The sequence below is a fragment of the Hemitrygon akajei genome, chromosome 14 (genome assembly GCF_048418815.1).
Source record: "Hemitrygon akajei chromosome 14, sHemAka1.3, whole genome shotgun sequence".
In the NCBI taxonomy this organism is placed as follows: domain Eukaryota; kingdom Metazoa; phylum Chordata; class Chondrichthyes; order Myliobatiformes; family Dasyatidae; genus Hemitrygon; species Hemitrygon akajei.
This window is the reverse complement of record NC_133137.1, coordinates 48,561,854-48,698,137: the sequence shown is the minus strand read 5'-3', so window position 1 is coordinate 48,698,137 and position 136,284 is coordinate 48,561,854. Positions and strand designations below refer to the sequence as shown.

General features: G+C 42.1%; 2 protein-coding genes across 2 annotated transcripts; one reads left to right on the top strand and one right to left on the bottom strand.

Moving 5' to 3' along the window:
• Positions 1-15,908: 15,908 nt before the first annotated feature.
• metap2a (methionyl aminopeptidase 2a) lies at positions 15,909-35,407 on the top strand. Its single transcript, XM_073065983.1, has 11 exons — positions 15,909-16,115; positions 18,249-18,356; positions 18,450-18,515; positions 23,424-23,526; positions 25,610-25,771; positions 26,906-27,087; positions 27,185-27,279; positions 28,342-28,438; positions 30,454-30,557; positions 32,584-32,699; positions 34,640-35,407. Exons 1-11 carry the CDS (start codon positions 15,947-15,949, stop codon positions 34,890-34,892), a joined length of 1,455 nt encoding a protein of 484 aa, XP_072922084.1. The 5' UTR covers positions 15,909-15,946; the 3' UTR covers positions 34,893-35,407.
• Positions 35,408-48,584: 13,177 nt separating this feature from the next.
• usp44 (ubiquitin specific peptidase 44) lies at positions 48,585-111,747 on the bottom strand. The gene is made up of 6 exons (XM_073065982.1): positions 111,639-111,747; positions 96,031-97,467; positions 78,011-78,209; positions 57,740-57,848; positions 57,448-57,653; positions 48,585-56,302 (listed from the first exon to the last, which is right to left on the bottom strand). Exons 2-6 carry the CDS (start codon positions 97,426-97,428, stop codon positions 56,154-56,156), a joined length of 2,061 nt encoding a protein of 686 aa, XP_072922083.1. The 5' UTR covers positions 97,429-97,467; positions 111,639-111,747; the 3' UTR covers positions 48,585-56,153.
• Between the last annotated feature and the right edge of the window lie 24,537 nt (positions 111,748-136,284).

Genomic DNA, 136,284 nt, shown 5'->3' with positions numbered 1-136,284 from the left:
AGTCTGCCCAAATCAATAGCTAATCCTCTTGTTAGACACACTTTGCATATATGGGCTCAGTTCAGGAAATGCTATGGTTTCCAGGGGTTTTCCGTTTCTAGCCCTGTCGCACATAATCACCTTTTTTTACCTACTACGTACGATTCAGCATTCCATGTTTGGTACAGGAAGGACATTAGACATTTTGAAGATCTCTTCATTGATAATCGCTTCGCTTCTTTTCAGCACCTCTCCATTAAGTTCAACCTGCCTAACGCTCACTTTTTCAGATATCTCCAAATCCGACACTTTACTGCTCCTTTAATTCCTAACTTTCCTGAAGTGCCTGCGAAAAATGCTATGGACCTATTTCTTACCATTAATCCACTAGGTAAAGGTTTAGTTTCAATTATCCGAGATAAACTAGCAGCCTTATGACGGGCCCCTGTGGATAAAATTAAAATGGCCTGGGAGCAGGATTTAAATATCTCCTTATCCGAGGAGAGCTGGGACTCAGTTCTCAAATCGGTTAACTCAACCTCCCTTTGTGCTCGCCATTGCCTCTTACAGTTTAAGATTGTTCATAGAGCCCATATGTCTAAATCTAAACTATCTCGATTCTACCCTGGCATTAGTCCGCTCTGTGATAAATGCAAGAGGGGCGTGGCCTCTCTCATCCATATGTACTGGTTCTGTCCTAGCTTGGAGAAATTCTGGAAAGATGTCTTCACTACATTATCGGGTATTCTGAATCAGCACCTAGAACCTAACCCCTTAATTGCTCTGTTCGGTTTTTGGGGCGAGACAGATTTATGTCTGGGTCCGACCAAATGCCGAATACTAACCTTTGCCTCTCTCCTGGCAAGACGCTTGATCCTCCTTAGATGGAGAGATGTTGCCCCGCCCACTCATGCGCAATGGCTTAACGACATTATGGCCTGCTTGGACCTCGAAAAAATTCATTATTCAGTTCTTAATTCGGATCTAAAGTTCCATAAGGTCTGGGGACCTTTTATCGAGTACTTTCATAACCTTCCTCTTGACTAGGGGTTTTGTTTTTCTTTTTTTTTCTTCTTTTCGGTCCCTTGCTTTCAGCTCCCTTTTTCTGGTAGTAGGCATTATTATCCTCTGTTGCTAAGTGTATTCACAGTCTGGGAGTTTGACTGTCTGGACTTATACTCTTTATACTGTGTGGTGGTTGGTCTGGAGTTGTTGTTGTTTTTTTTTCTTGTGTTGTGGGGCTTGGGGAGGACACTAAGCTCACTTGTCTTTAATTTAGGTACTTTTTTGTTAAATTCTCTTCCTTTGTAGCACATTGTTATTGTATGCTTAATCTTGCACTGTATTACTGCTCCTCATTGGGATTTGGGGTTTTTAATTTTGTAAAATGTTTTGAAAAACTAATAAAAAAAATTTTTTTAAAAATTTAAAAAAATCTTATTATGGCTCATAAACAATTAATAGAACATAGAATACATAATGTTTTACCAAACTAATTAACCTAGTAACTAAATGCCTAACTAAAAATGCCACACACTTTCTTTACCACCCTATCAACCTATTTAGCCATTTTCAAAGATCTATGGAGTCAGACCCCAATGAAAAGTAAGATAAGAGGTGGAGCCAACAAGTGACAAAGAAAGATCTCATTTACAGGGTTAATTGCACATAAAATAGTAGATCACCCAGTCCAGATAGGTTGCATATCTGAAATAAGGTTGAGGCCTGTGAGGGTACTGATCGTAATATTTCAAATCTGTAATTTGAAAGAAGTGTCTGATCACTGGAGAAATGGAAATATTACACCTTTATTTGATGATGGGTGTAAAGGCAAACTTAGTAAATACAGATCAGTTTGTATGACCCTGCTGGCAAAAGAAATTTTAGAAAGGAAACTGAAATCAGTGTCACAGTTAGCTGTCACTTTGACAACTGTGGATGATTACAGGAAGCTGAATGCTGCACAGGCACCCTCGCAGAAACCTACACGATTGTAACAAAGCAGGACAGGACACATGCAAGAAAGATGCTCCTAATAGTTGTGGAGTCAACAACCAGGGGCCAGAGTCTAAAGTTAAAGGGTAAAATTATTTGAGACTGAAATGAGGAGAAATGAAACTGCCAGATTATAGATTTATTCAAGACAGAATTAGATATTGTTCTCAGGGCTAGAAAGATTGACTGATATGGTACTGAATTTAGATAATCAGCAGTAATCATATTGAATGACAAAAGAACAAAGTAGGTTTGAAAGGCCTGTTATTTTATGTTACTATATCAGTACAATTATTTACACGAGTTCAACATACTGACTCAGATAGCAGACACACACACAAGCCACATACCCCAATTCACTAAGATAAATTGCAATATACTCAAAGAATTGCAGACATAATTTCTGACACATCATACAGATTTTGAGAGATTTTGACAGAAACACCATATGCACACAAGTTTTCACATTAAATAAACAATAGTTTTTAAATGGTGAGTGATTAAAATGTTGGCATTCAATGGGATCTGGGTAATTTTGTAGATGAATCACTGAAAGTTAACATGCAGTTTGGAAAGCAAATGCTACATTGCCTTATACTCAACAAGCATCAGCGTGCAAGAATAAAGATCTACTGCTCTAATTACACAGAGCTCTGGGAACAACTGTCTCCTTACCTAAGGAAGGATTCACTTGTGATGGAGAGAGCACAGCAAAAGTTCACCAGGTAGATTACTGGCATGTCAGGTTTGTCATAAAAGATGAGATTATAGAAATCCCTGTGATACAGTCATTTAGTTTACAGATATTCACCCTTAAAAGAATTCACAAAAACAACAAAACTTTGAATAAAATTCATTCCATAGAATTTATGTGTGAAGAGGTGGATAAATTAACATAACTTTTTTCAACTCACATTTCTTGAAAAATGTACAGATGATGTGGCTTTACATTACAGAAAATTGCCATATGGTCCAGTTTCTAGGAACATAATCCCTCCCAATTCATGGGGTCATCTGTATACAGTTTGGGGCTGCACTCTCATGAATTTAGAAATGATACATTGAAAGATACAAAATTAAGGTACATAATAGGTTGATGTTTCCACTGGATGGGATGTCTAGAATCAGGAGTCATGGGTTCAGAAGGAAAGTGAAGGGGTGAGCCATTCGGGATTTTTCCACCATCCATTGCTCTGAGCAGGAAAACTGCCAGCACATTACATAAAGGATAATTCCAGCTGTGTGGCAAAGGTTAGGTGCGTGGGAGCATTTCAGTCAGTGCGCGGCTGGGCAGCTTAGAGGGAACAGTGCTTAGAACTGTAGTGCATTCTGAAACTAAGATTGTTATGGCGGGCGGGGTGGGTGCAGTGGGGATAAACTCCCACTACCGATTAAATGCTCCCAATGGCCGCCTTTCGAATTGCACCTGTCCAGCTCTTGGCCTTCAAGTGTGGCTTAGTTACTAACAGGGAAAGGGGCAAAGGCAGGTTACCGGTGCTTTGAAACGGGTCGTTTCGGGCAGATGGGGCTCGTCGCCCGTGGTAGGCAGCTCATCTAGGAAGAAAACTAATCTCAAACCTCCGATGCCTATACGGCTATACCTACTCATGGGGAGGGCTTCAGGAGTAAACCCTGAGAGAGAATTTCGGAGCTGGAGTTCAACGCTGATTGGCAACTCCTGAAACGCCACTGATGCCAAACTGTATCGGTCTGTGCCGTTCCTTCGGATTCATCAGCCGCGTGGAGAGGGGAAGCCTGCCGCTTGGACAGTATCTTGGTACAGCTCTGGCAGTTCGGACGCAACATCCATGGTCGACTCCGACCACGGCGAGTCTCAACCAAGAAGGCTCAATAGTTTTTAACTATTAAGAGAACAAAAGGTATGGGCTTACCACCGGAGAATGCCGCTGAAACAAACCATCAGCAACGATCTTAGTATCTGAAGGAGATAAATGGGGACGGGGAGGAATTGCCTACTCCTGCTAGTGCTCTTACCTTCATTAGATACTCAACTTTCTGTCCTGATGCAGCTTTTCCACCAGAACTTCTGCCCCACAGATGCTGCATGACCCGCTGATTCTTCCCTCGTGTTGTTTCTGTTCGCTTCTGCACCCTCCCAGACAAGGCACTCGCACGGACTGACACACTTATTTACACAATTCACAAGCGCACAGCAGACAGACACACTGCTTCAAACAACACGCCCGCAGGCGACGGGAAGTGTTTGTATAATCGTTGGTAAACACACCGGTCTGACGATTATAAACAAGATAAACTCTGCAGGCGCTGGAAATCAAAGTAACACACACAAATGCTGGAGGAACTCAGCAGGCCAGGCAGCAGAGACTGCGGAAAAGAGTAAACAGTCGACGTTTCGGGCCGAGACCCTTCATCGGGTCTCGGTCTCGGTTCCGGTCCCGGTCCTGATGAAGGGTCTCGGCCCGAAACGTTGACTGTTTATTCTTTTCCATAGATGTTTCATGGTCTGACGATTACATTCAGTCAGGACTTACCTCTCACTCGCTGTTCCAGGATAAATTGATCCTAACGGTTTAACATACCGTTTTTAAAGGACGACACCGACTTGGACTCCGGGTTCCAGGTCCACTTCAACGCGATGTCAGGAGCCGGATACCGTTCAGTCTGTACTCTATGCGGCTGTTGCAACATATCTCCCTTTCTCGAAAACACAAACGTGTTAGGCTAGGCTGGCTTGAATTGTGTGTGCTGTGATTCCCAAGTGGGCCATGGGGCTCGAGCTAAACTGGGTTTACGGAGGACTGCAACGACAAGGATAAGACGCCCTGTCAGTGAGAAACAGGGAGGGAACCCAAACGCTACTGTCTGGGACCAGGACACAATCGTTACTTTGCCTTTTGCAACGGTAGCTGACGCTGCCACACTTCACAACGTCCTTGGTAACGACATTTGAAGCAGGCTTGCGAAGGATTAACATCCTGATACAATCCAGCCATAGGTCGGATAGAATTAAAGATCAATGGCCGTCTGGGCAAGAATATGGCATTGATCTTATTGTTTCATTTTAAAATCAAATTTACATTGAGAATTATAGAGTTACATTGAAAATGAAAAACTTCCACTCAAGGGGGAATAGTCTATAAATTCCATATACAGTACCAATGTTACATGACAGAGTATAAAGAAAATATCGGGGCTTTCAGGAAAATCACTGCAATAATTGTGGGTGAATTTGTAGAGCTTGGAGAAATCAACCAGCAGAACTAGCCATGTGGGCCAGTAAAGTGTAGTTTCATAGAACAATAAGCCATCCAGTTATCCTGATCTCCTTATGTCTAGTCCGAAGTAATGAGAAAATATTAATTAACAATCACTGGGGAACATTATTCATGATCACTGCATATTATAGTGTTCCTGAGGACAGATGGGGGTCCACACCCATGTTCTGAGCACCGGGAGTGGCTCACCCAGACCTTCCACCAGAAGAGCAACCTGCCCACTGCAGAACTCCAGCTGGGGGAGCAGCCCAGAAGGTGATTGGAGGCTGATGATGTGTGTGGAATGGGTGTTCTGGGTGGCCCATAGTGATGATCAAGACTGGATGGCATCAGCTCCACCCAACTAAGCTGTCCATGGTCAGTTGTATTTCATTAGCTTTATCCTCATTGTTTGCCTTTTTCCATGTTCAGTATCATTAGCAAATCGAGAAATTTAAACTCTTCAATTTCCAAATAAATTAACTTTATCATTAAACCATTTGCCCTTGATAGCTGTCACTACACTCACATTCTTATGCTGTCCTGTTGTCTGTCCTTGACCCTATTTCTTCATTGGCACTGATCCTCATTTCCAAGACCCTCAATTTTGTTAACCAGCTTTATCTGTAGTACTTTTGTTTGACTTAGTGAGGAAGGCGATGTTTGAATCAAGACTTTAGTAATAGAACAAAACTCCTGGTCTATTGGGCAGCAGTATGCCTGTTCACCTATTATTGTTGGAATATGCACTGTATACATCAAGCATCTCAGAACAATGCATATGTACCACCAGCACTGTTCCTGCAAAATAATCCAAGGTGTAAATGAACCAATATCAGTCTCCATCCATTCAGATATGACTGCAGGCTATATCATGCAATACCCAACACCTAAAAAAAACTTTATTCTAAGGTCTGTTGAAGGAAAAGATTACCAGGAGGACAGGGAAAAAGTTTCAAGATGTGTTCAAAGGTATCTTGAAACAATGTGACATTTCCACCTTCTGGGAATCACTGATTCTTGATTATTCAAGGTGGAAAAAGCACATTTGGATTAATATTGAAAACCCTTGAATCCATTAATCAAGATAACATGGAAACCCTGCATAAAGTGCAGAAAGATTTCCCATCCTACAAATTGCCTACCCTGGCATGCTCCTGTTCCATCTTGGAAGAAACTGCACATGTTACACTAGCCTCCTCACTTACCTCAAAACATACAGAATGGAAGCAAGCTATTCTCAATCCCAAGGATTACCGAAGAAGAATAACTTGCCAAACACTTCCTTAAGATCCATATGGAAGCATTCACTGCATTCATAAATCCCAGTGGAGCTTTAATTGGCAAAGAAAACCATTGCATTTCTGTAGCTGACAGTCACGTCCACTAACTCAGATGCCAGAATTTTGTGCTAGAGTGGAATATGGTTGAGACACATGACCTGCAGCTTCTTCATTTACAAGATGTGGGTATAGGTAGCAAGCCCATCTCAAATTACTCACAAGAAGATGATGGTAAACACTCCCACAATAGTCCCTGTGGTGAAGGCATTCACAAATGTTGTTGGGTACGTAGTTTTCAGGATTTAGATGCACTGATATTGAAGGAAAGGCAGTATATTTCTAAGTCTGGAGGGTGTGTGATTTTAAGGGCATTTTTATTTAGCCAGTGGAATTCCAATCCAGTTGCTGCCAAAGTGGTAGGGGTTGATGATTTACAAGATGCTCCTGAGGAGCCACTGTGGAGTTGCAGAATGCATTTTGTAATACAATTATTGGTAGAGGAACAAACAGTGACAGTCGGAGAACTGAGTGTCAATCAGAGATGGAGAACTTATGCTAAAAGGTTGGCTATAAGGTGCCAGAGTTGTTGCTCATCCCTATCTGCTTCTGAAATGACTCACCATTTTGAACTGCTTTAATTGGTCAGATTGGCAGAGCAAAGGAAGGTATTTGATCCCAATAAATGTAAAGTGGGAGAACTTATAAAGCCAGGACATACAAATTGTACAGCATTGCCAAAGATGTATTGAGGAACAGTGACATTTGTGTACAATCCTGCTGGATTAGACTGTATTGAAATATTACTTTTCTTGTAGTTTAACATTCCTCCACATGCTTACATTTTAATATACAGTAATACCTACATACATGTAATCATTTATTGAATTCCCAGTAATTATACAATAGATATTTTTTATACAAGTTTTGTAGTTTTCTGTAGCAGGTGTCACACCACTTGAGTCTGGCTATTTATGTCATAAGAGGGGGGCAATGGAGTGCACTCGAAAGCAAGACACAGACACTGAACTACCAGGAACAGGGCGAGGCGTGAGAAGGAAGCAAGGGAAGTGAGGAAGAAAGGACGCTGGACATGACACAGGCCCGGGATGAGACAAGGATTCCAGGCCTGGGCTAGGACTTGACAAGGATAGTGGAACCAGGACATGGAGCTGGGAACAAGGAGCCTGGGCTTGGACTCTGAGCCAGAGACTGGGTCTTGACACGGGCTCGGATTCCAGAACCAGGCAAGCACAAGACATGGCTACAGGACAAGGAGAGGCACAGGAATGGACATGAGACTCCTGGACAGGATATGGGAACCCCAGCACAGGACGAGGGAATCTCAGCATCGGCTCCTGGGCTGGGTGAGGCACATCAATGAGACGAGAACACAGAGCCTTGGTCGAGGAAGGACAGGAACGCAGAACACAGAGCCGAGGGAGAGACAGGAACATGGAACACTGAGCCGGGACCCCTCCTTGGATACAGGACATAGGGCCAGGACTCATTACACAGAATGCTGAACACAACAAGACAGTTCCCAACACTAGGTAGTGGCAAAACAGCCGGATCTACCTAGCAAAGGTGTAGACACGGACAGACAGTTCCAAACAGGGCAAGGCTCCAGGCAGAGGCAGAGGCAGGGCAAAGGGAAGGGATACTGACAGGGGTTTAGACAGAAACAATCTAGCAGCCAGAGGCTGAATCCTGAAGCTATTTATGAAGCCAGCCCAAACGAGAATCAGCTGCCTCAACAGAAACTGGGGAAACCCAGAAAACCTGGAATAAGGAACATGGACCAGACCGTGAACCTCAATGCAGATTTCACGGACCGGTCCATGACAATTTAGTAAGTTAATTGTTATCATTGTAATTGTGTTATCTCCAGTCTGAGTATGAGATGGCTAGAACTGCTTTTTCCTTTATCTTTTTTGGTTCTTGTAACACTTAATAAAATTGCTAACAGTAAATTTTATGCCTCATTCTTGACTTCCAAAGAACCTTTGGATCACAAAAGCATCAGGATCCAACTATCCCAAAGATCCTTGGAGTTGACAGCAAAGATAGATAAAGTGATAGAGAAGGTAAATGAGATACTTGCCTTCATTAATCTGGGGTAAGAATATAAGACCAGGTAGCATATGGTTCAAATAAAGTGCAGTGCACACTATATTGCTACACTATAGGGTACGGTTATGCTGGAGAGAGTGCAGAGGAACTTCAATCGTGCCTGGAATGAAGCAAGGGGAGAGTATGAGTGGATCCCCAAGGAGCAGAGCTGGCTGAATGGGGACCAGATTAAGTCACACAAAATTATGTAGGACATATAGAGCACAGATAGTAAGAAGCTTTTCCCAGTAGCAGAGATGAGTGAAGTCAGAGGGCATAGATTTAAGGTGAGGCTTGGCATGTTTAGAGGATGGGTGGGATCTGGACTGCACTGCCTTTGGGGTAGTGGAGGCGGAGACTCTCAAAACATTTCAGAAATAGCTAAATAAGCACTTGAATTATCAAGACATTGAAAGCTGCAGATTGGTGCTGGTAAATGGCATTGGTATTGATGGGGAACTTGATGATCAACATGTACATCAACATCAGGATCAGGTTTATTATCACCGGCATGTGTCATGAAATTTGTCAACCTAGCAGCAGCAGTTCAATGCAATACATAATATAGAAGAGAAAAAGTAAAAATAAACAAGTAAATCAATTACAGTATATGTATATTGAATAGATTAAAATAGTGCAATAACAGAAATAATATATATTAAAAAAGTATGGTAGTATTCATGGGTTCAATATCCATTTCAGAATCGGATGGCAGAGGGGAACAAGTTGTTCCTGAATTGCTGAGTGTGCGCCTTCAGGTTTCTGTACCTCCTACCTGATGGTATGTCCTGGGTGCTGGGGGTTCTTAATAATGGATGCTGGTTTTCTGCTCCTTGATGATGTCCTGGGTACTTTGTAAGCTAGTACCCAAAATTTACGGCCCTCTGTAGCTTCTTTCTGTACTGTGCAATGGCCACGCATACCAGACAATGAAGCAGCCTGTCAGAATGCTCTCCACCAGACATCTATAGAAGTTTCTGTGAAGTATCTATTACAACGGGATATTCATATATGTCTGCTGACCTTGTTCTTTGGTAGTAGATATTATATGTTTAGGACAAGTTTAAATAGTGCAGACAGAGATAAGTTTTCCCCTTTTTCTGATGATATAAGATCTCGGGGCTTTGGGTGAGAAATACAGTGGGGATGTACCAGACCGTGTACAGCTAGTAGATCTTCAGCTTCCTTACTAGTGCAGCAGCTCAGATCTGACCCTGAGCCCTGGTGCTGTCTGTGGGGAGCTTGCATATTGTTTTGTGACAGTGTGGTGTTACCGCAGTAGTTCAGTTAGCCCCAGCATGATAAATGGATGCACGGTAAGTAAAATGCCTCTCACCTGCGCATCCTTCGAATGGTAGAGTCTTGGGAAAGTTAACAAGATGGAGGAGAGTAGGTTACTGGGAAATTTAATTTGAGAATTGTTCTTTAAACCAGAAATGACTCTGAACTAAATGACCCCTTTCTACAGTTAGTTGTTTTAAGGAAACATGGAATATGATGTTTATGACCTCCAGTGTATTCCCTATGTTATATGACCACGGTTTCGTTTACTGTCAGATTCACTTTCAAACGCCTGGATGAGGCGGGACTGCGACAGTTCGTTGGGACTTTCAGAAGAAGAAAAAGAGAGAGAGAGAGAGTGGAAGTTTTGAACTGCAAGCTGCTAGCAGAAGCTTGCTGCGACCGTGGGTAGTCTGATACTTTCCCATGCCCAAAGGAAATGGCACACCGTGCTCATTGGATGTGTGACTGTCACTTCGTATGATCCATACGTGGATTTTGTTGGAGTATCCTGTGGCGACCACTTTTGTTAACCCTTACCAGGTTTCGGGTATGTTACGTGGTAACCACTTGTGCTAAAGGAATATTCCGTGGCTGTCACCTTTGTGGTATTTCTATGTGGATTTCGGAACGACTCGACGGATAAGATCTTCGGCGACAGTTACTTCGTTTTCCCAGCGGGGAACGTGTGGAATTCTTCGTGATCCTCCTCTCGACACAATAACGTGAATTTACCAGTTTCCCCTCCCCACCCCCCGCCCCTCACTAATTTCGTGGATTACTGGACCTTTCTAGTTTGCCATTTTAAGACTTTAAGAACTGTTCCTAAGCTTGACAGTTTGGGGGAGACACGCACACACACACACACAACTTCTGTTTATTTTGTTTAATCTCTTATATTTTAAGTAGATACTAATAAATATAATGGTTTTAACATTAAAACCTGACTCAATTTGTGATCTATTGCTGCTGGTACGTAACACCTATATGAATTATGGAAACGGAGACAATCAGTAATCGTCTGCAGTCCCTTGTGTCTGAATGGAAATAGTCTTGTTGAGATATGGGAACAGAACAGTTAACTCTGTTACTCCACATGGGCTGGACAGAACAAGTAATCTTTTGAGTTGTATTGATTCTATAACTCTTTCAACAACCATGAAATTAGAAAAGCTCAAGGGTGCAGTCACAGTGAGATAAATGGTAACTTTGAACAATAATAATACTATAACAGAAGTAAGTAGTGGGTGAGTAGAGCTGAGTGCGAGTAGTATTAGATACGAGCACAACAAGAAGCACAATGATCAACAATTCACAATTAACCACAAGCTCACAACTGGTCATGCTCCTACTTCAATATTACTGAGCCTTTGGGTTTGGTGGCATCTCTGCTCAACCAACTGCAGTTTACTATTGGAATGTGAATTTATGAAAAGCTTTCTTTTCTGAATGAACCCATCATTAATGCCCTATCATAGGAATGGAGTTCAGGACATGCTTGTGTTGGCACTTAATATTCTGGTTGTTTGTACATCCAGCCAGCCATTCCTTAACACTTTAGGTTTTATTTTGGTTGTCTGGTATTTTGGATATATAAATATTCAAAGGAGTTCTACCATTTGGGATATGCCCCCGTTGTAACCTACAAAAGGTTATCTGGCTACATTCAAAATGTTCAAGTAGATAATTATAACTATTGAAATTATAATTATTTATTGTCCTTGTGTTTAGTGTTGAATGTTGGGAGAGGAGATATACATTCTCAGAAAGACCTGCATGTGGTGAACGATATCTGCCAGCTTCAGTCTCTCACAAACTCAGTCCTAGCCAGAATATGGCATTTTCACTCTTAATATTTTTTTGCAAGATATGTGTGTGGCTAGCAAGACCAGTATTTATTCCCCATTTCTAACTTCTCTCAAGCAACAAATGGTGAGAGCTATCTTCTTGAATCAATGCAGTCCTTCAGGTGAAAATACTGTTGGATAAGATATTCCAGGATTTAAATTCAGTAATGGGGAAAGGACAGTAATATATTTTCAGATCAGAATAGTTTGTAACTTGATGGAAAACCAAAATACAAAGACATTTACAAGCATCTGAAATTCTTGATGATAGCAGATGCAGCTTTGAGAGGCAGAGCTGGGCAGACATGCAACTTTCTGAGCAGGATAGGCAAGTACATTTTGTCCACATTACTCACTCTAGACAAGATGGAGTAAATGAATATCGAGAGAGTTGGATCGGATGCCAGTCAAATGATCTGCTTTGACCTGAATAACGATGTGCTGGGTCCTAATGCGAGGTATGATCATTGTTCTGACAATTTCAACACAACAGAAAGCATTCAATAGAAATGAGCAACTGCATTCCGAACCAAACTGATCTGAATTCCCGGAGTAGCAGGGCAAATTGCTGCAAAGTTCAGAGACGAAGCACAGCAGCCAGGCAGTCTCACAGCCTCAGTGTCATGGAGAGAGGAGCCCCAGTCCATCTGGCCCAGTGTTGAAATTGTCTGAACAATTAAAATACCTTGCATTAGGACCCAGGCTCCACTGTGGCAAATTGTTCTGGGCCTAGAACACACTGCCCAGGGATTTACTTTGAGCCTAAATTTTGCTGCTGAAGAAGTCATACTTAACCTCTCCAAACTGGCTCAGCACTTAGAGCCATCCAACCTTGCAACACCTTGCCTTTCCAGTCTATCTGGACAGGCATTAAATTGTCCATACCATGGATTGTGCCTCTCATTAGGACTTGGACTCCGCCGCAGCGAATCGCTCTGGGCCTTGATTATGCTGCTGAAGAAGCTGCTCCAAATCGACTTGGCGAGTGGAGTGATCCACCCTCGCATCTGAGTTAGTTGGATGGGCATCAGAACTCCACTGCCTCAACTTCTCCACTCTGAATCATTCACTCCAATCAACATGGCTCCAACTCTAAGCACGTCAATTTTGCAGTACACCAGCCTGGCACATCTCTCGAATTTGCTTCACCTTTGTCTCCTCTTCTTTGTTTGCAGTGATCATTTACCACAATTTACTACTTTAAAAAGTGACCATTAGTAATGTAATTAATTGAATTTCTTTGCTTTTGAACTACCAGTAAGCTGTCGCATGTCTTTGATAGCGCCAAGCTATATGGCTTACACCAAAAGTGAACAGCAAATTAATTAAAATGGAATTGGACACTGGATTGGTTGCTTCAGTCATTCCACAAAGTGGGTCTGTGTCAGGAACGGGGACAGGATTGGACCCAAATGCAGGATGCAGGCGAGGCAGGAGGATCCCACAGTTCAGGCGGGGCAGGCTGGAGGATCCCACAGTTCAGGCGGGCAGAAGAGCCTCCTGGGGCGGGCACATAACTCCTGGGCAGCGCTGCCTCCCAGGCAGGAACACAGAGGCCCGGGCAAGGCACAGAACACCTGGGCAGGTGCGGGCACAACCCATAGGGAGCAAGGGGTGGAAAGGGTCGGAGTCCTCAGGGCAGGCTGCATGGACCCCAGGCAGGGCCGCCTCCCAGGCAGAAACACGGAGGCCTGGGCAAGGCGCGGACTCCTGGGCAGGTGCGGGGTACAACCCATCTGAGGTGAGGGGTAGGAAGGGAACGGAGTCCCTCAGTCAGGCAACGGCAGATGGCCTGGCTTCCCCAACAGAGGTGAGGGGCAGGAAGGGGCAGAACCACCCAAGAGGTAACGGCAGACGGCCTGGCTTACCCGACAGAGGCAAGGGACAGAACCACCCAAGGGGTAACAGCAACCAGGGCAGAACAGGATTCCAAGCAGGCCAGCAACCAGGGCAGAACAGGATAAGGAGTAGGGTGGCAACCAGGGCAGAACCGGATCCGGAGCGAGCAAAACAGGTACAGAGTGGATTAAACCAGCTTCAGAGCAGGATGACCTTCCCAACTAGGCTCAGTTCCCTAGCCCCTTATAAACACCTGCCCCCTAATAGGTGACAGGTGTACCTCCTTAAGCCAAGATGATCTAATGGCTCCGGGTGACAGGAGGGCTGGCTGCAAGGCCCGGAGTCCGCGGACCGGAGCAAGACCCGGAAGGCGGGCTCCGGACCGGACCCTAACCGTCTGAACACCATTTACCAACTAAGAACTTACACTGGAGAAATGATAATTCCTATGGGAATGACATCTGTAACAGTGAAATAACCAACAAGGCACATATGGTAAAAACAGGAGGGCCATTATTGTGGGGGTTGTGATTGGATGAGACAACCAGAACTTGATTAGAGATCCATTCACTATTTGCATGCCACATCCCCTGCAGCAGAGTCAGCTGAAAGCAAATTAAGAAAGGTAGTGGATGATGCTGCAGCAGTGTTCAAGGAAACATATCAAAGATAAAACAGTGTTAAATGAAATGCCACACTCAAGTTTTACAAAACCCTCATACCATTCGTGATAAAGTAGCCAGTGAGCTAGCTCACTTGGAAATAGGATTTCTTTCCAGGATTGATTGGAGCCAAGCGCAACACCAGTGGTCCCAGTAGGTAAGGAGAAGGGGTCTGTCAGGATCTGTGGTGGTTTTAAGGTCACCATCAATCTAGTACTGAATATAGATCAATACCCTCTGCTCAGGATGGAGGATATCCTTGCAAACCTTTTTGGAGGAAAGGACTTCAGCAAAGTGTACTTAGTGGAGGCCTACCTACAAATGGAGATGGAGAAAGTGTACAAAGTGTTTCTCATCATAAACACTCACCAAGAGCTTTATTGCTACAATATGCTTATTTTTGAAGTGGCATCTGTACTTGAACTCTGGCAAAAAGCCATGGGCCAGGTGCTCAGTCCGCCCAAGCACTCTGTTACCTGGATGACATCATTGTTATCAGGAAGGATGACAAAGAATATTTCCAAAATCTCAAGACGGTGGTAAAAAGATTAGAAGATTATGGGTTCAGAGCAAGATGCAACAAGTGTAAATTCTTTAAACCAAGCATCACTTACACCACTGACACACCAGAAGTACAGAGCGTGCTGAGAAAATTTAAGCAGTGGTGGATGCCCCAAGGCCAAAGGACATGTCAGTTGTGGTCTTTTTTAGGATTTGTCAATTACTGTAACAGGTTCTTGCTAAATCTGCTTCTGCGCTCCACCCCTTGAACTTATTCCTACATTGAAATGCATTCTATATTGAGTTTGAGCTTATTGTTGCATATTTAATAGTTCAGTAATATTGTAATTATATTATTTGATTAAATATTTTGTTTTTTAAGTAATTCATTACAGGTTATATATAAAAGTATGTAAATGGCATACGTCATTATGCCACCATGTCATTTGCACGTGCCTCAATAGAAGTAAAAGCAAAGTAAACATGTTTATCCCCAGCTTCTTGTGTTTCCTTCACTTAGTTTATGCTTCAGAGCTAGCTGCACTGTGCCACAACACAAGTCTTTGTGATTACAACCTGGGCTTTAGTAAGGCCTGTAATGTTTGCTTTCTCCATTGTGCTGAGGAATTTCTTAATGTCTCCAAAACAGAATTGAATGTAACCAATATTCGAAGTCCAGATGAATGGTCATGTCATTCCACAGGTGTTGCCTGTTCTGCTGAGTTTTTCCAGCGTCTAGCTTGTTGATTTAGATGACGGCTTCTACAACCACTTGTGCCTCTGCGTTGAATGTAGTGAAACACGGAATCTGTGACAGAATGTATCTCCGGGATAGAAGGTACCTCGGGATGGCCATTCATTGCATATTTAGCAGTACTATTGGGTGAAAGTAATACAGGCCTATAAATCGGTCAAATTCAAATGTACTTTTCCTGTATCAACCTCCAACTCTGCCACCTCTCGAAGTCCCTACATCTCCTGCCTCCTGCCCCCACCATTAAACTGGCCCTTATCCTCCTTGCATACCAAGCGCTGCACCAACCGCGTGTTTATTGTCTCTGCAGGCTGGGAGCTGCGGCCAGTTGTCGCCCACCCAGTTGCCATCTGCACCCCGCTGGATCCCGGGCTGCCTCTGCCCGGGTGACGTCAGCCCCAAGCCCACGTGGCTGTTACGTCACGACGCCCACGCTTGCGCTCTGGCTCTCCACCCCATCATGGCGGAACAGGCGGCGAAGGTTGAGAGTGGAGGAGGCGGGGAGGGAGGAGGCCAGAAGGTGGCCGAAGCTCAGCACTTAGTGAACGGCGGCCCGTTGGAGAAGGACGACGAGGTGGCTGAGGAAAGCATCAAAAAGAAAAAGAAGAAGAAAAAGAAGGGCAAGAGTGGTAAGGCATGGTGCGGGAGGGGTGTAGGCCCTGCCGGCATGTGAGGCACTCGGAGCCGGGCGGCACTTTGCGCTGTCCCTGTTGTCGCAGTGGGCCCTATAGCCGTAGTGTCCTTACGCTTCTGTGCCTAGTATATGAAATCCTACCTTAGTACACACTCACAGCGCTTCCCCTCCTTTCCTTCCCGTCTCGTCTCGTCTTTTCAATCCACCCACCCCTTAAATGTGGAAGTTGCCACTAATAAGGAGCTTTACGACGTGGGAGCTATTTTGAGAAAAGTAGAAACGTTCTTAAACATTATATAAGTTTAGATGGGCGGGGTGGTTGAAGGTTCGTAGTGCGTGAATATTGCCTCGGCCCAGCTGGGCCTCTTGTTTGTGTTGTAGGTATTAAGTAAAAGATGGAATAAGCTGAAAGCACTCGTTTTTACACTACTGACCATTTACTGCGATTTTCAGAGTACGTCTCTGTTAAAAAGATTTATAACTAAAACCCTTATTTCATCTAATCTTTTTCAGTTGTTAAAAATTGTAGTGTATGTGCTAGGTTGCTTTAAAGCTGACAGAATCAATTTCATGTTCAGAAACCACGTTCAGATATGGCAGGGTCGGTTTTACAGGCTTGGTACTTTTGAAGAGAGCTTTAAAAATGTCAATAAAGCTGAACAAAAATGAAATTGCTTATGTAGATGTTGGAATTCTATAATAGAAAAAAGCCAATCGAAGTGAGTCATTTGCAACAGGGTGAATAGAAAAGGCACTGCAGTTTACATATATATCTAAGTACACCATTAATTACTTCCTTTACTTTCTCTTCTGAACAAATTGTATTGCAGATTGACTAAACAGACCATTAAATACTTAATACAATTTTCCTCTCCTTGTAGAAGTGGTAAGAGCAATTTTTGTTGCATTGGAGACTTGGGAAAGAATAAGATAGGACTTTCATAGTCTGCTGTACTCACTTCCTTATATGGTTGGAAGATTTCAGATTCAAAAGCCAAGTTTGTGCCAACCAGTTTAGTTTGCTGCAATATTACAATCATTCAATTTTAAAGCAGATGTGACCCCCCCTCCAAGCTTCAGTCATTTAATGAGATGGTTGTGTCATTTACTACTCCCCTTTACCCACAGTAACCTTTCATCCCAGCTTCATCAAATGCTCACCTACCGCTGCAATAATAGTAATCCGTCTCTGTTAAGGATGCCATTTTAGGAGGAATTACCAAAGATGCCTCATTTGCCTTTATCTGGGAATATGCATGTCTAGATTTACTTGCAAGAGGAAATATGCTCTTAATACCCTTCCCATGCCTCTCAATTTTGTCTGTCATTGTCTCTCAAGTAGATATAAGCCTAGCATATTTTAGCTTTCAAGGAAAGTGAACTACATCTCTATTCAATGAAGTACAGTTGATATCACTGATAAAGATGGTTGTTATGAAGCTTAGTGTTTTTAATTGTATTTTCCTAGTAGGATTTTAGAGTGTTATTCAGAATATTGAGTGCTTTTGTTTAAGGGCATAAAATCTGCAAAGTATAAGATTCTATGAAATTATAAACCAGTACATTTTTTCTGCCCTACTTCAAACTCTAAAAGGGGTTATTGTTGTTATAGATTACTGTATTTTATATGGGACATGATCTGAAATTGTAACTCACTGAAGTTCTAGTTCATTCTCATCATGGAACTGCAGTAAGCATTGAAATTTTTAAAATGGTTTACTGAAACCTGTTTCCAAACAATGAAACATCTTAAATTTCTTCTTAAGCCTTGCATTTTCTGTAAAGTGCCAGCATTTGCACTTTGTAAGTGGCAACAGGTTCAGGACTACATGGGAACTCCCAAACTTGATGTCAGGGTCCACTGGAGATTTCCTAGCATCATTCCACAATTCAGCAGTGTTTTCCTTGCTAAGATTCCTCAACTTTTGCCCCCTGCATTTTATGATCCTGCTTTTATATAAGAAAAATTTGAGTCTTTACCAAATCTCCTCAAGCTCGTAACAAAGTAGAGCATAGAGGCATACGGAATGACTGTGCTATAGATATGCATGGTGATTGGCATAGGCACGATGGGCTGAAGGGACTGCATCTATGTTGTACTATAACTACAAAATTTGCTTTTTTGAAGGAGGCCAAAATGAATATGAAAAGGAATCTGTGGGAGTTGATGATGCAACAAAACAGCTGGAAAAGCAGATGCTTGAAGACAAGGAGAAAGACGAAGAAGGTGAAGAAGGCAAGTAAGCTGTGGAAGAAAAGGAACTTAACTGTAATTGCTTGTTTAATACATTACTCTAAAGTGGAGTGCGCCTGTTAATTTACCCAACAGAGGGAGATGGTGAAGGTGAAAGTTCCACGGCCAAGAAAAAGAAAAAGAAGAAAAAGAAGAAAGGACGTAAGTGGATTTTTGGTGAATCTGACATGTTGCTGCAGCAGTAATATCAGCTGGATAAGATATACATTGCACATACAGTGCAAAGTCCATTTTATCTGAGCAGGCCATGCATAATGCTCTACTCCCTTTATCTAACTTGAAAAATCCACTCTTCTCCTTTGCCTGGTATGTGAAAAACAAAACTGCATTGGCTGCACACTTAAATTGCAGAACACGTCAGTCTGTGGAAAGAGAAACAGAATTAACATTTCAGGTTGAAGCAACACACAAAATGTGGAAGGAGCTCAGCAAGCCAGGTAGCATCTGTGGAAAAGAGTACAGTAAACGTTTCTGGCCAAGAGCCTTCAATAGGACTGGAGAAAAGAACAGATGAGGGGTAGAGTTAAAAATTTCTGCCGGAGGGTCTCAGCCCAAAACGTCGGCTGTGCTCTTTTTCCATAGATACTGCCTGGCCTGCTGAGTTCCTCTAGCATTTTGTGTGTGTGGCTTGGATTTCCAGCATCTGCAGATTTTCTCTTGTTTGTGTTTGGATTTCAGGTTGAGATCATTTGTCAAAACTTAATTTGATTAGCTTTCAACACAATATTATTTCAGTTTGTTTTTTTTTCTTATCTCAAACATTTTCAGTTTGTGTATCTCATAAATACATCAATGCCATTAACTGCTTGTGGTAACCTTTGGGTGCGGAGATTTCTTCTGCAATATCTTTTTGATTTTAGAGTGACAATGTGAGTGTTAGCATCTAAATTTTGTTCAGCTCTGATAAGTGGAAGTACATTTTGTAAAAATCTTCCATAGTTTAAAAAAAATCTCAGGTGTCCTTTAGATTTTGTTTTCTCTTAAGAAATCCTATCTGATCTGATGGGTATGAAGTTGCTTTCCTGGTGTCAAACATTTTATGATGAGACATGAAATATAAAGGTCAATGTATTGACTATCGCTGGATTATGAATCCTGACTCTGACACCCCTTGCATGAGATCAAGCTCCTATAATGTTACTAAGTTGAAAAGATAGATGTATGTATTTGCATTTATTCTTAAGCATTCAAAGCTAGTTCCCTCTTCCATCCCTCTCTCTAGTAATTGCCTTTATTAGTCTAGCATGTTTTTGATGTCATTCATCATAATTTTGAGGTATGATACCATATCAGTTTTATATTTTTCCAACTTGCAGACAAGATCAAAGCAATCCATTCATTATCGAATTTTACTAATGTAAAACTTTGGTAGGACTGAATTACGTGTTATCTATGCAGTTTTGAGCTCAACCTTAACCAAAGTTCAAAAAGCATTTATTATCATAGTATGTGTACTATATACAACCTTGACATTCACCTCCTTACAGGCAGTCACAAAACAAAGAAACCCAATAGAACCCATCAAGAAAAGACTGTCAAGCACTCTTAAAGTGCAGGAAAAAAATCCAAAATTGTGCAAACAATAAAGCTAAGCAAATAACATTCAGAACTGAAGTTCATGAAAAGGAGTTCACAACCACACGGCCAATCACAGCTAATCCAGGTGTCTGTTAATTGCAGGCCACACCCTCAATTTGGCACAGATGAGTAAACTTTGCCTAGTAGCAAGCTGAACACTGACCTGTCCCTTGCCTCTGGCCCCGACACCCGAACATTTTCAAGCTGGTCTGGCGCTAATGGCTTGTTCCTTACTCTTGAGCCCCTTGATTCTGCCTTGCCTCAGTTCTGACGCTTTGAATCACCTCCAAGTCTGCTCTAGAAATAGCCAAAAAACTAGCTAGTTCCCTGCTCTTGGGCATGGACCCCGTCACCTCAATTTGGCCCATACGTGCCATGCTGCAATTGTCCTGCACCTTCAGGATTTCAATTCATGCCACAAAAATGCCGGGTCATACAGGTGGTTCAAAAGTTCAACTCCAAATGGAAAGTTTGTGCAATAGTAACTGGGCAATGCTTATTTATTAGAAAATTGCCTGGAAATTTTAAATGAGAGCTTCTCGTTGAACAGGAGTTTCTAGTGACTTAAAACCATGGTTTAAATTATGAGGGTGTGTATATAGGGAAAGGACTGATCCCTTGGAGGGTAGATACTGAAAATGGCCTAGTTCAGCCAAGTATTGTTCTGATTTGTGTCTTTTCCCACAAGAGTTGTTCCAACTTTGTAGAAAAAGTTAAAACTAACTATTTTGTCACAGTTTAAAAACTTGTTAAAATTCATAATTACTTTGTGATCCAGTCATTGCAATGTACACCCAGGCTGTTTTCAGATGGACGTATCTGTGGAGTTTGCTAAGCAGTTCCGTTCTGGTTCATATCAGACTTAAGCAGCACATGGGCAGGTTGACAGAACCTTTCTGCTGAAGCAAAGCAAACATTTATTGCAAACATTTAAATGCTTGCAAAAGGACCAACTGGCTCCGGGACAGCCTCTTCCACCAGGCTGTCAGACTGATTAATTCACGCTGATACCATTGTATTTCTGTTATATTGATTGTCCTGTTGTACATACTGTTTATTACAAATTACTATAATTTGCATATTTCACATTTAGACGGAGACAAAACAAAGATTTTTTTTTCTCATATATATGAGGGATGTAAGTAATAAAGTGAATTCAATTCAATGCTGCAGGATAGTTACCTTGACTCTGATTAAAAATGACTGCTAAAAACCGTATCTGTAATCTTGGGTAAATTTTGGTAGTATGCCAGAACTATGGTCCAACCCTGTTCTGTGTCAAATCTTTCTTATCACTGTCATAACACTGAATCCCCAGCTTTTAATCAATTCTAAAAAGGTCACCCTTGCTTTTAAATTACTTCTAGTTTTCCTTGGATTTCCACACTATTTCCTGTCCAAGATGCTTGATGTCCAAGATTATTTCAGGTCTTGTGCAGTGCTGTCACCCAATTTCTAATTTCTTTAAGTTCTTCCTAAAACTGACATTTGTGACCATGTTTTGATCTTACTAATGTGTAAAACTCTAGCTAGGCATCCGTCTGTCTAAAGAGTACTGTGTAGTTTTGTGTCAAAGGTACTATTTAAATGCACGCTGTCAGTGTATGTTAAAATAAGTTATATTTGAATTGGATGTATTAACTCCAAAAGGATAGCATCATATTAAATGAGAAGCCCATGTTTTTTAAGCTGCAGTTTTATTCTATAACCTGCTAAGTAATTCCTTGCCCTTGGTAAGATGTATAGTTAACTCGCATTGCTACTTCTGTTTTCCTACAGAAGAACTGGTAGAGATGGTGAAATTACCCAAATAGATAAGAGTGGATTCCAGTTAATTAGGCTCTTAATTAATTGAGGCATTGCTTATTAGGGACAGGAAAAATCTAATCAAATATCTGGGATTCCCAATTGTTTATTTGGAACACTATGCTGCTTAATTGGGACAGGAGACTTGCTGAATAGTTTCTGACTAGCATAAGGCACATGCACTTGTGTGGATGCTGGACCATTATACCATACTTAAAAGTGAAGTTCTTAAGTAGTATCAGTTGCTTTTTATGTTCAAAAAGCAGTGATTTTTATCATTGATACTTGGCGAGAAAAAAGCATCAAGACAATTCAGAACTGTTTTGCTCACTGTAGTTTCAAGCATTCAGGCTTGGAGATGCCAGAATGGACAGCCAGTGAAAATGAAATGATTGTACTACTACAAGTTAGGAACTACAAATAATTTGAAGGTATCAGCAATCATCTTCAATGTTACAAGGAAAGTGAAGATTAAGAGGATGCAATCATCAACAGCTTTGTATGAAGGCAGTCCATTATCTGTACTAGATGTCTGAGCTGATTTTGTTCATTTACGGCCAATCAAAAGAATGTGCCAATGTACACTTTGGAAAAAAAAGCCATGATTGAATAATGAAGCAGGCTCGATGGGCTGAATGGTAGAATTCTGCTCCGATACGATAACTATTAGGAAGCTAGTACAGTTTTATAGTCCTGTAGTAGTAATGATTGCATTCTAATTTGTTCTGATTTCATTTAAATACATAATTTGTCAGTTTGTCTTTTTTAATACCTTTTTAACTGTCTCCATAAAACTTAGGCTAATTTGGGAAGCCGCTTAATTGGGCCAAAATGTATTGGGCTGGAGTGTCTCAATTAACCAGAGTCCAATGTATTTAGAACCTGCTTAAGTACACCGTGGATAATTACTGAGTTTCCGGAGTGTTACTCTTAGCCTTTGTTTCCATGTCACTCTCAACGTTAAATCTCAAGGGTGGGAGGGGAGTGGAAATACAAAGTATAGAAACGTAAAATGTGAACTAAGATATTTCATGTCAGAATCAAGTTTAATATCTTTGGCATATATCGTAAGATTGCTGTTTTGCGGCAGCAATCCATTGCAATACATAATCAAGCTACAAGTTGCAATCAGTACAACAAAAAATTAATTCAAAGAAAGGGAAGATAGTGAGGTAGTGTTCATGAGTTCATTGTCCATTCATAATGGCGGAGAGGAAGAAGCTGAAATGTTGAGTGTGTGTCTTCAGGCTCCTATACCACCACTTTGATGGTAGTGGTGAAAATAGAGCCTGTCCTGGGTAATGGGGTCCTAATTATGGATGCCACCTTTTTGAGGCAAAACTTTTTGAAGGTGTCCTCGATACTGGAGAGGCTAGTTCCCGTGATGGAGATGGCTGAGGTTGTAACTGTTTGCAGCATGTGGGGTTGTATCTCCTGCAGAGCACAATAGATATTTGGAGCTCTCTTCTCAAACGGCAGCTGAGGCTCAATTCAAAATTTCAAAACTGAAATCAACTTTTATTTTGGGATTGTATGTGTGCAGAGGTAATGTAGGCATTGGAGTGACACACATTGGCTAAAATCTAATTAAATGATGGACTTTACTATTATTCGGTGTTTGTTATAGCCACTAATCCTTGTCCTCAATGCTTTTATCAATGACAGCAAAAGTTCAGACTGATCCTCCTTCCATTCCCATTTGTGAGTTGTTTCCTTCTGGTGTATATCTTAAAGGACAAGAATGTGAATATCCACCATTACAGGATGGGTAAGTTCTTAATCCAAGCACATTTTCTGCTTCCTGGGTGGTAATTGCCTTCTGATATCCTTTTAATAGCCTTTTGATATTTATTGTTCCGTGGAGGTTGCCACATCTTCACTACTAAGTGCAAGTAAACAGCTGGACCTTGATCTTTTGCGTTAGTATATTGTATTGATTATTTCAATAGCACCACTTTTTTTACTATTTTTGAAGGCCATCATGATGGATGTTAATTATTGTATATAAGGCTTGGTTATTTACAATACTTGTGTTCTGCATTCCCAAGTATCACATGTTATATACAATTAAATCTCCTTCAGTGTTTTCCTTACTCTCCAGCCATAAACATTTTTAAAATGTGAATTTCCTTTAAGTACCCTATTTCCAAAGAAATCTACTCTCAAATATTTGAGATTCTAGTGGTCACTCATGCTTGGAGGTTTTGTTTTAAACCAGCTAATTGTTACTGCTGTTGACATCTAATTCCCAGAACAAGAATAAAGGACATGCAAATGTAAATCCAAAATCCACTTCCTTAAACATTTGTAAAAATAGGACAAAAGAATGCTGGTTTAAATCAGTGAAAGAAGCTCATAAAAGGGTTAATTAACTCAAAAATTGATCAATACTAGGTACTCAGGTTCTTGCAAATGGAAAAAAGGAAAGTCACAGTGTGGTGGGGACTGTAGTACTTATTTTCTGATGGCTTATTGAATTGAATATGCCAGCTCATTCTTTTCTTCTGTGACTCTGTAACCTAGTCTCTCTCGCATGCCAATCAACTTCTCTGACTTTTCTTATCTCTCTCCTAAAAAAGATGTAATTTACAGTATACCATCAATCTATCAAGTAGCATGCCTTTGGGATGTGGAAAGAATCTTGTACAGTCACGGGATTGAATTCTGGTCCAAGACCTGAAGCAGCAGCACTATCTGCGGTGCTACTGTGAGAGAATCAGGATGAGAGGGGATGGATTTGACTAGACAAATTACTCCTTGTGTGTAATAATCTAGTGCCTCACTGTTTTAGGTAAATGCACTGTGATGTACTCAGTGGTTGTTCTACCTTCTGTTCCACACCCTGCAATCAGACTTGAGTCACTAGTTCACTCCAAGGACCGTCACATAAATGAGCTCATCGCTAGCTGTAATGATATGGTGCTGGCCTCTTGGTCATCAGAACGTCTATCAGTTATCGAAGAGCTTTCAGAAACAATGTGTTAAGGAAATGCTCATTTTAAGATTGCTCATTTTAAGATTACTCATTGTGTTGAAAAATAAAGCTCCACATCCCTAAAACAATTTTTAAATATTCTCGAAACAAATTGTAAATAGCTGCTTAATGACAAACACAGGATACTGTTGTGGATACAGCAGATTCTGAGGTTGGGTTTTTCTTTATAATTGACAAGTAGTGCTTATTCTGGCTCTGACTATCACTTCTTGGGTAAACCTTGGCCATCAAAATTTAGAGGTGTAGACACCATCTGTCAGAAAACCACTCCAACATTGAGCCTTTGAAACACGTTCCTGTTTGAAGATTGAATCACTTACCAAAATGGGAAAGAATGTGTTGTTGAGTGGACAAATAGTCGACTTGGGTGCATTATCATCATCATTGGACCTTCATTGTGTTTAATTGTATTTGCAGCAGAGCAAGTAAGCCATACTGTATGTACCTGAACACGTTACTGAGATAAACCCATGAGGCCATAGAGACCAAAGAGATGCTTTGGATTTGGGCAACTATATTGTAATATGGAAATTTAGTATCTGAAGTGGATATTCTTAACATTATTTTGATGTGTTTTTCTTGCTCAATACAGAATTTGTTCAGCGATCTGTGGAATACATTGTATTTCTTCTGTGTTTAAGAGAAATGAGGATAAGCATTGAACATTCCAACTCATACTTGGGGTAATGAGCAGTACTCAGGAAACTTGTGTATTGATTCATAAGATCTATACAAGTATATTGGAAGCAACTTGTTTATTTTTATAAGGATTTAGAAGTTCTCTTAGACTTGCCTCTTAGTATTTCTTGACTTTGTGAGATTGATAACCTTCGTTCCTCTCACTTCTAACATTAAGGCGTACTTCTGCATGGCGCATGACCAGCGAGCAGAAGAAGGCGTTAAATCAGGCCAGCGAGGAGATCTGGAATGATTTTCGACAAGCAGCTGAGGCTCACAGACAAGTTCGAAAATACGTTAGGAGCTGGCTCAAGCCGGGAATGACCATGATAGAGATCTGGTGAGTAAAATGTCATAACATTTAAACTTGTTGATAAGCCATGGGTATAGCTGATTTGTTCAAGCATTGTGAACCTGCTGATAGGGCTAGTATGAGCTGTTCATTCCTAATTAGTCCCAAAGCTTTGGCTGCTAGACCACCACAGAGGGTGGTGCTGAGTCAAATGTGGGTCTGCAGCGGCAAGCAGACCAAGAAAGGTAGATGTTTTTTGGAGACCATATTAGGTTGTTACAGATTTGAATTTACATATCCTGCCACTCTGGGAAGATTTGAATTTAACCCCAAAGATTTCCTTTCTTGAAGCATATTTGTGACATCTGTTTATTAGTTTCATGATCATTGTTCATGGCACACACTCAGGAACAGCTTCTTCTCCTCTGCAGTTCCTTCTAAATGGGCATTGAACCCATGAACACTACCTCAATGCTTTTATTTGTTTTTGCACTACTTATTTTAAATTAGCTATTAATATACATGATAATTACTGTAATTCAGTTTTATTTCTATGTTATGTATCGCAAAGTTATTAAATTTCACAACATGCTGGTGATATTAAATCTGATTCTGCTTCTGATACTGGTTTGGCACACAGATATCTAGGGTTGGTATTGTGTATGTGGAACAATAGTTCATGCTCTGGTTACTAATTCATTAGCTTTATTACTACATTACCATGCCCTTCTGTTTCCTAAACTAAAAACTGTCAGTTTAGATTACACTTTAAATTTTGATTGAAATGATAGTGGAACAAAAAGTTATCAGGTTGACGTAAAATATGCTTGACTGGCTGTTCACTGGAAGCCAGGTGTAGGTTTCTGCAGCTGACTTTTGTTTGCTTTTTGACTGGCTCTGCAAACAACATTATAAAATCATTTTATTTATTTTTAATGTACACTTCACACTGTTATCCTTCAATTTAAATAGAAAAAAAGTCCTAAAATTCAGACAAAATTAGAACATACTAGGTGAACAGTAGATCTGTTGGGCTCTTTGATCTTCTGGATAACTCACAATATTTTTCTTTACATCTTTCAACCTGAATTTGCCCAGCTACTAATAATTCATTGCAAAGTTGGGTAGCACATCTTTTGCAGACCAGAAGATGATATTAATGGCAAGCTTTCGTTTTTACAGTGAAAAGCTCGAAGATTGCTCCCGGAAGTTGATCAAAGAAGATGGACTGAATGCTGGGTTGGCGTTTCCAACAGGCTGCTCACTGAACAACTGTGCAGCCCACTACACACCGAATGCAGGAGACCCAACTGTATTACAGTATGATGATGTGTGCAAAATTGATTTTGGAACCCACATCAATGGTTGGTCTGGTTTTCTTTTACCTGGTCTTTCTGAAATGTTTGAGTTTCCTGCAATTTGATTTTGCTAAATGCTTAATTTGACCATTCTCTTTAACAGGCCATATTATTGACTGCGCTTTCACAGTTGCTTTTAACCCCAAATATGACAAGCTTATAGAAGCTGTTAGAGATGCCACTAATACTGGTATCAAGGTAAGTGATTTATAAATCAGATGGGTTTAGACAGATAAGATAGAGTATGTTCCCAGTGGCTGGAGAGTCAAGATCAAGAAGTCACCCAGTCCCCAGCAGAAAAAAAATTATTTTCATTCAAAGGGTAATGAATTTGTGGAATTCTCTATCACAGGAATTGGAGGCTATTATTATATATAGTATAGGGAGTAGATAGTTTAATTCTTGAAGGGGAACAAATGATAAAGATGGTCAACATGATTGCACTGAATGCTGGAGCAGATCTAATGAGCTGAATGACCTCTTTCTGCTCCTCTATTTTGTGTTTCTATGCTGCAAATATTTTCCACAGACCAATCTTTTAAAGTCTTTTATCTATCAACCTGCCTTGGCTATTTGATGGATTAAAGGCAGGAAATCCTCCCCTTGTCCTTCTCCATACTCCTGAGGATATGTAGACCATGTGCAAATCCCAGAAAGGAAAATCCCCTATTTTGTGGAGATAATTGGCAAGCTTCATTAGTGAAGTGATGAGAAATCAAAAAGACAGTTTACAGTCTCCATTTGGAAAATAGGACCTAAGAAATAAAGGTGAAAACAAACCTCCGCTTGCTCTATTGTTCATGGACAATCTTTTACTTTAGGGTTACTTTCTTGCATAATCCCTATATCTTTCAATATCAGACATTCCACAGATGGAGAGAATCCACAGATGTTTGAATATGAAGCAGAAACCAACTGTTAGAGGAACTCAGATAGGGGATTAGGTCTTGAAGCTCTGTAGGGGATGGAAGGGAAGGAATTGTCAATATTTTGGGTCAGGAGCTTGCATTGGAAGGTTCCATACACATGTCACCTGACATGTTTACTGTTTCCAGCATTTCAGATTTTATTTCAGATTTCCAGCAGATGTAGGTTTACCCCCCAAATGATATTCTGTTATTGGTGGAGTTGTTATGGAAACTAGATTGTGCCAGGAATCTGTAGCCAAGCTTCTCTGAAACAGCTTGAGCCATTCAAGCATTGTATCTGATAGAAATCTGATGCTTTTATCTGCCATTAATCTGAATGATTTTATTTTAGAATGCAGGAATTGATGTTCGCCTGTGTGACATTGGGGAATCCATTCAGGAAGTCATGGAATCCTATGAAGTAGAAATTGATGGCAAAACATACCAAGGTATTGGTTAAATATATGGTTTGAGTGTAGAGTTGTGGAGAGGTCCAGCATGTACTTCTAGCCCACTGAGTCTGTGTTGACCATCAAGTACTTTTTTTTAATACTCATCCTGCCATTTGGTTCTTATACTTCTGAAGTGACTTGTTGCTGATAATAACATGCACACTCTTGACTCAAGCATTGTCTTAGTTTTACTTGTGCATAAGGAGAACAGCATGAGCCCTTGTCACCCACGCTTGAACAGAAAACTGCTATTTTTATACAGAATTGGTTTATATTCGAATTCCTTACTTGTAAGATCAATCACTATTTACAATAGAGGTGTTAAAGTCAACCGAAACATTGAAAAGCCAACTAATCATATTTTGAAGTTAGTGAAGACAATAGAGCCTTAGTTTTGGGTATGTTTCACATCCTCAGTTACATTTATCTGTTATGTCTCTGGCACCCCATTGTAAAGAGACGCTACACCTCAGAGGCCTTTCTGGAGAAGTCTCACTGCAAAGGCCTCACTCGTCTGGCTTGAGTACAGATCGCCTGAACTTGGCTTGAGTACAGATCAGTCCAGCCTGTCTCATCTGTAGTAAGCAGAGGTATCTCCAGCATCTCATTTGACTAAAACTGCCCCAGGCTATCTATTCTTGCCTTACTGCAACTTGCACACTCCATGAACTCAACCCCCTACACCCAGATTCTACCATTCACCAACATATTAATTTATAGTGCCCAGTTATTACCAGCCCACACATTTTTGAGATGCAGAAGGAAACTGGAGCATGTGGAAGAAATTCGTATGATCATGGAGAATCTGCATACTCCACATAGACAGTGTTTGCAATTAGGTCACTGTCTGTGTTAGGCTGTTTGACTTTTTGATACTTCCCTTCCTTGGACTCTCCTTTTCATTTTTATATTCACTACAAGCCCACTAACAAACGGCTATCTGCCTGCTTCCTCCCATTCTGTAAGGATTCCATTCCATTCTCCTGTTTTCCAAACTCTCGTTTCTCTCTGCTGCCTTCCAATGCCTTTCTCCTCAACGTTAGATGCCATCTGCTTTGTCAAGGCCACAAACTCCATTTGCTGCTCTTCCCGCCTTGTCTCCTCATCCTGCTCTCAGACCTTTCATATTTGCCTTCCATCCCAACAGATTTCAGCAGTTGCCAACATCTTCAATGTGATGTCTTCCCCATCCTCCTCTTCCTCGTTACAAAACTGTTCCTCTTTTGATCCACTCTTCCATTTCCCATGGGATCTTCACATGAGACTTCAAAGTATGCAGGTGAATGTGGAATTTGTTGCCACAGAAGGCTGTTGGTGGCAAAATCAATGGCGTATTTAAGCTGGAAATTGATAGGTTCATGATTGGTAAAGGGGTTAAGGGTTATGAGGAGAAGGCAGCAGATCAGTTTTTAAAAAAGCCATGATTGAATAATGAAGCAGATTCGATGGGCTGAATGGCAGAATTCTGCTCCAATATGTTATGGTCATACTATCTTAATAGGTACCCACTGGCCTTTTTTTCTTAAAACATCGTTACCTGCCTTCTAGCCTACCTTCATCATTTTCTCTCACTCCTGTCCCCACAGCACCAAATGTATCTTTTATTTCTCTGCATCATTACACCTATTTCTCTCAAATTATTCCCAGATCTCATGAAAGTTCACCAGCCTGAAATGTTAATGCTGTTCTTCTCTCCACAGACGCTTCCTGACGTGCTGATTTCCAGCATCTTGGTTTTACTTATGTTAAATTGGCTGAGTATTTAGAATGGCATAGAAACCCTTTTTCCCACCATCTAATCGGTGGCATTGAGGAAAGTTGAATCCTTCAACTGTACTAGAGCAGGTGTCAACCCTGCAATCATCCTTCAGCAACTCTCAATACTTTGAAATGTTCTGAATGTTTGGCCAATGTATTGTTTTCAAAGGTGTATCGCGTTGCCCTTTCAAAGATTTTCTACTTTAGACTGTCATCTTCTGAAGTTCATTCTCACTTTTTTTTAATCTTAACAGTAAAACCAATCCGTAACCTAAATGGACATTCTATTGGACAATACAGAATACATGCAGGGAAAACAGTTCCAATTGTCAAAGGTGGTGAAGCAACCAGAATGGAGGTGAAGTTCAAGTTTCATTCTTCCTTCATTTTCTCAGCATACTAGATTAAGTTGGTAATCATCTGATTACAGTTACCCCCATAACACCTTAAGGTTATTTTATATTTAGGTAAGTGGGCTTAAGAACCTTGCAGAACAATCCAACCCATGTGTTGGTGGGCAGCCTGGAGTTATGGTACCAACTGCTGGAATAGGTTGTCGGGAAAATGTGATTTTTCATTGAAAAGGGAAATGGAATGTTCCATTGAAATAAGTTGTTCAGAGTGCAGACATGGACTCAGTGGGCTGAATAGTCTGTCATCACATGAGAATGGCAGGAGACTTTGGTTTTAGAGTGAAACTGGCACTGTTGCTTTTTTGTTACTTTGGCTCAAAACCCTCCCAGCAATAGCAGATTAATAAGGGTGTACAAGGTTGGATGAAAAATAAAAAGAAAGAACTACATCAATAGTATACAGTACTAGGAAACTGAAGGTAAATAAATCCTTGGGACCGATAGATTGAAGTCCAGGGTTTTAATGAAAGTGACTGCTGCAATAGTTATCATTTATCAAGATTCCCTAGTTCTGAAGAAGTCAGAGGATTTACAAATATAAGAACAGCAAATATAACAGCATTGTTTAAGAAAGTAGGGAACTATAGACTAACCTAATGTCTGTCATCGTGAGAATCATGGAAACAAACCATTATTAAGGCATTACAGGTAGTTCAGCTATAATGTGAGTTTCCATAATGTGAATTTGTTATGTGATTGATGGTTTAGGAAGCACTACTTGAATCACACAGGCTGCATTGGGAAAACCTGTTTAAATCTGTCCTTTGTTACTACAACCTATAATGCTACTTTCTATGATGTGGCGCTTTTTAGGAGTGTAACTGTTTTGTCACAGTCAAACTAACTGTACAAGAAAGCCATGGACTGTTAAGCAGAGCCAGCATTAAACATCAAGAAATCAACATGTTTAGGTTTAGAATGTTAAGTATTTATCTTAAAATAACAACTTAATCATTGGTAAAGCTCTTAAAACGGTATTTAAGCTTCATACAAGTATCATCTGATGGTTTCTGTGGGTTATCACTCATGGACAACCTCAAGGCGTTCCTTGATAGCCATATGAAATTGAAAGAATTTCATCTATTTTGCCAAATTAAAACCAAATCTTTTTGTATCTCCCAAACAATAGCATTAGAAGGGTGCATAAGGGTGCACAGGCTTGCTCTGTTTCCAGGTTTACTGGGAGACCTGGGTACTTTAAGAAAACACCAGCTCAAATTTACTTATATGAGATAGAACCCCATTCCTTCTAGGGTATCGCATAGACTGAAGCATATGCTGGAAAAGGCTGTTAGATTCTACTGCCACATTATAACAGGGGGCCAAGTGTGGTGGTGAGTGGGCAGAAGAACTCCCACCTAAAATACCTATAAACTGATGGTTCAAGATGTGCAAATTGAAATAAGTAATGTCCACATGGTTGGAATTCATACATTGTGGGGTGTTGGAGAAGCCTTGTAGGCTCTAGTCTAGGGGTGTTGGGGAAGCAACATAAAAACAAGTCCACCCTTAGTGTTGTGTGTTTGTGATGGGAAAAGAAGGCAGGCACAGGCTGTTCTATTTACAGAAGTGATTCAGGGTAACCAAATTTAAGGGAGTAATCCAAAACCCAAAATCGACAATACGGAAACACAGGTCAGCACCGAGGCTACAAGTTTGTTAATATGGAAACTAGCACAATTCTTGTTCTGTTGATTCTCCCCAGCGGCGTTCTTTTGCTTCCTGGATGCTGGCTTCTTCAAATTACGTTCTCCAAATTGCGAATGAAGCACTCCTGAGAAGGAGACAGGTCCAGCAGAGCTCTAAATTGAGGTTTACGGCGGCTCGGCACAGCGAAAGCAAAGAAAGCTGGACAGAGAGAAAGAACAGAAAAAAACATGGCTGTGCAGTGTGCATGCATGTAACTTGGTGTCATTTGACTGCAGTCATTGAGATTTAAATTTTGGTTATTTTATGTTTTTATTCACTTAGGAAGGAGAAGTATATGCAATAGAGACTTTTGGGAGCACAGGGAAAGGAGTTGTTCACGATGACATGGACTGTTCACATTATATGAAGAACTTTGATGTTGGCCATGTACCAATAAGGTAAATCTGTTAATCAGAATCGGTTCTAATATCACTGGCATATGTCATGAAATGTATTGTTATGCGGCAGCAATCCATTGCAATACATAAAAGCTGTGAATTACAGTAAGTAAATATACTGTATATAGACATAACTCCTTGAGGACATTGTCCTCCTTGGAGGCTGGGGAGGCTTATGATAGAACTTCCTGCAGCTTATTTTGATCTTGTGCAGTGTCTCTCCCCCCCCCCCCCGGCCATGCACCCAATTAGGATGTACATGCAAACAGTGATGAAGCCAGTTACAATGTTCTCCACGGTAAATCTGTAGAAATTTGCATACCAAAACTCCTTAAACTCCTAATGAAATATAGCTGCTGTCAACATGTACAAAAGCTGGATGAACTCAGCAGGTCGGGCAGCATCCGCTGCTGTCTTGCCTTCTTTGTAATTGTATTGATATGTTGGGCCCAGGATAGACCCTTAGAGATGAACTTGAAATTGTTCACTCTTTCCATTTCTGACCCTTCTGAGTGGGCGGGGCAGCAACTCTCCACCTAAGTAGGACAGCACGTCTGACTGGAATGATAGTATTAAACACTAAGCTGTAGTCAATAAACAACAGCCAATAAACAATAAGTATTAGTGTTGTCCAGGTAAACCAAGGCTGTATGAGGAGTCAATGAGATCGCATCTGCTGTACTGCGGCAATAGGTAAATTGCAGTGGTTCCAGGTCCTTGCTGAGAAGGGAGTTCGTTCTAGCCATAACCAACCTGTCAAAGCACTTCATCACTGTAGATGTGAGTGCTACTGCACGATAGTGTTGAGGCAGCTCACCCTGCCGCTTGTGGGCACAGGTATGATTGTTGCCCTTTTGAAGCAAGTGGGAACTTCCAATAGTAGCAATGAGAGATTGAAAATGTCTTTGAACACTTATGCCATTTGTTTGGCATAGGCTTTCAAAGCCCTACCAGGTATCCCACCGAGACCTGTCACCTTGCAAGCTCACTCTCTTGAAAGATGGTCCGACATTGTCCTACGAGACAGTGATCACAGGTTCGCTGTTGCAGGGATCCTCAGCTGTTAAATTTTGGTGTTAACAGACAAAATTAATTTCTGAACATGGTTAATTGACTTCCAGAAACAAAATCCTTGTATCAAATGGAACTGTAATTAGATATCAGGCCATTGACATTTACCTTAAGTCTTTCATTTTTCTGTTGGTTTGTGTAGAATTGATCTAGCAATGTTGGTTGTGCAGTAACAGTCAACTGGTGATTTATCATTAAACGTTAAAAGTATGAGCACGTTCATCTGATTTGATATATAAATCAGCACAACTTGCTCAAAATTAGTCAGCCACTGCAAATGACTGGAATTTTAAGCATTCAATTTGACCTCCAGCTTCTATCCACTCCAGCTGACTGGCTGAGACCAATGACTTAATCACTTCTGAATTCTCCAATAATTAGATACTTCAATGGGCTTTGGAAGGGGCTGTTAATAAGGTGCAAGAACATGGGTGAAAGCTAATAACTTCATCCATGTTATTACAGTTGTGCTTGTTAGATCATTTTGTATTATCACAAATAATGAACTGAAAGTTATCACAGTTCAACACAAATCTTGATGTAAAAAAAAATGCTTAAAAAACATTTCAGAAATCCCCGATAACGTTGGTTTTATGGCAGTTTAATTTTCAGCAAGATAGGAATTTAAGTGGAAATTTTGGAGGTGAGGGAATAACAGTATTAAAACTAGTCTATTTTCACCTATATCTCAGATTGTTCTGTAAAGAGAAAGCTTTGAACTTGACAATGAAGAGTTTGAAGTCCTGGCTGGTGATCTCTGCTGTTAATTTGTTGAGTGATCTGCTGAGTGATTTATAGCTTGATGCTGAACAATTGTTTCAGTTTTGTCCAGTGATTCTGAATTGATTTGATGTCTTTTTGTTGTTCAGACTTCCACGAGCAAAGCACCTCCTGAATGTTATCAATGAGAACTTTGGGACACTTGCCTTTTGCCGTCGATGGCTAGACCGTTTGGGTGAGAGCAAATACCTCATGGCCTTGAAGAACCTGTGTGATCTGGGGATAGTAGATCCATACCCTCCACTGTGTGACATCAAAGGCTCATACACAGCACAGTTTGAACACACAATCTTACTTCGCCCAACGTGTAAAGAAGTTGTGAGCCGTGGGGACGATTATTGACCACGAACATCACCTGGCTTTGTTGTGCTGAGAGGCTGTGTGAATGGTTTCACCTTCAAAGTTCTCCCACCTCTTTGTTTTAGTAATGGACTGGGTGTTTGCCATGTTTTAGAGAGGGTGGCAATAGGGAGAAGGAGCAGCTTGTATTTCCACCCATCACTCAAATTTTTAATAAAACATTTCTGATGTCTAGGAACTTTGTTATATTGATGGGATCTTCTCCTTAACGCTGATGGATTAATAGAATACAATTGAAATACAGGCATTGGAGCAGAGTATGATATCTCCCCTTAAACTGTCTGCTGCTAGAATGATTAAAACTGTAATTTGGTACTGGCATTTCAGGAGTGTGGGATGCTGCTTGCTGTAGAAACTCAGCTCTAGCAGAGAGTTCTACTAATATTTCCCAGAGGCTGTTATAATATAACTGTTATGTCAGTACCTGCACTCTCAATTGTCTTCTAAATTCCCTGGCAAAGAATTTAATAAAAAATAAAGATTAACTTCCATAGTGAGTGACATTTGCCGGCTTAACATCTTATGTGGAAGGTGAAGTGACCAAGATAAAGAAACAGAGCAACTTAGTTTTGTCATTGATCATTATTTTCAATAAACATTTGTTCAACTGCACGAAGACGAATTATGACCTCGGGCTGGATTGGCACCACCTATCAAATTCATGCAGCAAGAATGAGATTTGTAACTCACCAGTCCAATTCCTATTAATTTGAAGAAGTTTAGCTCTTGTCATTTCACTCTTAATGACTCTTGAGTTTGGACTGTAGTGCCAAGGCTCTGGACTACTGAGAATGGTCAAATCTAATACTTTGAGTTGGATATAATGTAGTTATGAAGTACTGAGAGTTTGATATTTATAAGCACTAGCTAAATTTAAAATCATTTTAAATCATAAAATCACTTAAGCAACACAAGGTTGGAGGAAGTCAGCAGCACCTATGGAGGGAAATAAACAGCTGATGTTTTGTGCTGAGCCCTTTCATCAGAACTAGAGAGGGTCTAGATGAAAGGTCATGGTCCAAAACATCAACTGTTTATTTCCCTCCATAGATGTTGCCTGACTTGCTGAGCTCCTCTAGTAGTTGCTTAAGATTTCCATCATCTGCAGAATTTCATTTGTCTCTTAATTTTTAAGAGTGGATTGTGTGAGCTTTGACAACCTGTAGAGAAAATAGCCCTCATGCAGTCTGCACTTGAAGTCTAGTTAGATGGTGAAATGAAGTAAAAAAACAGATTTACCTTGTAGCTTTCGTGCACTTAATCTTTTATTGGACTTTAGTGGTTCTGAGTGGTGCATTAATATGTGGAAATTAAAAGATTGCATTTTGTTCATTATCTTTCGGACCTTTCCCATCAGCTGCTCAATTAGATAGTGGACTCTAGAAGACAAAGTTCAAGCCCTTCCCCAGGGAACTTAGAATATAAATCCTACGTCATGCTGTTTAGGGTGGATAGTTGTTAGTGGGTTGCCTCATTGAGAATTATATGAAAGCATTTAAAATGGTAGAAATTTTGTATGGTTTTAGTCTCATAAATACTTTATGGATGTACTTTATTGAAAGTGCTGAACATAGAACGTAACAACATATAGTTGGCCCACAATGGTGTGCGAACCTTTTAAACTAAGGATCAATCTAAGCCTTCCATTTTTTAAAATCTTCATTGTGCCTGCCTCTGGCCACCCCGTACTTTCCTCCAATCACCCCAAAATTATGCCTCCTTATATTAGTCATTTCCACCCTGGCTTTCCACTCAATCTATGCCTCTTATCATCTTATACACCTGTATCAAGTTACCTCTCATTCTCCTTTGCTCCAGAGAGAAAAACCCTAGCTAACTTGACCTTTCCTCAAAACATGCCTCTTCCCTAATCCCTAATCCCTAATCCATGCAACATCCTGGTAAAATTCTGCATTCCTCGGTAAAACTTCACATTGTTTCTATAATGAAACAATCAGAAGTGTACACAATCCTCCCAAGTGTTGTCTAACCAGGGTTTTATAGATTTGCAACATTTCCTCATGGCTCTTTAACTCAATCTCCCAACTAATGAAGATCAACATACCATATATCCTATCAACTTGTGTGGCAACTTTAAGGGATTGATGGCCCTGGATCCCCTGTTCCTCCACACTGTCAAGAGTCCTGCCATTAACCCTGCATTTTGCCTTCAAATTTGACTTTACAAAGTTAATGACTTCATACTTTTCTCAGGTTGAACTGCCACTTCTCAGACCACCCCTGCATCCTGTAAATGTCCTGTTGTAACTTGCTAACCAGCCCTTCCACTTACTCATCCAATTCATTTATAAAAAAACAGTTGGGTGGGAGAGAAGGTCCCAGAACAGCTCTGGGGACAATATTTCAGCAGAATATACTCCCAACTACTACCACCCTCTGTATTCTATATGCATACCAATTCCATATCCACCTAGCCAAGTTTCTCTGGAACCCATGCTTCATTTATCCTTGCAAGAGGAAAAGTGCTACACCTGCCCCTACACCACCTGCTACCATTCAGGGGCCCCAAACAGTCCTTCCAGGTGAGGCTCCCAGTGCTTTGCTGAGCACCTACAGAGGTCCGCCAGAAAAAGCAGGGTCTCAGTGGGTTCTGCATGTGAATTCATCAGCGATACTGGAGGTCTCCCTGCTTTCTCACATCCCGCAAGAGGACCATTCAACTACTCCGCCTAGCATCCTTACTATAAATTTGGCTTCCCCCAAATAAACACTTTCCCACACCATCTACTCCTATTCCCCCCACCAGGCTACATGTCTGTAATGCTCAGCCACTGAGAGATCTGACAGCTGACCTGATTCATTGCCTAGCACCATATTCAGTATGGCCTCTCCTTTAGTCAGCTTGTCTACATATTGAGTTGGAAACTCTTCCTGGACACCTAAAATTTTCATCGAATCTAAACTTTTTGCATTAAGCAGGTACTAATCAGAAGTTGAAGTCACTCATGACAACTTATTTTTGCACCTTTCCAAAATTTGCCTCCCGATCTGTTGCTCTGGGGTGGTCAACAGAATATTCCCATGAAGTGATAGCTCCCTTCCTGTTTCTGATTTCCATCCACACTTACACAAGCTTTCCATCATGTCCTTCCTTTCTGCAATTGTGATGTTATCTCTGATCAGCAGTACCACCTCCCTACCTCTTTTACCTCCTGTCCTGTTCCTTTTGAAACATCTAAACCCCAGGACTTTTGAGCAATCAATCCTGCTCCACATATTTTCCTCCAATCACCTTAAAATTATGCCTCCTTAAAATTACCCTTTTCTGCCCTAGGAGGATTTCTCTGACTACCCTCTTGTTCTATGCCTCTTATACCTTGAACACCCATATCAAGTCACCTCTCCTCGTCTCCAAAGCAAAAGACCCTAGCTCACTTATAAGACAGGCAGCAACCTGGATTTCAAAATTTCAGATCATATGCACCAGGGATTTATAAACACAAAATTATTAAGATTTGTGCTGAAATCTGTTGCCTTGCAGTTAAATATGGGTTTGCATCATTCTTGAGTATTAATAGAGTTCTCTTCCCCAGGCAACTGCCATTGTTTTTAACCACATGGCTCTAGCCAGATTGTATGCGTGATCACATTTTGTTCAACTCACATTTTTATATTTGCTGTATTGGAAAAGATGAGTATTGTGCAGAACCACGGTGGCCTGAAGCTGGAGAGGTACTAAACTGAATTTAGTTATGGTCAGGCAACTCCATCAATTGCACATAAATATCCTCCTGTTCCCTTAGCTATGGTTCCAGTTTCTCTTCCTGGCCCACTCAGGTTGACTTCCGTTGGTAACCTCACATCATTTCATTTGGGGGTGTGGCACTGTTGCTCAGAGATTATGTCATGGCTGCAGAAAAGGAGTAAGTCATGGAGGAATTGTCTACGGAGTGTCTGTGGGTGGAAGTTAGGGACAGGAAAGGGGTCAATAACTACTGGATGTTTTTTATAGACACGGACACATCTAGGAGCAGATAAGGAGACAGATTCTGGAAAGGTGTAATAATAACAGTTGTCATGGTGGGAGACTTTAATTTCCTAAATTGGCATCTCCCCAGAGTGAGGGGTTTAGATGGCGTAGAATTTGTTAGGTATGTTCAGGAAGGTTTCTTGACACTATGTAGATAAGCCTACAAGAGGAGAGGCTGTACTTGATCTGGCATTGAGAAATGAACCTGGTCAGGTGTCAGATCTCTCAGTGGGAGAGCGTTTTGGAGATGGTGATCACAATTCTATCTTACCATAGCATTGGAGAGGGATAGGAACAGACGAGTTAGGAAACCATTTAATTGGAGTAAGGGGAAATATGAGGCTATCAGGCAGAAACTTGGAAGCATAAATTGGGAACAGATATTCTCAAGGAAATATACATAAGAAATGTGGCAAATGTTTGGGGATATTTGCGTGGAGTTCTGCATAGGTACGTTCCAATGAGATAGGGAAAGGGTAGAGGAACCGTGGTGTACAAAAGGCTGTTGTAAATCTAGTCCAGAAGTAAAGCTTACGAAAGGTTCAAAAAAACTAGGTATGACAGATCTGGAAGATTATAAGGCTCGCAGGAAGGAGGTTAAGAATGAAATTAGGAGAGCCAGAAGGGGCCATGAGAAGGCCTAGGCGGACAGGATTAAGGAAAACCCCAAGGCATTCTACAAGTATGTGAAGAGCAAGAGGATAAGACGTGAGAGAATAGGACCAATCAAATGTGACAGTGGAAAAGTGTGTATGGAACCGGAGGAGATAGCAGAGGTACTTAATACTTTGCTTCAGTATTCACCATGGAAAAAAATCCTGGCGATTGTAGGGATGACTTACAGCGGACTGAAAAGTTTGAGCATGTCAATATTAAGAAAGAGGATATGCTAGAGCTTTTAGAAAGCATCAAGTTGGGTAAGTCAGCAGGACTGGATGACATGTACTCCAGGCTATTGTGGGAGGCAAGGGAGGAGATTGTTGAGCCTTTGGCGATGATCTTTGCATCATCAATGGGGATGGGAGAGGTTCCAGAGGATTGGAGGGTTGTGGGTGTTGTTCCCTTATTCAAGAAAGGGAGTAGAGATTGCCCAGGAAATTATAGACCAGTGAGTCTTACTTCAGTGGTTGGTAAGTTAATGGAGAAGATCCTGAGAGGCAGAATTTATGAATATTTGGAGAGGTATAATATGATTAGGAGTAGTCAGCATGGCTTTGTCAAAGGCACTTTGTGCCTTACGCGCCTGATTGAATTTTTTTGAGGATGTGACTAAATTGATGAAGGTTGAGTAGTAGTTGTATATATGGATTTCAGCAAGGCATTTGATAATGTACCCCATGCAAGGCTTATTGAGAAAGTAAGGAGGCATGGGATCCAAGGGGACATTGCTTTGTGGATCCAGAACTGGCTTGCCCACAGAAGGTGAAGTGTGGTTGTAGACGGGTCATATTCTGCATGGAGGTCATTGACCAGTGGTGTGCCTCAGGGATCTGTTGTGGGACCCCTACTCTTCGTGATCTTTATAAATGACTTGGATGAGGAAGTGGAGGGATGGGTTAGTAAATTTGCTGATGACACAAAGGTTGGAGGTGTTGTGGTTAGTGTGGAGGGCTATCAGATTTTACAGTGGGACATCAATAGGATGCAAAACTGGGCTGAGAAGTGGCAAATGGAGTTCAACCCAGATAAGTGAAGTGGTTAATTTTGGTAGGTCAAATATGATGGCAGAATATAGTATTAATGGTAAGACTCTTGGCATTGTGGAGGATCAGGGGAATCTTGGGGACAGAGTCCATAAGATGCTCAAAGCAGCTGTGCAAATTGATTCTGTGGTTAAGGGGGCATACGGTGTATTGGCCTTCATCGATCGTGGGATTGAGCTTAGAAGCCAAGAGGTAATGTTGCAGCTATATAGGACCCTGGCCAGACCCCACTTGGAGTACTGTGCTCAGTTCTGGTCACCTCACTATAGGAAGGATGTGGAAACCATAGAAAGGGTGCAGAGGAGATTTACAAGGATGTTGCCTGGATTGTGGAGCATGCCTTATTAGAATAGGTTGAGTGAACTTGGCCTTTTCTCCTTGGAGAGATGAAGGATGAGAGGTAATCTGATAAAGGTGTATAAGATGATGAGAGGCATTGATCGTGTTGATAGTCAGGATTTTTCCCAGGGATGAAATGACTAGCATGAGAGGGCACAGTTTTAAGGTGCTTGGAAGTAGGCACAGAGGAGATGCCAGGGGTAAGTTTTTTTATGCAGAGAGTGGAGAATGCATGGAATGGGCTGCTGGCAACGGTAGTGGAGGCGGATACAATTGGGTCTTTTAAGAGATTCCTGGACAGGTACATGGAGCTCAGAAAAATAGAGGGCTATGGGTAACCCGAGGTAATTTCTAAGGTAAGGACATGTTCAACACAGCTTTGTGGGCCAAAGGGCCTGTATCTGCTGTAGATTTTCTATGTTTCTATGTACACTTTCATCAACACCATCTGTGAATGTCAACTACAGCCTGGGTGTTCACGGAAGCTTTCTACTTTAGAGGTGAGTCAAACATTTATTAATAGAGAACTTGTATGTAGTATATTACTGATGTTATGTAAAATAATTGTACACCTTGCAGCTGACATTGAGGATGGAGGTTCCAGAACTCTAGCTGATTTTCATTTGTTTTATTTTTAACCCTTTGGCTGAGATGCACCACCACCACACATTCCTCAACAGCAACATCACCAAAGGGATTTGAATTTCATGTTCAGTTGCCAGTCTACACCTTGATTAGACCACTTGTGAACAACTTCAGCTATTCACTGCACCAGTAAAATGACAGCAGTTGTTAGGTTCTACATGGTCTCAGAGTGCTGAACAAATTTCTAGCACATTAAACTCTCCCCCAGAGATTAACATAAATGCTCTTACATCTTAACTATCTCATTCTCTATCCTCTGGAAGTGCATGTTTCTTTTGTAAAATCGCCCCTTTTACAAAAGTTAGTTTTGTACTGTTTACATTTTAAAATGGTACAGTTCTTAGATGGTATGTCATTGTGGTTAGAGATCTTTTAAATCAGGGGTTTCCAACTTGGGGTCCGTGGACACCTAACTTAATGGTCTATGACATCAAAAAAATGTTGGGAACCTGTTTTCAAGAGTGCTCACCAGTCTGGATCAGAGATTCTCACTGTATTGTCCAGATTTCTTTAGTTTCTTGCAAGGAGGTAAAGTTAGGAATAACAGGAGCCTTTCTGGTTGGCTGCCAGTGACTTGTGTTCCACAGGGGTCTGGGTTGGGATTGATTCTTTTTGTTACATGTTAATGACTTGAATGATGGAATTGATGGTTTTGTTGCAAAGTTTGTAAATGATTTTAAGATAGCTGGAGGGTTAGGTAGTTTCGAGAGGTCCAATCAGTGTCGGGAGCAAAGCACATAAGAGTTTACTAGTAGGTCAGAGAAGCTAGTATAAAAGGAGTGCTTTGCAGGCGTTCAGACATTCCAGAGGTCCAATTGACATTGGGACACTGCAAATTAAATCAAAGTACAGAAGGGGCAGCCATTGTTGGGAGTAGGCCAGCGCTGAGAGTAGGTGCGTCAGGCTTTGACTTTAGAGGCTGAGGCCAAAGAAACAGGTTAGAAGATTTATTGTTAACCATTGCACAGTGCAGGCAGGATAGCACATATGGCAGTAGAATGTTCCACCTTTAAGATGTGGGAATTCATGGAACCTGATATTCTCCGATGACTACACTTGCGGGAAGTACAGCCAACTCCCGCTTATGAAAGACTGCTTTAAGTTGCTGGAGCTGGAAGAATTTAGGATCACCCAGGAGGCAAAGCAAGGCAATTGATAGATATGACTTTTGAGCAGGTACACCCAGAGTACAGAATTCAGGGAGTAGACGGGCAAACACTGAGAGGGGTAAAGGGAGACGGAAGTTAGTGCAGGATCCCCCCATGGCTATTCCCCTCAGCAACAGGATACTGCTGAGGGGGATGACCTATCTGGGCAAGGCAGCAGCAGCCAGACCAACAGCACCTTGGTCGGCTCTGAGCCTCAGAAGGGTAGGGTGAAGTCAGAGCAAGTCATAGGGGACTCAATAGAAGATTTTGCAGTAGCAAGAGACACCAGAATAGTGTGTTGCCTCCTGAGTGCTAGGGTCCAGGATGTCTGAGTGGCGGCAGAATATTCTTGAAGGGGACGGCGAGCAGCCGGAGGCAAGAGAGGAGTAGAGGTCCTGCGCAGTAAGCTTAAGGAGTTAGGAAGGAGGCTGAAGAGCTGGACCTCCAAGGTGGTAATCTTCGGATTACTCCCAGTGTCACGAGCTAGTGAAGGTCAGAACAGGAAGATAGTGCAGATGAATGAGTGGCTGAGGAGATGGTGCAGGGGGCAGGGTTTCAAGTTCTTGGATCACCGGAACCTTTTCTGGGGAAGGGGTGACCTGAACTGGAGGGGAACCATTATCCTGGGAGGGAGGTTTGCTAATGCTAGATTTGCAGGGGTTGGGAACCGAAGTGAAGAGGCAGAGGATGGGGTGGTTGGCACACAATTTGTGATAGTTTGAGGAAGGATAGGCAGATGATAGAGCAAAGAAACATTCAACCAGATGGTTTGAGATGTGTCCATTTTAATGCAAGGAGTATCATGAGCAAGGTGGATAAAGTTAGAGCGTGGATCAATGTGGAGTTATGATGTGGCCATTACAGAGACTTGGATGACTCCTGGGCAGGAACAGCTACCAAGTGTGCTGGGCTTTAGATGTTTCAAAAAGGACAGAGGGAGGCAAAAGAGGTGGGGGAGCAGCACTGCTAATCAGGGATAGTATCACAGCTGCAGAAAAGGAGGAAATCATGGAGGGATTATCAACTGAGTCCTTGTGGGTGGGAGTCAGAAACAGGAATGGGGCAATAATTCTACTGGGTTGTTTTTAAGAGACCCCCACTGGTAACAGAGACATTGAGCAGATAGGGAGGAGTTTCTGGAACAGTGCAATAATAATAGGGTTGTTGTTCCTATTATTGACTGGCATCTCCCTAGAGCAAGGAGTTTAGGTGGGGTGGAGTTTGTTAGGTGTGTTCAGGAAGGTTTTCTGATGCAATATGTAGATAAGCCAACTAGAGGAGGGGCTGTACTTGATCTGATATTGGGAAATGAACCTGGTCAGGTGTCAGAGCCGGGACTAGACAAGATATACCCCAGGCTACTGTGGGAAGCAAGGTAGGAGATTGCTAAACCTCTGGGCATCATCAATAGGGACAGGAGAAGTACCAGAGGATTGGAAGGTTGCAAACGTTGTTCCCTTGTACAAGAAAGGAAGTTAAGATATCTCAGGAAATTGTAGACCACTGAATCTTACTGAGGCAGGATTTGAGCATTTAGAGAGGCATACCGGTAATCTGATTAGGGGATACAGCATGGCTTTGTCAAGGGCAGGTCATGCCTTACAAACCTGATTGAATTCTTTGAGGATGTAACAAAACACATTGATGAAGGTAAAGCAGTGGATGTAGTGTATATGGCTTTCAGTAAGGCATTTAATAAGGTTCCCTATGCGAGGCTCATTCAGAAAGTAATGAGGCATGGGATCCAAGGAGACTTTGCTTTGTGGATCCAGAATTAGTTTGACCATGGAAGGCAAAGGATGGTTGTAGATGGTTCGTATCCTCCATGGAGGGCAGTGATCGGTGGTATTCCACAGGGATCTGTTCTGGGATCGTTCCTCTGTGATTTTTATAAATGGCTTGGATGAGGAAGTGGAGGGATGGGTTAGAAAGTTTGCTGATGACACAAGTTGGAGCAGTTGTGGAAAGTTTGGAGAGTTGTCAGAGGTTATAGTGGGACATTGATAGGTTGCAGAACTAGGCTGAGAAGTGGCAGATGGAGTTCAATTCAGATAAGTGTGAAGTGGGTCATTTTGGTAGGTCAAATTTAAAGACAGAATATAGTATTAATGGTAAGACTCTTGGCAGTGTGGAGGATCAGCAAGATCTTGGTCTATGTTGTGTTAGCCTCAATCAACTGTGGGATTGAGTTCAAGAGCCATGAGGTAACGTTATAACCATACAAGACCTTAGTTAGACCCCACTTGGAGTAGTGTGTTCATTACTGGTCACCTCAGTACAGGAAGGATGTGGAAACCATAGAAAGGGTGCAGAGGAGATTTACAAGGATGTTGCCTGGATTGGAGAGCATGCCTTATGAGAATAGGTTGAGTGAACATGGTCTTATCATCTTGGAGCAATGGAGGATGAGAGGTGACCTGATAAGAGGTGTACAAGATGATGAGAGGCAATTTTGCACCCCTTATCTAAAAAAGTACGTATTGAAACTGGAGATGGTTCAAAGGAGGATCACAAAAGTGATTCCAGGGTACAATGGCTTGTCATATGAAGAGCATTTGATGGCTCTGGGCCTGTATTCACTAGAATTCAGAAGAATGAGGGGGACCTCATTGAAACCTAATGGTGAAAGGCCTTGATAGAGTGGTAGAGAATACGTACACAACGCTGGAAGAACTCAGCAGGTCAGGCAGCATCCGTGAGAAAAGAGTAGCCAACGTTTTGGGCTGAGACCAGAGACCCTTGATAGAGTGGATGTGGAGAGGATGTTTCCTATGATGGGAGAGCATGAAAGAGGGGCATCCTTTTAGAATGGAGGTAAGGAGGAATTTCTTTAGCCAGAGAGTGGTGATTCTGTGCAATTCATTGCCACAGGCAGCTGTGGAGGCCAAGTCTTTGTATATTTAAGGCAAAGGTTAATAGATCCTGTCAGAGCCAACAAAATGTTCTGCAGAAAGAGAAGATATTCTCGAACTCCACAGTGTCATACTACCAGAAACAGTTACCTATCAATTTTTATGGGTATCTGCTTTTGAAAATCTCAACTGATGCAGTTAAGTAGACTAACATTGCCCTTCTCCTACAGCTAAACAACACATTATAATTCTCATAGTTAAGGCTTAGTTATTGGAATGGAAAAGATTGTTCAGAGATTGCATTTAAACTGGAAGAACAACTTCAAGTGAATTTCTACTAAATTGAAGCAGATCTTTAGTACTTAAAGTGGGACATTCAGCTGGAACCCAATTGCTACTATTAATCCAATATCCCATTGGCCATCTGCTGCAGCAAGGGTTGTTATAATGATCATTTTGAATCAGTGGCTTCCCTAAATAGAAGCTGCAATGAAACAATAAAAATTAAGAAATTACTTGTAACATCCATTTGTCTTCGGTTATATCAGACTCACTTTCAGAATGAAGATATAATAAATATTATGTAGTGTTCACAAATCAATGGATAGGCTAAAAAGACCAGACAATTTTTTGATTTTCACAACTTGAAAAAGTCAATAGTTTAAATATAAACTTTTATTATTTAGAGCACAAAAGTCATGCTCCATCCCAGAAGGTCTACATTTGCTTTTTGCTCCCACCTCTGTAACCATCAGTTGACCCATTCCTATCTCCTTTGCTTAGCTAATTTCCCTACTAGTCCATCATGCTGTTTTTGTCAACTACTCAAGGACTCACTGGTTACATTTCTACTGAACTCACACTGGATGCTTTAGTATAAATTACAGTGGTGCTAGAACGTTTAAGAACCCTGTAGAATTTCCTCTATTCTGCATAAATATAACCTAAAATATGTTCAGATCTTCATGCAAGTCCTAAACTTAGATAAAGAGAACCCAATTAAATAAATAACACAAAATACATTATATTTGTGCAATTATTTGAGAAAAATGATCCAATATTACATGTATTTGTTGGAAAAAGTGTGTGATACCCTTGTACAGCAATAACGTCAATCAAATGTTTCTGGTAACTGTTGATCAGCCCTGGACATCGGCTTGGAGGAATCTTAGGCCATTCCTCCTTACAAAACTGCTTCAACTCTGGATGTGAATGAGTTTCCTTGCATAAACTGCTCGCTTCAGGTCTTTCCACAACATTTCTATAGGATTAAGGTCAGGACTTTTGACTCGGCCATTCCAAAACAAGATTTTTCTTTTTAAACCATTCTGTTGTTGAGTTACTCTTATCTTTCTGATCATTGTCTTGTTGCATTATTCAACTTATATTAAGCTGCAGGTGATAGATTGCTATCCTGACATTCTCCTGTAAAATGTCTTGATATAATTTTGAATTCATTGTTCCCTCAACGATTGCAAGCTGTCTAGTCTGAGGCAACAAAGCAGCCTCAAACCATGATGCTCCTTCCACCATGCTTCACAATTGGGCTGAGATTTTGGTGTTGGTATGCAGTGCCCTTTTTCCTCCACAGTAGTGTGCATTTCTGTCAAAGTTCAATTTTTGTCTCATCTGTCCACAGAACATTGTCCCAGAACTTTTGTGGTTCTTTTGCAAACTTGAGACATGCAGCAATATTCCTCCTTCAGCATTGCACATTGTGATTTTTACAGGATGCCCACTTCTAGGAAGAGTAGCAACAGTACTGAGTTTCCTCCATTTGTAGACAGCTTCTCTTCCCGTGGACTAATGAACATTCAGATCTTTAGAAATGCTTTTGTAGCCTCTTACAGCTTCGTGCATCTTTACAATTCTCCCAAGGTCCTCTGAAAGTTGTTTTGATTGAGGCATGGTGCACATAAAGGTGTTTTTTTTTTGAGAAGAGCTGGCTCCGTCAGTTTTTTTTTAATATGTAGGGCAGGGCACCTCTACAACCCATACCAACAATTTCATCTCATTGACTGGAATACCTGACTCTAAATGGCTTTTGTTGAGGTTCACGTACTTCTCCCTGCCCCCAAACAAATACATAAATATTGGATTGTTTTTCTCAATAAATAAATGAACAAGTATAATGTTTTTGTGTTATTTAATTGGGTTCTCTTTATCTAGTTTTAAGGACTTGTATGAAGATCTGATCACGTTTTAGATCATATTTAGCAGAAATAGAGAAAATTCTACAGGGTTCACCAACTTTCCAGCACTACTGAATACATTTTATCCTTGGCTCTTTTCATTTGCATGTAAGACTACATCTCAGTTTCCACTTGCAAGAATCCAATTCTGTCCCCTTTTTGCTTTTCATTTCTGGTATCTTTTCTATGTAATTATTTTTTTTACTTCACATGCCCTTTTGTAGCAACTACTGAGAGCCAACCAATTCTGGTCTAACTAGTTCTACAGCTCAGTACAATGTACTTTGTTTTAAATTATTCCACAATCAGTCCTCTGCACTACCTTGGTTACTCTCCAACTTACACGTTCCCCAATGGATAAAGAATCAATATCTTGCATTCATCCATAATAGAACACATTTGCCAAATATATACCCATTCCAATCAATGGGGAAGACACACAAAATGCTGGAGGAACTCAGCAGGCCACACAACATTTATGGAAAAGAGTACATTCAACATTTCTGGTTGAAACCCCATGGCAGGACTGGGGAACCAATCCCCAGTTTGACAGCATTTTATTTTTAAACAAGATGGAAATGCTTCTCTTTAAGGCAATGCAGCCTTTTACAGACCATCAACCCACCTCAAAAGACTCTTAGAATTGTATAATTTTAAGTATGCAATGCAGGTATTGTGAATGGACCACTAACTGATGTTAAAGTAATGTGTTGGACTCCAAAGCTTAGTATTTACATTACAACAGAACTTTCAGAAAACCAAAAATTTCAATCTGGAGATTTAAAAGTCGGTAACACATGGAGGTCCTGTTTATTTAAAAATTTTATTGAGGTAAGATATCTAAAGTTGAAGTAACAATTTTGCATAGCATTTCTTTACAACAACCAACAATTTTCATATAGCAAAATGAATAATCATCTTTTAACCAAATTGGGTAAAAGCTTTTTTCCCCTCTATTGTACTGTATAAAATGCTGCTATGATATAGGTCAACTTGTCAATTAAAGCTAGTTGCACATATGTAAAATTTCAAGTTAGAGCCACATTTACAAAAAATAGAATCTTGAATCTAAACCTTGATTGTAGAAAACATTTGAGACACATTCTTTTCCCATTTGAACTCATTTTATGTCACAACCATATTCATGATAAATTTTCATCTCTTTGTTACACATTTTAGAAAAATATCCATACATTAAGAACTTCTCACTGTATTTCAACCAAAATAAATTTCACCAAAATTGGAACAGGCATAATCATACAATGGTCCCAGAAAGAGGAGAGAATTCAATAGCTCATTAATGAGAACTGAAAACATTAAGACCCCTCTTGATCATTGTTTAAAATTTTAGAAAGCATCTATGCAAAAAACACGGGTCTAACAAATTATGCTGCTGCCTCAGCTCCAGAGATCAGGGTTCAATCCTGAGCTCCAGTGGTTAGTCGAGTTTGAAAGTTCTCCCTGTGGGTTATCCTTTCCATCTACATCCAAAAGACACATTGGTTGATAGATTATTGGCCACCATGAAATACCCATAGTGTAAGTAGGTGGTGGACATACCACCCTATGTATATAGGCTATATATTTATGTTTATTGTGTTCTTTATCTTTAAATTTTTTATGCTGCATCAGATCTAGAGTAACAATTATTTTGTTCTTACACTTGTGTATAGGAAATGACATTGGACAATCTTGAATCTTGGTTAATGGGGAAGTTGCATTGTGTGAACTCCAAGAACTGCTATACTGGGTGAATTAGCTTTCTATGCAATAAAATATGGAAATATGAGAAATATGAACATGGGTTCTTAAGGGATGTTTCAATGACAGCTGATCAGGCCAACGGTAGCAGAGTTACAGCTCTAAGCAACAAGCACAGCATGAAATTAGCATGGTTGATGCAATTTTATAAACACCTAATCTGACCTTTACCAAGTCTGCAGAAGATGTGGAATACCACCAAAAATCCACATAAAAATAAGTTCACAGGTTGTCATGAATTATTTACAAGATCATCAAATATTTGATGCTTTAGAATTCCCAGTGTGCTCAATAAAAGTAAAAATATTACTATGAACCTGATGCAACTATCTGCCTTAATAGGCAATTCTGTAGCAATTTGGAATTTGCTTCAAAACCTAGGCTTGGCACTTTGGGTGGAAGGTAAAGATCAATGAGGCAGAGAGAGGGGAAAGTAATCAAGGATTAACAGACTGCTTAAAGATCAGTTGGGCAAAAGTATGAGTAGTCAAGCAGCATCTGCAGCAGGACTTGAAGAAAGAAAGCATGGTGTAGAAATACTGATCCAAAGCACACAGAAGATATAAACAGGCATTTAAAGGTGAAAAATCATATCAAGAACACAGTTGAAACATTAAATGTCATATTACCAAGGATGAGATTGCACTTTTTTGAGCCCTGATATGCAAACACAGACCTTTTTTTCCCGCTGTGAATTTTGCATGTTCTTACTTGAAATATATAATGTCACACTGACTCAAAAACCTTTCCCAATTAAAGGTGACCCAAAACAGATTCTTAATAGTTTAAATGATAATTTGGTTTCCTTTTCAGATGTAAATTCAAAAAGATGAAACAGTAAATGGACTGGTGCTTTGCTTTCATGAAAAGCATGGAACAAGGAACAAACTACCTTCATTATTAACTTCACACTGACACTAATCACTTTATTACACAATTACCCAAATGCTCACTGATGCAGTCGGAGACTTGCACAAGATTTATGGAATTTCAGTCCCTTTTATAAAGCCAGTACTTTAAACAAAGTTCAGAGTGGAAGGGTACTTTAAAGAACTGGGCATCTCAAATGATCAAACACGAGGAAATCTGCAGATGCTGGAAATTCAAACAACCACACACACAAAATGCTGGTAGAACACAGCAGGCCAGGCAGCATCTATAGGGAGGAGCGCTGTTGATGTTTCGGGCCTCGTCATGATCTCCGGGATTCCCAAAATGATCCCAGTAACCAGTCTACAAGAGCTGCTGTCTGGTTTCTGCAAGGTAAAGTACCAAAAGACTAGTTTCTGTACTGTACAAATTCAATGACTAAGTGCTGGAGAGTTACAATAAGAACAGAAAATTCTTTCAAAAGCAATACACACAGAATGCTGGAGGAACTCAGCAGGCATCTATGGAAAAGAGTAAACAGTCAATATTTCGGTCTCAGCCTGCTGAGTTCCTCCAGCATTTTGTGTGTACTTTGAATTTCCAGCATCTGCAGATTTTCTGGTGTTTCAAATGTAATCAGCTTGAATTAACTCTGCTTGTATCTCCACAGTGATGCATATTCTGTTTTTTATATTAGTTTTTAATTGTCATACAATCATATTCAAAATGATTTCCTACATTAAAGCACAACATTTCAACATTTAAAGTATAACTCCAGCAAATTGCATTCATGTTCTGAATTTCTCAAAGAATTTTCACCAGAACTCAATTAATCTCACTTAGCTATAGATTTGTATTTCAAAGCAAAATTAGAACTGTGTTAAACCACATCAGAACGATAGCCCATGAGGCAAAGGTTATTAATCACTTTCCCTTGTAGAAACAACATAGAAACAAGGAAGATGCAGAGCATAAGGAAACACGTAATGGGATTACCTCATATCTAAGAGCAGGATTGATACGATATACTGAATTATTTTGCATTACAATTAGCTGAGGCTAAATAACTGAAAGTAAGATACTGGATGAACGTCTGAGTGAAAGCTGCAGCTATCATTGTTATGTATTGCATTTCCTCCAGACCTTTTCCTAAGTAACTGTTTCACACCAGCAACATTTTGCTGGCTCCAACATGGTCACATGTTAGCAACAGCCAGTACTGAAATACTGTGTAAACTATAGTATATTGTAGCGGGGTACACATCAGCATTTGTCAAATCATGGCGATAGCACAGCAGCGTCAACTCCTATCCAAACATGCAGTATGGCATGATATATTCAATTTTTGAAAAGTAGGTTCCCTACTAGGTGAGAGTAAGCGTTCGGCACGGACTAGAAGGGCCGAGATGGCCTGTTTCTGTGCTGTAATTGTTATATGGTTATTTGTTCATTTAACAAATTATAACTGAAGAGTTTAAATTATAAACACAAGCTCAAACAATACAAGAGTTCAAACAAGAGAATCTGCAGATGCTGGAAATCTAAGCAACACACACAAAATGCTGGAGGAACTCGGAAGATTAGTCAGCATCTTGGTAAAAAAGTACAGTCAACTTTTTGGGCCAAGACCCTTCGGCAGGACAAGAGTTAGGCAGTTTTCTAGTAATTGAGTAATACAGAATTAATGGTCAGACGCAAGTGAAAAAAATTTTGAAAACAGTAAATAAAACTTCACAGGACCCTTTGCCCAGATTGGGCAGAACACAGAAACAAGATCATGTGGTTAGGGAACTATTAAGTTGGAAGCGGTAGATGGAAGATTTTGAACTGTGGAAACAGGGATACAAAGATCACAAGACAGAGGAGCAGAATCAGGCCCTTCAGCCCATCAAGTCTACTCCACTATTTGATCGTGGTTAATTTATTTTCTCCCCAACCTCATTCTCCTGCCTTCTCCCCGTAATCTTTGACACCCTTACTAATCAAGAACCTATCAACTTTTGCTTTAAATATTCTCAATGACTTGGCCTCCACAGCCATCTGTGGCAATGAATTCCAGAGATTCACAACCCTCTGGCTCAAGAAGTTTCTCCACATTTCTGTTCTAAAGGGACTCTTAAGGTGAGATCTCTGCTACACAATGAGGGTGGGGGTGCAGATCCAGTGAAGTACAGTTAAAGCTAAATAAAGTAATAAAAAATAAAGTTAAAGAGGATAGTGAAGACACAACAGAAATGTGGAACTGGGATCAGGCAGAACATCAGGAGAGGAAGAGTCAGTGGCTACATCAAGGAATGCAACACAGTTGTGTGGGCGAGTTTTTATAAAATTTTATTTATTTTAGCAATAGACTGTGGAGTAGACCCTTCAAGTTCATTAAAGGTCTCTTCACACCAGTAAAAAGTGGAACTTTGAAAACATCAAAGTAGGAACTGGAAGAGTACCTGGAAAAGATTCACATCAACTTGAAAAGGCAGGAACATATGATCATTCCATTTGACATCCCACCAATTCAGCCCCCCATTTATCACCTGGATTCTGACAGGCAGGAGCGGCATCTGCTCCAGGGCCTAATGGAGTACTTTACAAGAACGCACCAGATGTCTTGCAGTTTCTCTGGAGGCTCATGAGGGTAGTGTAACAGAGGTGAATAATACCCAAAGTGTGGCAGGGGTCTGGTGGTGTCCTTATTCAAAAGAAAAGGATGCAGAGAACAGTCAGCTATGATCAATCTGTCTTCTGAACGTTGAGGGGGAACAGCTTCTTCACTAAGCACAGAGGCTGGCCAGCTCCCTGGAGAAAAACAAGTACATTGACACATCTATATAGAAAGCAGGAATTCCAGGGTTCTCCGGGTGTTTGGAACATACAAACATGATGTGGCATCTGATCCAAGCAGCTCGGAAGGACATTAAAAAATCTCCATGTGATCTTCCTGGACCCCGCCAATTCATTCCGCTCAATTCCCCATGCACTCCTCTGGGAAGCATTTGATACCAGAGCCCATCACAACTCTGGGGAAGTTGTACTTCCAAGACCTGCAATTGTGCTTCACAACAGTAATATCACCCCTGGTCTTCACAATGGCCATGGAGATTATTATCAGGGCTAGTGGTAGGCAGCAAAAGAACAAGTGCTGGACTTGGTCTTCTTATTAGGACATACATGGGCAATATAACAACACTGATCACTACTGCAGCTTGAACTAAGCGACTACTTGGAAAGCTACAGGAAAACATCAAGTGGGCCAGAATGAAAATCAGACCCAGCAAGTCACGAAGCATCTCTATAGTCAAGGGAATGCTGAAAGACAAAGTTCTTCATCTGTGATGACCCAATTCCAAGTGTCTGAACAGCCTGACAAAAGCGTGGGTAGGTGGTACTACGCCAGCCTCAAAGACAAAGAGCTGGTACTGCAACTAAAGCAACACATTGCCAGCAGCCTGGATAACATCGACAAGACCATGCTGCCAGGAAAACTAAAGATCTAGTGCTTACAATTTGGACTCCTACCCCAGGGGATGAGGCTACTCAGCGTCTATGAGGTATCACCAACAACCTTGAAAAAGCTCGAGCGAACCACCATGTCATTTGTAAAGAAGTGGCTCGGTGTCCAAAGGTGCATCAGTAACATCAGTCTCTATGGTAAAGGAGTCCTTGAACGATCTTTCACTGGCCTTATAGAAATTCAGGTATTCCGAGGTTTGTCAATCAATGACAATCAAAGACCCTCAAGAGAAGACCATCAGTAACACTGCACGGACCTTATCAAATGGGTGGAATTGGACCCCAGCTGATGTGGTGCAGCAAGCAACAGCAGCCCTTAGGGATAGAGACGTTGTGGGGCAAGTCCAACAGGGCAGGGGCAGCTTTGTCTGACAGCAAGTGGACCCACCTGGCACAAGGCCACTATTCCAGAGCGAAGGAAAATGGTTGTCAAGGAAGTACGGTGACAAGAATGGTCACACAAAAGTCCAAAGGCTGTCTCCCGGGCTAAGCAGGGACAATGGATGCAGTGGGAAAGCATTGAGAGGACGGAAGTCAGCTGGAAGGACATATGGGAGATGGAAGCAAACAGCTTTCTCATCAGAGCTACATATGATGTGTTTCCCTCACAAGAAACCTCCACTGGTGATTCAGTGAGAGCCCAACTTGTCCCCCGTGCCCGATTCTGGCAACCCTCAATCATATCCTGGCAAGCTGGAAAACCAGCCTCACACGTGGCATCAGAACCAGGTCTTGAAGAGCCTGGTAATGCCAATCGAGACCAAGAGGGTAGCAACGACCTCACTGCCCCCTAGAACAACGAACGCTCTGACACCAGAAGCATTTGTCCGGGAGGGAAGGAACAGACCAACTAATCTACCCCCTAAGCCAGATACAGGGCAGATGAACATGGCCCTTGACTGGAAAATGCTGGAGGATGTCAATAAACAACTCACCTTTTCACCAGAAATTGCTACCGCCAACCTTAGACCACACTAATTCATTACAGATCATCTACATCATGAAACACAGAGTCCTGTGCGAGGATTAAGTGGCTGAAGCTTATGAGTGCAAGAGGCTACACTATGCAGATCTAACTGCTGAAGTTCAGCAAAGGGGCTGGAAAACCAAAGATTGTGCTGTGGACGTGGGTTGTAAGGGATTTATAAACACATCCACCGTCAAATTGCTGAAGGAACTAGGGATCCATGGTCAGACTCTACAGTAAACCATCAGAGCCACCGTGGCCAAAGAAAGTAGTAATCAATAGCTTTGGATCAAGTGAAAAGACATCCCCTGGGCTCCAAGATAGCATCAAGAGTGGGAGGACACAACGAGGGATGACTCTGGGGCTCAGAAGTTATCATTGAGCCCTCTGGAGATGTAGTGGGCTAACTGATGAAACATAGAGGAAAGAGGGTGCCCACTCAAAAAGTCCTGCATGTCAACCCTGTGCCACCCCCAACAAGGCAATCTCGAGCAAGTGTTCACGACCCATTGGTACAAGGGATATTAACATCTTATCCTGTGTTTCTTCATTTCTACAGAAAATCTATACTGCATTTTAGCAAGGCCTTCACAAGCTACAGAATCCAAAACTGACATAACTTCCAAAAATATTTTCACCAAGGCTGTGCAGAGCTGGAGCACAACCATCATCCTCATTTAATTTAGAAATAAAATTAAACATTACCCGGTACTTTTCCATTTGGATGTCTGTGGAGGGGTCACATTAATGGATAAAAGTGCATGTTCAATACAAGATCTTAAATGTTGCAGATAAAATATTAGAGATTTAAAACCAAGGATCACTGCAGATTCCACAAAGACCATTATAATACAATTAACCAGTAAACATTGTAAAAGCGATGTGTCAGATCAATGGAGAACAAAACTAAAAGACTGACAAAATAGATATATTAACACTGTTACACCAAACAATAAACTATCTAACGGTATGAGGTCTCCATTAGTGATCTGTTGAACTCCACATACCAGATATGAAAATTACAAATGCTGTTCTGTACGTACATAATTATTATAGGATGGTTATTTCATGTAAAGCATTTACTTCGACACCCAAATAATTACTTGATAAAAACACTATAAAACTAGTAACTATGCACCTTTTTAAAAAGGAAAGTCTGACATCAGTGTAGTCATCCATAAAATGCATATCCACAAAATCCTTGGGCTAGGGCTGTGTTGAGAAAGTAATTATAACGAGTATACAAGCTGTAATTGTGTTGCTGGTGTTCAGTTATTACCAGGTGAGGCAGGTGGTGATGGTAGTTTAGTGCCATGAGGGAGTCGACGGATATAAAAGAGGATGTAGGCCTGAGCTTTGCAAACTTCATCCACAGTACAGATCGTCACCGTTGAATCATTACAGTGGACCCACAATCCTACAAAAACCAAAATACTCATATTATAATATAAACATATTAAAAGATAATGCTGCTATTTGAAGGTGAAAATGTTCATGCTCCTCAGGTACCATTACATGCAAACGAAAAGAAAGACAGCGTACTTGACCATGGGGAAACACCAGACCCCACTCTCTAGAAAGGGCTGTGACATTGCTGCAGTAATAACCGGGAAGGAAGTGATCTCAGAGCAAAGGCCAACTGCAGCAGAACAGTATCAGCCAAGATCAGTGTTTCACCATTTGCTCTAAACATACCTCCAGATTGAAACTGGGTGGTGAAAGGTCAAAGGATTCTTATTTTACATTTTAAATTTAATTTAGGAGCACCCACTGTTTTGGAGTAGAGCAAGCAGAACCTTAAGTCAAAATACACAAATGTGCACAAGAATATCACAAGTAGGACAGAGCAAGAGTGAAAACCTTCTGAACTTACTTCAGTTCAGAGTTCATTAAATCAAAAATACAGTCCACAGCACTGGTCACTTTTGGGACACGAATCTCAAACCCAGCCAAAGCTACAAATGAATCCAATCAAAGTTCTTTGGATGAGACATGAGTGAGCCATTAATGCAGTTCCTACTTTCACCAGCCAATTATAAAACATTGGATCATTCCCTTTAAGAAAGATTTGTATGAAATAATGCAGAACTTAGTAAACATACCTTAAACAAAACAGTGAAAGGGTCTATGTCACACAACTCAAATTTACTAATATGGGTAAGACTAAATCAACTACTGCTCAAATTTTCAGACAGTGCAAATTACTGATGAAGCAGAACTATGGCAAATATTTGGAAAGCGATCCCTTGGTCTAAAGTGTGTTTCATGTGCAATGTCTTCCAGCAATGACAGAAGCCCCAGGATCAGGCCAGATTCTAACAGATTGCATGGCGAGAGGGGAAAGGTGGCAGCAGGAGGAAACAGAAACCACTAATAGCTTTCTTTCTGCACATAGATCTTTTAATGCAATTTGAATGTTAACCCTTGGACTGCCACTGCATATAGAACTCTCAATATTTAAGCAAATTTAATCATTTTTTCCACATCTTTTAGTACTGCCTTCACATCCCAGGCTGATCTATTTGGGATGCATGCAGTTTTAAACACAATGAAAGTACACACCTCCATCTGTATTGTAGCAATACGCTGTATAATGTCCTGAGCCAAAGCCCTTTCCATGATGCATGACCACAGCAGCCAGATCATACATGAAGCAATTGGCTCCAAGGACTCCAGTTGACTCCCGGCAGCAGTATGGTTCCATATTTAATACCTGGTCGAAGCTGGCATGGACTCCTATCTTCTCACGGTGATTGCGACCTGACCACCTGCAACAAGAGTCATTGGAGAACCAGATACAGAATCACAAACTTGAACACACGCAACTTCTTTCAGCTATTAGGATCTCAATTACCTAAAGCGTTTGAGGTGCAGACGCAGAACATGAGGTAGCTTGTGGATCATCAGCTGTTTCTGTGCTTCAGTTAGGATCAATGGTTTAGAGGAGGACTTCCTGCGCTTTCCTAAGAAAAAGAAGCAACTTTTAAATAACACACTCTTAAAAGAAAAGTTCCAACATAGTCCATTGGGTGTTACATCATACAAAATGAGTCTGAATGCTAATACAGGTTTCCCCCACTATCCGAAGGTACAGCGTTCCTATGAAACTGTTTGTAAACTGAAATGTCGTAAAGCGAAGAAGCAATTACCATTAATTTATATGGGAAAAAATTTTGAGTGTTACCAGACCCAAAAAATAACCTACCAAATCAAACCAAATAACACACAAAACCGAAAAATAACATGAACATATAGTAAAAGCAGGAATGATATGATAAATATACAGCCTATATAAAGTAGAAATATTGTATGTATGGTGTAGTTTCACTTATCAAAATCGGGAAGACAGCAAGCCAAAATCGATTTGGAAAAAAAAGCGGCATGTACACACACGTGTACGTACGTACATACATGCATGCACACACAACTGCCTGCACTAGGCTTCACGGTCATGGTAATCTTTCTCGAGGTAAACACACGTATAAAGTGGGTGTCTTTTTTTTTGTAAAAGCAAAAATCCTCTTTGGTTAGTGAAAACAGGTACTATTGTAGGTCTTCTTTAACAGCGAGCTGTCGTAAAGCAAACGTTCAAAAAATGGGGGCCCACTTGTAACTGGATTTTTATGTCTAAGTTTAATTGTCATTCAACCAGCCAAATAAAACAGTGTTCCTTTGCAAGAGCCACACACAGCACAAGGCACATAGAATTATGATAGCAGTATAACATAGTCACAAGAAAATAAATAGCCCAAGTTTTTCAGTGACATGGCAACATGTTGTCCTGGAGCCACGTTTCTGGAAGAACAAGCACATAGCAGTCCCTCATCATGTGCTAGGGCAGCCGTGGACAAACGTAATCCACCTTGTCCTCCACTGGAAAGCAAAACTAACCAGAGGGGCCATCTCTCATGCAAGTATGAATTCCAGTATGCCTTCCGTACCTCTGCACCCTCCACCATCACCTGCGGTATCTCCTCCTGAGCGGCTGCTACAAGTGACAGTGTGGCATGAGGGCCTGGCCCCACAACAACTGAGGCCATACAGCTCCCCTGCCAGCCTCGTCAATCAACCAGTGAACCAGACCTGCAGTATTCTACATTACTAATGCTCAACAGGGTCTTGCGATGACAAGGCAATCATATGCACCGTCTCTGATGCCTCCCTTCTTGGGTGGCAGTAGCAGGCAACATAGTACATAACAAGCCCAGCTCGCTGATGTGGTAGAGCTGCAATACTTGATGCTCTTAACATTCAGTGTTTTGCAATTGTAAAATTTGTAAGGGATGTACAAGTATTCTTTGTCTGGACCCTCAGGCCGGTGCGACTGGGCGCACTGCCATCTTACTGGAATTCTGCTCCACGTGAGTTTGGCAGCACAGTCTAGTCCACACCAAATGAATAAAGGAGTTCACATGTGAAGCCAATACAAGCTGGTCTATAGTAAAAACTGCCAAAACAAAATACCTTATAATCCTCCCCTGGGTAGCTGTAAAATGTGACACTGCGGCATGATGGTCTGGTCCATGCAGCAACCAGGACTATGAGTGAGAATCTGTTTCCCTTGATGGGGATGTCTAAAATGAGGCATGGGTCGAAAAGTTGTGTCAGTGAGACCATTATAGATTAGCCCAGTGGACAGAATGGACAAGGCAGGCTAAAGGGCCTGTTCTGCGCTACATGACTCAGATCCTAAATGAAATTTGTCTCAAATCTTGGCCTCAACCAAAATTTCAGAATCTAAACTGAACAAATTCTTGGTTGCTTTCTATTCTACAAATTACTATTTCATTGTTTTCCTTTTGGTGACTTAAAGAAAATAAAACAGGCAACCAGCACCTGAAAGATTAGGAATAGAGAAACTACAGGATATGGATGCCACTGATAATGCCAGTCACTATCTCCCTTTTGCTAATTGCCCTGAACTAAGGTGGAAGACAAGAGTGGAAGTGAACCACAGATACAGGCTTGGAGTCACACAAGCCAGAAAAGGTGAGTCAGAAGAACATTAGTGAGATAGGTGGGTTTTTATAACAATTTCATTTTGTTATCATTACTAAGCTCAAAACGCCCATGACACCTGGGGTACTGGAGGTGTCACTGGATCAATGGCTATACTTAACCATAAAATTGCAGGAGGTTTGATCAAAGTTTAGATGCACTGAAGAGTACTAAAATCCCCACTCCAACCCAAACCAAACAATAAAGAGCACCTGCCACAGATTTAAAATGACCAGTTATACTAGCCTTGGGCTGCTACTGGTGCAGGGAATGCCTGTGAAATTTTACATGCCCAGTTTTGGTCTATTTAAGTACTTGGTTCTAGATGGCCAGAATTTGAGACCAAAATTTCATTTAGAGTCAAAGTCATGCAGCACAGACACTGACACATTACGTCCATGCTGACCTTTAAGCTATAACAATCCCATTTATCCACATTTGGTCTATTGCTTCTTAGACTTGGTGATTGGCTTGTCTAAATGCCTCTTAAATGTTGTGAAAATACTTGCCTCCATCTCCTCAGGTAATGCATTCCAGACTATAACCGCTTTGTGAAAAAAAGTCTCCTCAGATGTCCTCCAAGCCTATATATACCCTTGCCTCATTTTAGACATCCCCATCAAGGGAAAGAGATTCTGACTAATTGCCCTACCGATCCTGCTCAATCTATTATACCTCCATCAGATCACCTCACGGGCTTCTCTACTCCAGGGAAAATTAACAGAACCTATCCACTCTCTGCTTGACCTGATCCACTAAGATTTTCTGGCATTCTCATATTTCAGATTTCCAGCAATTCCTCTGTTCTTGACCTCAGGTCCAGCATAGTTTTGTATTTCCGTTCTCATTTGTTGCCTCCTACTCACGCAATTCACAAGCTTTCACCACCCTCCCATTCACTTCTAACATCATGCATGTCAGTCTCCTGTGATTCTCAGCCTTTCACAGTATTTCTGTTCTCTCCATCCTATCTCTTCCCCGAAAATATCTATTTTTAACCCCAACCTTTCCTGGTTCAGAATTTCTCCAAAGATGCCACCCAATCTGCTGAATATTTCCATAAGTTTCTATTTCAATTATATGTAGGTTTTTTTTGCTGTATTTTACTTCGTTTCAGCAATTTCTATTCATATTATCATGACCTGTTTTATTCCACACCTTCAACATTAATAGAACCCATTACCAACCAGTCCAAGCACACAATTTCAATACCCTCTTTGTTACTTAGACAATTTGACTTTGATAAAATAATTCCTTTCTCTCACCAATCTACACTTGTCCATGCAATTACCAATACAATCCTAGATCACGTTTTTCTAGTACTTTCACCACTATTGAGGGCAAACTGATCTGTGTAATTTGTGCGAATGACACCTGCAAATGAAAGATTACAGTAATACCCATACAATTTCTCATCTCTCTGAGCAAGCTGGGATGGTTTCCGTCGGAACCTGTGACTTCTTTATCTTAAGTACAGCTTACTTTTCTATCAATTTTTAACCCAGGAGTTAGAGAGAGGTGATACCACTGAAGCACAAGATTTAAAAGGCTATTTCCGCTATCTGGAGTCTAGAACTAGGGACCAGTATCAAAATAAGGGGCATCTTTTAGGACTGAAAGGGGCAGAATTACACTGTTGTGTGCATTTAGAATGTACAGAACAGCACTCAGTCAAAACCTATTCAAAACTAAGTACATATTTCGGGACAAAAGAGAAACAGAGAACATGGGGATCAGATAAAGATATTGGGACCCTCATGGTACTGAACATCAGAGTAAATTGCAGAACCACAAAGCCTACTTATGTTATTTTCTTATTCTAGGCCTTTTTTGAACCTAGGCAATCAAGGGTGGGTGATAATTATGGACCTGACAGTGTCAATATCCCAAAAACTGATAACTGTTTGAGTAGTTATGTTTTGAATGGTTTACTGGAATGATGGACGGGCCAAACAATGAAAAGTATTGAAGCCCAAACACTCACACTGAAAATTACTGTTTTGCTCCCTAGAGACTATAAGCAAACTATAGCAAAAGATCACTTTCAAAAACAGACAAGAATAGGCCATGTAGGAATCATTGAAAAAAATTACTGAAGAAAATTCCTTTTGTTCAGTTGCCATTAACCACTGCTTTTTTAGTTATTGCTGAAACTCTAGCCTCCCAGGGTTTGTGAGACTAAGATTGGTTTTAATAAAACAAAATACTGAATATTTCAGGGACAAGTACTTCAAAATTTAATTGCACCAAACAATTTCCATAAATAGTTCATGATCAAATATGAGATCTCAGTTGCTGAAATAAAGATTTCTGAAAGCAAAATCCTGCTTAACAGAAAATGTGCAAATGTAGTTCATAAGCCCAAGGGGAGAGGTTCGCCACTTTCTATTTCCAGAAGGCTGTCGGGACTTTGAGACTTTCTTTTAAACCGTGCCATGGACGGCTCTTTATCAGATTACGGTATTGTTTTGCACTGTTGAAACTATGTGTTATAATTATGTGGTCTTTGTCAGTTAGCCTTTTATCAATTATGGTATTGTCTGCACTGTTGAAACTATATGTTAACTATAACTATATGTAACTCTGTGGTTTTGTGTAGGTCTTGTAGCTTTAGTTTTGTCTGATGGGTTTGTAGTTCCTTTGCGGGGAACGTGCTAAGACGGTAGCGCAATATCGATACACAACAGCCTCTCTGGACTCTGGATTGGGGATTACCAAACGTTATGTGGTTTTTCTTGTGTGGTCTGTTTTGTGTTTTTTCGTGATATCATTCCGGAGAACGTTGTCTCATTTTTTAATTGCATTGTATTTGTGGTTTATAAATGACAATAAACTAAATCTGAATCTGAAGTGTAGAAAATAGATGAGATGTGGGCAATGCTTCTGTTGACTATGGTAGCGGTGAAGCCACAATTCAGGAAGATGTCAGCAAGGTAGTCTGTCAAGTCTAATTATCAGAGCAACCTTAAGGTAAATAGAGGAACTGGCTGCGTGCATACATCAGGAGAAAGCAGTACTCTTGGTTGGTAAGCCATCACACACCCTGAATATTTATACCCTCCACCACTACTGCACATAGTACTATTTATAAATTGCAATGCAGTTACTCAGGAATCATCTCTCAACCTGCAAATCTCCACCATTCCAGGAGAACAGCTGCTGCACAGGCATACCAGCAAGTCAGGAAATTTGGCAGGAGGACAGAGTAGGAGTACAGTGGGTCCCAAATAAGTCAAATGGGAAGAACAGATATAGATTCAAAAGACATATGGAATGAATGCGAGACTGAATTGTGTCTACATTAAGACAAGGACTCTGACAAGCAAGTCAAATGAACTGACAGCATCGAATCCCAGACTGGAATATGATCTTGTTGCCACAGAGACTTGAGTGAAAGATGAGCAGGACTGCAAACTCAGTATTTCAGGGGTTAGAATTTTTAGACACAACAGTGGGAGAAAGATAAATGGGGCATGGTGTAACTTAAAAGACTGTAATTTAATGTAAAAATTGGAATAATCAATGACTCCATTACAGCAGTAAGGAATGTGGGAGAAATATAACAGGTTCTTCAAATGAGCCCAAAGGAAGCAATCACTTTTCCTGGGGCATACTACAGGCTTACTAACAGGCAACAAGAGGCAGAGGACAGACATGCAAGTAAAATCACAGAAAAACAAAAATAATTTTTTCGATGGCTTGGGCGAGAGGAGTGCATGTCGGTGTCAGGGCCCTACGGAAGTTTGCGTGGAGGGGGAGAGGAGACAGAGAGGAGGGGGATAAGAAGAGCTGATTAGGTAAGGCCTGTCTTTTTGGGCCTAACCGCAGCTGCAAATAAAAGAGGGTAGGCTCAAGTGAAGTGGTCATTGGCAGAGCGTGCCGGTGATAAGAGTGTGAAGGCTTTGGCTTAACAAGCTTCGGCATGAACAGGAGAAGGAGAGGCAATCCTTTCACTTGCTTGGTATAGAGTAATCAGGATGGAATGCTCCTCCTGTCAGATGTGGGAATTCAGGATAACTGACGGTTTCCCTCATGACTATATCTGTGGGACGTGCACCCAACTTCACTGCCTGACTGACTTGGGTCAAGGAATTGGAGGTACTCAGGATCACTGGGCTGAAGAGAAAGACGAGACATTTGAAGAGGTGGTCACACCCACAGCACAGCCCTTGGACAGTAGATGGGTGACACCAGAAGAGGTAAGGGGATTAAGCTGTCATTGCAGAGTTCCCCTGTGGCCATTCTCCCCAGCAACAAGTATACTCCTTTGGATACTGCTGGGGAAATGACCCATCATCATGGTGGCACTGCGGCCAACAGGGAAAGGTAAAGTCAGGCAATCTAGTAGTTATAGGGAACTCGATAGTTAGGGGTACAGAAAGGAAATTCTGTGGCAGCAGAAGCGACACCAGGATGGTGTGTTGCCTCCTGGGTGCTAGGGCCCATCATGTATCGGAGCAGCTGCAGGATATTCTCAAGGAGGGGGAAAAGAGCCAAAGGTCGTGGTGCACATTGCCATCAATGACATAGGCAGTAAAGGGGAAGAGGTCCAACACAGTGAGTAGAGTTAGGAAAGAGGCTGATGAGAAGGATGTAATCTCCAGGACCAACAGGCTCTGGGACAGCTTCTTCCACCAGGCCATCGGACTGATTAACTCACGCTGATTTGAATGACTGTTCTAATTATTATAAATCACTATGATTGCACATCACACATTTAGACAGAGACGTAACGTAAGATTTTGCTCCTCGTGTATGTGAAGGATGTAAGAAATAAAGTCAATTCAATTTGTGCCACGGGCTAGCTCAGGGGACAGGGTTTCAAGTTCTTGGATCATTGGAACCTTTTCAGGGGAACGGGTGACCAGTACAAGGGAAGTCTGCACACGAACTGGAGGAGAACCAATTTCCTGATGCAACTCAGAAGAGTTTAAACTAGTTTTGCGAGGGACTGGGAAACAGAGCCCCAGGTCAGTAAGGGAAGAATCAGACCAGAAGATGGATGTCAGGGAAAGTATTGAAAGGAAAAATCAAAATAACAGGTATAATGGGTCAGATAGCTTGAAGTGTGTATATTATAATGTTAGGAGTATTATGGGTAAGGTGATGAACCTAGAGCATGGATCAGTACACGGAACTACAATGCTGTAGACGTTACTGAAACTTGGTAGAGGAGCAGGAATGGGTGATTAATGTACCAGGTTTTTGAAGCTTTAGACAAGATAGAAGAGGAGAGAAAAGTGAGGAAGAGGTGGAGTTCCACTACAAATCAGGGACAATATCACAGCTGCACTCAGAGGAGACATAATGGAGGGGTCAGACACAGACCATTTGGGTGGGCCTCAGGAATAGGAAGGGTGCAATCACACTAAAGGGATTGTACTACAGACACCCCCCCAATAGCCATGGGGACATTGAGGAACAGCTGAAGGAAATGTGTAAAGATAATAAGGTTGTTGTCATGGGGGATTTCAACTTCCTAATATAAACAAGGACCCTCCTTATTTTAAGGGGGTTTAGATGGGGCTAAATTTGTTTTGTGTATCCAAGGTTTCTTAAATCAATATGTAACTTAATGAGAGATGGGGTCGTACCGGACCAACAGTTGAGTTCTGGGGTGGGGGGCAGATTACTAACCCTTCGGTCGGTGAACAGTTAGGGAACAGAGAGCGCAACTCCTTAACTTTCAGGAAAGCTATAGATAAGGATCGGTATGGTCCTTGTGGGAGAGTTTTAAATTGGAGTAGGAAAAATTACGAGGGCATTAGGCAGGAACTAAGAAATGTTAATTCAGAACACCTTTTCTCTGGCAACTCTACATCAGACATGTGGAGGGTGTTTAAAGATCAACTGCACAGAGTACAGAAAAGGTACATTCCTGTTAGAAGGAAGCACGGGATAGAAAATATAACAAGAACCTTGGATGTCCAGCAAGGTGATGAATTTAGACAAGAAAAAAGGAGAAGTATATAAAGCTGTATATAAAGTCAGGGTTAAACGAAGCACAAGGAGTACAAATAAGCCAGAAAAGAACTAAAGAAGGCAATTAGGAAAGCCAGAAGGGGCCAGGAATAGCCCTTGGCAAGTAGGATTAAGGTGAAACCCAGGACATTCTATATATACATCAAGAGCAAGAGGATACCTAGGGAGAGGGTGGGAGGGGGGGGGAATGGACATTTGCTTGGATGTACAGAATGTAAGTGAGGTATTTAATGAGCACTTTGTTTCACTATTTACCAAGGAAAAGGATATAGAGAACCAGAAAATCAGTGCGGAGTGTATAAATACATTAAGGCATTTAGAGGTCAAGCAAGAGTAAGTGTTAGGCATCCTAATGAATATTAAGTTGGATGTCCCCAGGGCCTGATGGGATTTACCCCAGGCTATTGAAGGAGGCAAGAGACGAGATCGCTGGGCCCTTAACCAGTATCTTTATGTCTTTGTTGTCCACGGGAATGGTACCAGAGGATTGGAGGGAGGCAAATGTTGTCCTCTTGTTCAAAAAGGTAGTAGGGATAGTCTGGGTAATTATAGACCAGTGAGCCTTACGTCTGTGGTGGGAAAGCTGTTGGAAAGTCAGTATGGCTTTGTGAAGGGCAGATCGTGTCTAACAAGCCTGTTAAGAGTTCCTTGAGGAGGTGACCAGGCATATAGATGAGGGTAGTGCAGTGGCTGTGATCTACATGGATTTTAGTAAGGCATTTGACAAGGTTCCACGTGGTAGGCTTATTCAGAAAGTCAGAAGGCATGGGATCCAGGGAAGTTTGGCCAAGTGGATTCAGAATTGGCTTGCCTGCAGAAAACAGAGGATCATGATGGAGGGAGTATATTTGGATTGGAGGGTTGTGACAAGTGGTGTCCCACAAGGACTGGTTCTGGGACCTCTACTTTTGTGATTTTTATTAACGACCTGGATGTGAAGAGTAGAATGGTGGGTTGGCAAGTTTGCAGATGACACAAAGGTTGGTGGTGTTGTGGATAGTGTAGAGGATTGTTGAAGATTGCAGAGGGATATTGATAGGATGCAGAAGTGGGCTGAGAAGTGGCAGATGGAGTTCAACCCAGAGAAATGTGAGGTGGTACACTTTGGAAGGACAAACTCCAAGGCACAATACAAAGTAAATGGCAGGATACTTGGTAGCGTGGAGGAGCAGAGGGATCTGGGGGGTACATGTCCACAGATCCCTGAAAGTTGCCTCACAGGGAGATAGGGTAGTTAAGAAAGCTTATGGGGTGTTAGCCTTCATAAGACGAGGGATAGAGTTTAAGAGTTGCGAGGTAATGATGCAGCTCTATAAAACTCTGGTTAGGCCGCACTTGGAGTACTGTGTTCAGTTCTGGTCGCCTCACTATAGGAAGGATGTGGAAGCATTGGAAAGGGTACAGAGGAGATTTACCAGGATGCTGCCTGGTTTAGAGAGTATGGATTATGATCAGAGATTAAGGGAGCTAGGGCTTTACTCTTTGAAGAGAAGGAGGATGAGAGGAGACATGATAGAGGTGTACAAGATATTAAGAGGAATAGATAGGGTGGACAGCCAGCGCCCCTTCCCCAGGGCACCACTGCTCAATACAAGAGGACATGGCTTTAAGGTAAGGGGAGAGAAGTTCAAGGGGGATATTAGAGGAGGGTTTTTCACTCAAAGAGTGGTTGGTGCGTGGGATGCACTGCCTGAGTCAGTGGTGGAGGCAGATATACAAGTCACATTTAAGACAGGTATATGGAGGAATTTAAGGTGGGGGGATATATGGGAGGCAGGGTTTAAGGGCTGGCACAACATTGTGGGCTGAAGGGCCTGTACTGTGCTGTACTATTCTATGTTCTTTGTGTCCTCTCTAGGCACAAGCAAGGTCCCAGAAGACTGGCTAATTTTGTACTTCTGTTTAAGAAGAGAACAAAGGGAAATCCTGGGAACTATAGACCAGTGAGTCTTGTGTCAGTTGTAGGGAAATTTCTGGATAAAATTCTTAAGGATAGGATACTTGAGCATTTGGAAACCTGTGGTCTAATTAGGGAGAGACAGCATAGTGTTAAGAGTGGCGGTTCGTGCCTTACCAACCTGACTGAGTTTTTTTGACAAGGTAACAAGAGAGATTGATGAGGGTCGGGCAGTGGATGTTGTCTACATGGATTTCAGTAAATTGTCTGACAAAGTCACTCATGGGAGGCTCATCCAGAAGATTAAGATCCATGGGGTCCACAGTGATTTGGCGTTTTGGATTCAGAACTGGCTTGTGCATAGAAGACAGAGGATAATGGTTGAAGGGACTTATTCAAGCTGGAGATCTGAAAATAGTGGACTTCCACAGGGATCTGTGCCAAGACCTCTGCTGTTTGTGATCTATGTAGATGAGCTGGAGGAAAACGTCAATGGGTGGATTAGTAAATTTGTGGATGATACCAAGATTGGTGGAGCTTTGGATAGTGTAGAAGACTGGCAAAGTATAGATCAGTTGCAGATATGGGATGAGAAATGGCAGATGAAGTTTAATCCAGAAAAATGTGAGGTGTTGCACACTGGTACGGCAAGTGCAAGGAGTCAGTACACTATTAATGGCAAGGTTCTTAATAGTGTTGCTAAGCAGAGATCTTGGGATCCAAATTCATAGCTCCTTGAAAGTGGCTACACATGTCGATTAAAGTGGTTAAAGCGGCTTATGGAATGCTTGCTTTTATTAGGCAAGCCATTGACTGCGAAAGTCAAGGAGGTTATGCTGTAACTTTATAAAACTCTGGTTAGGCCACATCTGGAGCACTGCATAAAGGTCTGGTCGCCCCACTATAGGAAGGATGTCGAGGCTTTAGAGGGGGCACAGAAGGGGTTTACCAGGATGCTGCCTGGTTTAGAAAGCAAATGCCATCACGATAGGCTGGACAAACTTGGGTTGTTTACTCTGGAGCACTGGAGACTGAGGGGAGATTTGATAAAGGTTTAGAAGATTATGAGATGCAGAATGGACAGACAGTATCTGCTTCCCAGGGTTGAAATGTCTAATACTAAGAGTGCATGCATTGAAGGTGAGAGGGGGAAGGCTCAAGGGGGATGTGCTGGGTAAGTATTTTTTAAACTCAGAGTTGTGGATGCCTGGTATGGCAGTACAGGCAAATACTTCAGAGGCTTTTAAGAGATGCTTGGATGTAAGGAAGATGATGGGATATGGATATGGTATAGGTAAGAAGGATTAGTGTTCGGGTGTTTGATTTACTTTTAGCCGGTTTGGCACAACATAGTGGGCCACATGGCCTGTTCCTGTGCTGTACTCTTCAATGTTTTGCATTTTAACAGGGTAATAGTAGTTTTGCATTTCAAGTTCCCTGTGATTAACTAGAATCATCTTGGTGTGAAAAGCTTACTGTTTCTTGAGCTTCATTCTTTGGTCCTTAGAGCCCTATAAATGAGCAATGGAATACAGAATAGTAGGTCCACAACGTTTGTGCTAAGCAGGATCCCAAATTAAATTATTTTTTCTGATTGAATATATAGCTAATTAATAGGGCAATGAAGGAGCACAAAATAGCACTGGCAAACCAGATTAGCAGGACCTAGGTGTCATCTGAAATACTTCATGTGTATTCATTATGGAGAATAATGTTGTAGTTGGAAAATTTGGAGAAGGGACCAGAAGGGTTGTGATGGCTTAAAAAGGCAGATAAATCCCTATACTCTGGAGGTCAGAATATATAGTAATAAGGACAGTAAGGATAAACCAAGGAATCACAAGCCAGTCATTTCCAGCATCAGTGGTTGGGAAATTATTGAAAAACAGAACAGTACAGGAACAATCTCTCCAATCCACGATATTCTGCTGAATTAAATAAACTAATCCATCCATGTAGTCCACAACCCTTTATTCTCATGATATTCATGTACCTATCTAACAGCTTCTTAAAAACCTCTTACTGTATCTCAAAAATTTGAGGGATAGGATTAATGTGTACTCTGGGAGGCAGAAATGTATCAAGTATCACAAAGTCATGTTAAGAGATTTTGTTTGACAATGATTATATTTTCAGGAAGTGACAAATTGTGTCACTTGAGTATGGACTTTAGCAAGGCCTTTGTGAGTTTCTATGTGGGAGACAGGTCTAAAAGATAAAACAGCTCATGGGATCCAGGGCAGGGCAAGACATGAGATTGATGGTGTATGATAGAGAGGGTGGTCTTTTGTTATATCAACATCAGTTGATAAAATGGACACAGATACAACTTAAATCTGAAAAATATGAATTTTAGGAGGTCTAGAAGGGCTAAATAAACAATGACTAACAGGACCATAGGAAGTATGGAGAGAGAGAACTTGGAAGTACAAACAGAGATCTTGGCATACAAGTCCAAGGATAGTAGGACAAGATACTTGCCTTCATTAGTCAGAGCAAATAACTTAAAGGAAAACTGAGAGGTTACAAAACATTTGGATCACAGCTGATCTACTGAGCTCAGCTCAGGTCACTGCACTTCTAAATAATACTATTGCTCAGGAGAAGGTGCAGAAAAGATTTACCAGGATGAAGGTAGAGTGGATTCTTTTCCTTAACGCAGAGAAAGCAAAAGAGGTACTTGACTAAGTAATACAATTAGCATGGACATAAATAGGATAAATAGCAATAACTTTTTCACCTTAACAGAGATGGCTATAATCTGAATAATAATAGGTTTACAGCAAGGGGTAGAAGATTTATAGGAGATCTGGAAAAGAATATTTTCTCCCTTGAAATGTGGAACACAATGACAGAGTGATGGCAAATGATCTCACAGCAGTAAAGCAGCATTTAGATATTGAAAGACCAAGACATAAAAAGTGGACAATGGAATTATTAAAGATAGACACTTGATAACCAATGCAAACATGGTGGGCTAAAGGAGATACAAGTCTGGGTCTAAATGAAGGATCTCGACCTGAAATATGTCAACTGTCCATTTCTCTCAACAGATTCCGCCTGCCATATTGAGTTCCTGCAGGATTATGGTTGGTGGGTCAAAGGGTTTGTTTTATACTAATAACTGCAAGTTCCTTCCCACTCACATACAAACCCCATTTCCAGAAAAGTTGGGATATTTTCCAAAATGCAATAAAAACAAAACTCTGTGATATGTTAATTCATGTGAACCCTTATTTAACTGACAAAAGTACAAAGAAAAGATTTTCAATAGTTTTACTGACCAACTTAATTGTATTTTGTAAATATACACAAATTTAGAATTTGATGGCTGCAGCACACTCAACAAAAGTTGGGACAGAGTTAAAATAAGATTGAAAGGTGCACAGAATATTCAAGTAACACCGGTTTGGAAGACTCCACATTAAACAGGTTAATTGGTAGCAGGTGAGGTATCATGACTGGGTATAAAAGCAGCGTGCATCAAAGGCTCAGTCTTTGCAAGCAAGGATGGGTCGTGGCTCACCCCTTTGTGCCAAAATTTGTGAGAGAATTGTTAGTTCAAAAGGAACATTTCCCAACGCAAGATTGCAGAGAATTCAGAGACATCTCAGTGCGTAAAGTGCAAGGTCAGAAACCACTGTTGAATGCACGTGATCATCCAGCCCTCAGGCGGCACTGCCTAAGAAACCGTCATGCTACTGTGACAATTATAGCCACCTGGGCTCGGGAGTACTTTGGAAAACCACTGTCACTTAACACAGTCTGTCGCTGCATCCAGAAATGCAACTTGAAACTGTATTACGCAAGGAGGAAGCCATACATCAACTCTATGCAGAAACGCTGGCGAGTTCTCTGGGCCCGAGCTCATCTCAGATGGACCGAAAGACTGTGGAACCGTGCGCTGTCAGATGAGTCCACATTTCAGCTAGTTTTCGGAAAAAATGGGCATCGAGTTCTCCGTGCCAAAGATGAAAACAACCATCCTGATCGTTATCAGCGAAAGGTGCCAAAGCCAGCATCTGTGAGGGTATGGGGGTGCATCAGTGCTCACGGCATGGGTGAGTTGCAGGTATGTGAAGGTACCACTGACACAGAGGCGTATATTAGGATTTTAGAGAGACGTATGTTGCCATCAAGGCGACGTCTCTTCCCGGGACGTCCATGCTTATTTCAGCAGGACAATGCCAGACCACATTCTGCACGGGCTACAACAGCGTGGCTTTGTAGACACAGAGTGCGTGTGCTTGACTGGCCTACTGCCAGTCCAGATCTATCTCCTATTGAAAATGTATGGTGCATCATGAAGAGGAGAATCAGACAACGGAGACCACAGACTGTTGAGCAGCTGAAGTCTTGTATCAAGCAAGAATGGACAAAATTTCCAATTGCAAATCTACTACAATTAGTATCCTCAGTTCCAAAACGATTAAAAAGTGTTATTAAAAGGAAAGGTGATGTAACACAATGGTAAATATGCCTCTGTCCCAACTTTTGTTGAGTGTGTTGTAGCCATCAAATTCTAAATTTGTGTATATTTACAAAATACAATTAAGTTGGTCAGTAAAACTATTGAAAATCTTTTCTTTGTACTTTTGTCAGTTAAATAAAGGTTCACGCGAATTAACATATCACAGATTTTTGTTTTTATTGCATTTTGGAAAATATCCCAACTTTTCTGGAAATGGGGTTTGTACCATCCTAACTTAATAATATCTTATTTATAGAGAATTTTTCACACAAATGATGTAGTTCAAAGTGCTTTACAATGGGATAAAATGCTAACATGAAAATAAAAAACAAAGTTAAATAAATAGGTTTCCACCTGGCGTTTAAGTGCCAACTGAGTTGGCACCCCTTATACTTTCAGGTATTGTGTTCCACAGTTTAAGAGCATAGTTGAAAAAACTGATCTGCCAATTATCTTTTGAGAAAGATTGTTTAAATTTAAGAGACCAAAAAAAGACCCGGAAGCTTCAGCTTCTGTGATGTACTTGGTCCCAGACCAGAGCTTCACAAATAAAGTAGAAGAACTTTAAGATCAATTCTAAAAGATACAAGAAGCTAAAGCAGAGTAGTTAGGACGGGAGTGACATGCTTCCTTATCCTGATTTTAGTTATAAGTCTAACAGTAGCATTCTGAATGTATTGAGTCTGTCAATAGATTGCCAGTAAAAAGCACTCTCCAGTAAACACGAGGAAATCTGCAGATGCTGGAAATTCAAACAACAACACAAAACGCTGGTGGAACACAGCAGGCCTGGCAGCATCTATAGGAAGAAGCACTGTCGAAGTTTCGGGCCGAGACCCTTCGTCAGGAATAACTGAAAGGAGAGATACTAAGAGATTTGAAAGTAGTGGGGGGAGGGGGAAATGCGAAATGATAGGAGAAGACCGGAGGGGGTGGGATGAAGCTAAGAGCTGGAAAGGTGATTGGCGAAAGTGATACAGAGCTGGAGAAGGGAAAGGATCTTGGGATGGGAGGCCCCGGGAGAAAGAAAGGGCTGGGGGGGGGGGGGGGGAGCACCAAAGGGAGATGGAGAACAGGCAGGGTGATGGGCAGAGAGAGAGAGGGAGAAAAAAACAAACAACTACATATGTCAGGGATGGTGTAAGAAGGGGAGGAGGGGCATCAACAGAAGTTAGAGAAGTCAATGTTCATGCCATCAGGCTGGAGGCTACCCAGCTGGTATATAAGGTGTTGTTCCTCCAACCTGAGTGTGGATTCATCTTGACAGTAGAGGAGGCCATGGATAGACATATCAGAATGGGAATGGGACACGGAATCAAAATGTGTGGTGAAGTGTTGCCTCACCTGGAAGGACTGTCTGGGGCCCTGAATGGTGGTGAGGGAGGAAGTGTAAGGGCAGGTGTAGCACTTGTTCCACTTACTCTCCAGTAATCCAGTCCAATCAATAAAAGGGCATGAACTAGTTTTTCAGTATCATTGCATGATAGAAAGGGACTTACCTTTGGCATATTTCTTAAGTGTAGAAATGATGCTTTGGTCACTTTATGGGACTTAAAATTTAAGTCTGAATCAACTGCACCAAGGCTTGTTACTTCTGATTTTACAGGGGGCAGCAACTTCCCCAAGTTTATAAAGAAGTTTTTCTCTTTTGGATTTACAACCAACTAAAAGCATTTCAGTTTTATCTTCATTTATGTTTAGAATCAGAATCAGGTTTATTATCATTGGCATGATTCGTGAAATTTGTTAAAATTTTAAGAAATTATTGTTCACCCATTTGCTTATTACAGCCATACCAGAATGCAGAGAAGATAGGGTGTAATCATTGACAGCTTCAATTGAGATAAAGAATTCTGTGTCATCTGCATACCTGTGGAAATCAAGTTTAGGCTGTCTGATGATGTCTGCTAAAGGGAGTACGTATATAGAGAAGAGAAGGCGACCAAGGCATCTTCCCTGAGCAACACCAAGATACATTGCATCTCTTAGAAAAATAGTCCCAAGACCACAAAATTTCGGAAGGGCAGTGTCTGTTCTGTGCTTTGCCCTAATACCTGACTGAAACATTTCTAAAATATTGTTCTTTTACAATCATTGGGTTAACTGCTGGAACACTATCGATCTGCGCTGAGAAAGATATTTGTTAGAAAGATCAAGAAAGCAACATGCTACGATCATCAGGGCTGGAAAATCACAAATGTCACTCCTCTCATTAAGGGAAGAAAGCCCCCCCCCCCCCTTCTTAAAGAGCGGAATGACAGTTAAAGGAAGGACCTTGGCCTCAATACTTCCTTGTGCAATTGGATCCTCAATATCCTCACTTGCAAACCCCTGAAAGTTTGCATTGGCAACAAACAAGGCTGCGTATTTTAGCCCCCTGCTCTACTCACTTTATATTGGTGACTGTTCGGCTATATTTAAGTTTGCTTAAATGACTCGCTGACTGTCATCAGCACCTTTGATTTGGCCAACGAATCAGCATAAAGGAGGGAGATTGAAAATCTGGCTGAGTGGTACTGTAACAACAAGCTCTTACTCAATGTCAGCAAAACCAAGGAGCTGATCATTGATTTCAGGAGGAAATCAGAGGTCCATAATTCAGTCTTCATTGGGGTTTCGAAGGTGGAGGGTGTTCTACAAAAAGTAGCAGATACGGGCCAGTCCCCCACTTGCTCCAACACTGAACCGTTCCCACAACACTCACATTCAAGGATTCTTCATCACATGTTCGTGATACTGATTTCTTACTTTTTTTCCTCCTTTTTGTATTTGCAGTTTGTTGTCTTTTGCACATTAGTTGTCTGTCCACCTTGTTGGGTGTGTTCCTTCATCGATTCCATTCTAGTTCTTGGATTTACTGAATATGCTTGCAAGAAAATGTATCCTGAAGGATGAGGCTTTGGGGTACTTCAAAGCACACAATTAAATAGACTAAAGTCAGCATAGTTTCCTTAAAGGGGAAACCTTGTCTGACAAATCTGTTGGAGTTCTTTGAGGAAAGAATGGGCAAAATTAACAAAAGAGAATTAGTGGATGTTGGTTACTTGGATTTTCACAAGGCCTTTGACAAGATGCTGCACAAGGCAGTTAAACAAGATAAGAGCCAATGCTATTACAAGAAAGATACTAGATGGATAGAAGGTTGGCTGATTGGCAGAAAAGCAATGAGTGGGAATAAAGGACTGATTCTGGTTGGCTGATTGGCAGAAAGCAACGAGTGGGATTAAAGGGCTTATTCTGGTTGGCTGCTGGGGACTTGTGGTGTTCTGCAGGGGTCAGAGCTTTCACCTTATATAGTAATGATCTGGATGGTGGAATTGGAACAAATTTGCAGACAATGATAGCTGAAAGGTGTAAGCAGTGTTGATGAAGAACAGAGTCTTGGGCAGATAAGGAGAATGGGCAAAAAAAGAGGCAGATGAAATACAGTTGAAGAATGTATACGGTCATGCACTTTGGTAGAGGGAATAAAGGCATAGACTATATTCAAAGCTGGGAGCAAATTCAGAAATCTGAAGTGCAAAGGGACTTGGGAGTCCTAGTGCACGATTTCCTAAATGTTAATTTACAGATTTAGTCAGTAGTAAGGAAAGCAAATTAGCATTTGATTGCAAAGGATGAGAATATAAAGGCAAGAATGTAATGCTGAGACTTTATAAGCACTGGTCTGACCAACTTGGAGTAATGTGAACAGTTTTAGGCTCCATATCTAAGAAAGGATGTGCTGGAATTGGACAGCGCCCAGGAGGTTCATGAGAATAACCCCTTTGATTTCTGGGATCAATGTAGGAGGAGTTTGATGGTCCCGGCCCTGTAGTTCAGCAGAAATGGAGGGGGGGGGGGGGAGAAGAGAAAGAAATATCATTGAAACCTACCAAATCAAGGCCTAGATAGAGTGGACATGGAGAGAATGTTTCCTATAGTGGTAGAGTCTAGGACCACAGGGCAAAGGCTAAAAATAGAAGACAACCCTTTAGAACAGATGAGGAGTAATTTCTTTATCCAGAGGATGGTGAATCTGTGGAATTCATTGCCATAGATGACTGGGGAGACTGCGTCATTGCAATATTTAAAGCAGAGGCTGATAATTTCTTGATTGGTAAAAGTGTCAGAATGTTACAGGAAGACGAAAGGACAATGGAGTTGAGAGGGAAAAAAAGAATCAGCCATGACCTAATGTTGGAGTAAACATGAAGGGCTGAATGGACAATAAATGCTGGTCTTTACACCCAGATCCTCCAAATACAGTTTTATTAAATACATACACAAAACAATATAAACAACTTGGGTCACTTTTCTGTTGGAGAAAGAAGGCGGAGAGCTATCCTGAAGAGATCTTTAAAATTAGTTCATGTTTCAATGGAGAAGTGCATGGAAGTGCAAAAACTGAGAATGGAAGGTGACCTTCAAGGAATCAATATAAAGAAACAGAGAATGCAGTATAATGTGAAACCTGAGTATGAATGAATTTAATACTAAGTTTGGATAAATAAACAAGGGAATAAGAAATAGGATTATTTTGAAAGAATTAGGCAGGAGTAGCACAGACATGGACCATTTGGTCCTTTTACCCAGTTTCTGTGAAACATCCTTTGATATGCATTTTTGGTTCACATTGCAAGCAACTTTGGGTTGACAACCGTACTATTGACCAGTAACTTCCTTCAATTAGACTGTCAATCAGAATGAAAAATACCTTTTACTTTAACAGAATCTAAGATTTTGAGAGCTTTACAACTAAGTCAGGTGGGCAAGAGGAATACAAGAGAAATCAGTATATAAATTAAAGTTCAAAGCTTAAAAAAATGCTCTTGGCACATACTACAGAAACCCAGCGTAACGCTACCTCGCATATCGCTGATTTGTTGCAACATGGTTATTCAATTCTTTACTGGAATTTTTAAAAATGACAGAAATTCATTCCAAACAACACTTAAAACTTAACACTTAAGAGTGACTGCCATTACAGTAAACATTCAATCAATCAATGAGAGTGCTTTATATATACTCTGAGCCATTCACAGCCAATCACATTAGTTCACGCTCTGCCTCTCCCTTGTGTGTAAACATTCTTGCTCCCTCACCAATTTTTTTTTTCAGGAAAATGGCCTGCAATTTCCAGTGAGGGTTGTACATTTAAGATGTCTAGAAAAAGCATCAGCATGGATGTGAAACTGCAACTGATATGGCGCTTGGAAGCTGGTGAGTGTCAGGTTGATGTTGCTGCCTCTTTGAAATTAGCAATTTTCATCAATAATGACCCTGACTGGGAGTGAAGCAATAAGGCAAAGAGAAGTGTTCTCGACATGATTTCCTGCTACTGATAACTGCTTCACGAGAGGAAACTTAAGAAAAGGCAGCCAAATCTCGATGTTTACTTGAAGAAGAAGCCAAGTTAGAGGAAGACCCACAGCCTGCACCCTCCTTTAAGATGTAACCACCACCCACTTCCTTCTGCTGCTGCGATATTTTGCTACTCCACTTATGTACAGGTTAGGCCTACATGCATGTTTGTTACTCCACGAGTTACTGTGTATACATAAAGTAATACATCATATATCTTGGGTTTGAGGCACACATGGCCATGTACGTATTACAATGACCTCATTTAGCGCTAATTTACATAGCGCTCCACCTCTGAGGAACACATACTTAGCATTAAGCAGGATCTGAGTGTATTAACAATTTTATATACAAATGAGGTGCAAATTAAAAAAAACATCATTGCTCTTTAATAATTAAATCAATGTACAATCACACTGCAATTCTTTACTTACTGTTGCATTGGTCACAGGCATAAATTTTCCCTTCCAAGGCCTCAGTCTCTGTGAATTTTGCTAACATTTCTGTCAACAGGCAAGGATATTGGGAAGCATCTTCTTTTCCATTGCAGTGGTATCTTTCAGGAAATTCTAGAGAAAGGTCCCAGAAGGATTCAATTGTGTTGGATTTGTTGTCGCAAGTAAGGCATGTAACCTGTTTCAAAGGATATGAGTTAATTATTTAATTGGCAACTTCAACCTCACTTGATCTACTCCCAGTTAATTAAGTAAGAGGATCCCAAGTGGATGAAATAAATTTTGCGTCAACAGAAACTTGGCAATCCATCCATTTAAAGAATATTACCATGAAGCTGGCTGAACTTAATTTAAAAATGACAAAAGAGATTTTCTTTATAGTTAATATCTGAAATGACAACATATTTCCCAGTTTTGAAAATGTAGTAAATGAATTGATGTTAACAACTTAAAATATTTTCTTAGGCTTTATGGGTTGATTGCATAGAAAATACTTAAAGTAATGAACAAGTAGTGGTACCTTTATTTACAAGGAAATCAATAGCAGCTATCACTTGAGCAGTTGTGTGTAACCGGTTAAGACCTTAAAGATATACATGTAAATATACCAGGGGAGTCTCTGTAATGGAATACATTTTATTCTATTACAGGGAATACCTTAAACAAAAAAAAAGCAGTGCCCTTTAGCAGGTCATTATTTATCATCCTGCTGCATGATACTGTAAGCACCTTCAAGTAACTTTGTTTTACAGGATGAGAAAGACCATCAAGAAGTTCCGGAGGCATTACTGCACATATCTGTAGGAATACTTCCAGAATGGCCATACCAATAATCCCAACCACATTAGCATACCTCAGCACAGTAAAAAAAAACTATGGGAAACCGATACCACGGCTGGTGAGGAGCCTGTCTGCAGACTTGTTTCATCTCCTGCAGTTAACTGGACATGCACTCAGGGGCAGGCTGAGCTTTAAAATAAAGAACACTTTCTCCTTTCAGCATACCAAGAGGATTATTTTAAAGATATGTCAATGTGCAATTAATGGATGTACAAGTGACAGGCACTTTCAAACTGGTTTCACTCATTTTCTTCACCCAATGCTTCTGGATATTCACTAATTGCTGCTACTTGCAAACTTTGACAAAGTGAATAAAGACCATCCAGACCACAATGCATAGGAGCAGAATTAGGCCACGTGGTCCATCGAATCTGTTGCACCATTCCATCATGGCCGATTTATTACCCTTCTCAACCCCATTGTCCTGCCTTCTCCACATAATCTTTAACATCCTTACTAATCAAAAATTTCTGCTTTAAATATACCCAACAACTTTCTCTCCCCAGCCAACTGTGGCAATGCTAGCCGTACACTACAGTATGCCAATGGATTATGAATTTCCTGACAGGAAAGCAGTACACAAGGCTGAACTCCTACTTGTCTGATCCAGTGTCTATAAGCACAGGATCTCCAGGGCTATGCTCATTCACCCCTCCTGTTCTCACATTATACAAATGACCATCTCCACGGACAAATCCATTACAATCAGATGACATAACTGTGGTTGGTCACATCTCTAATAATGATGTGACCTATCAGAGAAGGGTAGGCAGTCTTGCAGCATGGTGTGCTTGTAACAGCTTGGAGCTTAATGCTGCTAAGACAATGTACACTAGGACTGACATCCGCCAAAAGCCCCAACCTGTCCCCTCCTGGAAAATCAGGCTGTGTCTGTGGTCGAGTCATTCAAATTCCAATGAACTATTATTATCGATACATTGAAGTGGGTCAAGCTCATTACACTGATCACCAGGAAAGCCCAGCAGAGATTGCTTTCCCTATGCCAGCTTTAGAAACGTAACATCTCGGGGCATATCCTGATGAATTTATACTCCGCCCTCACTGAGAGTGTTGTGACCACTTCTATCACCGTTTTCCTGCTGTATCCTCCCTCTCAAAGTCCAGATTGCAGTGAGTGATCCACTCAGTAAAGATCTTTGGCTGTCAGCTACTGACAATAAAAGACCCATTCATTGCCAGAGAGAAGACGACTCCACCCACCATACCAGTCACCTATCCACAAAATTGCCACAAGTCTATCACCACCAGGTCTACACGTAATCTCCAAAACTTGTCTCCTGTAGATGTTCATCTGATCACCAAAACTCACTCAGGTGTAATATCTTAACTATCCCTTCACAGCATCTGTAAAATAGCTTTTCCTGCTCTTCTTGTTCAGTTGATAATTGAGTCTGTTCATATGTTCACATTCAAGTTTGATTATTGACATTTCCACATGACTGTTCTGCTAATTGTTGATCGCTCATGGCTGCTTGCACTACTGTCCTGAAAATTGTTGGTTGCTATTATGTTGTATTATGAATACTCCTGTGTTTTATGCTTGACACCAAAGCACAATGAATTCATGCTGGCAATAAAGTGATTCTAATTTCCATTGATTCACCTCCCTTGGTCTAAAGCAACTGCTCTTCTCCTCCATCAAGTATGGAGATGTGTAATTTTTATGATCCATTGTATGTCACTTCACCTTCAAAAGAAAAACCTTACTTTGTAAGATACTATAATGCAAGTTATACACATTTTATTTTACTCTTAAAAATACTGCTATACTGCAAATATCTGACACTTTCCAATGAATCCCTTTAAAACAGGACAATTTTCAAATGTATGTACACAATTAGTGCCTACTACAGGTCCTTTGATAAACTGCAACTTTATATTTGAAATAATTGTGAAGAGTTTAAGAGCTCGCAATCCATTCTTATGTTGTTAAGAGCTTTACTGTTAAGTTGATACTGCGAAGTACTCATTGAGCTAAAGCTGACAGCGCTGACGAAGGGTCTCGGCCCGAAACGTCGACTGTACTTCTTCCTATAGATGCTGCTTGGCCTGTTGTGTTCCACCAGCATTGTGTGTGTGTTGCTTATGTTGTTAAGATACAGTTTTATAAACTGTCATTCACTTATAATCTTTCTGTACGTGTTTAAAAATAATATCAGTTGTTTTAAATTTACCCGAAATTAAGTGGGATTACCCTGGTGGGAAAAGTTTACAATGGCAGATTAGTTAAAAACATGTGCAAGAAACATTGAGTCAATACAGATGGTCCTGCCAGGGAAGGGGCAGTAATATATCTAACCTTTTGGCGTGTAGGCAAATGGAGGGAGTGTAAGCATTTTGGAGATGGTGACCATACACTTCAAATTTTGTTGTCAGCATGGAGAAGATCAAGGATGGACTGGAAATGGATATCCTGAATCAGGACGCTGAAATGTTGTTGTTCCAGTAATAAAATGACAAGGCTTGTCAAAAGGGATCTCGGAGCAGTCACTTGCAGGTAAGTCTACAGGCATTCAGTGGGAGGCATTCAAAAAAGAACTGCTATTTTCTGATAATGGTGAAGGGCAAGGTAAGGGACAGTGAATTTTAGAGGTTTGATAAATAATTTTTCGTAATCTCGAACAAGTTGCCTGAGGTGATGAGGGCAGGTACTCCTGCAATATTAAAAAAAATACAGGTTGAGTATCCCTCATCCAAAATGCCTGGGGTTGGAAGGGTTTGGGATTTTAGAATACATGAGATAGTTTGGGATCGCTGTCACTTCTGACTTTGAATTTATGTGCTACTGGTAAGGAGGCTTTGTCTTATACTTGTTTGTTACTCATGTACTGATGCAGTGTGTTAAGATTTTTATAGAAACATAGAAAACCTACAGCACAATACAGGCCCTTCGGCCCACAAAGATGTGCTGAACATGTCCTTACCTTAGAAATTACCCAAAGCACTCTATTTTTCTGAGCTCTATGTACCTGTCCAGAAGTCTCTTAAAAGACCCTATTGTATCCGCCTCCACCACCATTGCTGGCACTCACCACTCTGCGTAAAAAACTTACCCCGACATCTCCTCTATATCTGCTTCCAAGCACCTTAAAACTGTGCTCTCTCATGCTAGCCATTTCAGCCCTGGGAAAAAGCCTCTGACTATCCACATGATCAATGCCTCTCATCATCTTATACACTTCTATCAGGTCACCTCTCATCCTCCGTCACTCCAAGGAAAAAAGGCGGAGTTCACTGAACCTATTCTCATAAGGCATGCTCCCCAATCCAGGCAACTTCCTTGTAAATCTCCTCTGCAACCTTTCTTAACCACAGAGTCAATCTGCGCAGCAGCTCTGAGTGTCCTATGGACTTGGAGCCCAAGATCCCTCTGATCCTCCACACTGCCAAGAGTCTTACCATTAATACTACATTCTCTCATCATATCTGACCTATCAAAATTAACCACCTCACATTTATCTGGGTTGAAATCCATCCGTCACTTCTCAGCCCAGTTTTGCATTCTATCAATGTCCGGCTGTAACCTCTGACAGCCCTCCACACTATCCACAACACTTCCAACCTTTGTGTCATCAGCAAATTTACTAACCTCCACTTCTTCATCTACGTCATTTATAAAAATCACAAAGAGTAGGGATCCCAGAACAGATCCCTGAGGCACACCACTGGTCACTGACCTCCATACAGAATATGACCCGTCTACAATGACTCTTTGCCTTCTGTGGGCAAGCCAGTTCTGGACCCACAAAGCAATGTCGTCTTGGATCCCATGCCTCCTTATTTTCTCAATAAGCCTTGCATGGGGTACCTTGTCAAATACCTTGCTAAAATCCATATATACTGCATCTACCGCTCTACCTTCATCAATGTGTTTAGTCACATCCTCAAAAAATTCAATCAGGCTCATAAGGCATGACCTGCCTTTCACAAAGCCATGCAGACTATTCCTAATCATATTATGTCTCTCCAAATGTTCATAAATCCTGCCTCTCAGGATCAACTTAACTACTGAAGTAAGACTCACTGGTCTATAATTCCCTGGGCTATTTCTACTCCCTTTATTGAATAAGGGAACAACATCTGCAACCCTTCAATCCTCCAGAACCTCTCCCATCCTCATTGATGATGCAAAGATCATCGCCGAAGACTCAACAATCTCCATCCCTCGCCTCCCACAGTAGCCTGGGGTACATCTCGTCCAGTCCCAGTGACTTATCCAACTTGATGCTTTCTGAAAGCTCCAGCAATATCCCCTTTCTTAATGTCTACATGCTCAAGCTTTTCAGTCTGCTGTAAGTCATCCCTACAATCGCCAAGATCCTTTTCAATAGTGAATACTGAAGCAAAGTACCTCTGCGATCTCCTCTGGTTCCATACACACTTTTCCACTGTCACATCCGATTTGTCCTGTTCTCTCATGCCCTATCCACTTAACCTTCACGTACTTGAAGAATGCCTTGGGGTTTTCCTTAATCCTGTCCGCCAAGGCCTTCTCATGGCCCCTTCTGGCTCTAATTTCTTTCTTAAACTCCTTCCGGTTAGCCTTATAATCTTCTAGATCTCTATCATTACTTAGTTTTTTTTAAACCTTTTGTAAGCTCTTCTTTTCTTTTTGAAGAGATTTACAACAGCCTTTGTACACCACAGTTCCTGTATCCTACCATCTTTTCCCTGCCTCATTGGAAAGTAGCTATGCAGAACTCCATGCAAATATCCTCTGAACATTTGCCACATTTCTTCTATACGTTTCCCTAAGAATCTTTGTTCCCAATTTATGCTTCCAAGTTCCTGCCAGATAGCCTGATATTTCCCCTTACTCCAATTAAACACTTTCCTAACTTGTCTGTTCCTATCCCTCTCCAATGCTTTGGTAAGGGAGATAGAATTGTGATTATCAGTGACAATCTTGGCAAACTCAATGAATTTCTCTGTTGCTTCAGGATAAGCAGATGCTTTGTCACAATTCTTTAAAAATTAAATGCCATGCCTTTTGTTAAATTTCTGCAATCATTCTGTGAAATATTCACAATTCCCTTCAATTTTCTAGTTCATTATGATAGATCTTTGCTGTTTTTCATTATCAGCATACTGTTAAGCAACATCACACATAAAATGCCGGTGGAACACAGTCCTGACGAAGGGTCTTGGCCCGAAACGTCGACAACACTTCTCCCTATAGATTCTGCCTGGCCTGCTGTGTTCCACCAGCATTTTGTGTGTGTTGTTGTTTGAATTTCCAGCATCTGCAGATTTCCTCGTGTTAAGCAACATGTCCACTCCAACGCTGATGAATCTATTCTTTCAAAACATAAAGATTTTCATTTCTCACTTTATGTAGTGTTTTATTTCAATTGTCATTAACTTCCGTTCATTACATATGAGGTCATTTCTCAGAACTATCTGTGGTGCACAGAGACCCGTGGGAACTGGTAAACTTCCCAGCATCTTGTGAAATTTTCCATTTGTAACATGTCAACGCTAAAAAAAAACTTTTTTAGATTTTGGAGATTTTTGGATTTTTGAATTTTGGATAAGAGGTAATCAGCCTGTATTTAGATGAGCACCTAAAATACCACTACACAGAGGCTGGATGAGTATGGTTAGGTAGTTGACAGCAAGCACAGACCTGGTGGGCTGAAGTGTCCGTTTCTGTGCCTGTCAAGACTATGTGAACATATGCACTGCGACAATCACGGTGTCCTTAAAACAGCAGTAATTATACCTCTACACTTGCTGACCCTGTTTCCAGTGCAGTGACACAACTCTCAGAGCTGCTGCCTTAAAACTCCGGCTACCCTGATTCAATGCCATCTGGGTGGTGTTGCAGGGTCTCCTGTGGTCACATGATTTCCCTCCCATATTCCAAAGGTTTACTGGCTACTGTAAATGGTCTTAAGTGTGCTATTGGTAGAATCAGAGAAGGGTGAAAGGGGATGTGGGGAAAATAAAATGGGATTGGTGCTTGATGGTTAGCATCATAGACTCGCATGGTCCAATGGGTCCCATTTCAATGCTGCCCTATGTCCAATCAACTCAACTGTTAATGTTAATTTACATACACCAAAATGCTTTCCTAACAATAGCTGATCTTGCTCCCATCTGAGTTGGTGGGAAACAATTCCCTGACTTTTATGGTTTATGCTTTATAAGATGAAATTCAAGACTGAATCCAGCGGATTAGGGACTGGATCAATACCTGTTGATACTGAAACCCCAGATCTATCTCTACCAATTCTTCTATACTTGATCACAAACAAACATTTAAAACCACAAAACAATTTTCTAAATTTCAAATTACTTTCTTATATTAAATTTGTAAAAGCTCATACAGTTACAATATACAGCTCTACTACTGTGTTGCTAAAATGGCATTTTCTTTTTAAGGAAGAAACCACTTTCAAGGAAACTGACTCAAAGACCAAAACTAATTGCTTATAAGGAAAATGAAGGTGATCAGTTTAGTTGCTCTTGTTGCAAAGCAGAATCCAAGAGACAAAATAACTGCCTTTTTATCTTTTCACAGCAAAACCCTGGAAACCTCCACTTTAATATAAGCTTCAAACATTTTCAGCTCAGCAGTTCAATAATGATTCAATTATTGAACTGCTGAACTGAAAATTTTTTGAAATAATCCAACAATAATCCATCATCCAACATGAACTATAACTTATCAAATCTTTAAAAATTTACCTCAACTTAAATGCCAAGACCCTAGACAGTTTGCTACAGCCAAGCAAGTCATCGATAAGGATCAGCTATAAAGGAAGTAGGATAAGTTCAAGAGAATTGGGATAGACTTTGATGGAGGTTAGCCCTGGGCTTTGATCCAAGAGCAACACATAGAAATTTAAGTTTTGTGGATGTCTGTGAAGCGTAAGAATTTCAGGTTTCACACAGTATACATTCTCAGATGTTAAATTAAACCACTGAACCATTTCAGTATGCATACTGAAATAGAGATTAGGCGAATCAGTAAGCTTGCTCTGATATTGGCATTTCCAGTGCATCTACCGCCAGTCACTCCACCCCCCAATCACCGCACATAAAATTGCATCTTAATCAAAAGAAAGAACAGCTTTTCCACTAGAAATGGTACCTTCTGCTGGGAAATGCCCAGATGAAATTGTCAATACAAGGTAATATTCACAGACTCACCCAAGCAGAGACTCAGGAGACTGGCAAATGAAGTGGTACATGTGCACATTTCATATCTGTCACATCATAGTTCCTGTCACACAAAGGAGAGCATTTCTTGCAGTTTAAATTTTCTCCATTTTTAAATTGAAAGCCAGTCACTTGGAATATATAGAAAACCCTACTAACAAAGTAACTTATCAGTGATGTCAGTCTCAATAAACTTAAGTGGTTAGAGTAATCATTAAAAAAAACTAATGAGAATCTATATGTCTCTATGGGATTCAGATTTACAATTTGGAAGTTTTTTTTAAGCAGAGGGAACTTTTCTACACATCAATGCATGCAGAAAACAGGAAAATATTGAATAAATGAAAATTCCCAAACACCTAAAATTTGCAGTAAAAATTGGTGCAGAGAAAAAGCTTACACTACACTACATTCTTACAATATGGCAAGAATAAACTGAAGGGTTCTTAGGCATGATTTACAGTTCCTTAACATGATCAATCTTATATCTCATTCACTTTTACTTATTTAGCAATGCAGAGTAGGCTCTTCAAGCCTTGCCACCTCTACAACCCCTGACAAATCTGAATAACCCTAACAATTTACAATGACCAATTAACCTACCCGATACATCTTTGGACTGACAGAGGAAACCAGAGCACCCAGGGAAGACCCATGGATTCCACAAGGAGGACGTACAGACGATGTGGGAACTGAACTCTAAACTTCAGAGCTGTAATAGCATCACGTTAACCACAGCGCAACCCAATTCACTAATTCCAATTTCCTGAACATCAAAAACAATGCTGTCGTAGCATAAATTTGTAACTCTGTACAAAAGAAATTTTCTTTCATCACAGATCTAAATGACTAACCCTCTAATCGTGCAGCACCAGCTGGAGGAAGTAGTCTTTTGTTATCTCTCCAGTGATTCACTCTCAATCTTATTCCTCAATGAGATCAACTATTATTCTACTAAATATTATTCAGTATAGATTCATTTTGCTCTATGTGGGTCATTGCTGCATGCTAGGACTCAATCTGGCAAGCCTAAAATGCACCAACTCCCAAGGTAAACATCTTCTTTAAGGGCTAAAGCAAAACACTACATATACTACTCCGAGTTGTCTCAGCAAAGCACTGTACAACACTAAAACTTTGTTATCTGATCATCATTTGCCTTCCTAAGTACTTACTGTACTTGCATTTACACTGTATTTAATGAATCATACTTAGGAACACCACTTTTAACTGTATTACAATTATTTCTTTCTCAGTTTACAAATTCTATATTTATTCTTGCTAAGGTGCACAACTTCTTTATTTTCCATTTGCCATTTTATTGTCCATTTGTTTAACTTAACAATATAAGTTTCCACAGTAGTAGACTATTACAAATTCTTTCCCCCTTAGATTTTTGATCTGCTATGCTCACATTTTATTGCTACCAAATAAAATAACAATTTAATGACAATTTCTCATACAATGATAGAATATAAAACAATGCCAGGGATACTCTTAACAGAATAGGGGAACATGATAAAATAATCTCAATTGGTCCACAAGATATCCTGCTGAGGAAAAATTGATTAGAATGTTCGATGTAACAAGTTTTTTCTGTACTATGTTATTTAAGTAACTCCACTTACATTTTAAAGGTTCTAAATTAAAAGAGCTTTGAAACCTATATGTCCATTCTGCCGATGTGCAACGTGACAAGTGCCATCAAAATTCGCATTCTATAAAAGGCTAAACTTAAATGTTGGATGAATTACAAACAAAATTACACTTCAATTAATTTCTTTTATTTCAGAATGTTTGTGGCTTGACCACACAAACTTATGCAACACTGACACATTAATATTAACAATTCTACTTAAGCCAATCAAACAAGGGTATCAGACAAATGTTATTATTTGTCTTAATACTGCCTCAAGCATTATTATTGGAATCAAAGTGACTTAAGCACATGACTTAACCTTCATCGTGATATCAGTCCTGGCTTTGTTTGCAGACTGAAATGGCACTGTAACTTTTGACAACTGAGACATGGTAATGCAATTTACTTAACAAAATGTTTCTTTGTACTTCATTTATATGACAGTCTCTCAGATTGAAATCTCTGAAGTGCTTAAACAATGGAGCTTAAAAGAATAATTTATTCATGGTCTCCTTGCCACATAAAAGAATAAAGCCGGGAATCAGCGTCCTAATTTCCGCACACAATAATAGCCAATCAAAAAGGGAAACAAGAAGCAATGGTGTCAGTTTAGGCAGAGAAAAAATGATAATTAATACTGTAGTTCCCCAGGTTTATTTTATGATTTCCTTGATGTCAATAAACATAGTTTGAAAAAAGTAAATACAAACAACAAAATAAACTAACAATATTAGGCCACAAATCAAGTCAGAATTAGCAATAAGCATTGAATAAAACACGACAACTAAAGATATAGTGTGTTATTTTAAAGAACACTTATTACACTGGACAACAAAGATTTTACTTCCTGAATACCTTTAGGTGTATCTTATGAATTTTGGGCTACTGATCATGAAAATCACCATGAAATTTCCCTATCATGCACCATTTTAAAAATAAACTTATGCTAATTATTTCAATTCATAATTCAAGTCAATTAAAATGTTGCCTACAATGTTAAGTTGGAAAATTTCCTATCTTGTCTAGGCATGCTTAGGCGGTGTGGCTGCTGCATGGCAGGACTGGTTTTAGTAATAATTACTGGATTCAGGACTATAAGGATGGAATTTGCTATCACCAGGCACAAATATTTCTATGAAGGATTTTGATATTTGAGACAGATGCTTCCCAGAATAACTGATGCCAAGATTAAGGAAAGCATTTTTATTGGTCCACAAATCAGACAGGCAATTTGAAGAATTTCTAGTGGGACCAGAGAAAATCACATGGAAGGCATTCAAGGAAGTTGTTGAAATTTTTCCTCGGCATCTACAGAGCACCAAACTACATACAGCTGGTTGAAAGCATGCTTCAAGCACAAAACCATGAAATGCAACATGTCACTAAAGATTCATTTTCTGCATTCCAATTTAGACTTCTTCCCTGCAAATCTTAGTACTGTCAGTGACGAGCATGGTGAAAGATTTCACCAGGACATTGCAGTCATGGAGAAAAGATACCATCTCAACTGGAATCCATCAATGCTGGCGACACTTAAGCCAGAAGCTTCAGATACTGAGTACAAATGAAAATCATTAACAAAATATTTTTAACTTAGTTGAACTATTGCAAAGCATCAGCACCATTATGCAACTAAACACATTATATTCAATAAAAGTTAGTGTTGTTTTTGCTCCAATTTCCTACATGATACAATCTGAAACTATATTTGTGTTCATCTTCAAGCAGTCTATCATAAACAAGAAAAAATTCTGAGGAAGCAACACTTTTGAAAAAATTTGTTGTCCAGTGCTATCAAAGTATATATATGTAGTATGCAACCCTGAGATTCGACTTCGCACACATAGCCACGGTCCAAGGAAACACCCTGGAACCTGTTCCCCCCACAATAAATAAATAAATATAAAAAAAGAAGAAAAAATCGAATACCCTATGCACAAATAAACCAAATCACTCAAATGCAAAAAATGAGTGAAAAAGCACACAATATAAAATATCAAACCACAGAGTCAATGAAACAGTCCAGGAATGCTCACATCATTTCAATTTAGCGTTGTGTTTTTCATTGACTACAGGCCACAGAGCCAGTCCACCCTAATCAAAATGGCACAAAATAGAAATTAAAAAAAGGGGCAACCAGAAACCAGAAATACATAACATGAACTACAGAGTCCAGCGCACAAACTTCATCGATTAAACCTTGCCCAAGACCATTGAGAAGGGGAGACCAGTCAAACACAGGCAGATGGTGCTGAATACCCGCTCACCTTCCACTCTCACCCTCGTTGAATTCAATGTTGCTCAACACTTTAATCGGTGAGAGATGGAGTTGATCATGGGCTCACAACCCATCTCCAGTCCGCACACTCCACTTCAAACCTCAACCGAACTCCCTTGAAGACAGCAAAGCGCTAGGATGCTCAATCAGCCCAAAAACACACCAGAATGTAAATCACAGGTTCTAATTGTACCCAGCTTAGAAGTGGAATCATATTTGAAAGAAAAAGTAAAAGTAATAGTTCTGTGAAATGTCTGCAAGACATCGCCATTGGTCACATCATTCGGTGGCACCATCTTTCCTACTTATGTGCACCATTTTAGTCGTTTAGGAATTCAATGTTTAGCATTGCAATAACAGACAACTGCCTTGGAAACAATCTGGAAATCGCACTTTCACATAAATTTTAAACAGACTTGATGCTTTGTAGTACATTTTTTGCTTAACTCCAGGCTTATTTCCATTCCTATTATGCCAGAAACAGGCATTACCAAAATAGAGACGGGGACCATGTACTCCCTAATGTCTTTCCTGTTTCTAGCTGGAATGGACAAAGTCATACCACACAACAGCACAGATGCATGCCCTTTGGCCTAACCAGCCGTCAACCATGGTGCCCAACCAGCTAGTTCCAATCCTATACTCCAAGCCCTTTAAATAGCTCATATTTACCATGGTATATTCTCTATAAACAAAGCACTATACAATCATGTTACTCTGGTCAAAAAGCATGCTTGAAGCATAGTTTTCCTCACTTAGCTTCCTTCCTATCCATTCAGATGGAGCCTCCTCCATTTTGTATAATATAATGTAGAAGATATAATAAAGTATAATAACATTTTTTTTTCCTGGCCTTTGGGATCTCAAATAGCTTTTCCTTCTGTTACCTGATAATCCATACTAACATGATCAAAAAATACCAACTGGGACAGGGTACCAACATAACTATTTCCTCAGCTCTTCAGTTCCACGTAGAGCATGATGCAGTCACACATGAAGGTGATTATCAGGGTGAGGGTGGCATTGGGTAATTGAGCACCACACACCTGAAGAGCAGATTCTTCCCATTTAGAGAGGTAACATCCATCCTCATAGCCCCAATTCCTGTTTTGCCTTCCCAATCTCTTCCAACCTATTCCTGTTGCATGTCTTGTTCCCTCCGAACCAGATCTCCAGCACCTTCACATAATCAGACCTGATGGACCAGTCAGGCCACTTCAAAAATTTAAAGTTAAAAATAAATTTATTATGAAAGTACATATATGTCACCATATACAACCTGAGATTCATTTTCTTTGAGCATACTCCAATAAATCTATAGAATAATAACCATAATAGAACCAATGAAAGACTGCACCAACTTGGGCATTCAACTAGTGTGCAAAAGACAAGAAACTGTGCCAATACAAAACAAAAGAAATAATAATAAATAAACAATTAAAGAATACAAGATAGAGTCCTTGAAAGCAAGTCCACTGGTTGTGGGAACATTTCAATGATGCCACAAGTGAAATTGAATGAAGTTATCCCCTTTGGTTCAAGAGCCTGATGGTTGAGGGGTAGTAACTGTTCCTGTACCTTCTCCCTGCTGGCAGCAGCGATAAGAGAGCATGTCCTGGGTGATGGGGGTCCCTGATGATGGACGCTGCTTTCCTACGACAGTGCTCCATATAGATGTGCTCAATGGTCGGGAGGGCTTTTCCCATGGTGGACCAGGTCATATCCACAACTTTTCGTAGAATTTTCCATTCAAGGGCACTGGTGTTTCCATACCAGGCTGTGATGCAGCCAGGCAATATACTCTCCACTACACACCTATATAAGTTTGTCAAAGTTTTATTTATCATGCCAAATCTTCGCAAACTGCTAAGGAAGTAGAGGCGCTGCCATGCTTTTGTTGTAATTGTGTTTACATGCTGGGCCCAGGAAAGGTCCTCCGAAATAATAACACCAAGGAATTTAAAGTTGCTGATCTTCTTCACCTCTGATATTCGGATGAGGACTGACTCACAGACCTCTGGTTTCCCTCTCCTGAAATCAATAATCAACTCCTTGGTTTTGCTGACATTGAGTAAGAGGTTGTTGTTAGAGCAGCACTCAGCCAGATTTTCAATCTTCCTCCTACATGCTGATACATTACCACCTTTGATTCAGCCTACAATAGTGGTGTTGTCAGCAAATTTGAATATGGCTTTGGAGCTATGCTTAGCACAGCCATAAGTGTAAAGCAAGAAGAGCGGGGGGGGGGCTAACCAGTCTGTGAGGATGCTACTTAGAAGTCCTCTTCTTTAAGGTTATGAATCACAGAGATCCTCCAGTGAAACTTTTGAAAAGAGGTGTGAGAATGTCACATCTCGTAACTCCTCCCTCACTTCCAATCCCTTTGACTACAACTCTGTGTGGAGTTTAGGCAGTTCCCTCACACCCTGCCTTGCTTTTGGAACCCCTCTGCAGATGAAGAACCTATTCTCCTTAGCCACTTCCCACCAGTGCACAGGGGAATCAAAGTTTTAGGACTTGACTGAGCTTGGGATATTGATTGCTGGATAGGCGTGAGATTGGTTTCTCAATTAGCATAGGCATCCACCGATCATTCAGCACATTAAGCTCTTATTAATGCCACGATCATGAAGTGTCCCTCTTTTTCTTCCATCCTTAATGTCAGTATCCCACCACTTAATCATAGCCAAAAAGCTTTATCATTTTCACCACTATTGTTCATTGTTATTATTATAAAATCTCAAGTACATTTTCCTAGATTTTCTCTGTGCAGAGATTGTCACTGCCTGGAACTTTCTTGTCACAAATGATATTAGTCCATTTCTGAATAATGTTTACACTTTGCTGCAAACAAGCATACACTGCTTTAGAACCGAATAGTTCCTCGATAACTGCACATCCCCCCTTCAGACACTATGAATAAAGGGATGAAGAGCACTGAAGCAGTAGCCCAAAAACTGTCAGGTGCAGGACAATGTGTCAGTGTTTCTTAAAGCAATGCCTCAGGGCTGGAATGAACGATTTCCAATAACCACAACCGCTGTCTTTTGTACAAGACGCAAATTCAACTAATGCAGTGCTTTTCCAGGATACTCATCAATTTCAGTTACGCCAGAATTACATAAAGTCAAACTGTCAAATGCTGCCCTGATGTCAACAAAAATAACTTAATTCACCACTGAAATTCAGTTTTTAAAAAAAATTCCAAGACACAGTACTGTGCAAAAGATATATATCTATATGGTTTCTATTATGGACCGAGAGTGAGAAGGATCATGGTTGGGAAACAGCGAAGGAGCAGGAAGCACTGTAATGATCAACTGGTCTTGCCCAGTGTCTCAGGGCTGGTTGTGTCTGCACCCATACCATCACTCCCTGCCCCAACACTACTTCTCTACAATCTGTTCCTCATCCTTCCCACGGCATTCACCCTCCCCATTCCCAATATCTTTGCTCCAACCAGATTTATGAACTCGTTGACAAATATAGTACTGTACAAAAGTCTTATATAGCTAGGGTGGCTAAGACTTTTACACAGTTCTGTAGGACTAAGGCTGATGTTACCTGGAGCCAAGTGGTCCTGGTGAAACCCAAACAGGGCACTGGAGAGTAAGAGCCCTTCAATGGCACTGAGAACAGTTTCCATTTCTTTAGTGATGTGAAAATAGAATGACTGCATAGTAATTAACTAGACTGAAATCATCCTGCTTTTGGTGAACAGGACATACCAGAGAAGCGTGGTTAGGTAGATGCTGGTGTTGTAATTACTGGTAGAGACACCACTACCTCTAGAGGACAGATCTATAGTGCCTCAGCCCTATTATTTTTCTCCAGAGACTAAGGGCAATTTCTGGAGGTGATGTACTCAATACCTATGGCTGAACAAATTTATGAATGTTTCAACCTTTTCATTAATACTCATGCCTAGAGCTCACCTTCAGAGGTAGCATTGTTTTTGGAACTTCCTGCTCTCTTTAGCTGTTTAAGCATCCTTCACAATTCAAAGCTGCTTGCAGGTAGGGTTCCCAGTATACCCTTCAATACCTCTTAATCAAACCTGGCACATTAGTATCAGAAGACAGAGGAACATGCCAATCCATAAGGTTACAGACTGAGTGTACACTACTGCTACCAGATATGATTGCCTCCACAGCAGGAAAATCTGATTTTAAGTTCTGGATTGTTTTAAATCTACTCTATTAAGTACTTTTATAGTGCCACATAATATGACAAAGGGGGCCATAGATGCAAAAGGGCTCGTTCTCCACTGGGACTGCAGTAATTGCTTTTGCCAATGTTATTATGAATATCTGTCACAGGTACATTGGAACAGAAGGATTTGTTTATTCACTACCTTCCTCTAATTGAGTCTGGCTACTGTCTTTGCGACTTAGTCAACAGTGCCTGATCTAGCCTGTTGACTGGGCGTCAATGTGCCCCATCTGGTCCTGCTTTGTTCAGTACTGCTCCAAATTTTGACCAGCACCGAGAGGCACTAAAAAAGGATGCAAGGAAGAAATCTGATGGATTCAATATCCAAACTAGACTGAGTCTTTCATGAGACCCAAGCCAATTGAGAAGCAGTTTTGAAGAATAAATTAGTCATAGGAGCAGATCTCAGCCCATTCCATCATGGCTGATTTATTATTGCTCTCAATCCCATTCTCCTGCCTTTGACATGAACCTATCAACCTCCACTTTAAATATAACCAGTGACATGGCCTACACAGCCATCTGTGGAAATGAATGACTTACATTCAGCACCCTCTAGCTAAAGAAATTCTTCCTCAACTCTGTTCTAAAGGGATGTCCTATTCTAAGGCTATGTCCTCTGGTCCTAGACTCTCCCACAATAAGAAACATACTCTCTACATCCACTCTATCAAAACTCAAGGGGTTTCAATGAGATTCATCTTTTTATATTCTAGTGCTCTTGAAATGAGTGTTAACATTGCATTTGCCTTCTTTACCCAGACTCAACCTGCAAATTAACCTTAGGGAATCCTGCACGAAGACTCCCAAGTCCCTCTGCACTTGTGATTTCTGAGTTTGTTCCCCATTTAGAAAATAGTATTTGCCTTTATTCCTTCTACCAAAGTGCACATCCATGCACTCCCCTATACCAGACTCACAGGACTACTGTCTACTACTGATATACTATCATGCTATCCCTTCAGGTGGGTCTGTCCCCCTGATGGGACAGGACAAATGCAGAGATTATTAATAATAATCTTTACTTATAGAGCACTTTCCATATGCAGTATGCAGTTCAAAGTGCTTTACAATAGATCGTGAAGAAGCTCTGGAACATGATTCAGAATACGACTGTGTCACAGCACTGCTCAACTTGTTGGTGAGACATTTCTCCTAATCTAGATACTGGCCCCCAGTTGTTTTGAGGGTGTCATGAAACATCCTTAGAAAATTGAGATACCAAGACTTGTATAAGTGTTCATACTTAATGCTCAAGTACTTCAGCCACACCTTAGATCATCCTTGAACTTTAAAAGAAAGCTTCCGAGGTTATTTGATCATGCTGCATTTTACAGCCTCAGACTTCATCTAAATGTCGCCCTTTGCTGAAGGGAGCAAAGGTAAGTGGGACGAGAACATACAGCCACTAGACAATGATACAGAGCCTAACTCTGGCTGACGTTTTCATCAAAGCTCATTCTAATCTTTCCAAACTCAGCAATAACAGTGGATTAATCTCTTTTCTAGGTTCCAATTAGCTCTGGGCAATAAGTGGCTAAACTCACTTAGCTACTCAGGACTTCATGTTTTATTTAGAGTTGTTTCAACTTCCTAATGTAATTATGCAATGAATCACAAATATTACAAGGTAAATGCATAAGATCTTAAGCTCTTTATTATGTTAATACCATGTGCATCTTGGTCTCTCTAAAAAACACCAAAAATATAGCAAATTAAAATATCTTCTTCGATCTGAAACTAAAATGCAAGGAGAATTTAGACTAAAGCGTTGATCTATTTGGTCATGCTCCACTATGTAACCAATTAATATTCAGAAAACACGAAGTTTAACATGATCAATACCTGACTGAGTAGCTGTCCATGGAAAATGGTGTTAATCACATTCAGAACTCTTTTGATTAGTTTTCGCTGTGATATAGGAATCGTTGGTGTATACACTGTTCTTGAAGCTTCCAACTCCTGCTGAACCTTATCCAACAGCTCGCAAAGGAACTCCTGAGCATCCTGCTGGGCATATCCACGGAATGTTGGAATAAGTCTCCAGACACAGTGCAGCATAGAAAAGGGAGATACCAATGCCCATTTGCCAGACCACATGACCAGAAAAAGTGTATGGAGCTCATGGCAGAGAGAAATATGCTTTGAGTTAGGCTCTTTTCGTTGAATGAGCTCTCTACTTTGGCTCTGAGATGCTCCCCCACTTAAGCCTTCAGAAAAACTGGGTCGCCTCAAACTCTTTTCCACATCCAGAGATGAACTTGAACTTGTGTCACCAAAATATTGCTTGCTAGAAGACCTGGTTTTCCCATTTGCTGTACCAGCCAGCAAGTCTTGGGAATAACTTAAATCAAGATCCAAGAAACATTCACAGAACACTTGCAGATGACTAAGCACCTGTAGAATGGAGTTCATATAGCAAGTATTACCCAAATTCCTCAGTCCTGTCACACCAGGTGTGACAGTTGGCCTCCGCTTAATGGGAGAATCACCAATTTTTTTCAATCTAACTGTACCTGAAGAAAGGCCAGCTGTTACTGCTGGAGATTTTGCAGATGCATGTTCAGTTGACTGGCCATTGGAACGAGAGGATTCTTTTATACGTGAACTCTTACATGGTGGCAAATTTGCAAACTTTTCACACAGCCGTCGTTTCAGCTCTTGTCGTCTTTTTCTGGCATCTGCTCTTTTAATTTCAGCCTCCTCCTTTAATCGCTCTTCTACAAGTCTCAGTTTGCCTGTGGGTGTCAGTGCAAACCAAGACTGGAAAACTTTAGACAAAAGTGATCTACGCCGATGCCAAAGTGCTGTGAACATCCTATCTTCATTTCGCAGCTGTGCTTGTGTACATCCCCGAGAAAGATAAGGGTCATCGCCGCCTGCCATTGACCGCAAAGTCCTACCACTTCTAGTTGTACGGTCATAATTTTGGCTCTTAATTGCACTTAATGTGCTCCTCAATAATTTTAGATCACCTGTGGCATTATCATTTAACACATAGTCATCACATATATAACAAAACACATACAGTTCATTTACTTCCAAGGCCACGGGGTGTTTACTTTCCTGAAAATGTTTGAGTGCATGTTCTTCATTGTATCGTCCACAGGCAACATTTGAACAGCTGAGACATGCCCACATCGATTCTGTGGTATTGCATTCCATACAATGCCATTTTTGAGGATTTAGAATCGAATGATCCTGGGCAAGCCGAAGCCGCCCAACATGCTTGCACTTATCCATCAATTACAGGCAACACCATTCTGCAGGTTCCACGATAAACTGCAAAAGATACACAGAAAAAGCTAAGCATGAGTAACAATCATAAAACATTCATGAAATCAAATTAACTTTCAAATAAGCAGGATTGTAACATAATATGCAGTTCAATGTGGGATATTAATATTTACAATTCCAGGCAAGAGGAAAGACCATATTTCAGATAAAGATAAACATTTACCAAATTCAGATATATGCAAAGTTGCAAGGCCAAAACGTCACTGCTTAAAGCCTAGGCACATATCTACAAGTTTCCTCATTCAACTAAACATGGCCAACTGAAATAATGTCAAAAGTTCTACACGTTTTTGATCATCTTGTGATCATTTTGATCACCAGAAAAGCGTGAAAAGGGTCGAAGTGCATAAAAATACAGATTGCAACCAATTATTATTTTGCTACTCAAAGTTAATTTTATTCTCTAAAATGTTAAATGTGTTTACAGAAGCAGTTTATAATACTATACTGGAAATTAAGCTTAATCACTTTGGAAGTTAAAAAGTGATAAGCTTGCTTTTGTTAAACGTTTTTCCATCAACTTTCCACAAACTGAAAAATCCCCTGGATAAATTATACATGATTATAATGTCCATTTTCCAAGATCTTTTATCTATTACTTTCCAAAACTTACATCAGATCAGGAAACCAATGCCCAAAACCAAGAAGAAATATGGACACAGAAAAACAATGTTAAATTTACTAGATTTTCCTTAATATAAAGTAATTGACCACGATTTTCTATAGTGCATCAATAGCTATACACAGGAATGCAACAAATAATGGAAAGCACAACTACAAAACTGGAAAATAAAGCAATTGATTTCAAGATGCCACAAATTTGGGAAATGTGGCAGGAAACCTACAACTCTGGCAACTTACCGTAGATTCCGGACTACAGAGCGCACCTGATTAAAAGCCGCTGGCTCTAATTTTAGAAATAAAATCAATTTTTTAATTGTAAAGGCCGCACCGGATTTTAGGCCGCACCGGATTTTAGGCTTAACATACGTATCGGTAACACAAATTACGTTGCATATACTTTTTTACTGAACAGCACGAACAACATTCCAATATCTCCTAGCGACTGGTAAAAATATATATACTGCAGCCTACCAGGAAAAGTTATTGATCGCCTTTAACTTAAAAGCAGCGTTTTCGCTCGGGTCTGATGAGCTCGCGTAACGCGATCGGGTCTGATGTGCTCGGGTCTGACGCGCTCGGGTCTGATGAGCTCGCGTAACGCGATCGGGTCTAATCGGGTCTGATGTGCTCGGGTCTGACGCGCTCGGGTCTGATGAGCTCGCGTAACGCGATCGGGTCTAATCGGGTCTGATGTGCTCGGGTCTGACGCGCTCGGGTCTGATGAGCTCGCGTAACGCGATCGGGTCTAATCGGGTCTGACGCGCTCGCGTAATGCCCCCACCTTCCCGTATATATCCCACAAGACGCAGCGAAACCGGGTGTGACGTCATAGCATCCCGGGATGTAGTACAGAAAACAAATATACTTAAAACACTTCTAACTTTAACTAACAAATGAATTACTAAGCGAAAATATTATAAACTAAGTAACTGCCATAAAGGCAGCACAATGCTTTTCTTCGAGTGTTTTCCATGTTGATGAGGGTGAGTACAAATGACTGATTTACAATAATTTAATTGTGAAAGTGCGCTTGATTTATCGTACAATTTCATTGGACCTCTGTGAACTACTCATCAATTTTATTGGTCTACTGTTACGAGGCAAAATGTTTACGAGGCGGCATGAAAAAAACCATGTATTAGCCGCTCTGGATTAAAGGCCGCAGAGTTCAAAGCTGTTCAAAATGTGGGAAAAAAGTAGCGGCTTATAATCCAGAATCTACGGTAGTTCATTTTTTCATCATCCTCTCAACATTTTGCTAATGAAATCTATTGCTTTTCAAACCAGAAAAAAACATCAAGTAGCATTTGGAGAAAAAGAATTGTAACCCTTTCAAAAGAACTTTAATGCAATTTTTTTCAGATATTTTTACTGCTATGTAGACAGTTGTCTGAACAATTTTACTCTGCTTACTTCCTCTAAAATACATTTCTTTGAATTTGTAGCTTTCAGTTTCATCGTGAGCTGCCATTAAACTGGTACCAAGGATGGAGTTGTTGTTATTGAGGAAATAAAACTTATTTTGTGCAGAAGCAGAAAGCCAGTTCTGTTACCATCTGGTAGACCATAACTAGACGTCAGCCAACCATTTCCCACTTCTGTTTCTATCTCCCCAACATCCAAAAGGCGTGTACTGATTCTTTTTCCTGCTCCATGGAATGCTCTCCTTTATCTATTTTGTTTCATAGTCCAATTGATCCACACTGACATCTGTAACAGTCTGTCCTACTCTAGCTTTTAGCTTGGTCTGGCTAAGTACAGCTCCAATTCCATATTTAAATTTGCTGATGACACCACTGCTGTTGGCTGAATGAAAGGTAATGACAAATCGGCAAACAGGAGGGAGTTTGGAAAATTGGTTCATTGGCGCCATAACAACCACCTCTCACTCAACATCAGCAAAAGAGGAAACCAGAGGTTCTCATTAGGAGAATGGAGGTGGAGAGAGTCAGTAAGTTTTAATTCCTTGGCTTTAACATTTCAGAGGATCTGTCCTGAGACCAGCACACAAATGCCATCACCAAGAAAGCACAGCAGCACATCTACTTTTATAAGTTTGCGTAGATACAGCATATCACCTAAAACTGACGAATTTCTATAGATGCACAGTGGTCGCATCACGGTGAGGTACAGAAACACCAAAGTCCAAGAATGGAAAAGTGGTGGATACAGCCCAGTCCAACAGAGACAAAACCCTCTCCACATTGCGTGCATTTACAAGGAGTACGGCCACAAGAAAGCAGAATCCATCATTAAGGTGTCTCACTTTCCAGGCCATGTCTTCTTCTCACAAACAAGAGAAAATCTGCAGATGCTGAAGAGTCTCGGCCCAAACATCGACTCTATTTTTTTCCATAGATGCTGCCTGGCCTGCTGAGCTCCTCCAGCATCTTGCTTGTGTTGCTTGGATTTCCAGCATCTGCAGATTTTCTGTTGTTCATGTCCTCTTCTCAGTACTACAATTGGACCGGAGGTCCCACATCATAAGGTTCAGGAACAGTTATTAACCTTCAACCACCAGACTCTACAACTCATGCCTTTATTTTCCTGCAAATGCCTGCAAAAAAATTAATCTCAAGGTAGTATAGTGGACTGCCCAGTTAATTAGGGCAGCCACTTATTTGGGCCAACTCTTAAAGAACAAAAACTAATTGAGAAAATAGCCAGGATTCTCTTCATTCATTTGGGACACTATGACACTTAATTGGGGCAGGAGATTTGCCAGTTTCTAACTAGCATTAGCCACGTGCACTTGTGTGACCAAAAGGCATGACACCATGCTCAGAGCATGTGTTTGTTTTCAAAAAGCTGTGATTTTTGTCAACTGGTAGTTGGTAAGAAACAAGCTGTATAACAACTCAGAACTGTTTTGCTCACTGTGGTTTCAAGCATTCAGGCTTGGAGATGCCAGAAATGGCTGGCAGTGAAAATGAAATGATATTGCTACTTCAAGTTAGGAACTATGAAGGATTTGAAGGTCCACAATTATGTTGAATGTTACAATGAAAGTGAAGATTTGGAGGATGCAATCCTAACTATTAGGAACTAAAACACAATTTTATAGTACTGTAGTATTATGAGTGTTCTAATTTGTTCCCCATTTCATTTAAATAAATAATTTGTTACTTAGTTAGATGGTAGTTTATCTTTTTATACCTTTTTAACTATTTCCATGAAACTATGGCTAATTGGGACAGCCACTTTATTGGACTAAAATGTACTGGTCCCCATACGTTCCAAATGGAATCTACAGTATATGGTGACATGTACATGCTTTGATAATAAATTTACTTTTACTACAATTTTGCAAGTGTCTAATTTCCCTATTTAATGGACAAATCCCTTCATTACATCCATGCTGCTCCACAGGGATTTCCTGAGCATATTGTTATGAAGGATGAACAACTCTGATGGGCAGAAGGGTACAGAGTTGCCCATGTTCCCCCCCCCCCCCCCCCCGGGAGAATCACAAACCGTTACTGTTGCCATGCTGCTAATGAGAGAGAAAGAGATGGAACAAAAACATGCCAGAACATCTGTTACTGATAAGAGAGGGGAGAGAGGCTTGTTGTTCCACCATATTATGACTCCTGAAAGACTTATGGCTTCTGAGAGGATTGTTTACCTTATACTATTCTGTTCACTAAAATTCCTCAGTGGACAGCCGGAGTGGGCTGGTTTGATGGACAAAGCCATTCAAAACTGATTGACACCTGAGACCCCGTGAGTGGGGATAAAAGTGAGGTCTGGGGAGACACCCCTCAGACAAACCAGGAGACACACTAGTGAGCACTGCTTGAGTGTTGGAACCCATGTGAAGGTGTGGGGCATCGGGGACCGAACAAAGGATCGGTCAGTTTAACTCACAGTGTTATAGCAGGGCCGGTGGGGGCTTGTGTGTGTGTCCACCCTTGCCTGGGTGACGAGTCCACCACAGAAGAACGGTCTAGCTGAAGGACAGAGGGGTCATACCTGAATGGCCACAACCACACATCGACGGATCAAGAACGTAAAGGAAGGTTTGCCTGACTGTAGCTGTTACTGTTTGCTCTCTCTTTCTCTCTCTCCAACGATTAAAACACAAGAACCAACAACTACCCCAGCCCGTATGAACTGAACTGAACTTTATATTCACATATGACAATTCATTATCCCCTAGACATCGATAGAGCTTGTTTATTATTGATTATTATTATACCCACACTTTTAGGTTTAGTATTGCTAATGAGTATTGTCTACATATTTGCATTGTTGATATTGATTTGTATATTTTACTAATAAACACTGTTTGAAAATAGTACCTCCAGACTCCAATGGATACTTCTATCTTTGCTGGTCAGACACCCAGTTACGGGGTACGTAACAATATCATCATACCCTTTCCATGAATGGATTTGCTCTTACAAAGAACAACTTACTTCAACTTCATTCACAGCCTCCAGATAAAGGCATTTTACTATAACTACATTCATCCTCCTGACCAATAAACTGCATTCCAGTTACCAATAGATTTAGCATAATATCATATCTAATCTCAATCCCCTCCACGCACTCTGAAGGAATCACACCATACTCTGATCCACTTAACCTTTTCCATAAATGCATCAGATACAATGCTACCCAGATCCACTAAAATAAATTAAGTGGCCTGATGAGCTCAGTCTTTTCAATGTGCTCTCCTCAACAGAACTAATTGCTTACAATTTTGACCATCTCAAAAAGATGTAACATGTAGAACTTCACACTAATAGCAAAGTAACTTTCCACAATATGTAGGTAGCACTGTGTGTGTACATGAACTATATGCTGTCACACGTTTGACTGCACTCCCCACGTCCATACCCACTGACATAAAATGTGTTTTCCCCCCCCAGAAACATCCTTTGACTCTGCTTTGAACAGAAAACAATCTTGTAATACTTTTCATGTTTAAAATGTTAGTTAATGTTGCCCACCTGTGCAGTATGGTTAAACAACATTGAATAGAAAACACATCTACCATTTTGAGATGAATGCCTCAGTGTTGTCACATTGGATTCATTTGTTTGCTATTTTGGCAAAGCTGTCAAGGTAGATGGAAATAACCCCATACTAATAGATGCATGTATTACAATTTATTAACAAATATCATGACACTATTCTACTGTCAATTAAGCAAGCACTGGATTTTCTGTAATTAATTCCTGCAGTAGCTTTAAAGTGGCACCCCAGTGTGAGCAATTCTCTGGTGAGTTACAATCAGCACAGTCGAAGCCTACCAGTTTTATGGAGATCATCCAGGCAAGGAAAGAATTGGTGAAATTACTGGACAGGAATTTTATTAATCTCATCAGAATATCCAAGTGTTATCTGAGATTATTTACTCAGGTCTTTATGGACCTAATATTAACAAACTACCAACTTTGGATGAGTTGAACTAATTGAAATGACTACCTTTGATATGATGGCTGACTGAAGGATATAGCAGGCTCCTTCTTATGTTAACACATACAAACAAGCTGGATGAACTCAGCAGGTCAGGCAGCATTCATTGAAATGAGCTGCTGAGCACGATCTGCTGAGTTCATCCAGCTTGTTTGTACATGTTGATTTGACCACAGCATCTGCAGTGTACTTTGTGTTTGTTATCCTTCTTATGTTGCCTTGTTTACCTTGATATCCTTAAAAATTAACATTAAATTCAGAACACATTTATGGTACCATAAAAAAACACAAAATGCTAGCAAAACTCAGCAGGCCAGACAGCATCTATGGGAGGAGGTAGTGATGACGTTTTGGGCTGAAACCCTTCATCAGAGTCCTTTGCCTAGAGTAAGTAAATAAAGAGTAGAATAATACTGTTTTTATTCAAGGTTCATGAAATGGCAGGACAGTAGATAATTGCCATATGATGGAGTTTCTGCAGCAACAACAAATAAAATTAGTTTGATTGGCACCACGAGCTTGCCTGTGGATAATGGATTCAAAATGAATGACAGAGCGAACCAGGCCACTTTAGTGAGAGCTTTTTTCCAAGTCAACTAACAACAGTCCGTTCAGACTGCATGGAAAAATATCAGCAGTATGAAAATATACGCCTTTTGACAGAGCAAAGAGAAGGGAATAAACAGGTTACAAAGTGTACCAAAGAAAGAATGAATGAACTTGAAACCAGGAATCTATGAAATTAAGCAATTTTCAGAATACATTTAAGACTTTAGTGCAAAGGTAAGCAATCTACCATTCACGTACTCATTTGGTCTCCCACAGTGCACTTTCAGTTACCCACAGCATAAAGTGCTGCCACCTCAGTCCTTGTCACACCAAGTAACATTCATTCATCCACTGTGTTGGTAACCTACAATAGTGAATTTTTATGGACTCAGAATCAAATAGTTTCATACTGATTTCATAATCTCCTCCAGGCCAAATACTCTCAGACATCTGCACTTCCCTAATTTTGTCTTCCACTTCCCTACACTCCAAATTAAAAAAAACAACAGCTCAAATGTGACACACACAAAATGCTGGTGGAAAGCAGCAGGCCAGGCAGCATCTATAGGAAGAAGTGCAGTTGATGTTTCAGGCCGAGACCCTTCGTCAGGACTAACTGAAAGAAAAGATAGTAAGAGATCTGAAAGTGAGAGGGGTAGGGGGAAATCCAAAATGATAGGAGAAGACAGGAGGGGGAGGGATGAAGCTGAGAGCCGGAAAGGTGATTGGCAAAAGGGATACAGAGCTGGAGAAGGGAAAGGATCATGTGACAGGAGGCCAAGGGAGAAAGAAAGGGGGAGGGAATCACCAGAGGGAGATGGAGAGCAGGCAAGGAGTGATAGTGAGAGGGGCAGAGAGAGAAAAAAAGAGAAAAAAGGGGAAAATAATAAATAAGGGATGGGGTAAGAAGGGGAGGAGGGGCATTAACGGAAGTTAGAGAAATCAATGTTCATTCTAACCTGAGTTTGGATTCATTTTGACAGCAGAGGAGGCCATGGATAGACATATCAGAATGGGAATGGGATGTGGAATTAAAATGTGTGGCCACTGGGAGATCCTGCTTTCTCTGGTGGACAAAGCGTAGGTGTTCAGCAAAACGGTCTCCTAGTCTGCGTCGGGTTTCACCAATATATAAAAGGCTGCACCGGGAGCACCGGACGCAGTATACCAGACCAGCCGACTCACAGGTGAAGCGTCACCTCACCTGGAAGGACTGTCTGGGCCCCTGAATGGTGGTGAGGGAGGAAATGTAAGGGCAGGTGTAGCACTTGTTCTGCTTACAAGGATAAGTTCCAGGAGGGAGATCAGTGGGAAGGGATGGGGGGGAGACAAATGGACAAGGGAATCGCGTAGGGAGCGATCTCTGTGGAAAGCAGAGGCGGGGAGTAGGGAAAGATGTGCTTGGTGGTGGGATCCCATTGGAGATGGTGGAAGTTACGAAGAATTATATATTGGATCTGGAGGCTGGTGGGGTGGTAGGTGAGGACAAGGGGAACCCTATCCTGAGTGGGGTGGCGGGCAGATGGGGTGAGGGCAGATGTGCGTGAAATGGGAGATCTATTTGAGAGCAGAGTTGATGGGAGAGGAAGGGAAGCCCCTTTCTTTAAAAAAAGGAAGACATCTCCTTCATCCTGGAATGAAAAGCCTCATCCTGAGAGCAGATGCGGCAGAGATGAAGGAATTGCGAGAAGGGGATGACATTTTTGCAAGAGACAGGGTGGGAAGAGGAATAGTCCAGGTAGCTGTGAGAGTCTGTAGGCTTATAGTAGATATCAGTAAATAAGCCGTCTCCAGAGATGGAGACAGAAAGATCAAGAAAGGGAAGGGAGGTGTCAGAAATGGACCAGGTAAATTTGAGGGCAGGATGAAAGTTGGAGGCTGTTAATGAAGTCAATGAGCTTAGCATGCGTGCAGGAGGCAGCGCCAATGCAGTCGTTGACGTAGTGAACGAAAAGTGGGGGACAGATACCCATATAGGCTTGGAACATGGACTGTTCCACAAAGCCAACAAAAATGTAGGCATAGCTGGGACCCATACAAGAGGAGCCAAAGGAGAAATTATTGAGAGTAAGGACTAATTCCGCTAGACGGAGGTGAGTGGTGGTAGAGGGGAACTGGTTAGGTCTGGAATCTGAAAAGAAGTTGAGAGCTTTGAGACCTTCCTGGTGGGGGATGGAGGTATATAGGGACTGGACATCCATGCTGAAAATAAGGCGGTGGGGGCCAGGGAACAAAATCATTGAAAAAATTCAAAGCGTGAGAAGTTTGGGTGGGAAAGGCCCATCCCTCATCTATTATTCCCCCCTCTTTATTTTTTTCTCTCTACCCCTCTCACAATCACCCCTTGCCTGTTCTCCATCTCCCTCTGGTGCTCCCCTCCACCTTTCCTTCTCCCTAGGCCTCCCATCCCATGATCCTTTCCCTTCTCCAGCTGTGTATTCCTTTTGCCAATCAACTTTTCAGCTCTCAGCTTCATCCCTCCCCCTCATGTCTTCTCTCATTTTGGATTTTCCCCTCCCCCTTTCAAACCTCTATCTTTTCTTTCAGTTAGTCCTGACGAAGGGTTTCGACCCGAAACGTCGACAGTGCTTCTCCCTATAGATGCTGCCTGGCCTGCTGTGTTCCACCAGCATTTTGTGTGTGTTGCTTGAATTTTCAGCATCTGCAGATTTCCTTGTGTTTGCATTTTTAAGCTCAACTGTTAACAACTGTGAGTAAAAGAAAATCTGCAGATGCTGGAAAAACTCAGCAGGTCAGGCAGCATCTATGGAAAAAAAAGAGTATGGTCAATGTTTCGGGCTGAGACCCTTCAGCAGGACCGTCCTGATGTTCCTCCAGCATTTTGTTTGTGCTAACAACCATGCCTTTTCTCAGTCAGCCCCCAAGCATCGAAACCGCTTATCTAAATCTCCACAGCTCTTCAATTAGAGAATCTTAAACTTTACAAAGCTTTGATCACTGATCTACTCATTCCTTTGGATTCAACATCAATATGTTAAGCCACTTTGAATTCCCATGGCTGTCTTACTATTTTAAAGACATTACATATGGGTAAGCTAGTGGGTAGTGGCATCAGCGCTGGACTTCAAACCCAGTTGGGTCCCAAGCTGGGCAGTCTGGCAATCTATTTCCTTACACATATGTGAGAATCCTATTCTTATACTACAGTTCGGCATAATTCCCTCCAAGCTCAACAAGAAGCTCAGAAACCTCGGCCTTTACCCTGCCTTGTGTAGCTGGATCCTGGACTTCCTGTCAGATCGCTGGCAGGTGGTAAGAGTGGGCTCCCTCACCTCTGCCCCTCAAGGCTGTGTTCTAAGCTCCCTCCTTTACTTCCTGTATACCCATGACTGTGTTGCCACCCACAGCTCCAACCTAATTAAATTTGCTGCCGATACTACATTGATTGACCTAATCTCAAACAATAATGAGGCAGCCTACAGAGAAGAAGTCATCACCCTGACACAGTGGTGTCAAGAAAACAATCTCTCCCTCAATGTTGCAAAAACAAAGGAGCTGGTCCAGGACTACAGGAGGAATGGGGGCAGGCTCACCCCTATTGGATCTGGGGTTGAGAGGGTGAACAACTTTAAGTTCCTCAGCATCCACATCTCCGAGGACCTGACATGGTCTGTACACACCAGCTGTGTGGTGAGAAAAGCACAACAGTGCCTCTTTCACTTCTGACGGTTGAAGAAGTTTGGTATGGGCCCCCAAATCCTAAGAACTTTCTACAGGGACACAATTGGCTGCATCACTGCCTGGTATGGGGACCATACTTCCCTCAATTGCAGGATTCTGCAGAGAGTGGTGCAGATAGCCCAGCACATCTGTAGATGTGAACTTCCAATTATTCAGGACATTTACAAAAACAGGTGTGTAAAAAGGGTCCGAAGGATCATTGGGGACCCGAGCTACCCCAACCACAAACTGTTCCAGCTGCTTCCATCCGGGAAGCGGTAATGCAGCATAAAAGCCAGGACTAACAGGCTCCGGGACAGCTTCTTCCACCAGGCCATCAGACTGATTAATTCATGCTGATACAAATGCATTTTTATGTTATACTGACTGTCCTGTTGTACATACCGTTTATTATAAATTACTATAAATTGCACATTTAGACAGAAATGCAATGTAAAGATTTTTACTCATGTATATGAAGGATGTAAGTAATAAAGTCAATTCAATAACTTGCCATGAAAACCCTATAGTTCATGAAGAGTTGGACTCAACTAAATGACTGAAAAACAAAAGCTAATATTACTGCTGATATTTTTCCAATATGGCTTATATAAAACAAACAGCTGCATGTTGCACATACTCGGGAAATTAAATGGCATGACATAGAATTTGCATATCAAACATATTCAAAGCTACAAAATTCCAATACCTCTAATGACAAGAAAATAAAAAAGGATCATAATAATTAAAAAGGTTTAAAGACTAACAATCAGCCTGTCACTGAGAAATTACTTTGTGCAGTATGACTATAGCAATGTTGTGTGTGATTGCATTACCTCAACTTTTCAACCCACTTGATTCTTTCTTGATGTTTTGACTAAAAAATTGAGGAAAATGATATTCCAAACAGTGTCATTAAATAAGCTCAAGACCAGATTTACTAAGATTGATCACCTGCAAAGTGCAGTTCATCAACAAGTGAGAATATGAAGAAGAGATTTACTAAGATTTGATCACCTACAAAGTGCAGTTCATCAACAAGTGAGAATATGAAGAAGCACACAAACTCACCGTTTACCCTGTTTATGAACAGTGCCTCTTTCACTTCTGACGGTTGAAGAAGTTTGGTATGGGCCCCCAAATCCTAAGAACTTTCTACAGGGACACAATTGGCTGCATCACTGCCTGGTATGGGGACCATACTTCCCTCAATTGCAGGATTCTGCAGAGAGTGGTGCAGATAGCCCAGCACATCTGTAGATGTGAACTTCCAATTATTCCAATACAGTATCTCTTTGTGATACTGTATTCTATAATACAAAATGCAACCAGATCTAGGACCAAACAAATGAAAATCGGGTAACTATTTCATGCATAACTAAATATTGTGCCAAATTTCTTAATGTTAACAAATACGGTAAAATAAATTCCAGTAGCAACATTTGAAGATGGGTAAAAACTTGATGCTGATCAGAATGTTTGGCATATTCTGATTTGTACCGGTAGTCCATATAAAAATTATTAAACCCTTTCACCACCATTTCCTTACTGACAGATTTAAATCAGCTTTCAGAATACATTGACCTCACCACTGTATCACCACACTTATCTATCATCCAACTTTACAAAGTTACCAATCCTCTTCGGGTTCAGGACAAACACACAGCAATACATGTATTCCAAACAGTCAGAACTTTGAACCATCTTTCAAGGTCTTAAGGATAAGTTTTGTCAAAAGGAGAGCATGAAAAATATGGAAATTTTTTCCAATTCAAGATCTTCCAAAACAATTTCAGTAATCATTCGGGATTGACAGAATATCATGACAATTCACAGGCTGTGTTAAATTGTCCAGAAAACTACAAAGTTTACAGGTTACAAGTAAAAGAAATGTCATATGATAAAAGCAAATCCACTGAGATAAGTCACTGAGAAAAATCGTTGCTTGTGGGTCAATATAACACAAAAGCTAGTAAGTTTTGACTGGGTCAGTTTCATGTCCAGTTATATCCTCCCACGGCGAGAGGATCTACTTGCTTTCAAATGAAAAATATAAAATATTTTCAAGTTTGGAAATGAAATACACATTCTGTGATATTGCTATTATGCAATGCAATGAGAAATGACAAATAAAAATGTCTTAATAACAAAGACTGACCAACAATCAGCACGTCATCGAGAAGTTGTTTCGTGCAGTAAAATCGTGACTGCAGCAATATTGTGTGTGGTGGGAATATGTGGGACAGTAAATGCTTATTTAACGAACTTCAAAACCATAACATGTGGAAATGTTATGTTCAATTGTCAATTGCATTTTCGAAGCGAAATCAGTTATAATGAAAAGAAGCAGTAGTCAATTTGCATTTGGCAAGACTCCACAAATAATACTTGAAGAAATCACAATATTGGTCATAGGGTTGGTACCGCAGAAGATCAGAACTTTACTACACTTTAAAAGGTGCCCTGAAATCAACAACAGAAAAAGCAGAGCAGATGTTACTTCAACACTGTCCAAACTCAGTACATCTGATTGGGCGGTGCTCCCCCAATACTCAGGGGAGTCAGCTTCAAATGTATGTCTAGAGTGGGCCCTGAACTCTGAAGATTTAATATACCCCTAAAGCTAGCTTCCCTGAATCAAGCACAGTTTAATAAAGCTAAGAATCTTAAGTAATATTTTGCCATTTGGATTTTCCCAGATTTCTGTGCAAATGCTCTCTATTATGTGCATCTTTAAGCACTTTAAAATTGTACCATTTGATATTATACTAGTAATTTTTAAATAAATCACATCACATTCTTTGAAGCACAAATTTCATCCATCCAGTTTGATTCTTTTTGCAAAGACAAACAATTAGCTTTATTTGTCACACGAACATCAAAACATGCATCTTTTGCATCAATTCAGATTGTGCTGGGCAGCTTGCAAGTGTCACCATGCTTCTGATAGCAACACAGCATGCTCACAACTCACCAACTTTAACCGTATGTCTTTGGTATGTGGGTGGAAACCAGATCCCCCAGAGGAAACCCACGCAGTCATGGGAGAAGCATAAACTTCTTACCAACAGCAGCAGGAATTAAACCCCAGCCTTAAAGTAGCACTGTAAAATGGTGTGCTGTTGCACCTCTTAGTAGTGTTCTTTTTACTTTGAGCTTTTTATCATTTGCAGACTTTAAAATTTTGCCATGCAGGTATATCCAGCCGTTACAATAGTCCAAAATGGTCCTCATACTCATCCCTTGGGGCATGTGGTGAGGAATAGTTGGTGCAATGGGGTAAGGAAAATGAGCCAGAGATTGAGGGAGCTAGTGTAGGGGTGCGGGAGATTGCGGGGGCAAGAAGGGAGAATGAGCAGTGCGGAGGTGGTGGGAGGGAGAGTGAGCCTGTGGAAGGGGGAGGGGGAAAGATTGATCAGGTGGAAGGGGGAGAAAGGTGAAGAGGATATGTCCGTGAGGGAGAGCTGCAAAGAGAGAATAGGGAACCGGTGTGCGATTAGTAGGAGAGGCGGGAGAGAATAAACAAGTGTTAAAGGGGGCGTAGAAAAAGAGTGAGCTGGTAGGACTGAGAGTACCACAAGACACAATCGGGAGCCGATTTCAGCGAGACGAAAGTTGAAACGGAGCTAGTAGGTCCAGCTCTACACCTCCAAGCCCAACATCTCCACCACTGCATGTCTGCTTCCCACCATCCCTCTCACTGCCCCACGATGGGTGGGAGAAGAGGCAATGACCCGAGCAGCGTGCCTCGGCCCACAGAAGGTGGTGGTGGAAGTGGAGGAGGGACGGCGTTTTCTCACGCTTGTCTCCGACCACGACCACCACCAACCCCACCTCCACTCCGACATTCTGAGCGACCGCTCGTACCCGTTCCTTACCCGCAAGCCCCCGAGCCACGCAATTCCCGATCCACCTTCCTCTCACAACGCCGCCATCTTTCACAGGGAATCCGCGCGCGCGCGCGCGAGCTACGTCAACCGCGGGATCAATGGCGTCATCAGCCGCGCTCCCACCTGTGGGCTTACGTCACGTCACGGCCCGGGCCCGGAACCGCCTGTCGTGAGCAGCTGCCCGACTTTGTTTCTTCTCGTCCATCAGTTACTTCGCTGGAGGATGAGTATTAAAACCATTGCGCTTTTTCTTTAATAACCTGAATTTGGGTATACCTGCATGGCATAATGTAAAACCCTGCAAATGATACAGAGCTCAGAGGCTAGAGAAAAGACATAAACCACATAGAAAGGGCAGATAATGTCATACTGAAGGAGGTAGAAGGGATTTATTTCAAAAAGGAAAATAACATAATATTAATCAAAAGTGGTTATTTTAAAGGACAATAGAAAATTGAAGGTATGTGCACAGAAATTTTGGAAAATCCAGATATCAAAACTCTGTTGGGGGTTCTTAACGGAGTACAACGCCAGAAATCTTTTAGGGCTTGACTAGATCAGTGTGTTTGATGCTGGGCACCCAGATTTAGAAAGGGTGCTAAATCTTCAGAGGTGCAAAGAAAATTGGAATGGTTTCAGTGAAAGTTCATAAACTTAGATATTAACTTCGTTTCTCTCTGCACAGGTAGATCACTGCTGGGCTTTTGATAAAGATCATAAAGATTAGGAATATTTGTCACACATACTTCAAAACATAGAGAGAATTGTGGGTTTGTGTCAAATCAGATCAGCGAGGATTGTGCCACAGACAGCCCATGCTTCTGGTGCCTACGTAGTATGCCCAAAACTTACAAACACCAACTGTAGATCTTTGGAATATGGGAAGATACTGGTGCACCTGGAAGAAATCCACATGGTCATGGGAGAACATACAAACTCCTTATCAACCATAAGACATAGCAGCAGAATTAGGCCATTCAGCCCATCGAGTCTGCTCTGCCATTCCATCATGGCTGTTCCCAAATCCTATTCAACCCTGTACATCTGCCTTCTCACCATATCCTTTGATGCCCTGACCAATCAGGAAATGATCAACTTCTGCCTTAAATATACACATGGACTTGGCCTCCACCGCAGACTGTGGCAGAGCATTCTGCAGATTTACTACTCTCCGGCTAAAAAAAAAATCCTCCTTACCTCTGTTCTAAAGGGTCACCCTTCAATTTTGAGGCTGTGCCCTTTAGTTCTGGATACCCCCACAAATTCCAATGATTACAGGCTCAAAGCTGCCAAATGCTCCTCGTATGTTAACCCCTTCATTCCTGGAATCATCCTTGTGAACTTTCTCCCAACTCTCTCCAATGACAGCACATCCTTTCTGAGATATGGGGCCCAAAACTGTTGATAATAATCCAAGTGCAGCTTGACTAGTGTCTTATAAAATCTCAGCATTATCTCCTTGTTTTTATATTCTACTCCCTTTGAAATAAATTACACCAGTGCATTTCCCTTCTTTACCACAGACTCAACCTGTAAATTAACTCACTGGGAGTCTTGCACAAGGATTCCTAAGTCCCTCTGCACCTCTGATGTTTGAAGCTTCTTCCCATTTAGGTAATAGTCCACACTATTGTTCCTTTACCAAAATGCATTATCATACATTTCCCAACACTGTATTCCATCTGCCACTTTTTTGCCCATTCTACCAATTTGTCCAAGTCCTGCTGCAATCGTATAGCTTCCTCAGAACTACCTACCCCTCCACCTATCTTTGTATGATCCGCAAACTTTGCCACAAAGCCATCAATTCCAATATCCAAATCATTGACAAACAATGTGAAAAGTAGCAGTTCCAATACTGATGCCTGAGGAACAACACTAGGCAGGAATCAAACCCCAGTCTGTTTTACTGTTTTTAGTTCAGATTTTAGGCATCTGCAGGATTTCAGCAGTAAATAACCAGCAATTTTGTAGCTCCGCGGGAGAAACTTGAATGCTTGGACTAGTGAAGGTTAAGGAAAGATATAACAGAGCAGCTCATAATAATAGGCGCTTCAGTTGAAGGAAAAGAGAATAAAATAAAAGGCGCCAAAACTTCTCAGAGTTCAGTCAGTTTAGTGCACATCGTTAGAGCTCAACCATCGAACCACTCGACCCCTCGTCGCTTTCCGCTGACCTCCACGTCCTTGCACCTGGGACCACCCTAGTGGTTGACCGGGCAGTGCCGCACACGTCTACCTTCCTTGGCGTCCTCCTCCCGACTCCCTGAAAAGACCGCAAAAACCCCCCAGCTCCCAGACCCACAAGACAAAATATCATTTCCCCATTGGTTAGCAAATGAATACAATCAGCAAGTCTAAAGCTAAACAACTGTGAGAGAAAGCACTTATCATAACAAAGAAGCCATTTTGATTAACATACACAGTACATTGTACAAAAGCAACAACAACAAAACAAGCCCCGTTTCAAACACATATTGCAGTCCTCTAAACCGAGGACAGGCTTTCAACCACCTCCACCCTCCAGCAGACAAGTAGATTTGTAGATATTGAGCCTTCGACTTCCTCAGAAGCTCACAGAGATTTGTAGACTCAGAGCTTCAGCCACTGGGCCTCAGCTTCTGGATTTCTGATCGACCTTCAGGATACATTCGGACTTCCCATTGACCTTAGGCTTCGATCTGGACTTCTAATCAACCTTTGGATTTCAATCTTTGTCATTGACCCAGAACTTGATGAATTCAATGAATGGGGACATTGCATGAGGTCCTGAACTCCGGACTTGATGAGAAGACCCCAAAGACTAGGCCTCAAGCTCCATTCTCACCAAAAGTCATTACCTCCTCACTGGTCTACCGACCCAATCTACCCAATCTACCCAATCTGACTACATCCACATCACCAGCCTTTGATGGAATGTAGTCTTAGACTCCAGCCTGACCTTTAATTCCCCCCATCCCTGTCCCTGTGAGTGTAAAGGGAATAAAGTAGGGGTCTGAAGACACGGTCTCATGAGGCAATAGTGCTGAGGATAATCCCATCCTCTCAATTCTCTTTGTCAGCAGAGATGTTCTCTAGCACCCCCAGAGTTGTAATACTCAGGTTTAGATATGCGTGAGAGAAATGCATTCATGTCTGAGCACTTCTCTCAGTGTTAAACTTGTCTTCCAACCTGAGCCAGCCCTCCCTTGCGTTCTTCACTCCATCCCCATCAGCCCAACCCTGATCTTCACCTGGCCTTCTGCTAACTACACATCTCAGCTCAATCTACACCTCAATACCCATCAGCCCAGCTTTCTTCCAGTACCTCCCCAGTCACAGCATTCCCACTGAACCCTGCCACCACATGCACCCTACTCCCCACCTCATATACCATCCATACCCACCCTTAAATAAATATCCTCCTATGCACACCACTCTACGCACATCTTACAAAAACACACACACTGTAACCTATGTATGCAAACTCTTCTCCCAGGCACACAATTTGATAGGATTAAAACTACACAGTCTATAGTGTTGAATTTAATGTAAGTGCCAAAAGAACCAACGGTAACAAAGGACAAACAAAACACAGCAAACTGTCCTGATTGGTTAAACAAAACACAGCAAACAGTCCAGATTGGTTAAGCAAACCACAGCAAACAGTCTGATTGGTTAAACAAAACACAGCAAATAGTCCTGATTTGTTAAGCAAAACACAGCAAACAGTCCTGATTGGTTAAACAAAACACAGCAAACAGTCCAGATTGGTTAAGCAAAACACAGCAAACAGTCTGATTGGTTAAACAAAACACAGCAAACAGTCCTGATTGGCCAACCAAAACACAGCAAATAGTCCTGATTGGTTAAACAAAACACAGCAAACAGTCCTGATTGGCCAACCAAAACACAGCAAATAGTCCTGATTGGTCAATTGTCTGCACATTGGAAGCTGAAGTCAACTGCTTTTCCTTGGTCTTTCTCATGGTTCTTATGAACCGAGATATTTGGTATCTTTTCTAGCTACTAAGGTATCGAGTCATGCAATATCTGATAGTACAACATCTTTGTGTCAATGCTTCGGAGGGGGAAGATTTAGAGCAGTAAGTAAAATAAGCAGAAGTGTGGGACTTCATCGAACTGCCACAGCTATGATGAACCTTGTCATGATCAATGTACTGATGTGGGGTAGGTTGAGAACTTCAAGTTACTAGGTGTAAAAATCACCACCAGCTTGCTCTGATCCAACCATGTAGGCACTATTGCCAAGAATCACTGTCATCACTTGGATAGTCAAGTCCTGATCCAGAATAGGCAACAATGCTGTGTGTCTGGGGAGGTAATCTCTGATGAATTTCTAAGGGGATAAATGAAGATAGGACAGTAGATGTTATCTTTAAACACTTTAGTAAGGACTTTGACACGGTCCAGCATGTCAGGCTGATCTGGAAGGTTAGGTCACATGGAACCACAAATGGATTTTAGTTTGGTAAAGTGTGAGGTGGTGTATTTAAGACATTCAAACTAGGATAGGACGTGTACAGTGAATGAAAGAGCCACATTGGATCATTATTACTTGGAGTGGAGGAGAATGAGGGCTGAGTTATAGGAGGAGGTTGGCCATTGGGTCATTATTACTTAGTGGAGGAGAATGAGGGCTGAGTTATAGGAGGAGGTTAGCCATTGTGTCATTATTACTAAGTGGAGGAGAATGAGGGCTGAGTTATAGGAGGAGGTTGGTCACGTTGGGTCATTATTACTAAGTGGAGGAGAATGAGGGCTGAGTTATAGGAGGAGGTTAGCCATTGTGTCATTATTACTAAGTGGAGGAGAATGAGGGCTGAGTTATAGGAGGAGGTTGGTCACGTTGGGTCATTATTACTAAGTGGAGGAGAATGAGGGCTGAGTTATAGGAGGAGGTTGGCCATTGGGTCATTATTACTAAGTGGAGGAGAATGAGGGCTGAGTTATAGGAGGAGGTTGGCCATTGTGTCATTATTACTAAGTGGAGGAGAATGAGGGCTGAGTTATGGGGAGGTTGGCCATTGGGTCATTATTACTTGGAGTGGAGGAGAATGAGGGCTGAGTTATAGGAGGAGGTTGGCCATTGGGTCATTATTACTAAGTGGAGGAGAATGAGGGCTGAGTTATAGGAGGAGGTTGGTCACGTTGGGTCATTATTACTAAGTGGAGGAGAATGAGGGCTGAGTTATAGGAGGAGGTTGGTCACGTTGGGTCATTATTACTAAGTGGAGGAGAATGAGGGCTGAGTTATAGGAGGAGGTTGGTCACTTTGGGTCATTATTACTAAGTGGAGGAGAATGAGGGCTGAGTTATAGGAGGAGGTTGGCCACGTTGGGTCATTATTACTAAGTGGAGGAGGATGAGGGCTGAGTTATAGGAGGAGGTTGGCTATTGTGTCATTATTACTTAGTGGAGGAGAATGAGGGCTGAGTTATAAGAGGAGGTTGGCTACGTTGGGTCATTATTACTAAGTGGAGGAGAATGAGGGCTGAGTTATAGGAGGAGGTTGGCCACGTTGGGTCATTATTACTAAGTGGAGGAGGATGAGGGCTGAGATATAGGAGGAGGTTGGCCATTGTGTCATTATTACTTAGTGGAGGAGAATGAGGGCTGAGTTATAAGAGGAGGTTGGCTACGTTGGGTCATTATTACTAAGTGGAGGAGAATGAGGGCTGAGTTATGGGGGGTTTGGCCATTGGGTCATTATTACTTAGTGGAGGAGAATGAGGGCTGAGTTATAGGAGGAGGTTGGCCATTGGGTCATTATTACTTAGTGGAGGAGAATGAGGGCTGAGTTATAGGAGGAGGTTGGCCATTGGGTCATTATTACTAAGTGGAGGAGAATGAGGGCTGAGTTATAGGAGGAGGTTGGCCATTGGGTCATTATTACTTAGTGGAGGAGAATGAGGGCTGAGTTATAGGAGGAGGTTGGCCACGTTGGGTCATTATTACTAAGTGGAGGAGGATGAGGGCTGAGTTATAGGAGGAGGTTGGCCATTGTGTCATTATTACTTAGTGGAGGAGAATGAGGGCTGAGTTATAAGAGGAGGTTGGCTACGTTGGGTCATTATTACTAAGTGGAGGAGAATGAGGGCTGAGTTATAGGAGGAGGTTGGTCACGTTGGGTCATTATTACTAAGTGGAGGAGAATGAGGGCTGAGTTATGGGGGGTTTGGCCATTGGGTCATTATTACTTAGTGGAGGAGAATGAGGGCTGAGTTATAGGAGGAGGTTGGCCATTGGGTCATTATTACTTAGTGGAGGAGAATGAGGGCTGAGTTATAGGAGGAGGTTGGCCATTGGGTCATTATTACTAAGTGGAGGAGAATGAGGGCTGAGTTATAGGAGGAGGTTGGCCATTGTGTCATTATTACTTAGTGGAGGAGAATGAGGGCTGAGTTATAGGAGGAGGTTGGCCATTGGGTCATTATTACTTAGTGGAGGAGAATGAGGGCTGAGTTATAGGAGGAGGTTGGCCATTGGGTCATTATTACTTAGTGGAGGAGAATGAGGGCTGAGTTATAGGAGGAGGTTGGCCATTGGGTCATTATTACTAAGTGGAGGAGAATGAGGGCTGAGTTATAGGAGGAGGTTGGCCATTGGGTCATTATTACTAAGTGGAGGAGAATGAGGGCTGAGTTATAGGAGGAGGTTGGCCATTGTGTCATTATTACTTAGTGGAGGAGAATGAGGGCTGAGTTATAGGAGGAGGTTGGCCATTGGGTCATTATTACTTAGTGGAGGAGAATGAGGGCTGAGTTATAGGAGGAGGTTGGCCATTGGGTCATTATTACTAAGTGGAGGAGAATGAGGGCTGAGTTATAGGAGGAGGTTGGCCATTGGGTCATTATTACTAAGTGGAGGAGAATGAGGGCTGAGTTATGGGGGGGTTGGCCATTGGGTCACTATTACTTGCAGTGGAGGAGAATGAGGGCTGAGTTATAGGAGGAGGTTGGTCACGTTGGGTCATTATTACTAAGTGGAGGAGAATGAGGGCTGAGTTATAGGAGGAGGTTGGCCATTGGGTCATTATTACTAAGTGGAGGAGAATGAGGGCTGAGTTATAGGAGGAGGTTGGCCATTGGGTCATTATTACTAAGTGGAGGAGAATGAGGGCTGAGTTATAGGAGGAGGTTGGTCACGTTGGGTCATTATTACTAAGTGGAGGAGAATGAGGGCTGAGTTATAGGAGGAGGTTGGTCACGTTGGGTCATTATTACTAAGTGGAGGAGAATGAGGGCTGAGTTATAGGAGGAGGTTGGTCACGTTGGGTCATTATTACTAAGTGGAGGAGAATGAGGGCTGAGTTATAGGAGGAGGTTGGTCACGTTGGGTCATTATTACTAAGTGGAGGAGAATGAGGGCTGAGTTCACAGGTTTGTAAAGTCAAGAGGACTGTGGATAAAGTGGACGGTCATAGTCTTTTCCTCAGTGTTGAGGAGTCCAAATCTAAAGGGTACAGATACAAAGTAAGAGAGGGAAAGATTTTAAAGGGAACCGAGAGGTTACTTTACCCAGAGGGTAGAGAGTGCCTGTAATGAACTACCAGAGGAAGTGTCTGAGATGGGTACAATTGTAACACTTATGATCAGGACAGGCTATTGTTGATGTTCACACCCAGCAACAAAGCTCTCAACCTCAACATCACTGATGTGGACAGGATCTTGTGCAGTGACAACGTTCCCTCTAGTTTACACAAAGTACACTTATCCCTGCAAGCGTAATTGCTACACCTGTCCCTACACCTCCTCTCTTACCACCGTTCCGGGCCCCAGACAGTCCTTCCAGGTGAGGCAACACTTCACTTGTGAGTCTGTTGGGGTCATCTATTGCATCCGGTGCTCCCGGTGCAGCCTCCTCTACATCGGCGAGACCCGACGCAGATTGGGGGACCGCTTCGTCGAGCACCTCCGCTCCGTCCACCACAACAGACAGGATCTCCCAGTTGCCACCTACTTCAACTCTGCTTCACATTCCCATTTGGATATGTCCATACATGGCCTCCTCTACTGCCATGATGAGGCCAAAATCAGGTTGGAGGAGCAACACCTCATATACCGTCTGGGTAGTCTTCAGCCCCTTGGTACAAACATTGAATTCTCCAACTTCTGGTAATTCCCTCCCCCTTCCTCCCCCCATCCCAGTTTCACTGTCTCTCCTCTTCCAGCTGCCTATCACCTCTCTCATGATTCTGCCTTCTTCTACTACCCATAGTGCTTTACCCTTACATTCCTTCTTCACCTCTCCGGCCTATCCCCTCCCTGCTTCCCCTCCCCCACCCCTTGATCTTTCCTCTGATTGGTTTTCCACCCTCCCCCCACCTTCTTTATGGGGCCCCTGCCCCCTCCTTCTTCAGTCCTGACAAAGGGTCTCGGCCCGAAACGCTGACAGCTCATTTCAACAGATGCTGCCCGACCTGCTGAATTCATCCAGCTTGTTTGTATGTGTTCCCTCTAGTTTGTTTTATAGCTACGCAGACCAACCATTGCTCTGAGCAGGAAAATTTTACATGGCCTGAAAACAGGGCACTTTAAATTTTTTTGGTAATATTCATACTATGAATATTTAGAATGAAAACTGAAAAATCACATACTTTTGATTTTATTTATTAATTGAAATGAATAGTGAAATACAGAATAATAAAAGAAAATCTTTCATGTTTTGTAAACTTTTTCTACCTACGTCTAATTCCATTTGCGCAGCAACAAAGGTGACGTGCGCAGGAACATTTCAATTACTGTGCGTCAGCGCACCTGTGCAACTTCGAGGAAGCAGTGTGCACCACCCCCTCCTGACATCAATAACCAGCTCTCTCAAAGGAAAGGTGGTTGCCATTCCACCATGTTGGTGGCTTCCTCCCCGTTCCCCCACCTTCCTACACTGGCTCCTCCACCCCCCACCTTACTACACTGTTTCCTCCCCTTCCCCCACCTTCCTACACTGGCTCCTCCCCCCCACCTTCCTACACTGGCTCCTCCCCCCCACCTTCCTACACTGGCTCCCCCCCCCACCTTACTACACTGGCTCCTCCCCCCCACCTTACTACACTGGCTCCTCCCCCCCACCTTCCTACACTGGCTCCCCCCCCACCTTACTACACTGGCTCCTCCCCCCCACCTTCCTACACTGGCTCCTCCCCCCCACCTTACTACACTGTTTCCTCCCCTTCCCCCACCTTCCTACACTGGTTCCTCCCTACCCCCACCTTCCTACACTGGCTCCTTCCCCCCCCACCTTCCTACACTGGCTCCTGCCCCCCACCTTCCTACACTGGCTCCTCCCCCCCACCTTCCTACACTGGCTCCTCCCCCCCACCTTCCTACACTGGCTTCTTCCCCTCCCCCCACCTTCCTACACTGGCTTCTTCCCCTCCCCCCACCCTACACCGGCTTCTTCCCCTTCACCCACCTTCCTACACTGGCTCCTCCCCCCCACCTTCCTACACTGGCTCCTCCCCCCCACCTTCCTACACTGGCTCCTCCCCCCCCCCACCTTCCTACACCGGCTTCTTCCCCCTCCCCCCACCCTACACCGGCTTCTTCCCCCTCCCCCCACCTTCCTACACTGGCTCCTCCCCCCACCTTCCTACACTGGCTCCTCCCCCCCACCTTCCTACACAGGCTTCTCCCCCCCACCTTCCTACACTGGCTCCTCCCCAACCCCTAACTTCCTACACTGTTTCCTCCCCCCCACCTTCCTACACTGGGTCCTCCCCCCCACCTTCCTACACTGGCCCCCCCCACCTTCCTACACTGTCTCCCCCCCCCACCTTTCTACACTGGCTCCTCCCCCCCACCTTCCTACATTGGCTCCTCCCACACCCCCACCTTCCTACACTGGCTCCCCCCCCCCACCTTCCTACACTGTTTCCTCCCCTTCCGCCACCTTCCTACACTGGTTCCTCCCTCACCCCCACCTTCCTACACTGGCTTCTCTCCCTTCTCCCACCTTCCTACACTGGCTTCTCCCCCTTCACCCCCCTTCCTACACTGGTTCCTCCCCCTTCTCCCACCTTCCTACACTGGCTTCTCCCCCTTCACCCACCTTCTTACACTGGTTCCTCCCTACCCCCACCTCTTGCACTCTCCTCCCCCTTCCCCGACCTTCCTACACTGGCTCCTCCCCTCCCCCCACCTTCCTACACTAGCTTCTCCCCCTTCTCCCACCTTCCTACACTGGCTTCTCCCCCTTCACCCACCTTCCTACACTGGTTCCTCACCCTTCTCCCACCTTCCTACACTGGCTTCTTCCCTCTCCCACCACCTTCCTACACTGGCTCCTCCCCCTTCACCCACCTTCCTACACTGGCTCCTCCCCTTCACCCACCTTCCTTACACTGGTTCCTCCCCCACCCCCACCTCTTGCACTGACCTCCTCCCCCTTCCCCCACCTTGCTACGCTGGCTCCTCCCCTGCCCCCACCTTCCTACACTGGCTCCTCCCCTCCCCCACCTTCCTACACTGGATCCTCCCCTCCCTACACTGGTTCCTCCCCTCCCCCACCTTCCTACACTGGCCCCTCCCCTGCCCCCACCTCCCTACACTGGCTCCTCCCCTCCCCCACCTTCCTACACTGGCTCCTCCCCACCTTCCTACACTGGCTCCTCCCCCTTCACCCACCTTCCTACACTGGCTTCTTCCCCCTCCCCCCACCTTCCTGCACTGGCTTCTTCCCCCTCCCCCCACCTTCCTACACTGGCTTCTCCCCCTTCCTTTCCAGTGCTAATGAAGAGTCTTGGCTCAAAAAGTTGACTTTTATTCCTCTCCATAGATGCTGCCTCCAGTTCCTTCAGCATTTTGTGTGTCACTAAGCTCTTTATTTCCTTCCTGTATGCTGCCCACCTCAGTGATAACATTTGTAAACTGATGGAGTTGGAACAGAAATGGCCAGACAGTCATGGGTGTACAGGGAGTAGAGCAGGGAGCTGAGGATGCACCTTGTCGGACACCAGTCTTGAGAATAACTATGACAGACGTGTTGCTACCTATCCTTTTTGATTGTGCAGAAAGCCAAGGATCCATTTGCAGAGGGTGTTCGAGGAAACAGACAGGAAGGGGGAGATGAGGCTAAGATCAGAGCTGCTAGGACCTCACTGAATGGTTAGGCAGGCCTGAGCAAACTGCTGTCCTTAGGAAGATGAGAGAGGGTGCAGAGAAGATGCTGCCTGGTTTAGAGAGCATATTTCCTGAGGTAATAGAGCTTGTCTCTTCAGAGCAAAGGGCGATGTGAGGAGACTTGGTAGGGGTGTACAAAATCATAAAGGGTATAGATTGAGTTGACAGCCAAAGACTTTTTCCCAGGGCATAAAAAAGCTAATACAGGGAGTAAGGTAACTGGAGGAAAGTACAGGGGGATGCCAGTGAGTGGTGGGTGCACGGGACACACTGCCAGGGGTTGTGGGAGAGGGAGATACAGTAAGAACATTTAAGGCACTCTTAGATAGGCACGTGGATGGTATAAATTGTAAGGCTAGCTAGGAGGGAAGGGCTAGATTGATCTTAGAGTAGGTTGAGGGGCCTGTACTATTCTGTAATGTTCTACCTTCGTTCCTGCTCCTCTTCAGTAGGGCTTGACACCTTCACCTTAACTAGTGGATAGTGAACGTGAAAGGACTTTGGGTTTTATTTCATCTAGAATTCCTATATACCTACAGTACTGTGAAAGAGCTCTCAGACGTTCTGAAACCGTGATATTTAAACGTCCTCAGTTCCGTCAAAAAGTTTGCTTCAAAATCCTGATGTGGACAGTGAAAGTGTAGTGACAGCGGCCTCTAGTGGCCAAGTGAGTACGTCCAAGTACAAGTCATCTGCTGTATCGGCAGAATTATCCAGTGTTGTAGTCACAGAGAGGTACAGCACAGAAACAGACCCTTCAGCCCACCGAGTTCGTACTGATCATCAGCCACCCCTTACAGTGATTCCAATTTTATTCCCCCCACATTCCCATGAACTCTAATGGCATGAACATAGACTTCTCTAATTTCTGGTAATTACTTCCCCTTCTCTCTTCCATTCCTCATTCTGACTCCCTCTCACTCCTTCCCTTTACCTTCCCATCACATCCCTCTGGTGCCCCTCCTCCTTCTCTTTCTCCCATGAAAGACTTTCCTCTTCTATCAGATTCCACCTTCCACTCCTCACCTGGTTTCACCTCTCACCTGCCAGCTTGTGCTTCCTGTCTCCCCACGTTCTTGTTCTGGTTTCCTTCCCCTTCTTTCCCAGTCCTCACGAAGGGCCTCAGTCTGAAACGTCGACTGTTGCCTGTCTGACTCCTGTGCTAAGGTGAGACAGGATCCCAACCCTGAAAATTTATGAAATTTTCTTGGATCACATTGGGGCTGCCTGACTGGGTGGTGGCAAATATTTAAATGTATATATTACTGTATCCATGGTGACCATAATTACCCAAGCCAAGCAGGCTGCAAACCCAGAGCAGGGAAGTGGCATTAGTATGGAAGAATACTTAAAGAATTCACAAATCACTGCTGGAAAAATATTTGTGACACAGAATAAACTTCACTCTTACTGAATTCATCTGATGAGAAAGTATATAAACACTTCTTTCCAACTTGGATTTCTTGATGGATGTGCAGATGATGCAGCTTTTTGTTACGGAAAATTGTAAAAGGATCGTTTTCTAGAAATGCAATACTCCCTGCAACATGTTGGTCATCATTGCCAATTCCCCAGACCACACTCTCTGCCTCATCCTCTCCAGTTACTCTTTTGGCCAGCCCACCATCAAATGCCAATTCACATTTCCCAGTCTCAGCTCCCTGCTCTTGTTGGGTACTGTCTACCCCCTCCCCCTTCTCAGAGAGCTACGCCACTCTCTAATGGCTGACCCTATCCTCGGTTGCTATTCTCAGATCTCATCCACAGCCTCCACCTGCACAAAATCACGTTTATTATTATGGAACAGAATAGGTCTTTCAGTCCACAATGTTGTGTTGACCTTTTTTTACCTATTCTAAGGCCAATCTAACCCTTCCCTCCAACATAGCCCTCACATATGGTATGAAACTAGTTGCTTTGTGGCAGCAGTACAATGCAAGGCACAACATCAGTAGATAACAAATAGACAATTGTGCAAACTGAGGTAGTGCTCATATGGATTTGAATGAATATACTGTGGTTGTCACAATTTTTATTAAAACAGTTGTAACCATATAACCATATAACCATATAACAATCACAGCACGGAAACAGGCCATTCCGGCCCTCCTAGTCCGTGCCGAACTCTTAATCTCACCTAGTCCCACCTACCCGCACTCAGCCCATAACCCTCCACTCCTTTCCTGTCCATATACCTATCCAATTTTACCTTAAATGACACAACTGAACTGGCCTCTACTACTTCTACAGGAAGCTCATTCCACACAGCTATCACTCTCTGAGTAAAGAAATACCCCCTCGTGTTTCCCTTAAACTTTTGCCCCCTAACTCTCAAATCATGTCCTCTCGTTTGAATCTCCCCTACTCTCAATGGATTGAGTGTAGAATGTAGATTGAATGTAGATGAGTGTGTCCCCACAAAATCATTCAGAGACTTCCCCAACCAGAAGCCCTGGATGAACCACAATTTGCTGAGGGCCAAATGAGAGGCATTCAAGTCTGGTGACCAAGAAAGTTGCAAGAGGTCTAGGTACAAACTCTGAAAGCCATCTCATAGGCAAATTGGCACTCCAGACGAAACTTTGATCAACAAAGGATGCTTGACAGTTGTGGCAGGGCTTGAATGCTATCACCTCTTATAAAGTTAAATGAAGTGACATTGGTGACACCAGGGCTTCAGTTCCAGATGAGCTCAGTGCTTGCTTTGACTGTCAAAGCATGGTAAAACCATCACTAACTCCCATAGCCTTTGACGATCCTGTGATAGTCCTTGAGGCCGGCATTCGAGCAGTCTTCTGGAGGGTGAACTCACGGAAAGTGTACAGCTGTGACTCGGTCAAGTACTACAGACCTGTGCTGACCAACTGATTGGCGTGTTCACTGAGATCTTTAACCACTTGCTTCGGCAGTCTGAGGTATCCGCCTGCAGACTTCACTTTACCGGTGCCTCAGAAGAATGTAATAACCTGCCTCAATGTCTATTGTCCATTAGGACTTATATCACAGTGAGGAAGTATCTTGGAGGTTGGCGATGAAACATGTCAACTCCTGCCTGAGAAGTGACTTGGATCAGCTCCGATTTGCCTACCACACCGGATGCCATCTCATTGGCTCTTCACTCAACCCTGGAACATCTGGACATGAAAGATGCATACATCAGGATGCTCTTTATCAACTACAGCTCAGCATTCAATACCATCGATCTCTCAAAACTGATCAATAAGCTCCAAGACCTTGGTCTCAATACCTCCTTGGGCAATTAGATCCTGGATTTCCTCACTTGTAGACCCCAGTCAGTTCAGGTTGGCAACAACATCTCCTCCACAATCTCTATCAGCACAGGTGCACCACAAGGCTGTTTGCTTAGCCCTCTGCTCTACTCATTTTACACTTAAGACTGTGTGGCTAAGCACAGCTCCAATGCTATATACAAGTTGCTAACTTGTTTAGGCTGGGTCAAAAGTGGTGATGAATCAGCACACAGGAGAGAGATTGAAAATCTGGCTGAGTGGTCCAGCTAGACTGGACTGCCAACACAGATGCCTTGTGCAGGAAGGCACAGAGTCGACTGTACTTCCTAAGAAGGTTGGCGTCATTCAATGTCTGTAGTGAGATGCTGAAGATGTTCTATAGGTCAGTTGTGGAGAGCGCCCTCTTCTTTGTGGTGGCGTGTTGGGGAGGAAGCATTAAGAAGAGGGACGCCTCACGTCTTAATAAGCTGGTAAGGAAGGCGGGCTCTGTCGTGGGCAAAGTACTGGAGAGTTTTACATCGGTAGCTGAGCGAAGGGCGCTGAGTAGGCTACGGTCAATTATGGAAAACCCTGAACATCCTCTACATAGCACCATCCAGAGACAGAGAAGCAGTTTCAGCGACAGGTTACTATCGATGCAATGCTCCTCAGACAGGATGAAGAGGTCAATACTCCCCAATGCCATTAGGCTTTACAATTCTACCGCCAGGACTTAAGAACTTTTTAAAAGCTATTATTAATGCTTTTTGAGATAGTGATTTAGATGCATATCATATTTTTTACTGAGTTAAGTATTGTATGTAATTAGTTTTGCTACAACAAGTGTATGGGACATTGGAAAAAAAGTTGAATTTCCCCATGGGGATGAATAAAGTATCTATCTATCTATCTATCTATCTATCTAACAACAATCTCTCACTCAATGTCAGCAAGATGAAGGAGCTGATTATTGACTTCAGGAGGAGAAAACCAGAGGTTCCTGAGCCAGTCCTCATCAGTGGATCAGAAGTGGAGAGGTTTAGCTGTTTTGAGTTCTTCTGTGTTATCATTTCAGAGGACCTGTCCTGGGTCCAGCACGCAAGTACAATTACAAAGAAAGCATAGCAACATCTTCATTACCTTAAGAGTTTGTGAAGATTTGGCATTACAGCTAAAACTCAGACAAACGTTTATAGAGGTGTGATGGCGTGTGTGTTGACTGGCTGTATCACTGCCTGGTATGGAAACACCAGTGCCCTTGAATGGAAAATCCTACAAAAAAATCAGTTTAGTCCTTCACAGGAAAAGCCCTCCCCACCACCGAGCACATTTACACGGAACACTGTTGCAGGAAAGCAGCTTCCATCATCAGGGACCCCAGCCACCCAGGTCATGCTCTCTTCTCGCTGCTACCATCAGAAAGGAGGAAGGAGAGCCTCAGGCCTCACACCACCAGGTTCAGGAACAGTTATTACCCCTCAATCATCAGGCTCTTGAACCAGTGGGGATAAATTCATTCAACTTCTCTTGCCCCATCATTGAAAGGTTCCCACAACCAATGGACTCACTTTCAAGGACTTTTCATCTCATGTTCTCGATATTTATTGCTTATTTATTTATTATTATTTTATTCTTCTGTATTCGCACAGTTTGTTGTTTTTTACACACTGGTTGAAAACCCAAGTTGGTGCAGCCTTTCATTGATTCTATTATGGTTATTATTCTATCATGGATGTATTGAGTATGCCCACAAAAACAAATCTCAGGGTTGTATATGGTGACCTATATGTACTTTGATAATAAATTCACTTTGAACTTTGATCCTCTTGGAGATGTCCTTGTCGGTGGGGAGGGTTGTGGAATTGCGACAGTCAGAGCCCAGTTCAGCCCCACTTTCCATTCATTCATCCTCAGATTGCTGTCCTCAGTTTCTCTATTCTCACTGCACACCCTCTCCAGCCAATGCTCTTCCATTGCCATTGCGTATCCCATTTAATCATCTGCAAGACTTGTGCCCTTTATCAGTTCCCCAATGTCTGCCCTGTTCTAAAGTCACTTTCCTCAGATACCCACTCTGCTGGCATTTTCTACATCATCACCACGGTTAATTTCTAGTCACTAGAGTCTAATGGCACCTCTTATCCCAGATTCCAGAGTTCCATACTCACCTTCTGTCTCAGAATCCCATGATCTAGCTTCTCTTTCCTGCTTCCATCCCAATCCTTCCTAGCAGCCCTGCTCCTGCCTGTGGAAAGAAGGAAATATTTCCCGTTCCAGTTTGGATGCGACAAGATCCCACAAACAGCAAAGTGATTGTGACCTGGGAAAGTGTTTATGTGGTATTGGCTGTGAGGTAACTATTACCCAGCACACTGAGGACAAATACCGTTCTCTTCCCTGAGCTCTGCTGTCAGATGCTTTTAAACTAATTTGGATGATAACATTCTTATCATTTGGATGAAATCATGGAAGGGTGGGTTAGTAAGTTCACAGGCAAAAGAAGGATTATGGTGTTATGGGTAGTGTAGAAAATTGCCAAATTTTACAGTAGATATATAGTAGATCAGTTGCAGATATGAATGAAGAAATGGCAGATGGAGTTAATCCAGCCTGGTGTGAGGCTTTACACTTTGGGAGATCAAATGTAAAGGGAAAGCACACAGTTATTAGCAGGACCCTTAATAACATCGATATACAGTGAGATCTTGGATCCAATTCCATAGCTCCCTATGTGATGGTTTTGGGTTTGCTGACTGTGAAGCTCTAAACTCAAATGAAGACCTTAAGCACTATCAGATATAAATAGCCACAAGTCCTCTCATGAAGGGGAGATTATACTGTACCTACCTAATCTTCAAAAGCTAGTTAGTTCACTTCCCTCCTCCTACAGTGAGTTTAGCGATCAAAAACCATTATTGGAGTGGTGGGTCCCAACTCCCTACCTGGAAGAAGATACCTTCTATCTAACAAAATACAGTTAATTTAGTTTCAGTGAAACACATTCAAATCCCAACAATACTTCCATTACAAGCAAACTCTTCTTGGGCTTCCTGTTGGGTACAGGTATCAATAATAACTGACATTTCAATGACAAACTCTCCCATCTTCATCAGGGATGATGCCAGGGTAGGTGTAGTCCAGTGATATTTATAACTCTGTAGTGCATCCCTCCTGATTGGTTAATCCTTATCCAATCAGGTTTCTGCTCTCCCACCTAGTTTACAATCAAATTCCAGTTGTTATTTCATCTTTGTTAAAATTTGTTTCCTCTAGTTTTATTTCAACAGGTTCCTTCACCAGGCAGTCCCAAAAGCCGTTGACGCGACACGGTAGTTCTGTGTCATTGAAGTCAATCCTATGGCTGTTGTGAATGCAGAGTTCTGCTACCGCCAGTTTCCGGGTAGCCCAAACAGATACACCTGCTGTGCTCCTTGATGTGGGTTTCCACCATCTGACCAATATACGCTGCTCCACATTCACAGGGGATCCTGAAAACGCCAGCCGACCTGAGTCCCAGGTCAGCTTTGACCCGCGTAAGCTGTGATTTGAGCTTCCTTTCAGGTTTGCAGGTCCTGAAGAAGTACCAGATTAATACCATCCACAATTCCGTAAGGAAGCTCAAATCACAGACAGGACATACAGTGGAAACCTGCATCAAAGAGCACAGGAGCTGTATCCATTTCGGCCACCAGGAGAAATTGTCAGTAGCAGACCACTGCATTTGTAATGGCCATCGGATTGACTTTGACGGCACAAAGCTACTGTGCCATGCCAATGGCTTTTTGGACCGTCTCGAGAAGAAAACCATTGATCTAAAACTAGAGGAAAATAATTTTAAGGTCAGCCTCTGAGACAGCGGGAGAGTTTAAAAAGCGAGCAGCTTGAGGGAGAAAGTCATTTCTTCGGCAGTTTGAATGGGGCACGACTGCACAAGCGCGTGAAAGTTGGCCTCTGAGACAGCAGGAGAGTTTAAAAAGTGAGCAGAATAACGGAGTGGACATTGGAGTAGTGGGAGACAGAGTAGGAAGGCTTTGGCTCAAGAGGCTTCGGCGAGCAGCGGCTGAGGACAAGCTTGTTCCCAGTCAGGTAAGGTCGGGTAAACTCCTTTAATTAATCTAATTAGCTTAGGAGTTAGTAATGGCAGTTGAGTGCTCCGTTTGCAGTATGTGGGAAGTCAGGGTGAGCACAGCTGTCCCTGATGACCACACCTGCAAAAGGTGCATCCAGCTGCAGCTCCTGACAAACCGTGTTAGGGAACTGGAGCTGGAGCTGGATGAACTTTGGATCATTCGGGAGGCAGAGGCAGAAATGAACAGGAGTTTCAGGGAGATAGTCATCCCTAAGAGTCAGGAGACAGGTAGCTGGGTGACTGTCAGGAGAGGGAAGGGGAATTGACAGAATGAGCAGAGCACCCCTGTGGCTGTTCACATCAACAATAAGTATACCGTTTTGGATACTGTTGGTGGGGACGACCTACCAGGGACAAGTTGCAGTGGTTGCGTATCTGGCATTGAGACTGGACCCTCAGCTCAGAAGGGAAGGAGGGAAAAGAGGAGAGCAGTAGTGATAGGGGATTCGATATTTAGGGAGGCAGATAAGAGGTTCTTTGGGAGAGATTGAGAATCCCGGATGGTCTGTTGCCTCCCTGGTGCCAGGGTCCACAATATCTCGGATCGAGTTCTCAGTATTCTCAAGAGGGAGGGTGAGCAGCCAGATGTCGTGGTCCATGTAGGGACCAATGACGTGGGTAGAACATAGAATAGTACAGCACATTACAGGGCCTTCAGCCCACAATGTTGTGCCAACCCTCAAACCCTGCCTCCCATATAACCCCCCACCTGAAATTCCTCCATGTACCTGTCTAGTAGTCTCTTAAACATCACTATTGTATCTGCCTCAACCACTGACTCAGGCAGTGCATTCCACGCACCAAACACGCTCTGAGTGAAAAACCTTCCTCTAATATCCCCCTTGAACTTCCCTCCCCTTACCTTAAAGCCATGTCCTCTTGTACTGAGCAGTGGTGACCTGGGGAAGAGGCGCTGGCTGTCCACTTTATCTATTCCTCTTAATATCTTGTACACCTCTATCATGTCTCCTTTCATCCTCCTTCTCTCCAGAGAGTAAAGCCCTAGCTCCCTTAATCTCTGATCATAATCCATACTCTCTAAACCAGGCAGCATCCTGGTAAATCTCCTCTGTACCCTTTCCAATGCTTTCACATCCTTCCTATAGTGAGGCGACCAGAAATGGACACAGTACTCCAAGTGTGGCCTAACTAGAGTTTTATAGAGCTGCATCATTACATCGCGTCTCTTAAACTCTATCCCTCGACTTAAGAAAGCTTATGGGGTGTTAGCTTTCATAGCTACCCTATCTACCTGTGAGACAACTTTCAGGGATCTGTGGATATGTACCTCCAGATCCCTCTGCTCCTCCACACTACCAAATATCCTGCCATTTATTTTGTACTTTGCCTTGGAGTTTGTCTTTCCAAAGTGTACCACCTCACACTTCTCCAGGTTGAACTCCATCTGCCATTTCTCAGCCCACTTCTGCATCCTATCAATGTCTCACTGCAATCTTTAACAATCCTCTACACTATCTACAGTGGTTGAGCTCAAACACTTCCACTTGAGCTGCCTCCGCAGACTTCTCCACGTACGATGGCAGGACAAAGTCCCAGACACGGAGGTCCTGGAGCGAGCTAGCACCCACAGCGTCTACACCCTCCTACAGAAAGCCCAAGCCAGATGGGCTGGCCATGTCGTCAGGATGTCTGACAGTCGACTACCAAAACAGCTGCTGTATGGAGAGCTGAGCCAGGGCAAGCGCTCAGTCGGAGGGCAGAAGAAATGTTTCAAAGACTGCCTCAGAGTGTCCCTCAAACATCAATCCCAGTAGCTGGGAATCGCTTGCTCTGGACCGCCCAACCTGGTGGAGCAGGACCACTAAAGGAGCGTATGCAGCAGAAATCAGATGCACCGCAGAGGCTCAGAGGAAACGCGCCGCACGCAAGGCTCGAGCTACCTCCACTTCCACTGCAGCACCTACCCTCATGTGTCCCACATGTGGGCGAGCTTTCAGGGCCCGGATTGGCCTCACCAGTCACCTCCGGACCCACAGTCACAAACCCTCCACCTGACAGAAGTCGTCTTTGACTCCGACGAACAACAACAACAACTCATGGAGGCACACTATCTACAACACCACCAACCTTTGTGTCATCTGCAAACTTGCCAACCTACCCTTCTACCCCCACATCCAGGTCATTAATAAAAATCACGAAAAGTAGGGGTTCCAGAATCGATCCTTGTGGGACACCACTAGTCACAACCCTTCAATCCAAATATACTCCCTCCACCACGACCCTTTGTTTTCCGCAGGCAAGTCAGTTCTGAATCCATCTGGCCAAACTTCCCTGGATCCCATGCCTTCTGACTTTCTGAATAAGCCTACCGTGTGGAACTTTGTCAAATGCTTTACTAAAATCCATGTAGATCACATCCACTGCACTACCCTCATCTATATGCCTGGTCACCTCCTCAAAGAACTAGCAGGCTTGTTAGGCACGATCTGCCCTTCACAAAGCCATGCTGACTGTCCCTGATCAGACCATGATTCTCTAAATGCCCATAGATCCTATCTCTAAGAATCTTTTCCAACAGCTTTCCCACCACAGACATAAGGCTCATTGGTCTATAATTACCCAGACTATCCCTACTACCTTTTTTGAACAAGGGGACAACATTCGCCTCCTTCCAATCCTCCGGTACCATTCCCGTGGACAACGAGGACATAAAGATCCTAGCCAGAAGCTCAACAATCTCTGCCCTTGCCTCGTTGAGCAGCCTGGGGAATATTCTGTCAGTACCCGGGACTTATCCGTCCTAATGTATTTTAACAACTCCAACACCTCCTCTCCCTTAATATCAACATGCTCCAGAACTTCAACCTCACTCATATTGTCCTCACCGTCATCAAGTTCCCTCTCATTGGTGAATACTGAAGAGAAGTAATCATTGAGTACCTCACTCACTTCCACAGCCTCCAGGCACATCTTCCCACTTTTATCTCTAATTGGTCCTACCTTCACTCCTGTCATCCTTTTGTTCTTCAATAATTGAAGAATGCCTTGGGGTTTTCCTTTACCCTACTCACCAAGGACTTCTCATGCACCCTTCTTGTTCTCCTCAGCCCCTTCTTAAGCTCCTTTCTTGCTACCCTATATTCCTCAATAGACCCATCTGATCCTTGGTTCCTAAACCTCATGCATGCTGCCTTCTTCCACCTGACTAGATTTTCCACCTCACTTGTCACCCATGGTTCCTTCACCCTACCATTCTTTATCTTCTTCACTGGGACAAATTTATCCCTAACATCCTGCAAGAGATCCTTAAACATCGACCACATGTCCATAGTACATTTCCCTGCAAAAACATCATCCCAATTCACACCCACAAGTTCTAGCCTTATAGCCTCATAATTTACCCTTCCCCAATTAAAAATTTTCCTGTCCTCTCTGATTCTATCCTTTTCCATGATAATGCTAAAGGCCAGGGAGCGGTGATCACTGTCCCCCAGATGCTCACCCACTGACAGATCTGTGACCTGACCCGGTTCGTTACCTAATACTAGATCTAGTATGGCATTCCCCCTAGTCGGCCTGTTAACATACTATGACAGGAATCCATCCTGGACACACTTAACAAACTCTGCCCCATCTGAATCATTGGAACTAATCAAGTGCCAATCAATATTAGGGAAGTTAAAGTCACCCATGATAACAATCCTGTTATTTTTGCACCTTTCCGAAATCTGCCTCCCAATCTGCTCCTCGGTATCTCTGCTGCTACCAGGGGGCCTATAGAATACCCCCAGTAGAGTAACTGCTCCCTTCCTGTTCCTGACTTCCACCCATACTGACTCAAACGAGGATCCTGCTACATTACCCACCCTTTCTGTAGCTGTAATAGTATCCCTGACCAGTAATGCCACCCCTCCTCCCATTTCCCCCCCCCCCATCCCTTTTAAAGCACTGAAATCCAGGAATATTGAGAATCCATTCCTGCCCTGGTGCCAGCCAAGTCTCCGTAATGGCCACTACATCATAATTCCATGTATGTATCCAAGCTCTCAGTTCATCACCTTTGTTCCTGATGCTTCTTGCATTGAAGTACACCCACTTTAGCCCTTCTACCTTACTACCTTTACACCCTTTATTCTGCTTCTCTTTCCTCAAAGCCTCTCTATATGTTAGATCTGGCTTTACTCCATGCACTTCTTTCACTGCTCTATCGCTCTGGGTCCCATCCCTCTTGTAAATTAGTTTAAACCCTCCCGGACCATGCTAGCAAACCTACTAGTAAGGATATTGCTCCCCCTCGAGTTCAGGTGCAACCCATCCAATCTGTACAGGTCCCAACTTCCCCAGAAGAGATCCCAATGGTCCAAAAATCTAAAACCCTGCCCCCTGCACCAACTCCTCAGCCACGCATTCAACTGCCATCTCCACCAATTCTTACCATCACTATCATGTAGTACTGGCAGCAATCCTGAGAACGCCACCCTTGAGGTCCTGTTCTTCAGCCTTCTGCCTAGTTCCCGAAACTCACACTTCAGGACCTCATCCCTCTTCCTTCCTACGTCGTTGGTCCCAACATGTATCAGGACTTCTGGTTGCTTTCCCTCTCGTACCAGGATGTTATGCACCCGGTCAGAGACATCCTGGACCCTGGCACCCGGGAGGCAACAAACCATGCGGGTTTCCTTCTCACGTCCACAAAATCTCCTGTCTGCTCCCCTGACTATAGAGTCTCCAATGACGACAGCTCTCCTCTTCTCCGTCCCACCTTCTGCACCATAGGGTCAGACTCAGTGCCAGAGGCCCTGCCACTGTGGCTCACACCTGGTCGGTCGTCCTCACCAACAGCATCCAGGACAGTAAACTTATTATTCAGGGGAATGGCTACAGGGGTGCTCTGCACTACCTGTCTACTCTCCTTCGCTTTCCCCCCTCTGACTGTCACCCAACGACCTGCTTCCGGCAGCCTAGGTGTGACTACCTCCCTGTAGCTCTCATCTATGACTGCCTCATTTTCCCTTATGAGTCGAAGGTCATCCAGCTGCTCCTCACACGGTCTTCCAGATGACCCAGCTGCATGCACTTCTGGTAGATGTGACTCTGCGGAAGAGGGGAGTTCCCCCAAGACTGCCACATCTCACAGGAGAGGCACATCACTGTCTCAGGAGGCATTGTAAAGACTAACTGGGAACAAACTTGTCCCCCCCTCTTCTCATCAGAGCCTCTCAAGTCAGAGCCTCAAATCTCCACTCCTTCACTGGCCACTTTCCACAGGTTGCTCTACTTGAGCTACCCCTCTGTTTATTTGTTTGAGCTTTTCAAACTGCTTGGTCACCTGACCATGATTGCCCAATTCTGCTGAGTCTGAGCTATTCAAATCTTGATTGCACAGTCCAACTGCCAAAACTGCCAGAATCTCTCGAGTCAAAGCCTCAAATCTCCACTCCTTCACTGGCCCACTCACTCACTGGCCGCTTTCCACAGGAAGAAGGAGGAGGTCCTGCAAAGAGACTTTAGGGAGTTAGGTGCAAAGTTGAAGGACAGGATCTCCAGGGTTGCAATCTCAGGATTGCTACCAGTGCCACGTGCTACTGAAGCTAGAAATAGGAAGATAATGCAGCCAAATACATGGCTAAGGAGTTGGTGCAGGAGGGAGGGCTTCATGTTTCTGGTCAATTGGGCCTTGTTTCAGGGAAGGTGGGACCAGTTCCGATGGGAGGGGTTGCACCTGAACTGGAAGGGGACTAATATCCTTGCGGGAAGGTTGGCTTGTGCTGCTCCGGGGAGTTTAAACTAGATTTGCAGGGGGAGGGGAACCAGAGAATTAGAGCAAATAGTGAGGTGGAGGAGGATAAAGGTCATGTGAGAAAGGCTTGAGGAAAGAGAAGCAGAATAAAAGGTGTAAAGGTAGTAAGGTAGAAAGGCTAAAGTGCGTGTACTTCAATGCAAGAAGCATCAGGAACAAAGGTGATGAACTGAGAACTTGGATACATACATGGAATTATGATGTAGTGGCCATTACGGAGACTTGGCTGGCACTAGGGCAGGAATGGATTTTCAATATTCCTGAATTTCAGTGCTTTAAAAGGGATGGGGGTGGGGGAAGGGGAGGAGGGGTGTCAATACTGGTCAGGGATACTATTACAGCTACAGAAAGGGTGGGTAACGTAGCAGGATCCTCTTTTGAGTCAGTATGGGTGG

Bases quoted from the DNA above. Each gene is read 5' to 3' on its own strand.
- metap2a (XM_073065983.1), top strand. From the start codon at position 15,947: ATGGCGGAACAGGCGGCGAAGGTTGAGAGTGGAGGAGGCGGGGAGGGA. The intron at 18,516-23,423 runs GTAAGTGGATTT...TATCAATGACAG, and splicing joins GAAGAAAAAGAAGAAAGGAC to CAAAAGTTCAGACTGATCCT. The intron at 32,700-34,639 runs GTAAATCTGTTA...TTTGTTGTTCAG, and splicing joins GTTGGCCATGTACCAATAAG to ACTTCCACGAGCAAAGCACC.
- usp44 (XM_073065982.1), bottom strand. From the start codon at position 97,428: ATGGATAAGTGCAAGCATGTTGGGCGGCTTCGGCTTGCCCAGGATCAT. The intron at 57,654-57,739 runs GTAATTGAGATC...CTCTTGTTGCAG, and splicing joins CTGCACCTCAAACGCTTTAG to GTGGTCAGGTCGCAATCACC. The intron at 56,303-57,447 runs GTGTGTACTTTC...TGGTTTTTGTAG, and splicing joins TTGCTACAATACAGATGGAG to GATTGTGGGTCCACTGTAAT.